This window comes from Jaculus jaculus, chromosome 1, assembly GCF_020740685.1.
Source record: "Jaculus jaculus isolate mJacJac1 chromosome 1, mJacJac1.mat.Y.cur, whole genome shotgun sequence".
NCBI lineage: Eukaryota > Metazoa > Chordata > Mammalia > Rodentia > Dipodidae > Jaculus > Jaculus jaculus.
The window spans coordinates 122875694-123010435 of record NC_059102.1 but is presented as its reverse complement, the minus strand read 5'-3'; the positions used below and the strand labels follow the sequence as shown (position 1 = coordinate 123010435).

At 37.9% G+C, this 134742-nt stretch overlaps 1 protein-coding gene and 1 pseudogene across 1 annotated transcript; one reads left to right on the top strand and one right to left on the bottom strand.

Moving 5' to 3' along the window:
• Positions 1-26428: 26428 nt before the first annotated feature.
• Shoc1 (shortage in chiasmata 1) lies at positions 26429-130704 on the top strand. The gene is made up of 27 exons (XM_004657009.2): positions 26429-26473; positions 29847-29958; positions 31069-31156; positions 39216-39391; positions 44529-44688; positions 46518-46617; positions 49763-49922; positions 52937-53038; positions 62502-62610; positions 68022-68116; positions 72184-72423; positions 79425-79838; positions 84577-84696; positions 85937-86113; positions 88600-88704; positions 90123-90301; positions 91830-91902; positions 102787-102856; positions 105343-105521; positions 105741-105858; positions 108640-108751; positions 111408-111529; positions 115816-115909; positions 119446-119577; positions 119996-120145; positions 120920-121886; positions 130607-130704. The coding sequence occupies exons 1-27, from the start codon at positions 26429-26431 to the stop codon at positions 130702-130704; spliced, it is 4497 nt and encodes a 1498-aa protein (XP_004657066.2).
• Positions 95548-96078, bottom strand: LOC101595928 (annotated as a pseudogene).
• Positions 130705-134742: the final 4038 nt, after the last annotated feature.

The following is a 134742-nucleotide window of genomic DNA, read 5'->3' as shown; positions in this document are numbered from 1 at the left end:
GCTCAATTTTCTTCTAGGATGACAAGTACTCAGAACATAATGATTTCTATTTTAAGCATTGGATGTTTTGTGTGCATGTGTGCACACATGTGTGCAGCATGTGTGTGAGCTTGCACATGGAGGGCAGAGGTCAATGCAAGAGGTCTTCTTTAGTTCCTTACCATCTTGTTTTTTGAGACAGGGTCTCTACTGAACCTGGAGCTCACTGGCTTGGCCAGACTAGGTAGTCAGCAAGCCCTGGGGACTCTCCTGTCTTCACCTCTCAGTACTGGGGTTATAGGCATGTGCCACTGCACCTGGCTTTACATGGGTTCTGGGGATCTGAACTGAGGACCTCATGTTTGCACAGCAGGCACTTGACTGAGTCCTAGCTGCCTTCTTCTTTCATCATTGTGATTCCATTTCACTCACCCCCCCCCCCTTTTCTGATAGTGACTTCTTTGTGACAAAAGCAAATGTGACTACTGGAAGATGCCTTCATTCTCAAATTCCGTTTACACAGAAACTGGACAATGATGTTTGTCTAAATTGTAGGCAAACATATGCTCTTTACCACTAGGACAGCCAATTTTCAAAAGTTATTTGAAAGTATATTTTTCTCCTAGTTGACATTTCTGTGATTGACATTTTCTCAGGTCCCTGGAAGGCACTGGGTCATCAGTTATTAGAGTACCTCTTTCTTTAACCTTGGCCAGATATGATTGTGTCATGCGACATTCATGGTGTGTGCATCTCAAGCAGTCAGCACAGATACATACATTTATGAATAAAGCACACTTGTTCTCCATTTGCTTGGGGGAGATAGGAGAAGAAGTCATGTGAATTCCATATAGGATCGAATCAAAAGAAGTTTTTTGAGTTACCAGATACTCTGCATCAAATCTCATTCAATTTCTAACAAACCTTTGAACATTATTGACTTCTTACCATACCAGAATAATCATTAAAGGACAAGAGGAAATAATCATAATGTTGAATAGCCACCGGTCAAACTGTAAGCCACTCTGGTACTCTTCTAAAATACCACACTTGTTTTGCTTGCAGGCTGATTGCAGCTGCTGTTCAAGTGTGTGTGAAACTAGCTTTAGTATTTTATTCTTACATTGCCTTCAGCTCACATTCTAGTGAATAAAAATGTCAACCATTGAAAATGTAACTATTTAAACATGTAAAAATATTCTTACCTTGTGGGCTGCACACACACACACACACACACCTCACATGAAGGCAAAAAATGGATGTAGCCCATAGACTTATACTTAGCTGACTACTTGACCAGGTAGTATTAAAATAAAGGAGCCATTTATGTTAGTCACTAAGGGAGCCTCCTACTGAGCAAAACTAAGTACATGGGGAAAAAAAAAATCTGAAGGTTCTTTCGCTCACATGTCAGATACTTGAGCTGGGCTGACTGGAAGATGAAAGTTGCCAGCTAGAGCTCCTTTGCTTGGGAGGCCTGTGATGTAACTTGACTTTTCCTAGCTTGATGGCTTTGGGCTCATCAGATTTCCTAAGTGACCCAGAGCTCTAAGTGTGCCTCAGATATTTCATAGCATCATTTCTATCATCCTTGGTTGGTTGTAGCAATGATATACCTAAATAGATCCAACAAGAAGGGACAGCTTGTTATGGTGGTGCATGGCCTGTAATCCTAACACTTGGGAAACTGAGGCAGGAGGATTGAGACAGGAGGCGCCTCAAAAGATCCTGCCTCAAAAGCAATCATGACAACAAAATGAAAAGGCATAGACACTACCCTTCATGAGAGGAAGACCAGTGACTTTGAAGATAGGCTTCTAAACCATTCTACTTTAGCAATCTTCTGATTCAACAAGTGCAGATTTTGAAAACCTATTTCCAGCCTACTTTTTGATTTGGTGAGCTTCCAAACTTCTTAAGCTCTTATGTTATCATTTCTCATTGTGGTGACAAAGTACTGACTGAAGCACATTAAGGGAAGAGAGATTTGTTTTGGCTCACAGTTGTGCAAAATATGTCATTGTAGGGAAGGCATGGTGACTAGAGCGATTCAGTCCATGGTGGTGGTGTGTGTGTGCTTGTAGTATAGCTGGTTCCCATCTTGACAGATCAGCAAACAGAGAGAGCTTGAGACAGAACCAGCACTGGATGTCACTTTCAAGGCCTGCCCCACTGACCCCACTTCAGCTAGTAAGGCAAAGCTTCCACAGTTTTCCAAAACCAACACCACCAGTCATGGACCAAATGTTCAAACACTGAGACTATGAGGGACATCTCACCTTTAAGCCATAACAACTCTATTATCGGATCTTATGCTTCCTTGAGTTCAGGGTCACCTCAACTCTTTCTAAGAGTTCTTTCCTCTCGCATGGTCCTACAGAATTCTCACTAGCTAGATGATACCCTCATCTTTCTTCAAGGGCAAGAATCTCATACAATAGAACTAAGACCAGAGATTATTGGGACTCTTGACTCATTATGGGCTGTCTGTAAAACTTTACTATTATCAGAAATAGACAACTGCTGATTCTACAGTTTCATGTGATGCTGGCAATTCACCTCACCACCACAATTGTTAGTTCATTAGTTGTTTTTTTAAATTTTTTTTCCATTTTTCTTTATTTATTTGAGAGCAACAGACAGAGAGAGAGAGAGACAGGCAGATAGAGAGAAAGAGAGAGGGCAAGAGAGAATGGGCACGCTAGAGCCTCCAGCCACTGCAAACAAACCCCAGATGCATGTGCCCCCTTGTGCATCTGCTAACATGGGTCCTAGGGAATTGAGCCTCGAACCAGGGTCCTTCGGCTTCACAGGCAAGTGCTTAACTGCTAAGCCATTTCTCCAGCCCTAGTTTTTTTTTTTTTTTAAATACTTATATTTATTTATTTGCAAGCAGAGAGAGATAGAAAGAGGAGAGAGGTGGTGGGGGAAAGTGGGAGGGGGGAGCAGGGAGGGGCGGGGAGAGCGTGAGACTGCACTTGCCAGGTCCCTTATTCACTGAAACAAACTTCAGATGTATGCATCACTTTGTGCATATGGCTTTATGTGGGTACTGGGGAATTAAACCTGGGTAGTTAGGCTCTACAGGTAAGCGTCGTAACCGCTGAGCCATCTCTCCAGCCCAGCTCATACTTTTTGGGTTTTTTTTTCTTTTTTCTCAATTTTTATTAACATTTCCATGATTATAAAAAATATCCCATGGTAATACCCTTCCTCCCCCCCCACCTTCCCCTTTGAAATTCCATTCTCCATCTTATCCCCTCCCCATTTCAATCAGTCTCTCTTTTATTTTGATGTCATGATCTTTTCCTCCTCTTATGATGGTCTTGTGTAGGTAGTGTCAGGCACTTATGAGGTCATGGATATCCAGGCCATTTTATGTCTGGAGGGAGCACATTGTAAGGAGTTCTACCCTTCCTTTGGCTCTTACATTGTTTCCTCCACCTCTTCCGCATTCGACCCTGAGCCTTGGAAGGTGTGATCGAGATGTTACTCAGTACTCCAGTCACTTCTTTCCAGCACTATGATACCTTCTGAGTCATCCCAAGGTCACTGCCATCTGAAAAGAGAAGATTCTTTACCCAAAGTGAGAGTAGCATTAATATAAGGGCATAAATATTAAAAGAAGTGCTTACTGGGCATTTTGATAAGCATTGTATATACATTTATCCAGACATCAGCAGATGTTACACCCCTAGGGCTCATGACTACTCTTGTTTTAAGTTTTCAGTATCAGGGATGTATTCTCTCCGATGGTACAGGCCCCCAGTACAACTGGAGGGCAGTTGGTTTCCACCATGACAGACATGCCCTTGTTGCACCCGTTGGCTCATTTGGCCTGGCTGGTCAATTATAAGGCTTGCAGTGTCCACTGTTGAGTATCTTCACTGGCGGCATCTCTTTTTCCCATTGAACTACATGTAGAATGGCTTCTTCCAGCTTTCTGTCAGCTGGTCTATATGGAGGAGGTTATCAGCTCAGTTCCAGCAGGGTTTCTCAGTGGCCTTGCAGCCCAAGTATGTGGAGTCTTCAGCAATAGCATCTTACTATCTATGCCTGGTGGGAAACCAAAGGCCTCAGCAATGGCCTATCATGTTTTGGGGGCATCAGAGACCTCCCTGGCCAAAAATTCACTGGAAGGTATCCCATCCTTGGCACTGAAAATTTTCTAGCAATTATCTATGGCTCCTGACTGTTCCATCATCCAAAACCAGAGGACTCCATATGATTGATTTATATCCTCTTAGATTTTGATTAGCCCTCCCTCCACCTTCCCTTTACTCAGTCTCTTCCCCTGACCTCACTTTGGGCCTTTTCACCCCCATTAATCTATTCTTCTTACATATATACAATACCAACCTATTAAGTACCCTCCTCCCTTCCTTTATCTTCCCTTTATATCTCTTTTTTAGCTTACTGGCCTCTGCTACTGAGTTTTTTCCTTCTCACACAGAAGCCCAATCATCTGTAGCTAGGATCCACATATCAGAGAGAACATGTGGCGTTTGGCTTTCTGGGTCTGGGTTACCTCACTTAGTATAATCCTTTCCAGATCCATCCATTTTCCTGCAAATTTCATAGCTTCATTTTTCTTTACCACTGAGTAGAACTCCATTGTATAAATGTGCCATAACTTGATTATCCACTCATTAGCTGAGGGACATCTAGGCTGGCTCCATTTCCCAGCTATTATGAATTGAGTGGCAATAAACATGGTTGAGCACATACTTCTAAGGAATTGTGTATTTTTTTTTTTATGAGAGAGAGATAATTGGTATGCCAGACCTCCAGGCACTGCAATCAAATTCCAGACATGTGCACCATGTTGTGCACATGTGCAACTTTGCATGCTTGTGTCACCTTGTGCATCTGGCTTATGTGGGACCTGGAGAGTTGAACATGGGTCCCTTAGGCTTTGCAGGCAAACACCTTAACTGCTAAGCCATCTCTCTGGCCCCCAGTTCATAAGTTTTTTTTTTTTTTTTTGAGGTAGGGTCTCACTGTAGCTCAGGCTGTCCTGAAATTCACTAGGTAGTCTCAGGATGGTCTCAAACTCATGGCAATTCTCCAACCTCTGCCTCTTGAGTACTGGGATTAAAGGCGTGTGCCACCATGCCCAGCTTGTTTTAATACATCATATTTATATTTTGTTTGTCTCAATATATTTTATTTCCCCTTTGGTTTCTTCTTTGATCTACTGGCTGTTCAGAATCATGTTATTTATTGTACATATTTGTGAATTTTATAAATTTCTCCATTACTGATTTGTAGCTTCATACCGCTGGGGTTAAAAAAAAAAAAGATACTTGGGGTGGAAATATGGCTTAGCAGTTAAAGTGTTTGCCTGCAAAGCCAAAGGGCCTCAGTTTGATTCCCCAGTACCCATGTAAGCCTGATGCACAAGGTGGTGCATGCATCTGGAGTTTGTTTGCAGTGGCTGGAGGCCCTGGTGTGCCCATTATCTCCCCATCTTTCCCTCCCTCTCTCTGTCACTCAACTAAGTAAAAGTAAAATACTTGATATAATTGCAATGTTCTTACATTTTTTTAGTCGTTTTATAGCTTAACACATCTATGCTGGGAACATTCTTTAGGTCTCGAGAAGAATATATATTCTGTTGCTAGTGCTTAGAGTGCTCTATATACGTCTGTTTGGCAGAATTAGTCTATCATATTACTTAGTCTATCATATTGCTTCCTTCCTGATTTTCTGTCTGGATCAATTAATCATTATTAAAAGATAACTGAGTCTCCTACTATTATTGTATTGCTGTCTATTTCTCTCTTCAGTTCTGTAAATATTTACTCTGTAAATTTAGATAAATCAATGTTAGGTGCATATATATTTACAATTTACAATTCTTGAAGATCTGCTCCCTATCTCATTAGTGACTTTTTTTTGTCTTTTATGTGAAATTTTGGTTCACAGGTTTTTTTTTTGTTGTTGTTGTTTTTGTTTTTTTTTTTCAGGATGGGGTTTGTCTAGCCCAGGCTGACCTGGAATTCACTATGTAGTTTCAGGGTGGCCTTGAGCTCACAGCAATCCTCCTACCTCTGCCTCCCAAGTGCTGGGGTTAAAGGTGCACTACCATGCCTGGCTTGACAGTTTTTTTTTTTGTTTTTTTTTTTTTCTGATATGAGAATAACCATCCTGCTCTCTTTTGGTTATCATGTTTAGCTGTCTTCCTTGATGATTTTGCTCATTTCTTTTAGTTTTATGCTTTAATTAATATATTTTTTGTATACCTACTAGAGGCTTTTAACTTGTGGTTGTCATAGGCTTATATATAACATTTTATGATCATAATAGGTTATTTTAAGCCAATAACATGTTTTTTTTTTTCAAGGTAGGCTCTCATTGTATCTCAGGCTGACCTGAATTCACTATGTAATGTCAGGGTGACCTCGAATTCATGGCGCTCCTCCTACCTCTGCCTCCCGAGTGCTGGGATTAAAGGTATGCGCCACCACGCCCGGCTCAATGACATCTATTTTGTAGGTCTAACATGTAGTACGTGTGTGCACTTACATGCAGGGTGTATGCATGTGCAGATGCTCTCACAGGCATGCAGAGGTCCCAGGAAAGTGCTGAGTGTCCCTTATGTTCAACCATGTACTTCCTTGAAATGGAGTCTCTTTCTCTCTGTATAGAGCTGTGGTTTTAACCAGTCTCAGTGGTTCTTCATTCTTTGTGCCCCACAAGACAGGGGTTACAATGTGTGGCCATGTCCAGCTGTTTATATGGGTCCTGGGGAATTGAACTCAAGTGATCTCAAACCCTCATGTTTGTGGCAAGTGCTCTTACCTGCTAAGCCACCTCCTCAGCCCTGTCAGTATCACCTTAACTTCATCACATACAAAGTTCCTACACTTCTCCATTTCCACTTTTAAGCTACTGATGTCACACTTTACATGTCTTTGTACTATAGATCCATTAACAAATTATTGTTATATTATTTGCAGTAGTTATTTTTAGTACTTAAATCTTATCAACTTTTATTCTAAAATTGAGTTATACACCACCATTATAACATCAAAGTCTTCTAAATTTGACTATTTATTTATTGGGGGCAGGGAATCAAGGTAGGGTCTCACTCTAGCCCAGGCTGACCTGGTATTCATTATGCAGCCTCAGGCCAGCTTCAAACTCACGATCCTCCTACCTCTGTTTTCTGAGTGCTGGGACTAAAGGGACATTGAACCTGGGCCAACAGGCTTTATAAACAAAAGGCTTAAACCACTGAGTTGTCTCCCCAGCCCAGGTAGTTTTTAATGGTCTGTGTAGCTGTGTGGTGGTCTCTGCATTTATAGAAACAATATCTCTTCCAAGTCTTCATAGACTGCCTAAGGCAGGTGAAGTCCACTGTTGTGCCCTCAGGCTGATGTCATTGCCCCTAGCAGGACTATTACTTGGAGCTCAAGCTAGGGTGGCTCCTGAATGGCTTCCTGAATGGACCTTAGTCACTAGGGCTGCCATTGAGAGAGGCAAGGGCCTTTTAGAGTCCACAAACAGGACTGCCCAGATGCAAGGACCAGGTGTGGCTCCAGGTGAGTTTCCAGCAGGGCTTCTGCCAGTCACTGGGTAGACAGAACTGGCCTCACACTGTGGCTGAGTACACTTGGAACCAAATCAGAAAGTTTTGGGGGCCCAACACTGGGACCGAGGTCTGAAGGAAGGCTTGCAAACTGGAGTGTAGCTGGTCTGTCCCTTGGTGGTTCCCTAGCAGAATAGACTGCTCCCACCACATAGCTGGAAGGGACTGGAGCCAGGCCATGCCAGGGCCCAGGTCAACAAGGACTATTAACTGAGGTTATGTCTGCTGTTGGATTGGGATGGTGTTGGTGGGAGGAGCAACACTGAAAAGCCCTGTGGCCAAGGGCACACTGGGGACAGGGCTGTTTCCAGGCTTTTCAGCTAACCTGCTGTCTTCCACGTGGGCCTGCTTTCTGTTTGGTTTCCACTAAGGTCTCCCCGGCATCTACCTGGATCCCAAAGCTCTCGCAAAGGCACTTTTGTCCATGAATGACAGAAAAATTATTATTGTGGATATGTGGGAGATTTTTGCAGATTTTTGACTTGTTGAGGAAAAAATAGGCACTTAAATGATGAGTGGTGAGGCAAAGGAGATTTATCGAGAAAAGGAGGGAAATGTCCCAACGTGTCAGGGTAGGCATGCTTATCTTAAACTGGTATCCAAAGAAGAGAAAGGGGGAAAAGGGCATGCTGTGCTTTTTGAGTTACAACTGAGAAAAGCAGCCACGTCTCACAAGGGATAAGTATTCCTCCCATCTCCTTACTGTGTCTGTAGGTGGTCTATAGGGGTGGTCTCTTGACAAGGTAAGGGACTGACAGGCTGCACATGAGATGAAAGGCTTAGTTCCTTTGGTCAGGAGGAAGGGCTCTTCCCTATGGAGGTGCTATCCAGATGTTACCAAGGAAACTGGAAGTCTGGATCCAATTTTCACTGACCTTAAAGTCAACCAGGGAACCTCTTCTGCTGCCACCTTGCTGATAACACTATCCACTAAAGAACTAACATTGGGTTTCATTAATTTTTTTTCAGATGTCTTTCTTTCCTTTGTTTGATCAATGTCATTGTTATTTCTTTGGCTGCTTACTTTGGGCTTACTCTTCCCACTATCTTGAAGTGGAACGTTATTGATTTCAGATGTTTTAAAATATAGGCATTTATAGTTATATTTCCTGGTAAACACTGAATTAGCTGTGTTTCACCAATTTTCCCATGTTTTTCTGTGGCCATTTCATAGTTATATTCTGTCACCTACTTTTTTGGCCTCTGTATAAACCCTGTATTTTTTTTTTTTTTTCAGGCAAAGCCATCTCTCCAGCCCACAATGGCATATTTGAATAGCTGAAAAAGACCATATTTTTTCCCCAAATAAAAAGGTCGGGGCTGGAGAGATGGCTCAGCAGTTAAGGCACATGTCTGCAAAACTCAAGGACCCAGGTTCAATTCTCCAGGTCCCACGTAAGCCAGATGCACATGGTGGTGCATGTGTCTGGAGTTCGTTTGCAGTGGCTGGAGGCCATGGAGTGCTCATTCTCACTCTCTGTCTCTTGCCCTGTCTCTAATAAATAAATAAAAATAAAATCTTTTTTATTTATTTATTTATTTATTTATTTATTTATTTATTTATTTATTTGAGAGCGACAGATACAGAGAGAAAGACAGATAGAGGGAGAGAGAGAGAATGGGCGCGCCAGGGCTTCCAGCCTCTGCAAACGAACTCCAGAGGCGTGCGCCCCCTTGTGCATCTGGCTAACGTGGGACCTGGGGAACCGAGCCTCGAACCGGGGTCCTTAGGCTTCACAAGCAAGCGCTTAACCGCTAAGCCATCTCTCCAGCCCAAAATCTTTTATTTTTAATGTCAGTTTACATCTAACTTTTAACAAAGTTTGCTAACCAAAGCATTTAAAATAAAGTAGGGCCCCACTTTCAGAATGGCATTGTGAAGAGCTTCATGGACTAGAGAAACATCCATAACTGCTAGATATTCTAAAAGCAGCCAGGGAAAGTCTCTGGAAAGTGTGCTAAGTACTATAGCAAGTAAAGCAATACGTGTTTAAGAAAGCCTATGAAATATTGACAAGAATAACAATTTGTAGCATTTGAACCATGATTTCTCCCTCCCTACTTCCCTCCCTGGAGGTCTAAAAAACAACTTGATTTTGAGTGTGTGTGGCCATGTTCCATCTCTCTCTACAGGTCCCATGTAAGCCAGAAGCACAAAGGTGAGGCATGCACAAGGCATCTGTAGTTTGATTACAGTGGCTGATGCCCTGGCATGCCAATTCTCTCTCTCTAAAAATAAAATAAAATAAAATATGCTTTTGTAGTAATTAGGAACACAGGTAGCCACAGACAGTACCAAAAAAAAAAAAAGGTGTGCCTATGTTCCAGTAAAATTTTCTTCTAAAAACAGATAGTGAGCTAGATTTGGACCATGAGCCACAGGTTTCCAACCTCTGCTTTAGATCAGTACAATACAACATAGGCAGAGATATTGGTTATAATAACACAATTATCAATTTTCTCAAAGAAAACAAGAAGAGTAAATATGTAATAATTTCCTATTGCACAGTCTTTATCATATTGTTCATGCAAATATCATTGGTCTATCAACAGAACATACATGTGTATATAGTAATAATTAAATTAAACTTAGTCATCTTTAATATTATTTCTTGTTAATTAAATAAAATCTATAATTTCACCTATGTCTTTCATTGTCATGACAAAAGTGTGCATAAAGGTAGAAACATATAGAATATATTGAATATAATAGAATATATTGTATTGCATAGTCTGTTAGCTCAGTTTATAACCTTTAACTATTTATGAATTTGAGTTGTGGTCTCTATTTGTATTTTGAGCCTTGCAAATGTTAGGAGTGGGACTACATTTAATAATAATCACACTAATCAGACATATATATTACATTCTAATGATTCCAGTGACCTTGTCTTTTAATTCAGAAACTGAAGGAAAGTAGAATATCTTTAAAGAAGTACAGTAATGCTGGGCGTGGTGGCGCATGCCTTTAATCCCAGCACTCGGGAGGCAGAGGTAGGAGGATCGCCATAAATTAAAGGCCACCCTGCGACTACAGAGTTAATTCCAGGTCAGCCTGGACCAGAGTGAGACCCTACCTTGAAAAACAAAAAAAAAAAAAAAAAAAGGAAGTACAGTAACAATTGCCAAGCAGGATTCTATGCCAAACAAAAGATCTTTCAGGAACCAAGGCAAATCAAGGGTCTTCAGATAAAGGACCAAGAAAAGAATTTCTAGGAGCAGATTTATTCTATAAGAAATGTTGGGACTAAGGGAATAGTTTGGTGGCTCAGTGTTTGTCTAGCATGCACAAGGCCCTGGTTTCAATCCCCAGCTCTAAACAAAATGAAACAACTGTTAAATGTGGTATTTGTCTTTCTGTACCTGGCTTATTTCACTTACCACAGTGTCCTTCTGGTTCTGTCCATGTGGCCTTTTCTTTTTGTTTTGATATCAAGTACATATGCTAATTTTAATATTTGTATGGAATGCGGAGGCTTAGCACCAGGTTTTTTGCGTGTACATGTGTGTGTGGTGTGCATGTGTGTTTGTAAGCATGTATTTGTGGGTGTGGGCATGTCCATGTGGAAGCCAAAGGTCAATAGCACATCTATTATATATATACAGATATATATACTGTATATACAGATGTGTGTGCCTCACACTCACTTTTATGGAGGCTGGAGAAGAACATCAGGTGTCCTTCTCTACCACTCTTCTGCATTTTCCTTGAGACAGGACCCAGAGTTGTTCCTTTCAGCCAGACTGGCTGACCAGCAAGTTCCAACAATTCTCATATCTTCACCTCCTGCAAGACTGGGGTTACAGGCATGTGTGGCCATGCCCAGCTTGTTATATGGGTATGGAGATTGAATGAAGGCCGTCTCAGGTGCTCATGCTTGTATGACAAGCTTTCTTATCCACGGAGCCATCTCCCCACACCCTTTGCTTTAGTTTTTGAGACATGGCTTTCACTGAATCTGAAGCTCACAGATTCAGCTCACCAATGTAGCTAGACTAGCTAGCCCCAGGGATCCTCCTGCTTCTAGCTTCCTAGCTCTGGGATTACAGGTACGTGTTTCCATACCCAGCTTTTATATAAACATTAGAGACCTGAAATCAGGTCCTCATGCTTGTATGGGAAGCACTTTACTGAGTCATCTCCCTAGTCTCCAGTTTAAACAATTTCTTTAAAAAGAAAGCAAATCTGGAATAATAACTCTGTGTTCAAGACTTGTAATGCTTGTGTGTTTGTTTGTCTGTCTGTTTGTTAATTTTGAGAGAGAAACTTACCATGTAGCCCAGGCTGGCATCAAACTAATAATTTTCCTGTGTCAACCTCTGGGATACTGAAAATACAGGTATTTGTCACCATGAAAACCATAAAATATTATTTATGCTTGTTTTTAAGAATAAATCTTAGTAAATAGCCAGGAAGTGGTTTTTTTGTTTGTTTGTTTTGTTTTGTTTTTTGTTTTTCAAGGTAGGGTCTCACTCTAGCCCAGGCTAACCTGGAATTCACTATGGAGCCTCAGGGTGGCCTTGAACTCACGGCAATCCTCCTACCTCTGCCTCCCAAGTGCTGGGATTAAAGGCGTATGCTACCACACCTGGCCAGAAGGTTTTTTGTTTTTTCTTTAAAAGAAGAGCAATGAATCATATTGCCATGCCAGAAATTTAAAGCTTTAACATTTCTGTGATATCAACTAAGGATTAAACTATCAATAGCACAAATTAAAACTCTAGAAATATAAACACATATGAATTTAGCATATGAGACTATACATATGATCACAATGTACTTTAAAATCAGCAGGAGAAACCAATAGTTGGATAACTTACTGAAATATATATGAAAACATTAAATTATAAACATATTTTGTGCCATGCACACATAATCCTAAAGTTCTAAATGTATAGGGTGACATGATAAGAGCAGAAAAAATGAATATTTAAATAATATTTTGGATTGAAATGGCTTTTCTACACATTGTTCTTAAAGTAAACTTGGCAAAGAAAATAAATTTCACCACATAAAAGTAATTAAAAATGAAAAATTACCACCCCTCTCAATTTTCTAACTACTTACTCACTTCAAATAACATAAAAACTCTTTGATAAAGGTGTGCTCTGAAGTGGATAATGCAGATATCAACTTACTGTTGCCTAAGATATTTATCAGAATGGGAGGATTTGTTTTCCTTCTGCCCAAATGAACAATAAATGCTACATGTGAAGATGAGTCATATCCTAGAGTACTCTTTTCTTCTGATGACCAATAAAGCTCTCATGATTCTCAATGTGAAAGATATGTTCTTACCACACATTTATTCATTTGGCTCAACAGTGCACAACAGTTACTAAGCATAAGGTATGAGCTAGGCATATGGGGTAGGAGGAACCAAACTCTGAGGTCACAGGTAGTATGGTACAAAGAACCCCAACTGGAGATACAGCTTTCAGGTTGGAGCTTGAGTCATCCTGGAAGACCCATGTTGTTTGGCAGGTCACTTCACTTCTCTGAGCCTATGTTTCTTTATCTGTTAGTAAAGTTTAATAATACCTTGGAATGCTTTATGATTGTCAGACCAAACAAACATCTTTGGAGCCTCTACCAGCTGCCTGCCAGGTTCTTGACACCTATGAAAGAGGCTACACAAAGCTATTATTATTGCATAATAACTTTGCTGTTTCCGAAGAGGTTAAGAGTAGAGGAAGGGAGGAAGGGCATGCCTGTATTTGAGATATAGAAAAGCTGTATTAGAAAAGAAATGAAAGATCAGAGAAGATGAACTCAAGCTAGAAAACCTGAGTCATTCTGAGAAGTTAGATAGGAATTTAAACTTAGAGATGTGTGACAAAGTTCATGTGCACAGAGGGTACTATAAGTGAGGAGCAAACAGAGAAAAGGAAAGTGTATACACTGAACAATGGTAATTTGACAAGAGTGTGAGTTGGATGAAGATCAGCAAAAACTGGAAGAAGTTTGGACCCAGATCACAAAGAGTTCTGAATGCTAAGCTAAGGAGGTTGACATGACTCCATAGGAAATGAAATGTTGTAGAAAATCTGTGTAAGACTTGGATTTGAATTGATTTGAATTGTAGCTCCTTACATATACAGCTTTTGTTATTTTTCAATTTTTTTTGTTTCTTCGGGTTTTTTGGTGTTTTCTTTTCTTTCTTTCTTTCTTTTTTTTTTTTTTTTTTTTTTGAGGTAGGGTCTCACTCTAGCCCAGGCTGACCTGAAATTTACTACGTAGTCTCAGAGTGGCCTTGAACTTACAGCAATTCTCCTACCTCAGCCTCCCAAGTGCTAGGATCAAAGGTGTGCACCACCATGTTCAGCATTTTTTTTCACTTTTTAAAAACATATCTTTTATTTTTACTTATTTGAGAGAGAGACAGAAAAAAAGGAGGAGAGAGAAAGAGAAAAAAAAATGGGCATGCTAGGGCCTCCAGTCAGTGCAAATGAACTCCAGATGCATGTGCCACCTTGCACATCTGGCTTATGTGGGTCCTGGGGAATCAAACCTGAGTCCTTTGGCTTTGTAGGCAAGTGCCTTAATCACTAAGCCATCTCTTCAGCCCTTTAAAAAATATTAGTAAGTCACTCTAACCTTGTGTTCTGTATCATGGCCATGCTAACTTAAGTGAAATAACAAGTATAGTATCTTGTAAACTGAAGATGCTTAACATATCATTGTTGTTATGTTTAGGCATTTGTTAAGTACTGGGAAATTTTGATGACAGCAGTGGACATAATATAAATTCTATACCACTATGTACACTAAAGGCTGGAAGAACATCTGAGACAAACTGGTTAAGATAACACACAGTGGTGTCCCATTGCTGCTTCCCATTTTACCTTAGGTGGACTGGGATTATAAACACACAGTATCACCTCTAGCTTTTACAAGGATTCTAGGTGTCCAAACTCTGGTTCTCACACCTGCATAACAAGAGTTGTACCCACTGAGCCATTTTTCTTGCCCTTTTTAAAAAGACAATCTTGCTATGTGGGCCAGGTTAGCCTTAGACTCTCAATCCTCCTACCTCAGCCTCCTGATTGCTGAGTTTACATATATGTCTCACCACATTCACTTACATTTGCAAGTTTAAGTTAATGGGTTTTGTTTTGTAAGTTGATTCACTTTTTCATCAGGTAACTAGTGATACTATGTATGGCTTTTGTGGTCCAAGCTGCTAGATTCCCCATAAGTGTGGCTAATCTAGTGAATGTGAGTTATTTAATCAAATGTTCTTTTGCATCTCTACAAAAACAAAGTTTTTGTGATGTGTGTGGGAGGTGGGGGGGGTGCAAGGATCTCATAGCACATGTGTTGAAGTCACAGGACATTGGAGTGTCTTTCCTCTTGTTGTTCACTACTCCTGTTGAGTAGGCCAAGCTGGCCTAAAAGTTTCCTGTGGATTCTTCTCTCTCAGCCTATTATCTCTTTTTTTTTTTAATTTTTTTGTTCATTTTTTATTTATTTATTTGAGAGTGACAGACACAGGGAGAAAGACAGATAGAGGGAGAGAGAGAGAATGGGCGTGCCAGGGCTTCCAGCCTCTGCAAACGAACTCCAGACACGTGCGCCCCCTTGTGCATCTGGCTAACGTGGGACCTGGGAAACCGAGCCTTGAACTGGGGTCCTTAGGCTTCACAGGCAAGTGCTTAACCGCTAAGCCATCTCTCCAGCCCCCTATTATCTCTTATAGGAGTGTTCGGATTATAGATGCCCACTACAGTCCAGTTTTTTAAGAGGATTCAAACTCAGCTACTCACACTTACATGACAAGCACTTGATCTTCTAAGTGATCTCCTCAACTCTAAAGCATTATTTCTAACTTTTATGGCACTAATTTATTTGGGCAATGATATTTATGTAAATGTATTAGTTTCCCTAATGTCTTGACAGAGTAGGATCTATTTGCTCTTCCTAACTATTCATAGTTTCTTGCATATAATATGTGCTTAAAGATAATTTATGAGGGCTAGAGAGATGGCTTAGTGGTTACACACTTATCTGTGAAGCCTAAGGATACTGGTTCGAGGCTCGATTCCCCAGGACCCGTGTTAGCCAGATGCACAAGGGGGCACACCCATCTGGAGTTCATTTGCAGTGGCTGGAGGTCCTGGTTCACCCATTCTCTCTCTCTCTCTCTCTCTCTGCCTCTTTCTCTCTCTGTGTCACTCTCAAATAATTAAAAATGAACATAAAAATATGTTTAAAAATTATGAGGGCAAGAGGGATGGCTTAGTGGTTAAGCACTTGCCTGTGAAGCCTAAGGACCCCAGTTTGAGGCTCGATTCCCTAGGACCCACGTTAGCCAGATGCACAAGGGGGCGTCCCCGTCTGGAGTTTGTTTGTAGTGGCTGGAGGCCCTGGCATGGCCATTCCCTCTCTGTCTCTCTCTCAGCCTCTTTCTCCCTCTGTCTGTTGCCCTCAAATAAATAAAAATAAACAAAATTTTAAAAAATAATTTATGAGCCAGGCATGGTGACTCACACTAATAAAACCAGCACTCCAGAGGCTGAGGTAGGAGGATTGCCTTGAGTTTGAGGTCAGCCCTGGGCTACAGAGTGATTTCCAAGTCATCTAGGGCTACAGTGAGACCCTGCATCAAAAAACTAAACAAGCCGGGCTTGGTGGCGCACGCCTTTAATCCCAGCACTTGGGAGTCAGAGGTAGGAGGATTGAGTTAGAGGCCACCCTGAGACTCCATAGTGAATTCTAGGTCAGCCTGGGCTAGAGTGAGACCCTACCTCGAAAAACCAAAAAAAAAAAAAAAAAAAAAAAAACCTAAACAACAACAATAAATAATAACTGATGAATAAATTAGTGAATGACTACACTTTACTGGGAGAAGTAATACTAGATTTGTCTGTGTAAGTTTGGGCAAGTCACTCCACTAGGCTACAAAATATAAGACGTTTTAGGGCAAATGTTACCCAGGTAAATGTCAAAATATAGTTATTCTTTTCATCTGTTCCAAGAAAATGGTGACCCAATTATCTTCATTTATTATAGCCAATAGATTCTTTCAGGTTATGAATCAAGTTCAAAAATTATTTGTTTTTATCCTGGTCAGAATCTAAGCTCATATAAAATTTTCAATGTAAAATGGTCAGATTCATGTATATTGACTCATAATCAGAAAAAATATTGAGAAGTTGGACACATGAACATGATAGTGTTAAGAGACAATTGCCACAAAATAGGCTACAATAACATGCAGTTTATTATATTTGCTAAAAAGGTAAAGTATACAAGTATTAGGTCATTCTTCTGTTTTGGCAAAATTTTTCTTTACATGCTAATGCTACCACAGCTGTCTTTGAGGAGTAATTATCTAGTTTAAAAACATTGACTATGTTGTGCTGTCATGTTTCTTTTCAATCTACTGATGTAAAGCAGTCACTTAAGGATGATCAAGAGATATCAAAAAGGCCACACCTTTAAATTAGCACCCACAAGACAATAAATTATTTATGTAACACATTTATGCAATATACTGTTCATTCCATATATCCAGATTTTCTGCATGATCTGGTCTGAGCTAATCTAATTCTGTCTCAAGATGATTCTTTGCTACAGTCTGTCATGATCATTTTACCACATATGAGCAAATATTTGTGGAGTATTTTATGCACATATCCTTGTTTTAAAATAAAACACTGAAAATCTATGTTTAAGAGAAATGCAAAAAAGGTAATATTTGTTATTTCAAAATGATCTAGTGCCAGATTTTAAGAAGCAAATTAAATATTCATTTCAGTGAATGCTCTGGGTAAAGCATGAAAATAAATAAGACATGGTTCATCACGATCTCAAGATCACAGTCTGATGTGAGAGGTAGACATGTGCAAAACTACTATATAAAGCAAAAAAAAAAAAAAAGTTCACAGTGGGTTAGTGACAAAAGCTGCAAGGACAGACGCCTTTAATCCCAGCACTTGGGAGGCAGAGGTAGGAGGATCACTGTGAGTTTAAGACCAGCCTGAGACTACTTAGCTAATTTCAGGTTAGCCTGGGCTAGAGTGAGACCCTACCTCAAAACCAAACACAAACAAACATACACAAAATCCCTGCAGGAATAACAAATAGTAACAGTGGATTCTCATCAAGAGAATGAGTGAAAGGATGAAGAAAGCATTTGAACTAAGTTTTAAAATGAGAATCTGGGAAATGTTCAGAGTGGCCAGTGATTCAGGGTTCCACAATCAATAGGGTAGTTCCTTGCTAAGGATTTCAGGCTTTATGCTATAGGACAGGTGATAGAGAGATTAGAGTTTGAGTAATATTCTTTTTTTTTTTTTTTTGGTTTTTCAAGGTAGGGTCTCACTCTGGTCCAGGCTGACCTGGAATTAACTCTGTCATCTCAGGGTGGCCTTGAACTCATGGCGATCCTCCTACCTCTGCCTCCCGAGTGCTGGGATTAAAGGCGTGCGCCACCACGCCTGGCTAATATTCTTACTTATGTTAAAAATATCACCCCAGCCAGGCGTGGTGGTGCATACCTTTAATCCCAGCACTTGGGAGACAGAGGTACGAGGATCACCATGAGTTTGAGGCCACCCTGAGACTACATAGTGAATTCCAGGTCAGCCTGAGCTAGAGTGAGACCCTACCTCAAAAAAAAAAAAAAAATCACTCTGGGGCTGGAGAGATGGCTTAGCAGTTAAGGCATTTGCCTGAGAAGCCTAAGGACCCAGGTTCAATTCTCCAGGTCCCATGTAAGCCAGATGCACAAGGTGGTGTATGCGTCTGGAGTTTGTGGTGGCTAGAGGCTCTGGTATGCCTATTCTCTCTCTCTCTCTCTCTTTCTCATCTGTCTCAAATAAAAAAATAACTTTAAAAAATCACCCTGGCAACAAGGTTTAGATATGTTCAAAAGGATGCAATATCAGGTTTAAGAAGATGGCTCTGTAGATAAAGGGCTTGCAGTGCAACCCTGAGTGCCTGAGTTCAAATCCCCAGACCTCATGTAAAAAGCAGAAGCTGTGGTCTTCTATAATTCAAGTGTGACAACTAGGAGAAGGGAGGCAGAGACAGAATTTTCCAAGAATCTCTTGAATAGAGGATGGGTGGTGAGCAAAAGACCCTGTCTCATACCAGGAGAAAGGAGAACTTACCTGAAAGTTGTCCTCTGACTTCCACACACATGTGCACATACTCACACTAAAGGAATGCATTTTCTTAAAAAAAGATGGAACCAGGCGTGCTGGCACACGCCTTTAATCCCAGCATTCAGGAGGCAGAGGTAAGAGGGTCACCGTGAGTTGGAGGCCAGCCTGAGACTACACAGTGAATTTCAGGTTAGCCTGGACTAGAGTGAAACCTTACCTCTAAAAACAAAAACAAAAACAAACAAAAAAAGATGGGCTGGGGAGATCATTCAGCACTTCAAAGTACTTGCTGCTTGCAAGCCTACCAGCCTGAGTTAGATCCTCTTAAGTGTCCACTTAAAGCCAGATGCAAACTGGTACATGTGACTGCAAGCCCAACTTGTCTATGACAATGGGAGGTCAAGCCAGGAGAATCTGGAAGCTCTCAAGCAGAAGCTGCAGAAGAGATATCTCTCAAAACAAGGTGGGAAGTGAAACACCCTATACTTGTTCTCTGACTTCCACATAAACACAAAGAAAGTATTGTAAGACACACAGCAAACTGAATGCAAACATTTCTTTTACCTGGGGATATAGCTCAGTGGTAGATCACTTGTCTAGCATATGTGAGGCTCTGGGTTCAATCCTCAGTACTACAAAAAAAATCCTTTTAAATAATATGTGAAGAGCTGGGTGTGATGGTGCACACCTTTAATCCCAGCACTCGGGAGGCAGAGCGGAGGATCACCATGAGTTTGAGGCCACCCTGAGACTACATAGTGAATTCCAGGTCAGCCTGGGCTACCTCAAAAACCCTACCTCAAAAAACCAAAATAATAATAATAATATGTGGCCTTGTTAAGAGCTTAGGCTCTAAAGTCAGACTGGCTGGGTTTGCTATTCTGTATCATATTTTCTAGCTAATCTTAGACAAGGCACTTAAGCTCTCCTCTCATTTCTAAAGCAAGGCTGATAGAATCTATAAACCTCCCTAGTATAGAGTCAAGTGTTTAGAATAGTATTTGGCACATTATAAGTGCTAAATAAAATTTAGCTTTTAAAAAATGATTTTTTTTGAGGTAGGGTCTCACTCTAGTTCAGGCTGACCTGGAATTCACTATGTAGTCTCAGGGTGGCCTTGAACTCATGGTAATCCTCCTACCTGTGCCTCCCAAGGGCTGGGATTAAAGGCGTGCACCACCACACTCAGCCACCATGCTTATTTTTAATATGACAGAGATTTTTATGCAGTTCCCAACATGTTACATTTCCATTACATATTAATAGAATCTCCAAGTTGTAACTATGCATGTAATTGTCCAGAATAAACTAAGCTAGATGTGGTAGCACATGCCTTTAATCCTAGCACTCGGGAGGCACAGGTAGGAGGATCGCTGTGAGTTCAAAGTCACCCTGAGACTACATAGTGAATTCCAAGTCAGCCTGAGCTACAGTGAGACCCTACCTCATAAAACAAACAAACAACAACAACAAAAAGCAGAATAAGCTAGAAGATACTAGCTTTCATTGCAACCATGTATGACTCTGTGAATAGGGCCTGGCCATTGAGATGTAAGCAGAAGTATCATGTGGTAGCTTATGAGAACCTTCCTTAAGGATACCTACCAGAGTCTCAAAATTTCATAGTAAAAAATTCCTAGTATCTCTCACAGGCTAATGTGTTTGTATACTTGGTCCCCAGCTCTTTGGGATGTCATGGAACCTTTAAGAGGTGGAACCTTGCTGGATGAAGAGTGTCACTGGGGGTGGGCCTTGTGTTGTAGCCCAGTCCTACTTGCAGTGTTTCTTTTTTCTCTCTCTCATTCTTTCTCCCTGCTGATTTGACAATGTGAGGATGGCTTCCTGCTCCTGCCATGCTTTCTCTGCCATGATGAACTCCACCCTCTGGAACTGTAAGATGAATTAAATCCTTTTTCCTTCTATAAGTTGCTTCTGGTTGGGTATTTCTGTCCCAGCAACAAGAAAGTAACTAATAAATTCAGTGAGGATATAGTATAACAAGAACTACCATACAATGGTACAATCATTTTAGAAAACTGATTGGCAGTTATTTAACAAACACTAAGATGTATACATTCAATAATCAAAAAATGTTTCCAAATTTATATTCTAGAGGAATGTGCATGTATATTAGGATACATATACAAGGATATTGACAGCATCATAATCTACAATAGCTACAAATTCTAATAATCTAAAGGTCTACTGTGCTGGACAGCTTTCTATTATTGTCACAAAATAACTGAAATAATTAATTTAAAACAGGGAAGGTTTGCTAAGCATGGTGGTACATGTAGCTGAGGTAGGAAGCTATGCTAAAAGACTTTGTGAAAAAAAAAGGAGGAAGAAGAGAAATGGGGAGATGAGAAACAGGAAGAGAAGGATAGAGGGAGAGAGGGAGCAAGAGGGAGGGAGGAAGAGATTAAGAAAGGAAACAAAGGAGGGAAGGAGGAGGACAGTGGGAGGGAAGGAGAGAGGGAGGGAAGAAGGAGGGAAGGAGGGAAGGAAGGAAGAAAGGAAGGAAGGAAGTTGGTTTATGCTTTTGTCTTGAAGGTTTCAATCCATAGTCAGTTGGCACAGTTGCTCTTGGGGCCTGTGATGAGGAGACAGCATATCATGATGGAACAAAGTTCTTTATCTCATTGCTGGGAATCAAAAGAGAAAGAAGTTGGGACCCTACCATCTCCATCAAAGATAGGTCCCAAATGTGACAACTTCCTTCTATTAGCTCCCATCTCTTAAAGGTTCTAGCACCCCCAGAAGTATCAAGGGCCGAGTACCAAGACCTTTAAAACATGGGCCTTTTATAGAACATTTTGGATTTAAACTGCAGTATCATCAACAGTAGAATGGATAAATTGAAGTACATTTATATAATACTATTCAGCAGTAAAATTTAATTCACATATACATATAAAATAATATCCACTAGATAGAAGAAGAATCAAAATAATGCAAAATAACAAAGATCTAAAAATAGACAAACTGTCATTTGGAAATATACACTTGGGTGGAACACTTTAAAGAAAAGAAAGGCAATGATTACAGTAGTCAGGATTATAGTAATTGCTGGTCTAGAGAGAGATTCCTCTAGAAAGAACTGTGATTAGAAAAGGAAACACAGGGCTTCTGAATTTCTTAAAATGTTCTGTTTCTTCACTGGAGTGGTGGTTCCATGGATGTTTCTTTGAAATGACTTTTAAATTGTACACTGTCTTATGAACTTTTCTATATGAATATATTTCACAACTTTAAATCACAGATACACACACACACACACACACACACACAATATAGTTAGTTAGTTAGTTAGTTAGATAGATAGATAGATAGATAGATAGATAGATGATAGATAGATAGATAGATAGACAGACAGACAGCTAGAGAGAGAGAGAGAAGGAAGGACATGGGTCCATTAGCCTCTTTTCTTTTTCATTCTTTCCTTCATTATGCTACCTGAAACAGAAATGCTGATTCCCTTGAAAACGAGGACTACTATAAATATATCAGAGTGACGAGACGGAAGGAAGATAAGTCCACAAGACTTTTTGTAAGACAGAGTTGTTCTGTCAGGCCTGAACTTACATCTAGACTTCATTTTCATGAAAACAAAAGTTTATAGTATTTTGGAATACCATATTACTTATACGGCCAAGTCTTGTTTTGAACTAATAGTTCTACTTACAAGATTTCTAAAATCACAACCTATATAATAGAAAATTGCTTGATCTCACACAAACATACATACATACCTACACTCATATTCATATCCACACATATGACTATGTGATTTAGACAATTCATATAAAAAAATCAAAGGGCTCATAAACATCCAAAAAGTATTTAGTATCAGCAATAATCAGAGAAATATAAATTAAAAGAGCATGAGTCAGATTGGCACATTTCTGAAGAGCAATATATTCAGTACTATCATGTATTGAGGAAAATGATTCCTCAGCATTGTTAATATACATTGCCATAGATTTTTGGAAGGTAAACTGACAATATCTATCACATTTAAAATCCTCTCATGAACTAGGTGAACAAATCAAAACAAACCAATGCCATAGAAATTATTCAACAGTATATGCTCAAGAACCTTATTGTGTTGCCATTTTCAATCTAAAAGCTGAGAAATAATCTGTTAATCCATTATTCATGGACCATTAGGATAAATTATAATATATACTAATAATACTGCATTATGCAACTATGTTTAGAAAACATGTTGTATTTATATATACTGACCTTGAAGATTGTTTATTAAGTACTGTATAGTAAGGAAAGTTACCCATATTGATATAATTTGCTAACCAACTTTGTATATGCCTATCTATATAAAGTTACAATGACATGCAAGATCTCACATGACACAACCTAGATTATTAATACCAGTTATTCAGCAGTCAGGGCAGGAATAATAGTTACTTCCTCCCCAGACATCTTTGGATGGTTTTACTGATTACACTGACTTTGCTACTTTTCTATTCTAACCTTTACAAAATTATGTAATATTGGTTGTAATAAATTAATAAAAAAGTACCTCAATGCCAAGTGAATATCTCTAAAGTTATTGCCCAATGGTAATCCATATTTCTGAAGCAAACTGCACAAACCTGTTCAAAATAGAATGCAGTGACTTAAGAAAATGATCTACTGATGTTTCACAATTACTATTCCAATATGCAACTAGAAAGAGAGCCATGTATTAGTAAAATAAATAAACACACATTACTTCCTGCTATGGTCTGGGAAGACATTCCATGCCAAGCTGTATCACTGAAAAGAAGGCAGAGTTAAGAAACACAAAGAAACGGGCTGTTCTTCCTTGTCAGGGTAGGTCTAAGTTATTCTTTGAGCATGGGTGAGGGGGTGGCTGTCAATCCAAGATAGAATCCACACAGCCCAACTCAAATTTACCTTTTCTGTCCATCCTCAAATGTTCTTCCTCTATGAAGGAAGGCATCACCCACTAGTGAGGCGTCTGAGGCATGTTTCCCTCCTTTTCCCATTTGCTATCCTCTCCCCCGACCCCAGTCCATTTGATTGCTAAATCCTCTCCATGTTACTCTGGCCATGCCTTGTCTCTGGTCCAGGCCTGTCTGACGAGGCCTATCTGATAACATGGTGGCAGCCGCTACAAAGCACCTCAGACTCTTGGGTTTTCCAAACCTGAGCCCTTCTGACTTCTTGCGACTTTTTGACCCAGTGTAGCGAAGGGGAAAATGGGGTTGCGCCGTGAAGGCCCAAACCACGCTGAACTTAGGGGGTCTGACGAGCCTGCACCAATAGATGAAGGAGGACTGCGAGGGGTGGAGTCTGGCCTGGCCAATGGGAGCATAGGGTTCAGTCTGAGGTCACGTGTCCAGTGGGCGGGGCGTTTTCTCGCGGTTTCTGAGGTTTTACCTCAGGTGAAAAGCTCCCGAGGTGGTGTGAGGAAGAGAGGGCCGTGTGTTCTAGCGGAGGGTAAGAAAAGCTCCCAAGATGTCTGTGGGCCTCTGGAAAACAGACTTGGGAGGTGTGACTTGTGTGGCCTTGTGAGACAGGCCGTCAGAACCAGCCTGGGGCCAGCTTGGACGGTGGGATTTCACCCAAATAGAAGCGTCTCGCGACTAGCCTCCCGCGTCTCTGCAGTTTTACGTCGCTAAAGTGTGGTTGTCATGCGGTTTCTATGAAGGAACGGGGAAGGATAACTGAAAATAGGGTTAGATTAACAGCCCTGTACCGTAACTATCTTTAGGTCTTCAACACTTTCACATTAATTTAAGGAAATAGGTGAGCCATACATAAAATTAAATACTAAAACCAACCCAAGACCATTTGATTAAGATGTATATTTCATTGAATAAAACCTTACAAACTATTAAATGGAAACTAACGGCTTCCCTTTGAATTCCTGATTTTTCTTTCTTTTCAGAGCTAGGATTAAACTCAGGGCCTTGAACATGCTTATGCAAATTCTCTACCACTAATCCCTAGCCCCCAAAACATTTGATTGTTGAGACAGGGCCTTACTATGTAACAAGGGCTGGCCTAGAACCCACTTTGTAGTCCAGGCTGGCCTTCAACTCACAATCCCACTGCCTCCACATTCACAGGGCTGGGATTACAGGCATACCCACCCTGCTTCCTCAAGACTTTAAAATGGTAAAATACTAACAACCTCTTAATAAATGATTCTATCCTAGAGTGGATTCTAAGCAATGATTTGTCGATTTCTTGCATGAGAAACATGCTCTATTACCTCAACATTTTAAATTTTACTTATTACTTCATTAAATGGATTTAGAATAGTCACTTGTTGACCTAGTTGCTTTACCAAAGTTGTTTATTTTTTATTTTTTCAAATGAGCTGGCTATTAGATAATTCTAACTTCATGGTTTCTTTTTTCTTCTGTTTTCTTTTCTAAGCAAAAGAGTGGAAGTTAGAGTTTTGGCCTCTTTTGCAACAAAATGATCATATTAAACATATTTCAAAAAACCATTTCAACTCACCAATTTATACAACATAAAATAAAACCCGTAAAGCAATACACATTTTAATTTTACCCAATAGGTTTGCACACACTTAGATTTTGGTATTTCTAATGCTTATTAAGTCACAAAAAGAAAAGGCTATATGTCAAGCATTTTCAAAAATGAAGTTAAAGCAAAACACAAATGCGCATATAAATACACTCACACAGACAGAATAGAATTTAGTGTACTGTAAGAGGACTAGAGGTATGTTATCCCAAACCAATCAGTGTCAGTATGGACATTTCATAATAATTCACAATCTGCAATATACATGAGGATTCATTGTTATTATACATTGTATGGGTATGGGCAAATGCACAATGCTGTATATCATCATACAGAGTATGATCATCCTATAGAGTAGTTTTAAGGCCTTAAAAATTCTCTGTGTCCTGCTTATCTATCTCTCTTCATTCTCTAGAAAGTACTAATTTGTTTTTACTATGTCCATACTTTTGTGTGTCATAGAGTTAAAATTACATGCTATCTGTGTAACCCTTTAGATTGGCTTCTTTCACTTAGCATGATTCATTTGAGGGTTCTACCTGTGTTTTCATAGGTTGGCAATCCATTCCTTATTAAAATTGAGTAATATGCTATTATTTTGGGTGTTCTGTGGTTCATCCATCCATTCGCCTGCTGAAAGACATCTTAATTGCTTTCAAGTTTGGGAGTTATCAATAAACCTGTAATAAATGTCTGTATATAAGCTTTTTATGTGAACCCAAGGTTTCAGTTGCCTTTAAGTAAATACCAAGAAGCACATTTTGTGGATATATGTTAAGACTGTATATTTAGCTTAATAAGAAACCACCAAAGTATTTTCAAAGTAGCTATACTAGTCTGTTTCCCACCAGCATGTATTGAGTGTCCCTGTTGCTTCACATATTCTTCAGCATTTTGTGTTATCAATGTTCTAATTTGGATCATTCTGTTCAGTATGTAGTAATTTCTCATTGTTTTTTTTTTCATTTTCCTTATGGCAAAGGAGAGTGGGCATATTTTCGTATTTTTATTTGCCATCTGTTTATCTATTTTTAGTGAGCTATTTGTTTAAGCTTTCAGGTCTTTTTGTAGTCATTTTATCTTTTGTTTCTTATTGGACTGATTTTCAGAGTTCTTTATATATTTAAGATAGTAGTATTTTAATAATAAAATAATTATAGTTAACTTTTTATATTTCTAGACATTGAAATTTGTATGACTTTGAAAGAAAAAGAAGTGATGTTTTCAGCATTCAAATATTGTGCAATAGACTATTTACATGAGGTACAGTGTCACTGGCTTGGTATCCATTTACTAAAAATTATGTTTTAAATTGCATTATCTATATTCTGTATATGATAATCTTCAGTAACCCTTAGGTTAATCTTCAATTATTTTCCCATTCATTTAAGTGTACTTTTCAGTCTTAATATTCCTTAAAATTCAACGTTTGTAAGGAAATTACTAAATAAAAATAGTTGTAAAAAAATAAATATCAAGCTATTAGAAGAAGAAAATAAAACTCTTGGCATGTTTGGAGTATATTAACACTCTCAAATGATCTTTTTTTAGAAGGATATGGGGAATTGGTGGCACATACCTATAATCCCAGCACTTCGAAGGTTTCAACCGGAAGATAGAAAACTTGAGCTGATATGGGCTACGTAGTGATACCCCATCTCAAAAACAAAACAAAAAGCATGCATAAGAAGAAAGGACTAGGGCTGGAGATTGCTCAGTGGCTAAGGCACTTACCTGCAAAGCCTAAGGATCTGAATTCAATTTCCCAGTACCCATGTAGCACCAGATGTACAAGGTGGCATATGTGTTTGGATTTTTTTTTGTTGTTGTTGTTGTTTTTGGTTTTTCAAGGTAGGGTCTCACTCTTGTGTGTCTGGATTTTATTTGCAATGGCTGGAGGTCCTGGCATACCCATTCTCTATCTTCCTCTTTCTCTCTCTTAAATAAATAAATAGAAAGGATGTAGGGCAAATGTGTTCTCAATTACTTATGAGCCAGATCCTTTGTTCTTATAGATTTTATCATTTGGAAATTATAACTGCATCATGTGTTAAACCTGTCTCATCCTACAGATTTTATAATTACAATTAAAAAGTAATATTCAGAGATGACAGATAGCTTTTACAGGTCAAAAGTGAGATTCAAGTCCAGGTATATTATTAAGAATTGTGCTGGAATAGAAGTCAAAAAGTATTTTATTGTTTTTGTGAGCTTAATTGGCAACTTAGAATTTATTTTGATTATAATATGGATCCAATCTACCCTGACAAAAAAATTACCCTAGTAAATTGAAACTTTGCTACCTTTATTTATTTTTATTTTTTTGAGGTCTTTTTCTAGCCCAGGCTGACCTGGAATTCACTATGTTGTCTCAGGGTGGCCTTGAACTCACAGCGATCCTCCTATCTTAGCCTCCTGAGTGGTGAGATTAAAGGCGTTTGCCACCACACCAGCTAAAATTACATTTTACATGAATAAAAGACATAAGTTATCTCCAAGTTTTACTTATTCCCTCAAAACTGAGGGATGCAAATGTATAGTTGTAAAATATCCATACTAGGGAATTAGAAGTCATCACAAAACATTTATGAATATACTAATCACTTGCAAAAGTAACAGATATTCAAAAATTCTCAAAACATTTTGTCCTTACTCATGATATCTTAGTTCCATGCTGGATTATTGCACCCCATGATGTAATATAAATATAATACCAATAAATGGCAAATCTTACAAAATATGCAGAACTTTGTAAAGTATATGAAGACAGTATTGAAGAACCACTGAAGTAACAATGAAGATCAAAGGAAGATCTTGCAAAGATCAGTTAACCAACAAGAGAAAGTGGTTTCAATTTTCAAAGAGTTAGTTGCCTTGCCACCTCATTTTAATCAAAGATGAATACTAATGCCATGTATATCATCATAAAATACAGTTTATAAGAAAATTATCACAAGAGCAATTATAAGTTAATTATAAGAACAATTTATTAGATATAACTATTTTTAAGATAAAATTCTAATCAAGTTTTGGTCCTCATTTTATATAAATTACGTTATTTTTTCTTTATGCCAGTTATTCTTGGATAATGATAACCTCTTATTTAACATGATATAACATCTTAGCAACATAAAGCAAGAAACTGTAATTTGTGTAATGAGTTCTTTTAGAAGGTAGAGTCACTGGGGAAAGACTTGATAAAGAAGATTTTTTTTTTCTTTCTTTCTTTTTTTTTTTTTCTTTTTCGGGGTAGCGTTTCACTCTAGTCCAGGCTGACCTGCTCACTATGCAATCTCGGGTGGCCTTGAACTCACAGTGATCCACCTACCTCTGCCTCCCCGAGTGCTGGGATTAAAGGCATGCGCCACCACGCCTGGCTCAAGAGAAGATATTTCTTACTGATAAAAGATAAGTGGGATTATGGTAGCTAAGGAACAGCAATACTTTTTTAAAGGAACACTGTGTACTTCAATATTTAAAAACACATTTTATTTATTTATTTGAGAGAACGAGGGAGAGAGGGAGAGAATGAGCACACAAAGGCCTCTAGCCACTACAAATGAACTCCAGATGTTATGCTAATGGCTTTAGGTGGGTACTGGGGAATTGACCTGGGTCCATAGGCTTTGCAGGCAAGTACATTAACTGCTGAGCCATCTCTCTGGCCCCCTGGACTGCAGTATTGATGAGAGGGTGGCCACTGAGTATTAAGGTGGGTTAAGTAGAGAAGGAACTAGTCTATTTAGGAAGAACAGTTAGAGTAATGGAAGTTAAAGTTGGAAAGATAAGGCGGAGCCAAATTAAAAGAAACTTGAACTAATTTACAACTTAACTGATTTAATATCTCTATATGGGGAAGGGAAAGGGAGGAGGAAAGAAAGGAGAGAAAGAAGAGGAGAGGGGCGAGGAAGGGAGGGGATGGAAGGCGAGAGGAGGAGAGGGAGAACACTGGCCCAGTACTTAATATGTAGCCCAGACTATCCTCACGTAAGGATCCTCCTACCTCAGCCTTCCAAGTGCTAGGGATTACAGGCATATACCATGATACTGGACTTTAACATCCCTTTAAAGGAATTATTTTATTCCTTAGATTATCTATTTATTCATTATTTATTTGCAAGCAGAGAGAGAATGAATGAATGAATAAATATGGGGGTGCCAGGACTTCTACCCACTGCAAACAAACTCCAGTTGCATGCATCATTTTGGCATCTGGCTTTATGTGGGTACTGGGGAATTGAACCTGGGTTTTTAGGCATTGCAGGCAATCTCTTCAGCCCTAGATTTTTTTTTTTTTAACTAGAAAATGATGTCCAGGTTGTAGCACAGAAATCAAAAGTTAAGGCAGACTTATTAGACTGGTTAGTGAAAAAAACCCACTCTGCTAAATACTGATTCGTTTTTTTCAACATATATTTTAGCCTATCATAAAAAAATTTGCAGTACTATACATTAAACTATTGTTGATTTTACTAAGAATCTTGATTTTTCTCAATTATGTGGTTCTGTTTGATACATTATAGTAAATGTATTACCTTTAAAGAAAAATTATATAGACTTAAAACAATACAGCAGAGAATCTTAATATTGCTAAATAGTTTGTTAAAAAATCTTATAATGTTACATTCTTATACAGAATACAGTTAGAAAGAACTTTTACAGAGATACTTTATTACTTCGAATCCCTTCATGTTTAAATCAAGATAAAAATATTATTAACGATAACTATCGGCGGCCATGGACAAAAGGTATGTTTGCTTTTATTCCTCAAAAATGTTTTTAAAATTATGTTTCAGACTGTAGTGCAGTAAAATAAAAAATGCAATATTTTATTCATTTATCGGTGTGAATGCTTTGAATTCATTCATCAATACTAAGAGGTTCACAAGTTGATACTTTTATTACAGAATTTAGGAGACTTAAGCAAGAAACTAGAAATCTTTGTAAGGCAGTGATTATTGAACTGCTATGGAACCTACACTGTATAAGAAAGGAGGTAGTGATATGAGAAAGCATGATGAATATAGTAAAATTAAGAGGGTTGGTATACTGAAGGACACAGTTATGTTAGAAATACAGAATAGCTTTCTTCAAACTAGTGCTGTAAAAGTAAATAAGAAGGGAAAGTTTATTATTTCTTAATTTCCTTCTTTTTAACAAAATCATAACAAAAATTTAAATAACAACCAAATTTTATTGGGCATTTACAATATATCAGACAATTTGAATATCTCATCACATTTAATCTTTATAACAACACTGTGAAATAGGTACTGTTATTCCTAACTTGTACATAAGGAAACTAAAAAAGATTCATAAAGGTTGTGAGATTTACCCAGGATCATAAAATTAATAAGTAGTAGTACAAGTTTTACAATCTAGGCAGAGTGATTCTAGTCCCTGAGTTCTTAACCACTAAACTTCAATATTTTTTCTATAAAAATTCTATGAATGTATTTTATTAAGCTCTACAGCAGTATGTGCCTTCAAGGAGAAAATCAGAGCAAACTGAAATGGTTAATGACAGCATTAAGAAATATAGCATGAACTTTTGAGCAGGACCATCTAGGTTAAGAGTAGAAGTTAACCAAAAGAGAAGCTGTAGAAGTAAAGCTGGTATATTTAGATGATACTGTTCTGATTGTGGTTGAGTTTTTATTATACTCTATAATAATGAGAATTATTACTTAAATGTTTAGAATAACATATTACTTTGGAAAAACATAATATAGTTGTGAACAAATAAAGATAATGCCATAAAAAAGATAACACCATAATATAAAATGTTAATGTTTGGTTTTCTTGTATTAAGTATAAAAGAAAAATTAGAAGCTGATGTTTACTATGCTCCTTTCTAGTCTCAACTATTCCAGTCCCGGGAATGACAGATAATTCAATCTTGGATGAATGGAAAACAAATTTCTGTGTGGAAGAGTTCCTTGAGAAGTATGTTTCCTTAACTTCAAATTTCCCTTTATATTTCGAAGATGAACAGGAAGTTCTCCAGATACCAGTACAAGAGAAAAATACTTTCTTTTATCTCCTCATGCATTTTATTTTCTTAATCTCAAAAAAATCCCTAATTTTAATCACAAAGGAGAGGTTAATTAGAAGTGATTTATATCTTCTTTTTTAAATTTTTAAAAAATATTTATTTATTTATTTAAGAGAGAGAGAGAGAATGGGTGTGCCAAGTCCTCCAGCCACTGCAAACAGACTCCAGATGCATGCACCGCCTTGTACATCTGGTTTACGTGGGTCCTGGGGAATTGAACCGAGGTCCTTTGGCTTTGCAAGCAAATGCCTTCATCCTGTAAGCCATCTCTCCTCTTATATCTTCTTTTTAAAAAATATTTTTAAATAAATGCCCATCCAGCTTGCTTTCTTTATTTATTTTGGTTTTCGCAGTAAGGTCTTCCTGAAGCCCAGGCTGACCTGGAATTTAGTCTCGGCCTGGCCTTGCTTCTCCCAACTCTGCCTCTCAGGTGCTGGGATTAAAGGCATGTGCTACCACGCCTGGCTATTTATTTACCTTTTAAAATAATTCTATTTATTTATTTGGGAGAGTGAGTGTGGGTGTGCCAGAGCCTCCTGCCTCTACAAATAAACTCCAGATATGTACTTCTTTGTAAATCTGGCTTTAAGTGGGAACTGGGGAATCAAACGTGGTCTGTCAGGCTTTGTAAGCTAGTGCCTTTAACAAGCACTTAGTCATCTCTCTGGCCCAGGCTTTATATATATCTAGGGCTACAGAGATTGCTCAGTGGTTAAGGCACAGCCTGCAAAGCCTAATGATCTGGGTTCAATTCCCCAGTACCCATGTAAAGCCAGATGCACCAGGTGCATGTACATTTGCAGTTCATTTGCAGTGGCTAGAGACCCTGGTCTACCCATTCTCTCTGTTCCTCCCTCTGTCTTTCTTTCTGCTTGCAAATAAATAAAATAAAATAATTTAAAAATATTTTAATTCATTTGAAAGGAAGAATGAAGGGGGGAGAGAGAAAGACAGAGATTAATTGGGTGCTTCAGGGTCTTTTGGCACTGCAAACAAACTCCTGATGTATGCACCACTTTGTGCATCTGGTTGATGTGGGTTCTAGACAACTGAACCTGGGCTGGCAGGCTTTACAAACAAAAGCCTTAACCACTGAACCATCTCCCCAGGTCCCTTTATTTGTTTGTTTGTTTTAGTGTGTTTTGTTTTTATCAAGGTAGGGTCTTGCACTAGCCCAGGCTGACCTGGAATTCACTGTATAGTCTCAGGGTAGCCTCGAATTCACAGTGATCCTCCTGCCTTTGCCTCCCAAGTGCTAGAATTAAAGGCATCTGCCACCACACCCAGCTGCCAAGTCTCTTTTATAAATATTTTTATTAATTTATTTGCAAGAAAAGAGAGAAAGAGATAGAGAGAGGGAGGGGGGATGCCAGGATTTCTTGCCACTGCAAATAAACTCCAGATTTATGCACCACTTTGTGCATCTGGCTTTATATGGTTATTGGGGAATTGAACCTGGGCTGGCAGGCTTTGCAAACAAGCATCTTTAACTGCTGAGCCATCTCCCCAGTCCTATATTCTTTTTTTTTTATCATTCCTTCATCGTACTTAAGTTATTTTCTATTCATTTATGTTGCAAAAGATACACAGAAGTTAATCAAATATAATTTTGCTTTTAATCAATATATAAATTTTCTGTAGAAAGTACTTCATATTAGGATTAGTCTTCTTTACCATACATACTACATATACAAAGAAAAATAAAGGCAGACTATTGGTCAGTGTGACAGGATATAGGAAGTCAAGGACCAGAATCTAAGCATAGCTTAGTATAGGGCCAAAGTACAAGGAGCTGGATGTGCTTGCCAGAACACTGAGAGGAAATGGTGGGCCCTTAGGATACCTTTCTGCAGTCAAGTTCAATAGAACTTGAACTTATGTAAAACTAGAAGAACAAATATTTCATCGTAATTACCTTCCAAGAAATCAAAACTTTTTATGTTCTTAAAACTTCTTGAGGGCTAGAGAGATGGCTCAGTGGTTGAGGTGCTTGCCTGCAAAGCCCAACAACCAGGATTCAATTCCCCAGTACCTAGGTAAAGTCAGGTACACAAAGTGGCACATACGTCTGGAGTTCATTTGCAGTGGTTGGAGGCCCGGGTGTACCCATTCCCTCTCTCTGTCGTGCTTTCTCTGTTTGTCTCTCTGTCCCTCTCTGCTTACAAAATACATATACATACATATGTGTGTGTGTGTGTATCTCAAAAGCATTTACATACATATATATGTATATAATATATATATAATTTAAAAAAAATAGTCATTAGTTCAAATGCAGATTTAAGATTACTTTTTAGAATATTTACAAAAATATTATTAGTCATTCATCAAATAGTTGTATGTATACCGGATACAAAAGTAAATAAGAAATAGTCTGTACCCTCAAAAGACAAAAGAAAACAAAATATTTATAGATAGTTACAATACATTGTTCAAAATACAGTAACATAAATAGGTACAAGGGACATATAATAAAAGGAAGATGATCTGTCCTCTTCTATGTTTTAAAAATATTTTTATTTACTTGCAGCAGAGAAAGAGAAAGTGAAAGTAATTGAGAATGAACATGCCAGGGCCTCTTGTCAGTGCAAATGAACTCTAGATGTATATGCCACTTTGTGCATCTGGCTTTACATGCACACTGGGGAACAGAACTTTTGCTGGCCGTCTTTTCAAGCAAGTGCCTTTAACTGCTGAGCCATCTCTCCAGACCCCTATGTTGTTACTATAGAAATAAATTAAAGGTTTCAGTGTAAATGTCAATGATTAATTGTTTCTGCTCATATAGAATTCTGATCAGACCAGGAAGAATTTTATTATTATTTACATTTTCAAATTTTTATAAATTTAAGTGTTCCTTACTTGCTATTAAACTAAATGAATAAACAAAACATTAAACATGTACAAACTCTTGATTTAGTGAAGCATTTGCATGATCTAGGAATTTAAAAGTCAGGAAAATAGTATATACAAATAGAAAAACTGTAACAGTGTAAGAATTAAATGAAAACATAACATGACTGGCATAGATCTATTATAAAACACAAAACAAATAAGAAGTATTTGTCACATGAGTAAACTGAACAGTGAAGAAGCTGAAAGGTGTAGTGAAAAGATCTCTGTATTAAGAATTAGAAGGTCGGGCGTGGTGGCGCACGCCTTTAATCCCAGCACTCGGGAGGCAGAGGTAGGAGGATTGCCATGAGTTCGAGGCCACCCTGAGACTCCATAGTGAATTCCAGGTCAGCCTGGGCTGGAGTAAGACCCTACCTTGAAAAACCAAAAAAAAAAAAAAAAAAAAAGAATTAGAAGATAAAGCCAGGCACAGTGTCACATGCCTTTAATCCCAGCACTCTGGAGGCAGAGGTAGGAGGATTGCTATGAGTTCAAGGCCACCCTGAGACTACATAGTGAATTCTAGGTCAGCCTGAGCTACAGTGAAACCCTAGATTAAAAAAAAAAAAAAAATTGCAGATTTCAAGTATTGACTGGAAAAGTCAAGACTAACAACTTGACTATTCATTTTACCAGTGACTGACTCTTTATTGGTACTTATTGTACATGTGAATCACCTGAAGATCTTAATAAAATGCAGATTCTGGTTCAGTATGTGGAGGGCTGAGGTTCTGCATTTCTTTTCTGTGTCTAGGTGGTGTTAGTGCTACTGGTCCAAGGACCTTCTTTAATAAACAGTAAAAGACTGTTTCTAAGATCTTTGGTCACCCTGTGAGTTAAGTTGGCAAGGCTGAGCATTTACAAGTAGGAGCAGTCAGCTTCATAAAAAAGCAGGAGTTGAACTTGAGCTTGGTATTAAAGGAAATATTAACTTGATGGAAGTATTTTTGACAGAAACAAAACATGTCTGAAGACAAAGGGGACTGAGCAGTGACCAACCTAGCAAAAGTTGCAGTTGCAGGAAAAGGCCTGTCTGAAAGAGAATTAACTCTAGCTTTGATTTGCATTTTCCTGATGGTTTGTCATCTTAAGCATCTTTTTCATGTGCTATATAAATCTCTTTTCAAATCTTTTGACCTATTTTAACTGGGTCCTGATTGTAGAGCAGAATATAAAGGTTGCATAATGCTATTGGGAAGCAGACATTGAATATAAATTGCAAAGGCAGTTTGTCAATCAGTTTGTCAGGACTTCATATATTTTACTGCTAACTAATATTCCATTATATGAGAAATCACATTTCAGTTATTCATTGGTTGAGGGACATGTAGGTTGTTTCTACTTTGGGCTACTATGAGTATTGTCCTAATAACATTTACGTGCACATTTTGTGTTAATGTAGAATTGGAATTACTGAGTCACCTATTAACTAACTCTGTGTTTAACTGAGAAATTAACTTGAGAAATTGCCAGGTTAGCTATCCAATCAGCAGCGCCATTTATATTCCTAACTGTAGTATAACAAAACTTACAGTTTATCTTTTCACTTTCTTGATAGCATCTTTTGAAATACAACTTGTATACTCCTTTCTCCCCCCTTTCCTTTCTCCCTCTGTCCTTCCTTCCTTCCCTCCCTCCTTTTCTCTCTTCCTTCCTTTCTTTCTTTCTTATTTGCAAGTGTGGGGAGGGAGAGAAAAAGAGAAAATGGGCATGCCAGGGCCTCTAGCCACTGTAAATGAACTCCAGACACATACATCACCTTGTGCATCTGGCTTTACATGGGTTCTGGGGAATAGAACACTGGTCATTGGGCTTTGCAAGCAAGCTCCTTAACTGCTGAGCCATCTCTTCAGCCCCCATGTACTTTTTTCTTTAAGGACTTTAAAAGAAATAAATTAGATCATTAAATACCTTTAATATAACTCATGAAAAATGTCCCATCAAACATAAAATAAAATCCAAAGTGTGTACCAAGGTTTATAATATCTAAAATGATTTGATTTCTGCCCATCTACCTAACTTTCCTTTCTTCCTGTCACTCTGACCTTTCTGTTTTTCTTAGAATATGTCAAGCTAGCTTCCGCTTTAGGACTTGATATGGCTAGCTCCCCATCATTATTCAAATAGTTACAGAAATATCAGCTCTTCAGTGAGCCTCTCACCAACTAGATTCTCTTAGATATACCTTTTACCAACACTCTGGCAGTTATTTGGTGACCAAATATCTTGTTTTATTTAATTTGTAACAGTTTTTTACCAATTGACATTATTGTCCATCCTCCCTTTAGCAGCTAAATTTTATTAGGACAGTAACTTTTTTTTTTTCCAGGTAGGGTTTCACTCTAGTCTTGGCTGACCTGGAATTCACTATGGAGTCTCAGGTGGCCTCGAACTCATGGTGATCCTCCTACCTCTGCCTCCCGAGTGCTGGGATTAAAGGCATGTGCCACCACATCCAGCTAGGCAGTAACTTTTTCGTATACTGATAGTGCTAGGACCTAGGATAATGTTAGCACATTGTGATATTCAGCAAATATCTTTCTTAAGTAATTAACAAATGACAGTAGATGAAATTACCCAAAATTAATGATAAAAATAACTTACATCAGAAATCTCAAAAGCATTTACAAGTTAGGCAAAAGAGAGGCACCAAAAAAAAAAAAAAAAGGATAACATCATCAAGGAGACAAGAAAGCCAAGGAGCATTGATTTTCATATATTATTTGTATCAAGGGAATGAGAATTCACTGAGTATTCTCAAAACTATAGTACCAAGTATTATTGCCCAGTACTGACTATGTCATCAATATTTTTAAAAGACAAATCAATGCTGTTAATGTATAATATAGACATGGAAGTGGGGAAATACTTCTTATACCTACCTATATTTTATTCAGAAGCAATTTTAGAAATTTTTCTATCTATGATTTTAAGATGCAGCATATTCATCCTTCTTCTTCCTTTTTTTTTTTTTTTTTTTTTTTTTTGAGGTTAAGGTCTCATTCTAGCCTAGCCTGACCTGGATTTCATTATGTAGTCTCAGGGTCCCTCAAACTAACAGTGATCCTCCTACCTCTGCCTCCCGAGTGTTGGGATTAAAGGCATGCACCACTATCCCCAGCTTAGCATATTCATTCTTTAATTATATTGGGGAGTTATATTTATTTTTATTCTTTCAGTCTGTATAAGAGAATTATTAGGATGAAATATATTAGCATGTCAGCAAAAAGGATAGCTAAATTACCAATAACATGTTTATCTGTTGAACATTTCTTATTGTGCCAATATTCTAATGATATAAACAACAGAATATATGCCCATGTCATTTAAGAAATAGATCTGGAAAAGCCGGGCGTGGTGGCACATGCCTTTAATCCCAGCACTCAGGAGGCAGAGGTAGGAGGATTGCCGTGAGTTCTAGGCCACCCTGAGACTCAATAGTGAATTCCAGGTCAGCCTGGGCTACAGTGAGAAAATCAAAAAAAAAAAGAAAAAGAAAAAAAGAAATAGATATGGGGCTGGAGAGATGGCTTAGTGGTGAAGGTACTTGCTTGTGAAGCTTAAGGCCCCAGGTTTGACTCTCCAATACCTATGTAAACCAGTTGCACAAGGTGGCAATGCATCTGGAGTTTGTAGTGTCTAGAGGCTCTGGAGCACCTATTTTCTCTCTATATATATCTGTCTCTTTCTTTCTCTCTCAAATAAATAACTAAAATAGATAAAATGTATTTTTTTTCTTTTTTTAAAAAATTTTTATTAACATTTTCCATGATTATAAAATATATCCCATGGTAATTCCCTCCCTCCCCACCCCCACACTTTCCCATTTGAAATTCCATTCTCCATCATATTACCTCCCCATTACAATCATTGTAATTACATATATACAATATCAACCTATTAAGTATCCTCCTCCCTTCCTTTCTGTACCCTTTATGTCTCCTTTTTAACTTACTGGCCTCTGCTACTAAGTATTTTCATTCTCACGCAGAAGCCCCAGTCATCTGTAGCTAGGCTCCACATATGAGAGAGAACATGTGGCGCTTGGCTTTCTGGGCCTGGGTTACCTCACTTAGTATAATCCTTTCCAGGTCCATCCATTTTTCTGCAAATTTCATAACTTCATTTTTCTTTACTGCTGAGTAGAACTCCATTGTATAAATGTGCCACATCTTCATTATCCACTCATCTGTTGAGGGACATCTAGGCTCGTTCCATTTCCCAGCTATTATAAATTGAGCAGCAATAAACATGGCTGAGCATGTACTTCTAAGGAAATGAGATGAGTCCTTTGGATATATGCCTTGGAGTGCTATAGCTGGTTCATATGGTAGATCAATCTCTAGCTGTTTTAGGAACCTCCATACTGTTTTCCACAATGGCTGGACCAGATTGCATTCCCACCAGCAGTGCAGAAGGGTTCCTTTTTTTCCATATCCCCGCCAGCATTTATGATCATTTGTTTTCATGATGGTGGCCAATCTGACAGGAGTGAGATGGAATCTCAATGTAGTTTTAAAAAATGTATTTTAAAAAGAAATAGGTATGGGCAAGATTAAGAGTATTAAAAAAAAAAATCTCCAGGGCTAAGAATAGCAGGTACTTAGATTTCAGAAGCAAGGGGACTGAGCAGTTACCAACTTAATTAGATCCACAGATACAGAAAAAGGATTGTCTGATAAGAAACATTACCCTTAGTGGAAGTGTACAATCACTTCCAGATTGTGGTTCAGCAGAGAAGGTTTTGGCATTTAACAATTTTCCAACCTTTCAACCTATTTCTCTCTACCCTTTGTTCTCCTGCCAGATTGTTCAGTAGCTGAACTCAACTAGAAGTTTGGTTGCTTCTAGAGACCAGCTTACTAGCTTGCAGAGCAGACATAAAATAGGAATTTGCATAAATTTTATATTTATTTCAAGTGGTGGAACTATGGTAGATTTTCTTTCTGTCTATTAGAATTTGTTAATTTTCCACAATGAACACATAATATAATTACATTAGTAAAAAATGTTTTAAAATAGGACACAGATAAAATAAGTACTTTTATATCACAGAAGGACAGTTACAGGAATGATAATTAATGGTGAATTCGAGGAAATTGTTCCAAGTTCAAATCCAAACTCTCCAACTATAATAGAAGACGACTTATTTTCTTACAAGGACTACGATGAAGTCTTTACACCTATCAAGTGTTCAGCAAAATATGCAGGAGTTCAATCACAGCATCAAGGTAGTGTTCACTATTCCAAGCATTATGAAATGTTTCTTGCTAACATACATATTTTTATGTCTATAAATGCTCATACAATTGGATTCTTAATTTTATTAAAGATATCTACTTATATAAGTCTAAGTTTTATCATGCTAGGAAATACTTCCTCTTGAATGTTAATGTACTTTTGGAAAATTTGGTCTTTTGAAGTTTAAATTTGCAGAAATTCGAGATAACTTATAGAAATTTGGTCATAGTGTATCCCAACATATTTTTTAATATTGTTCACATATGGGTACAAATTTCATGATGCAGCAATATATTGCAACATTAAGTTACTATATTCTGAAGATAGAAGTTATCTACTATTTACTGTAATGTACTAAAATTTTTCAGTGTCACCTAATTTATAGTGAAATCAGTGGCCAAAACAGAGATGTAGAGAATAGTCTTAGGTCAAGAAATATACCTAGTGTTTTCATACTTATTGTTAATATCAACTAAGATTATACTTATCCAAATTATATTCCCAGTAGAGGGGTGCTTGAACTCTTTAAACAATGTCAAGATTACCAAGAACTGGCTTTCTTGTATGTATAACAGCCTACTCTGTTTCAGTAAAAATGTTTAATGACTCACTCTGTAGTCCAAGCTAGCCTCAAATTCATGTCAATCTTCCTACTTCAGACTCCCTAGAGATAGAATTAGAGATGTGAGCCACCACAGCTGGCTGATAATGACTACAATTTTTAATCTTAATATGAATCATGTATTGGCAAGATTATGCTTATGCTAAACTTATGCTGTTCATTTCAGATATTTACATGAATGTATGCTCTCAGTTCCAATTATGCCACTGAAGTGAATTCATGACTATGGCAGTATTTAAGATTAGGTTTTATTTTTAGCTTTAGTTCTACTAGCATAGATATAAGCATTATTTGCTCATGTCAGCCTCATTATTATTGGGTATATTACTGCTGATAGTATAATAATACACAAAATCAATGTAATGGGCAAAATCTATTTTTACTTGCATTTTTAAGTTTCTGCTGTTGGGGCTGGGGAAAATGGCTTAACAGTTAAAGGTGCTGTCTCAGGTTCAGTTCCCAAGCCAGGTTCAAATTCTCAAACCACCCAAGTAAATTGGAAGAAAAAAAGTGGCACAAGTATGTGGTGTTCATTTGCAGCAGCAAGAGGCTCTGGTGTGTCCATACTTACACACATTTTCTCTCTCTCTCTCTCTCTCTCTCTCTCTCTCTTTCACACACACACACACACACGCACAGAAATAACTATATTCTTTTTTAAATTTTTTGCTCATTTTATTTATTTGAGAGTGACAGACAGAGCAAGAAAGGCAGAGAGAGAGGGAGAATGGGCGCACCAGGACCTCCAGCCACTGCAAACTCCAGATGTGGGCACCCCCTTGTGCACCTGGGTCCTGGGGAATGGAGCCTCAAACCGGGGTCCTTAGGCTTCACAGGCAAATGCTTAACCAGAAATAACTATATTATTAAGTTACTGATATTTATTGTCTATCTGTATCTCTTTTGTGAAATGATTTTCTTTGCATGTGTGTGTGTGTGTGTGTGGTGTATACACATGTACATGCATATTCATATGTGTGTATGAATAGAGGTCAGAAGTTAGCATCAACTGTGCTCCTCAGTCACTTCTGACTTTATTTTTTGACACAGGAGCTCTCACTGAACCTGGAGCTCAGAGCTAGCCAGTGATCTCCAGGAATTTTCCTGTCCCTGCCTCCCTAGCACTGGTCTTCCAGGTGCATACCGCCATGCCTGACTTTACATGGTGCTGAGGATCTGAACTCTGGTCCTCATGCTTACTTGGCAAGCACATTACTGACTGAGTAGTCTCCCTAGCCAGTTCTCTATTTTCCTATTCACATGCTTGTGTGTGTGTGTGTGTAAAATACCAGTAATTCCAACCTTACTTAATTTGAATCTAACCAGTTTTGTTAACTTTGCCTTATAGATTCTTTTTTTTTTTCAAGGTAGGGTCTCACTTTAGCTCAGGCTGACCTGGAATTCTCTATGTAGTCTCAGGGTGGCCTCGAACTCACAGTGATCCTCCTACCTCTGCCTCCCAAGTGCTGGGATTAAAGGTGTGTGCCACTATGCCTGGCTGCCTTATAGATTCTTTCATTGTATTTATACTTTAAAAATTCTTCCCTTTAAGGTAACAATTATTATTTTCTTTTAGGTGTTGTAAAATTTTATTTCAGACTTTTTGTTTTTTGGTTTTTTTTTTTTTTTTTTTTTTTTTTTTTTTTTTTTTATTTTTTTTTATTTTTTTTTTTTTTTATTATTTTTTTTTTAATACAGTTTTGTTTTTTGGTTTTTTGAGGTAGGGTCTCACTCTCTAGTTCAGGCTGACATGGAATTCACTGTGTAGTCTCAGGGTAGCCTCAAACTCATGGAGATCCTCCTACCTCTGCCTCCCAAGTGTTGGGATTAAAGGCATGTGCCACCATGCCGGCTTTATTTAAGATTTTGATACATGTTTAAAAAATAATAAAAAATATTTTAAAATGCGTTGATAGTTGTTCCACTATCATTGATCTAATAGTCTTTCCTTTTCCACTATTTAGAAATGCCACTTACATATATTTTAAAATTCTCACCCCTTTTAGTATTAACTTCTGGCTTTTCTGTTATGTTTTGTTTTCTTGCTTGTTGTGACAGTATCACATGGTTTTAACTATGTAATTGAGGTGTATATCTGGAGTCTTTCCTTTTAGTTTTTCCCCTAATTTCATACCTTTCTTTTTCTTTTTAAAATACTTTTAAAAACTTTTATTTGTTTATTTAAGACAGACAGAAGGACACACAGAGAGAATAGGCACACCAGGGCCTGTAGCTACTGCAAACGAACTCCAGATGCATGTGCCACCTGTGTATCTGGTTTATGTGGGTCCTGGGGGAATCAAACCTGGGTCCTTTGGCTTTGCAGGCAAGCATCTTAACCACTAAGCAATCCCTCCAACCCTCATACCTTTATTTTTCTAGACTTATTTGTTAGTCACTTCCCTAGGAAGTTCCAAAATGTATTTTGTGGGAAATTTGTGTTGAAGTCCTTTAAGATTTCATCATAGTGTTAGTTTTTCCAGCTAGGAAAAAAAAAAAAAAGTGCCCTTTTCTTTTCCTTATTTTCAAATTACTTTTTAGAAAATGTTCTCAATCTAATTAATTAATTTGAGACACACACACACAGAGAAAATGGGTGCACCATGGCCTCCTGACACTGCAAAGGAATTCCACATGCATGTACTACATTGTGAATCTGGCTTTATGTAGGGGGATTAACCCAGACCTGCAGGCTTTGCAAGCAAGTACCTTTAATGGCTGAATGATCTCTCCAGCACTCAATCTATTTTTAATCTATTAGAATATAATTCATTTGATCATTTATGACACTCATTTTAGTGAACTCTTATTTTCATCTGGTTGAAATGGGTTTTGTAGGTAGACAAAAGTATCCTTTATAAAGAATAAACCTGTCTTCTTTCTTATTAATAAAAAATATTTTAAAATTTTTGTTGCTTTTTGTTTTTAGTCAGAATTGTTTTTCCTACTGACAGTTTTCACTCTTCTACAACGATGTGTCCGTGATAATAAGGTGGTTATTTTAAAGAACTCCAGGAGTGTTGTATAGCCATAAAGCAGCTTTGATTAGTGTTAAGAGCATTAGTTGTGGTGAGATGCTGCCCTCCAGTGGCTACATCACAAAATGGTACTTGAATCCCAGAAGAAGGATGGATGGAAAGGGGCAAGGGCAGGAGCAGGGGTGGGAAGGGGGGACTGTGACCTGAGATGGCCCATGTACTCCTAGAAGCAACATAATGTGGCTGTAGATGTCACTTTCAAATAAATAAACAAAAAAAATTTTTTTAATGTAGTGTGAGACCAGCAGCCAGGGAGTATCCCTTGGCCTTCATTAAAGGGATGTCAAGAGAGAATGTGTGATATGAACTATCTTCTAAGCAACTGTCTGAATCCATTAAGTTCTCAACAATCTCATGAATAAAAGCTTTCCATAACCACTGAAAACTAATAAATTCCATATCACAGAGGGGTTTCTATGAGAAAGATGACTTGTCCATATCATTCATATATAAATATTATTAATAAATCTTAAAAATTGACATTTAATATTATATGTTTATTAGTAATAAATATTTAAAATATTCATTTAAATAATATGTAAATATTAATACTAATGAAGTCATATTAGCAGTAAAAACAGTACTATTTATTTCCCCATCTCCACTTTGCTCTTCTAAATCCAGACCCTGCAGCTGCCCCATCTACCTGAGTTTGGCTCCCCACAACCCACATAAAGCTAGGTGCCACAGCAGACATCTGTAACCCCAACCAGGTATACTGTGAGAATGGAGATCAAGACAGCAATATCTCCGACACTCTTAGACCAGCTAGCCTGGTGAGCAAAATGGTGAACACCAATGAGATATGGTAAAAGACCAAGACCAACACCAGTAGTTGTCCTCTGCTCTCCATATGTGTTCTGTGCCATGCACATGCCTGCACTCACACATATGAACACACACACATAAAGTGATATAGAACAAAAAACCAGAGGCAGCCAAAGGCCAGTACTTTTTTTTTTTTTTTTTTTTTTTTTTTTTTTTTTGGTCTTCCGAGGTAGGGTCTTGCTCTAGCCCAGGCTGACCTGGAATTCACCATGGAGTCTCAGGGTGGCCTTGAACTCACGGCAATCCTTCTACCTCTGCCTCCCAAGTGCTGGGATTAAAGGTGTGCGCCACCACGCCCAGCTAAAGGCCAGTACTTTTATTTCTTTACACATTTGCTGTTATTTTCAAGTCAATTATTTCCTCCATTGATTAGGTCTTTGTTGATAATAAGTCCTTGTAGTACAACTTTCAGAACATCTGTGTACTGCTCAGTGTACTAAATGATGCTAAATTTATTGAGCTTTTTTTCTGTGATCCACCACTCTGCTGTATGCTCTGTATGCACAGTGCAGTGAAGAACCAAAGGATTTAAGATGCATTTTAAAATCCCAGTTATATCTAATTGTGATTACAGATAGTTTGGATCACTTTGTATAACTTTTAGATTTTCATTTCTTATTATTTCTTACTTCCTTTCAGATTTACTTATTGATGATGAAATGATTTATACAAATAAATTGATGACATACAAAACCCAGCTGCCAACTTCAAATACTTTCTTGAACAAACTAAAAATATTTTTGGTAAAGAACCCTCTTATAGATTCCAAAGAGCAGATCTCCAAAGAATGTAGTTTCAGGTATGTAATTGCACAATATTATGGTTTCTTGCATGTATATGTGTGTGGTGTGCATGCATATGTATGTGGAAGCCAGAGGTTAGCATTGAGTATTTTTCTCAGTTGCTTTCCACCTTATTTATTTATTTTGTTATTTTGGGGATGGGTCTCCCTGTAGCCCATGCTGACCTGAAACTTACTGTGTGCCCTAGACTGACCTAACTCATGGTGAATCTTCAACCTCAGCTTTCAATCATGCCTGACAAAGAAGAGGCATCCTAGGTGGGCATGAACTCCACCATATATATTTTAAAAATTTATTCTATTTTTTTTCAGGCTGGTGGTGTCACCATACCTGATTTTTTTTAACTTTATTTTTATTTATTTATTTGAGAGAGGGAGAGAGAAGGAGGCAGAGAGGGCGAGAGAGAATGGGTGTGCCAGAGCCTCCAGCTACTGAAAACAAACTCCAGATGCATATGCCCCCTTGTGCATCTGGCTTACGTGAGTCCTGGGAAATCAAACCGAAGTCCTTTGGCTTTGCAGGCAAACACTTTAACTGCTAAGCTATCTCTCCATCCCCTATTTATTTATGTGAGAAAGAGGCACACAGAGAAAGAGAATGGGTGCTAATGAACTCCAGATGCTTGTGACCCCTTGAGCCATGGTTACTGAGGAGTTGAACCTGGGTCCTGAGACTTTGCAGGCAAGCACCTTAACCTCTAAGCCATCTCTCCAGCCCTCCACCTTATTTTATTTATTTATTTATATTTATTTATTTATTTGAGAGTGACAAACAGAGAGAGAAAGAGGCAGATAGAGTTAATGGGCACGCCAGGGCCCCCAGCCACTGCAAACAAACTCCAGATGCATGCTCCCCTTGTGCATCTGACTAACATGGGTCCTGGGGAATTGAGCCTCAAACTGGGTCCTTAGGCTTCACAGGCAAGCAGTTAACTGCTAAGCCATCTCTCCAGCCCATATTTATTTATTTATTTATTTATTTATTTTTAAATTTTTATTTATTTATTTATTTGAGAGAGACAGACACAGAGAGAAAGACAGATAGAGGGAGAGAGAGAGAGAATGGGCGCACCAGGGCTTCCAGCCTCTGCAAACGAACTCCAGACGCGTGCGCCCCCTTGTGCATCTGGCTAACGTGGGACCTGGGGAACTGAGCCTCGAACTGGGGTCCTTAGGCTTCACAGGCAAGCGCTTAACCGCTAAGCCATCTCTCCAGCCCATATTTATTTATTTTTTAATGAAAGAGAAAGACAGAGGGAATTGGCACACCAGGGCCTTCAGCTACTGCAGTTGAACTGTAGACACATGCACCACCTAGTGAGCATGTGTGACCTTGTGTGCGTGTGTCACCTTGTGCATCTGGCCTACATGGGATCTGAGAGTTGAACATGGGTGCTTAGGCTTCACAGACAAGTACCTTAACCACTAAGTCATCTTTCCAGCCCCTACCACCTTATTTTTGAGGCAAGGTCGTACCCTCAACCTAAAGCTTGTTGGCTAGGATAGCTAGGAAGCAAGCCCTAGGGAATCCTACTTGTTCTACCTCCCTAGTGCTGGACTTACGGGTGTGTACAACATGTCCTATACTTATTTCACTTTGGTCCTTGTTTTTATGTAGCAGTCCTTTGCCCATTAAATTATCTTTCTAGCTTCTATAAGTACTTTCATAGGGGAATACTCTTTATAATCACAAGTTCAGACGCTGTCAGTGATACTGTACCAGTGCTTTATCTCAATTACATTTTAATGCCATGTGCTTTGATTGACTGTAGTTGTCTTGTAATCGACTTTTATTAAGAACTAATGAATGTCTGTTTTTGTTTTAGGGAATGTTCTTTTGAAGAACATTTGGAAGCACTTATGAAAGGTGATTTTTATATGGAGGAAGAAACTTTTTGCAAAGAGAAACTAGTAGGTTTAAATAAAGTTGTAACACTTCTTTCAGTAATATTTTCCTAAAAGGTAGCATGCATTGATAAATTTTAATAATTTACATTGTTTATAACTGTCATATTAAAATTTTTGACAATGGATTGAATATGTACCATTTAAAGAGCCAAATTTACTTCTAAATAGTAGTTCTGAGCCTTAGCTGTATATTGGAATTACCAAAGGAGTTTTTTTTTTTAAAGAAAGGTTGAAGGGCTGGAGAGATAGCTCAGTGGTTAAGGCACTTACTTGCAAAGCCTAAGTACCCAGGTTCAATTCCCCAGTGCCCACATAAAGCTAGATAATGTGTCTGGAGTTCATTTGCAGTGGTTAGAGGCCTGGCACGCCCATTTTTTTTTCTCTCTCTCAAGTAAATGAAATATTTTTAAAAGGTTGATTTTAGGGGCTAGAGAGATGGCTTAGTGGTTAAGCACTTGCCTGTGAAGCCTAAGGACCCCGGTTTAAGGCTCGATTCCCCAGAACCCATGTAAGCCAGATGCACAAGGTGGTGCATGTATCTGGAGTTTGTTTTCAGAGGCTGGAGGCCCTGGAGCACCCATTCTTTCTCTCACCCTCGTTCTTGCTCTCTCAACTAAATAAAAATAAACAAAAAAAATCTTTTTAAAAAAGGTTGATTTTATGTTTTGCATAGATATATCCTGGTTTAATTGGTCTTCCATGTATGTTTTGGCTGCTATACTTCTATTTTTTAAAAAGTATAGCATTTTATTTTTAAATATTTTAAAGTTATTTTTATTTACTTATTTAAGAGAGACAGAGAGAGGCAGATAGAGAGAGAATGGGTGTGCCAGGTCCTCCAACCACCTCAAACCAACTCCAGATGTATGTGCCACCTTGTGCATCTACATATATGTGCACATACCACCATTATACTATATATACTGTGTATGCAAAAATATTATTTTCCAGGACTAAATTATAAGTGCCATCAACACCTAATAAGAAGAATAACATCTTTTCTTACTAAAGATCAGATTTCTCAAAGATAGACCTACTTTTAGAATATAATTCCAATAACTCATGAAATTATTATATACCATTATGTAGAACATTTTAGAAGTTTGGACTGCAAATTACAGTTAACCTAAAAAATTTAGGTCTACTGATGCTTAAACTGTATTGCTTTAAATATTTTGGTTTGTGGACATTTTTAAATTTAGGCTTCTCTTAATATACTCAAAGGTCATATACATGATACACTTAAGGCTCTTTTAGTGATTCCTTACAATTAATATTTTAACAGGTTTGTAATGATATATTAATTCAGCTATTGGCCTCTTTCTTCCAGTATCCCTTGTCTCTTCTCTTCGCTTTTTTTTTTTTTTCTTTCCCAGGTAGGGTTTCACTCTAGCCCAGGCTGACCTGGAATTCGCTTTGTAGGCTCAGAGTAACATTGAACTCACAGCAATCCTCCTACCTCTGCCTCTGGAGTGCTGGGATTAAAGGCATGTCCCACCATGCCCAGCTTTGCTTGTTTTTTTTTTTTTTTTTTGTGGGAAAAAGATGTTTATTTTTGGCTTATGGGCTCAAGGGGAAAGCTCCATGATGGTAGAGAAAATGATGGCATGAGCAGAGGGTAGACATCACCCTCTGGCCAACATAAGGTGGATCATAGCAACAGGAGAGTGTGCCAAACACTGACATGGGGAAACAGGCTATAACACCCATAAGCCCACCCCCAACAATACACTGCCTCCAGGAGGCTTTAATTTCCAATTACTATCAGCTGGGGAACCTGGCATCCAGGACACCTAAGTTTATGGGGCACACCCGAATCAAACCCACCACACAAGGTAACCACTAGATTGCTTGTTAATTTTAAGGGTAATACACATAGTCTTCTTGTTGTGAAATACTGTTCCTTGGGAATGAAAGAAAATATATTCCATGGGGTGCAGTGAAGAGTAATTCCATTCCACCATCTTTCTACCCTTTCCCACTTACCAACTCTAATTTGCTGCATAATTATTTCTAATTTTGAATCTTTAAATTTATCTATTAGCAAAAAAGAGGATAATTCTACATCTAGGGATATTGTACAGTGCTGAGGTAATGAGTGATCATATTACTCAAGGAGAACATTACTTATAATACAAATATACTTTTTTAAAAAATTTTATTTATTTATTTATTTATTTATTTGAGAGTGACAGACACAGAGAGAAAGACAGATAGAGGGAGAGAGAGAGAGAGAATGGGCGCGCCAGGGCTTCCAGCCTCTGCAAACGAACTCCAGACGTGTGTGCCCCCTTGAGCATCTGGCTAACGTGGGACCTGGGGAACCGAGCCTCAAACCGGGGTCCTTAGGCTTCACAGGCAAGCGCTTAACTGCTAAGCCATCTCTCCAGCCCAATACAAATATACTTTTGAAGAGCTGGGAAGATAGCTCAGCTGGTAAAGGGCTTGCCTCACAAATACGAGGACTTGAGTTCAGTTCTTACTGTCCACATGAAATGTCTGGTGGAGTGACCCACACCTCTAAATCCTGAACTGGGGAAGTAGAGAGAGGAGAATCCCTGGAACTCGTGGACCAGCCAGTCTAGCCTAGTTCGCGAGGTCCAAACCAATAAGAGACCCTGTCTCAAAAAGAAGTAGATGAAATACCTTACCATAATGCTTGGTGTCATCCTTTGGCCTTCACATGCATGAGACATATGTGTACCCAAACACGTACAAGCATGCATACCCATATGTAAAAAAATAAATAATCGATTTTTAAATTAAAAGGTATGTATTGACTGCTATACCTTTATTTTTTAAAAGTATAGCATTTTTATTTTCAAATACTTTTAAATTATTTTTATTTACTTATTAGAGAGAGGTAGATAGAAAATGGGTGTGCCAGGGCCTCCAACCACCTCAAACCAATTCCAGATGCATGTGCCACCTTGTGCCTCTGGCTTATATGGGTATCGGGGAGTCAAACCTAGGTCCTTTGGCTTTGCAGGCAAGTGTGTTAACTGCCAATCCATTTCTCCAGCCCAGCATTTAAAAAAATTTGAATATGGCTATAGTTTAAATTTTCATATGCCATTTAAGAAACATATCAATTTATAAATTCAGAGTATTTACTTGAAAGCCTACCAAAAAAAAACCCTCTCTTAATTTTATATTATTCTAGCCATCAGTTTTTCCTTCTGACTTTGAATTCCTAATATCTACGAACTCCAAACAAGAAGGTAATACTCTGTCACCTTCAGAACTGAAGGAATCTTTAAACTTAATGCCAGAAATAATAAATCATACAGATGAAGATGAAAATGAAAAACTTTTCCAAAAAGGTGAGAATTAATTTTAAAGTTTATTGTTTGTAAAAATAAACAAACCATTGCATGTTATTCTGATTCTTATTTGTTAAAATACTTTTTTGCAAATGAATTTATAAAAAAAAATGTTCCATAGGTTACATGTTAAAATCTAAGAATAATTGATAAAACTCCTCCCATTTTCATTTTTCCCCAGTGCTGGTGATTGAGCCTAGGCCTTTGTATGCTAGGCAAGTGCTCTACCACTGATCCACATTCCCAGCCCTCAGAATCCTAATTTGTAGATTTTCCTATTCTGGATATTTAGTAAAAATGCATTCACATTGTAGTTTCTCTGTGGCTGGCCTCACTAACTTACTATAATATTTTAAGTTTGTTAATATTATTATGTATTTGCACTTAATTACTTTTGACAACCAAACAGTATTTTGTTGTAGAGATAACTTGCATTTTGTCTATTTATACATCTATAGATACACATTTGGGTTGTTTGTCCCCTTTCTTTATTATAAATAAGCCTGCTGTGATTGTCCATGTAAAGTTTTTGGGCATATGTATTATTTTCTTGTAGCTGTGTGTACACTTTAACCAGTATTTTCCATTTTTCCCTATTTCAAGCCTCTGGTAACTACTGTTTCTGTTTCTATGAGTTCAACTTTTTTGCATTCTATATAGAAATGAAATAAGGTAGTATTTGTCTTTTTGTGTCTAACTTATTTCACTTTGCATAATGTTCCCCAGGTTCAACCATGTCACAAATGATAGAATTTCTCTTCTTTTTATGGCTCAGTAATAGATTCCATATGAATGCACACACACTCCCCAGATTACCATGAGGTCCTGCTCAACCCATCAGGTGTTGAAGCTATTTTAGGTGGAAAATGCGTTTTATAATACCAGGCTTCCCAGCTTAGCAGTGCAGCACACTGGGGTGCCAGTTATTTGCTCTTGTACTCACGTGCTTCACCAAGAGCTGCTAACTGCTGGATGTTTATCACATTCACACTGCTGCAAAGTTGAAAATGGTATAAATTGAACGTTTAAGTCAGAGATCATTGCCATTTTCTTTACCTGCTCATTCACTGATTGAACTTAGGGTGTTTCCATATCTTGGCTCTTCCAAGTAATGCTGCAATGAGTATAGATGTTTAAGCATATCATTGAAATGTTTTTATTGCTTTTGGACATATGGGCCCAGAAATAGGATTTATTAGTGCTGAAAATATGGCCCAGGCAGTGAAGTGCTTGCCTTGTAAGCATGAGGATAATTCCTAGAACCCAATAATACTTGGTGCAGTAGTGCACACTTATGATCCCAGCACTGGGGAGGTGGAGACAGGCAGATTCCTGGGGCTCACTAGTCAACTATTCTAGTCTATTAAGTAAACTCCAGACTGATGAGAGACTCTCAAAAAAGTGGACCTCATTCCTGAGAAACAATACCTGAGGTACACATGTGTACAAATATATACACAAACATGCACATTTATGCATAAACACAATAAAAGAAATAGGATTTATGTATACTAGTTCTAGAACTAGAATTCCATACTGTTGTCTACAGAAGCTGTAGTAATTCACATCCATTTTATATCATGTCATGGTATGTATAAAACATATTTTAAACTACTTTTTTCATTTCAAAACTTCAGGCTGTTTATTTCATTTTCTTGCCTCATCACTCTGATAGTATTTCTAGTGCCATGTTGAATAGAAGAGGTGAAAGTGGGTGTGTCCTTGTCTCGATTCTGATCTTAGAGAAGAAACTTGGAACACTGCATCAATTATGATGTTAGTTGTGCATTTTTTTTCATAGATGGCTTTTATTGTGTTGTTTGTTGAGAATTTTATCATGAAAGGATACTAAATTTTTCCAAGTGTCTTTTCTATACTTGACATACATGGTCCTTAATCACTTTTGTGGTGTACCATCCTTATTGATTGGTGTATGCTAAACTGTCCTTTTATCTCAGAGCATAACTTACTTGATCATGGGATGTAAATTCACATTCTCTTTGCTAATATTTTGTTGGGGATTTGAAAATAGCTTTCCAAATCATGTTTGACTAGTCATGGGTTTAATTTTTTCCCTATTTGATACAGCATTAAACTTAGTATTTTAGGTCACCTGGGCATTTCTGGAATATATCTCAGTGTTTATATATTTATTCATAAAACATGGGCTTATACAAGGGTTAGGAGGTGTAGCTCATAGGTCAAGTGCCTAGCATGTGCATGAGGCCTTGGTTCTAATCCCCAGAACCACAAGTAAAATTCTACCTAGGTAGAGTTTAGAAAGTCATCATATGTGGATGAAGATTAAATCTTTTAAAAAAATTTTTGTTTATTTTTATTTATTTATTTGAGAACAACAGACACAGAGAGAAAGAGGCAGATAGAGAGGGGGATAGAGAGAGAGAATCGGCGCTCCAGGGCCTCCAACCACTGCAATCTCCTGGGGAATCGAGCTTTGAACCGGGTCCTTAGGCTTCACAGGCAAGCGCTTAATCACTAAGCCATCTCTCCAGCCCGAAGATTAATTCTTTTAAAGTTATCTTGTTTCTCAAACTTCTAACATGCATTATCCACCTTAGCTTCCAGTGATTATGTCGATTTTCCAATTTTTATATTCCTTTGGAAATTTTGTCTGATAGATGAGAGGTAAAAGGTAGTATGCATGTAGGAATAGTTACCTATTAAGTCAGCATTGTCTTCTAAGTCTGTACATCCACTTCTTTCTCACTAAAAGGAAAATTGGTTTACAATAAAATAAGAATGCTTTAGAAGGAAAAACACACTGAGCAATGCTGCAGAACATGAATTTAATGGTACTTTTTTTTTTTTGGTTTTTCAAAGTAGGGTCTCTCTCTAGCCCTGGCTGACCTGGAATATACTATGTAGTCTCAGGGTGGCTTTGAACTCACTGCTATCCTCCTACCTCTGCCTCCTCAGTGCTGGGATGAATGGTGTGCACCACATCTGGCTCTAATGGTACTTTTGCTGATAGAGTTTATTTTACTTCCTTTCAGATCCAACTACCAATATTGAGATTGATACTGAGGATATAAAATGGAGCTCCACAGAGATTTTGGCCATTGAAAGCCAGAATGAACCAGAGTGCAATAAACCAGGTATGAATATTGAATCATTCATTGCCTTTATCAAGGTTTACCAATATATGACACAGATGTACCATACTCTCTCTAAAATTAAAAAAAAAAAAAAAGGCCTGGAGAGACAGCTTAGTGGTTAAGGCGCTTACCTGAGAAACCTAAGCACCATGTTCAACTCTCCATATTCCACATTAGCCACATACCCAAGAGTGAGGCAAGCACAAGGTCACACTTGCCCACTAGGTGGCATAAGAGGCTATAGTTTGATTTCAATGGCTGAGGCCCTGGTGTCCCAATTCTCTCTGTCTTTCTTTCTCGCTCTCTCTGTGTCTCAATTTAAAAAAATAATTTTCAGTACCATACATTCACATTCATACTGTATTATGTGTCAGGCTTTATATTTAAATTTTAATTTTTGTAATCCTTGTCATCTGTCCCTTTGTTTGTGCTATCAGAATCCTAGTAGCAAAAAAAAAAAAAAAAATCAGTAATATTTAGAAGAGAGTTACAATATTGCAGAAGAAGAACAGAGGACATAGCATTAACATTAAAAATACAGAGGCTAAGGAGATGTCTCAGTGGTTAAAGGTGCTTGTTTGCAAAACCTGGCAGCCTGGTTTTGATACCCTAGGACCCACATAAAGCCAGATGCACAAAGTGGTGCATGTTACTGGAGTTTGTCTACAGTGGAAACAGGCCCTGGAGCACCTATATTCATTCATTCTCATTCATTTGCTCTAGAACAGGTTGACCTGGAATTTACTATGTAGTCTCAGGTTGGCCTCAAATTCACTGCTCTCTCCTACCTCTGCCTTCTTAGTGCTGGGATTAAAGGCATGTGCCACCACGCCTGGCTCTAATGGTACTTTGGTTGATAGAGTTTCTTTCATTTCCTTTAAGATCTTACTATCAATAATGAGGTTGATACTGAGGATATAAAATGGAGCTCCCAGAACGAACCAGAGTACAATAAACCAGGTACGAATATTGAATCAGTCATTGGCTTTATTAAGGGTTACATTTCTATGATGAAAAGTACCATACATTCACATTGATAGTCTATTATGTTTAAAATTTGATTTTTTTTTGCGGTAGGGTCTCAGTCTGGTCCAGGCTGACCTGGAATTTACTCTGTCATCTCAGGGTGGCCTTGAACTTATGGCAATCCTCCTACCTCTGCCTCCCGAGTGCTGGGATTAAAGGTGTGCGCCACCACACCCAGCTAAAATTTATTTTTATTATTATTATTATTTTTTTTTTTTTTGGTTTTTCAAGGTAGGGTCTCACTCTACCCCAGGCTGACCTGGAATTCACTATAGAGTCTCAGGGTGGCCTCGAACTCACAGCGATCCTCCTACCTCTGCCTCCCGAGTGCTGGGATTAAAGGCGTGCGCCACCACGCCCGGCTAAAATTTATTTTTTAAGCTTACTTGTCATCATTTTATCTGTCCCTTTGTGCTATCATAATTCTATTAGCAAAAAAAAAAGTCAATAATATTTAGAGAGTTACAATATTAGAGAAGAGGAGCAGAGAAGATAGCATTAACATTAAAAATACAGAGGCTGGAAAGACATCTCAGTGGTTAAAGGTGCTTGTTTGCAAAACCTGGCAGCCTGGTTTTGATGCCCCAGTACCCACATAAAGCCAGATTCACAAAGTGGTGCACGTATCTGGAGTTTGTTTGCAATAGCAACAGGCCCTGGAGTACCCATATTCATACATTCTCATTCATTTGCCCTCGAACAGACTGACCTGGAATTCACTACATATTCTCAGGATGGCATCAAACTCACTACTATCCTATCTCTGCCTCCTGAGTGCTGGGACTAATGCATGCACCACAACAACTGGCTCTAATGATATTTTGTTGACAGAGTTTCTTTCATTTCCTTTTAGATCTTACTACCAATAATGAAGTTGTTACTGAAGATATAAAATGGAGGTCCACAGAGATTTTGGCCATTCAAAGCCAGAATGAACCACAGTGCAATGAACCAGGTACAAATATTGAATCAGTTATTGAATTTATCAAGGGTTATGTGTCTATGGTGTGAAAGTCTTCCACATTCACATTTATTGTCTATTAATGAGTCAGATTTTATGCTTAAAATTTGATTTTTGTAATCCTACTTGTTGTCCTTTTGTGTCCTACCAGAATCCTATTAACAAAAAAAAAAAGTCAATAATATTTAGAGGAAAGTTACAATATTGGAGGAGAAGAACAGAGGACATAGCATTAATATTAAAAATACAGGGGCTAAAGAGATGTCTCAGTGGTTAAAGGTGTTTGTTTATAAAGCCTAACGGCCTGATTTTGATACCCCAGTACCCACATAGAGCCAGATGCACAAAGTGGTGCATGTATCTGGAGTTTGTTTGCAGTAGCAACAGGCCCTGGAGCACCCATATTCATACATTCTCTTTCGTTTGCTCTCGAACAGACTGACCTAGAATTCACTGTATATTCTTAGGGTGGCTTCGAGCTCACTGCTATCCTCCTACCTTTGCCTCCTAAATGCTGGGACTAAAGGCATGCATCACCACACCTGGCTCTCATAGTACTTTTGTTGACAGAGTTTCTTTCATTTTCTTTCAGAACTGACTACCAATAATGAAATTAATACTGAGGATATAAAATGGAGACTCACAGAGGTTTTGGCCCTTCAAAGCCAGACTGAACCAGAGTGCAGTGAACCAGGTATGAGTATTGAATCAATCATTGACTTTGTCAAGGTTTACCAATCTATGACACAGAAGTACCATACACTCTTTCTCTCTCTCTGAAAAAAAAAAAAAAAAAAAAAGGCTTAGTGGTTAAGGCGCTTGCCTGAGAAACCTAAGGATCATGTTCAACTCTTCATCTTCCAAATTAACCAGATGGAGAAGAGTGAGGAAAGTGCAAAGTTGCACATGCCCACTAGATGGCAAAAGAGCCTGAAGTTCGATTTCAATGGCCAAGGCCCTGGTGCGCCAGTTCTCTGTCTTTCTCTCTGTGTCTCAAATAAAAATTTTAAATACCATACATTCACATTTATAGTCTATTATGTGTCAGACATTATATTTAAAATTTAGTTTTTGTAATCCTTGTCATCCTTTCATCTGTCCCTTTGTTTGTGCTATTAGAATCCTACTAGCAAAAAAAAAAAGTCAATAATATTTAGAAGAGAGTTACAATATTGGAGAAGAGCAACAGAGGACATAGCATTAACATTAAAAATACAGAGGCTAAGGAGATGTCTCAGTGGTTAAAGGTGCTTGTTTGCAAAACCTGGCAGCCTGGTTTTGATACCCCAGTACCCACATAAAGCTATTTGCATAAAGTCATACATGTGTTTTGAGTTTGCTTGCAATAGACACAGACCCTATAGCACCCATATTCATTCATTCTCATTCATTTGCTCTAGAACAGGTTGACCTGGAATTTACTATGTAGTCTCAGGTTGGCCTCAAATTCACTGCTCTCTCCTACCTCTGCCTTCTTAGTGCTGGGATTAAAGGCATGCGCCACCACGCCTGGCTCTAATGGTACTTTGGTTGATAGAGTTTCTTTCATTTCCTTTAAGATCTTACTATCAATAATGAGGTTGATACTGAGGATATAAAATGGAGCTCCCAGAATGAACCAGAGTACAATAAACCGGGTACGAATATTGAATCAGTCATTGGCTTTATTAAGGGTTACATTTCTATGATGAAAAGTACCATACATTCACATTGATAGTCTATTATGTGTCAAATTTTATGTTTAAAATTTGGTTTTTTTAAGCCTACTTGTCATCATATTATTTGTCCCTTTGTTTGTGCTATCAGAATCCTATTGCCAAAAAAAAATCGTCAATAATATTTAGAAGAAAGCTACAATATTAGAGAAGAGGAGCAGAGAACATAGCATTAACATTAAAAATACAGAGGCTGGAAAATGTCTCACTGGTTAAAGGTGCTTGTTTGCAAAACCTGGCAGCCTGGTTTTGATACCCCAGTACCCACATGAAGCCAGACACACAAAGTGTTGCTTGTATCTGGAGTTTGTTTGCAATAGAAACAGGCCCTGAAGCACCCATATTCATACATTCTCATTCATTTGCTGTAGCCCAGGCTGACCTGGTATTCACTGTATATTCTCAGAGTGGCTTCAAACTCACTACTATCCTCCTGCCTCTGCCTCTTGAGTTCTTGGACTAAAGGCATGCACCACAACATCTGGCACTAATGATATTTTGTTGACAGAGTTTCTTTCATTTCCTTTCAGAACTTACTACCAGTAATGAAATTGTTACTGAGGATATAAAATGGAGGTCCACAGAGATTTTGGCCATTCAAAACCAGGATGAACCAGAGTGCAATGAACCAGGTACAAATATTGAATCAGTTATTGAATTTATCAAGGGTTATGTGTCTATGGTGTGAAAGTCTTCCACATTCACATTTACTGTCTATTATGAGTCAGATTTTATGCTTAAAATTTGATTTTTGTAATCCTACTTGTTGTCCTTTTATGTGTCCTATTAACAAAAAAAAGTCGATAATATTTAGAGGAAAGTTACAATATTGGACAAGAGGAGCAGAGGACATAGCATTAATATTAAAAATACAGAGGCTAAGGATATGTCTCAGTGGTTAAAGGTGCTTGTTTCTAAAACCTAACAGCCTGGTTTTGATACTCCAGTACCCACATAGAGCCAGATGCACAAAGTGGTGCATGTATCTGGAGTTTGTTTGCAGTAGCAACAGGCCCTGGAGCACCCATATTCATACATTCTCTTTCGTTTGCTCTCGAACAGACTGACCTAGAATTCACTGTATATTCTCAGGGTGGCTTGCAGCTCACTATCCTCCTACCTCTGCTTCCTGAGTGCTGTGACTAAGGGCGTGCACCACCACACCTGGCTCTCATAGTACTTTTGTTGACAGAGTTTCTTTCATTTCCTTTTAGAACTGACTACCAATAATGAAATTAATACTGAGGATATAAAATGGATACCCACAGAGGTTTTGGCCATTCAAAGCCAGACTGAACCAGAGTGCAAAGAACCAGGTATGAATATTGAATCATTCATTTACTTTGTCAAGGTTTACCAATCTGTGACACAGAAGTACCATATACTCTCTCTCTCTAAAATAAAAAAAAAAAAAAAAAAAAAAGGCCTGGAGAGATGGCTTAGCGGTTAAGGTGATTGCATGAGAAACCTAAGGACCATGTTCTACTCTCCACATTCCTCATTAAGCAGATGCACTTGAGTTAGGCAAGCAAGAGGTCACACATGCCTGCTGTGTGGCATAAGAGCCTGGAGTTTGATTTCAATGGCTGAGGCCCTGGTGTGCCAATTCTCTCTGTCTTTCTCTGTCTCTCTCTCTGTGTCTCAAATAAAAAAATTTTAAATACCATACATTCACATTTATAGTCTATTATATGTCAGCCTTTATATTTAAATTTTAATTTTTATATTCCTTGTCATCCTTTAATCTATCTGTTTGTTTGTACTATCAGAATCTTGCTACCAAAAAAAGTAAATATTATTTAGAAGAGAGTTACAATATTGGAGAAGAAGAGCAGTGGGCATAGCATTAACACTAAAATACAGAGGCTAAGGATATGTCTCAGTGGTTAAAGGTGCTTGTTTCCAAAACCTGACTGCCTGGTTTTGATACCTCAGTACCCACATAAAGCCAGATGCACAAAGTGGTGCATGTTACTGGAGTTTGTCTACAGTGGAAACAGGCCCTGGAGCACCTATATTCATTCATTCTCATTCATTTGCTCTAGAACAGGTTGACCTGGAATTTACTATGTAGTCTCAGGTTGGCCTCAAATTCACTGCTCTCTCCTACCTCTGCCTTCTTAGTGCTGGGATTAAAGGCATGTGCCACCACGCCTGGCTCTAATGGTACTTTGGTTGATAGAGTTTCTTTCATTTCCTTTTAGATCTTACTATCAATAATGAGGTTGATACTGAGGATATAAAATGGAGCTCCCAGAACGAACCAGAGTACAATAAACCAGGTACGAATATTGAATCAGTCATTGATTTTGTTAAGGGTTACATTTCTATGATGAAAAGTACCAGACATTCACATTGATAGTCTATTATGTGTCAAATTTTATGTTTAAAATTTGATTTTTTAAGCCTACTTGTCATCATATTATCTGTCCCTTTGTTTGTGCTGTCAGAATCCTATTGCCAAAAAAAAATAGTCAATAATATTTAGAAGAGAGTTACAATATTAGAGAAGAGGAGCAGAGAACATAGCATTAACATTAAAAATACAGAGGCTGGAAAATGTCTCACCGGTTAAAGGTGCTTGTTTGCAAAACCTGGCAGCCTGGCTTTGATACCCCAGTACCCACATGAAACCAGACGCACAAAGTGGTGTTTCTATCTGGAGTTTGTTTGCAATAGAAACAGGCCCTGGAGCACCCATATTCATTCATTTCATTCATTTGCTGTAGCCCAGGCTGACCTGGAATTCACTGCATATTCTCAGAGTGGCCTCAAACTCACTACTATCCTCCTACCTCTACCTCTTGAGTGCTGGGACTAAAGACATGCACCACAACATCTGGCTCTAATGGTACTTTTGTTGACAGAGTTTCTTTCATTTCCTTTTAGATCTTACTACCAATAATGAAATTGTTACTGAAGATATAAAATGGAGGTCCACAGAGATTTTGGCCTTTCAAAGCCAAAATGAACCAGAGTGCAGTGAACCAGGTACAAATACTGAATCAGTTACTGACTTTCTCAAGGTGACATGCCTATGGTGTGAAAGTATTACACATTCACATTTATTGTCTATTATGAGTCAGATTTTATGTTTACAATTTGATTTTTGTAATCCTATTTGTTGTTTTTTTATATGTCCTATCAGAATCCTATTAACAAAAAAAAGTCAATAATATTTAGAGGAAAGTTACAATATTGGAGAAGAAGAACAGAGGGCATAGCATTTTTATTAAAAATACAGGGGCTAAAGAGATGTCTCAGTGGTTAAAGGTGTTTGTTTATAAAGCCTAACGGCCTGGTTTTGATACCCCAGTACCCACGTATAGCCAAATACACAAAGTGGTGCATATATATGCAGTTTGTTTGCAGTGACAATAGGCCCTGTAGCACCCACATTCATACATTCTCATTCATTTGCTCCAGTCCTGGCTGACCTGGAATTCACTGTATATTCTCAAAGTGGCCTCAGACTCACTGCTATCCTCCTACCTTTGCCTCCTAAGTGCTGGGACTAAAGGCGTGCACCACCATACCTGGCTCTAATGGTACCTTTGTTGACAGAGTTGCTTTCATTTCCTTTTAGATCTTACTACCAATAATGAAATTGATACTGAGGATATAAATTGGAGGTCCACAGAGATTTTGGCCATTCAAAGCCAAGATGAATCAGAGTCTAATGAACCAGGTACAAATATTGAATCGGTTATTGACTTTATCAAGGGTTGTGTCTGTGTTGTGAAATTATTAAACATTCACATTTGTAGTCTATTATGAATTAGATTTTATGTTTAAAAATGGTTTTTATAATCCTACTTGTCCTTTTATGTGTCCTATCAGAATCCTATTAACAAAAAAAAAAAAATAAGCCAATGATATTTAGAAGAAAGTTACAATATTGGAGAAGAGAAGCAGAGGACATAGCATTAATATTAAAAATACAGGGACTGGGGCTGGAAGGATGGTTTAGTGGTTAAGGCGCTTGCCTGCAAAGCCAATCGAACCCAGGTTCAATTCCCCCGGACCCACGTAAGCCAAATGCACAAGGTGGCACCTATGCCTGGAGTTCATTTGTAGCGGCTGGAGGCCCTGGCATGCCCATTCTCCCCTTCCTCCCTCTCTCTCTTTCCCAATAAATAAAAATATTTAAAAAAAAATAAAATGACTGAAGAGATATATCAGTGGCTAAAGGTACTTGTTTGTAAAGCCTAATGGCTTGATTTTGATAACCCAGTACCCAGGTATAATCAGATACACAAAATGGTGCATGTATCTGGAGTTTGTTTGCAGAAGCAACAGGACCTGGAGCACCCATATTCATTCATTCTTTCTCTGTCTCTCTCATAAATAAAAAATGTCTCCTTATAAAGAAGGTTCTCTCCTTTTCTCAAAAAAAAATATAAAATATACAAATTTTCAAATATAGATCAGGTAAAATTATATATTTTATCTTAGTGTTAGCTTTCCTGTTAATCTTTATTGCACTATAGATTTTTAAATATTTTTATTTATTTGAGAGAGAGACATACAGAGAAAGAGATATAAATGAAAGAGAGAGAGAGTATGTATATGTGTGTGTGTGAATGTGTATGTGCACGCCAGAGCCTCCCACCTCTGCAGAAGAACTCCAGACACATGTGCCACTTTGTGTATCTGGCTTTACATGGGTACCAGGGAATTGAACCCTGGCTGTCAGGCTTTGCTAGCAAGCACCTTTAACTGCTGAACCTCCTCTCCAGTTAAAATTGTAGCTTTTTAATCTCTGCCTTATCATTATTGCATCATTATCTTACTATTTGGAAACTCAGAATCATCTTTTGTCCCAATGTAATGTCAAATGGTATCATTTTTAAAACCATATTGATCAGGCTGTTATTTAGTTATATTTATAATTGATCACATTAATAATCTGTTTGTTAGTTCATTACTTTATTAAAATGACTAAACTATCAATAATGAAGTTCTATTTTTTCAAGCCCATTCTATAAACTTATAACTCTGTGCTAGGGCATATAGAGTTCATTAAAATGAATTACTTTTGTAACACTGCTTAAAATCAACAGAATTCACTATAGAGATTGAAATAGTACTGTCTTCTAAGTACTAACAACATAAGCTGTCATAATAATTAAAATGGTTATTATGCATAAAGCTTTTAGAACTTATCTGACATAAGTGAACTTGGTAAAGTTTAGTTGTCAATTTTTTTTCAAGGCATAGTCTTACTGTAGACCTGAAACTCACTCTGTAACTCCAGGCTGGCCTTGAACTCATGGAAATCTTCCTTCCTCAGCCTCCAGAGAGCTGAACTAAAGACATATGCTATCATGCCCAGCTCTGGTTTTGTTTTTTGTTTGTTTGTTTATTTGTGTTTTTGAGGTAGAGTCTCACATTAGCCTGAGCTGATTTGGAATTCACCATGTATTCTCAGGCTGATGAACTCAAACTCAAACAAACTCACAATGATCCTCCAACCTCTGCCTCCCAAGTGCTGGGATTAAAGATGTGTACCACCACACCTGGCTCAGCTCTGTATTTTTAAAATAATTACCACTAACATAGTTAAGATATCATATGATAAATAGGTAATTCCTTATATAGATAGAAATTTAGGACTGTTATTTTAATATCTCAAGTAACTGGGATTCTTAATGAAATATTTTTTTGCAACAGAATGATTAAATATAACTGTTGTTTACAAAAAGTTATAAATTTGTCTTCAAATGGTATTATATAACTTTTAAATCTTTATATATTCCAGAACAGTTAGAAATGCCACTAGTTAATCTAAGTTTCACAAGGCAAGATTCTTCAGTGAAGTCATTATATACAAGACTGCAAACTTTTCCATTTTCTGCTGTTTGTAAAATGTAAGTAAAGACTATGACTAGTCACAAAGAGGCCAGATCTCACAGTGGTTGATACTGCCTACAAAAGACCTGCATAATACGAGGGCTAAAACAAGATGAAGAAGGACTATAGTTGTAAAGAAGGATCTCAATAGAGGAGATTAATGGGATAGGAGATAAGGAAGGGTGATGGGAGAGGATTATGTTTAGAATACATCGTGTATGTGTAGGGAGATTGTCAATTAGTAGCTTTAAAATTAATAAAAGTTAAACAAGAAAAAGATTATGTCTAGAACTCAAGTTGTAATTCAGAACAGGCAGTTTTTAATGAAATCACTATATAAAGACAATTTCCAAGATGCTTCTTTGAAAAATATCAGATAATACAATGTCATTTTAAGCAGCTAAGGGGCTATATGGATAAATATTTTTACAGGGGGATATACAACACAAGTATTACTGATTTTTGTCTAGAAGGGTACTGACTAGCTTGGTAATATGGATAGATTTTTCTTCCCAAGTCTAAACAAAAAGTCATATGAGTTTGCTATTTTATACTTTGAAACCTGTGGTTTTGGGGTTATAGCCAATCCCTGAGGCACCTCAAGAAAAAATGCCTAAAGCAACTTTTTTTGTCCTAGCGCAAAATGCTTGGTTAGCTTCTCTCTAATGACACTACTCTTTTAAACAGCCATATCCTCATTGTCTACAAATATCAACTCCAGTCTTTTCTGACCAGACTGCATATGTTGCAAATCCTCCCACTACTTCTTTTTAAAAACTTAAAATTTATTTTATTTTATTTATTTATTAGAGACAGAGGAAGAAAGAGAGTGCATTGGCACACCAGGGCCTCTAGCCACTGAAAAAAAAACCCAGATGCATGCACCACCATGTGTATGTGGCTTGTGTGAGATCTGGAGAATTGAACCTGAATCCTTAAGCTTTGCAGGCAAGCACCTTAACCACTAAGCAGTCCCTCCAGCCCCCACTCTGCTTTTTGTTCCAAATTCTCAATATAAACATAGCCAAAAATACCTAGGAATAATCATTTTCTGTGGGTTTTTTTTTTTCTTCATTACTTCAGCCAAATGCCTCATAGAAACAAGTTAAGGAGTGTTGTAGTTTAAATGTATGGCCCCATAGACTCAGTTGTTTTAATAAAATTGAATTTGTACTTTCAACCCCTAGCAGGGAGTCTCCTACAGGGGGTGTGTCACTGAGGCAGATCTGAATTCCAGCCCAAAGGTGTATAGAGTTTTGAGCTTTAGTGATGATGTGCTTGCTTGTGGTGCTGGCTATGTGGTAGTCTCTCCCCCTCTCTCTCTGTCTCTCTTTCCCTCCTTGGATCTGTGAAAGGGAGCCAGCTTCTTCTACCATTAGTGAAACTTCTTCTGGATATGTAAGCTTGAAATAAATTCTGTTCCTCCCCTAAACTATGTCTGGCTGGATGTTTGTCCCAGCAATGTGGAATTGTCTGAGAGGAAAGATTTGTTTTGGCTCGAGGTTCCAGAGAATTCAGTGTCTAGTCACTTGGCCCCATGTACTTGGAAAAGAACATGGGGCAACCTGTAGCCGACTATGACAGAATTTGGTACTAGAGACTGGGATGTTGCTGTGTGATGAATCTGACCATGTGGATTTTGGTCTTTTAGAACTTTTGTGCTAGAGTAATGAGGCAGAACTTGGTATGCACATCTGCAGAAACCTGACAGTGTGTTAAGCCAAATTTTACAGGCTGTTCTGATAAGAGTTTAAAAATTCTAAATGCAGGGCTGGAGAGATGGCCTCGTGATTAAGATGTTTGCCTGCAAAGCCTAAGGACTTTTTTATTTTTGACTCCTCAGATCCCACGTAAGCCAGACACACAAGGTGGCTGAAACATCTTGAATTTGATGATAGTGGCTAGAGGCCCTGGTATACCAATTCTCTATCTCTCTCTTACTCTTGCTATCTCTCATTTTAAAAAGGCCAGTCTTTTGTGGCTTGCCTCAAAAAAAAAAAAAAAAAATGGTGCTAAATGCAGAGAGAATTGTATTGGCTTGTGAACTTTCAAGAGTGAAGAAAAGATAGCAGAAAATTTTGTTGGAACTGGGCTACTGGCATAAAGATTGGCTGTGTTCTGGCCATGCCTAGAGAATTTAAGCAATGTTGACTTTAAAAGTAACACACTGATATGTTTGGTGGATATAGAACTGAAAGATGTATAATTTAAAGTTGGAAAAATCTAAGCAAGTTTAAAGTTACTGGCAGAGAGGCTGATTTTAGATTGATAAAGCTGCTATTGTTAAACAGATTACTATAACCTTTAAGGATGGCCCAACTAGCATACTTTGAAACAATGGAAAAGATGCCTGAGGTGAATTCCACTCAGGAAAGACTGAATACAAACTCTTTTAAAAGGAAATAATTGAAAGGAAGTAACTCCTCACTCTTCAAGGTCATGATTTATATCTTCGCTGGATTAGCAAAATGGCTGAGTTTTTTTTTTCCCCCCTCCCAAGGCAGGGTCTCACTCTAGCTCAGGCTGACCTGGAATTCACTATGTAATCTCACGGTGGCCTCGAACTCATGATGATCCTCCTACCTGTGCCTCTCAAGTGCTGGGATTAAAGGTATGTGCCACCACGCCCAGCTTAAAATGGCTGTGTTGTTGCATACCTGATACTGGTTTTGGAAGCATGAAAAATGCATACAAATGGGTCATGAAGTACACACAGTTCCAATAGCTGATGTTGAGAAGCAGATGGGAAATGGGGTTGAAATAAACCCTTATTAGAGGCCAGTGAGGCCATTGCAAAATGGAGCATAGTTTGTAATGGAGATGTGAAGATAGATGTACCAGGACTGTGCAAATGCTACCATGGAGCACTATTGACTCAAGATAAGGTTTTCCCCTGACCACTCAGCCCAGCTGGAGGGATGGAGATAGAAATTCCAGAGACTGCCATCTGTGGTTATGGATGTTGAACTTGAAATACGAATTCTTGATATTCACTGAATGGTTATTGATTTTTTACATTGGTCTCGTCAGTCCTTGTTATGCCTTATTGCAATGGAAATGTTTATTCTGTTCCATTATGTGTTGGAAGTATATAACTTGCTTTGATTTTACATGACTCATAGCTAAGAGAAAGTTTTAAATCTCAGATGAGGATTGGGACTTTGGACCATTGTTAAAATTGGTAAAGACGGGCTGGAGAGATGGCTTAGCAGTTAAGCACTTGCCTGTGAAGCCTAAGGACCCTGGTTCGAGGCTTGATTCCTCAGAACCCATGTTAGCCAGATGCACAAGGGGGTGCATACATCTGGAGTTCATTTGCAGTGGCTGGAGGCCCTGGTGCACCCATTCTCTATATATCTGCCTCTTTCTCTCTGTCTGTCGCTCTCAAAGAAACAAATTTTAAAAAGTTAGTAAAGACTATAGGGACCTTTGAACTTGGGCTGAATACAGTTTGCAACGTGAGATGGTTCTGAATCTGTGGAGGCCAGGGGAAGAATGTGGTAGTTTTGAATGTGTGGCCTGGCCCCATAGTCTCATGTGTTTTATTAAAATTGAGTTTGTGGGCTGGAGAGATGGCTTAGTGGTTAAGCTCTTGCCTGTGAAGCCTAAGGACCCTGGTTCGTGGCTTGATTCTCCAGGACCCATGTTAGCCAGATGCACAAGAGGGCGCACGCGTCTGGAATTCATTTGCAGTGGCTGGAAGTGTGCCCATTCTCTCTCTCTCTCTCTGTCACTCTCAAATAAATAAATAAAACTGAACAAAAAGAAATTTTTTTAAATTGAGTTTGCAGGCTGGAGAGATGGCTTGGTAGTTAAGGCACTTGCCTCCAAAGCCAAAGGTTCTATTTTGCAAAACCCTCATAAGCAAGAGGCACAAACTGGTGCATGCATCTGAATTCATTTGCAGCTTCTAGAGTCCCTGGCCCCACTCATTCTCTCTCTCTTAAATAAATGGCAGTAAAATATTTTTTAAAAATTGAGTTTGCAAAGCTGGGTGTGGTGGTGCACGCCTTTAATCCAAGCACTTGGGAGGCAGAGGTAGGAAGATTGCTGTGAGTTCAAGGCCACCCTGAGACTCCATAGTGAATTCCAGGTCAGCCTGGGCTAGAGACCCTACCTCGAAAAACAAAACAACAAAAAAAGTGAGTTTTCAGTTTCAGCTCCTAGAAAGCAGACTCCTACCATAGTGTTCCACTTGGGCAGATCTGAATTCCAGCCCAAAGGTATATAGAGGGAGTTGTGAGCTCTGGCAGTATGCTTGCTTACGGTACTGGCTATGTGGTGATCTCTCTCTCTCTCTTCCTCTCCTTGGAACCGTGAAAGAGAGCCATCTCATTCCACTATTGATGGAACTTCCTCTGGATATTTAAGCTTGAAATAAATTCCTTTCCTCCCTGAAACTGTGTCTGGTTTGGAAGTTCATTTCAGCAAGGTGGAACTGTTACAAAAAGAAGGAAGGATTTATTTTGGCTCAAGGTTTAATTACTCCTACTTGTCTATAAGATACAGAGATGGTTAATCTTTTTTAAGAAATCTCTTTTATGTATTTTTTGATTGATGTATGTCATCAAATTCAAGAGAGAGAGACTGACTATGGGTGTGCCAGGGTCTCCAGCCACTGCAAATGAACTCCATATGCATGTGCCCCATTGTGCATCTGGCTTACGTGGGTCCTGGAGCCACACATGTTTGGAGAAAATATGTAACAGAAGCAGGGGTATATAGCTGAGGAGACCTCTTTGCTTCATAGTTGACCAATGAGCAGATAATGGAAATATCAGTTCTCACTGGCATTCTTGTTTCTTTATATTCTTTTAGGGGGACCTAGATTATAGGATGGTGGCACCTACAACTCTTACTCAATTAATGAAAATTTACACACATACCTGAGTGTGCCTCACCAAGCTAGGTTGTCCTAAATCTCATCAATTATGATTCACCACACTGGGGCTTGAGAGATGGCTTAGTGGTTAAGGTGTCTGCCTGCAAAGCCAAGGATCCTGGCCTTATTCTCCAGGACCCACATAAGCCAGATGCACAAGGGGGTGCATGCATATGGAGTTTGTTTGCAGTGGCTGGAGGTCCTGGCACACCCATACTCTCCCTCTCTCTGCCTCTTTTTATCAAATAAATAAATAAAATATATTTTTAAAAAAGATTAACCAAAGCTGGGCATGGTGGCGCACACCTTTAATCCCAGCACTCAGGAGACAGAAGTAGGAAGATCACCGTGAGTTCAGGGGCATGTGTATCTGGAGTTCATTTGCAGTGGCTGGAGGCCCTGGCATGCCCATTCTCTCTCTCTCTCTCTCTCTCTCTCTCACTCCATCCCTTCTGTCTCAAATAAATAAATAAAGTGTATTTTTTAAAAAATTGTTAAGAAAAACATTCAGTATTATTAATGAATTAAACTTTAACTCTTTTTCAGTAGTTTGCTTGCTGCTGGAGAATTGGCTAATAAATATTGTATGTTATGGCAACTGGGAAGCTGCAGAAACTCTTGGGTTTCATTTTTGCTTACAGGTAAAGAGTTATTCTGAATGGCAAATAGAATGTAGAGGTGAAAACATACAATAGGTGCAAATGTGGGATATTTTTCTTCTGACATTTCTTTTTTTGTGTATGGATATGTGTGGTGCTGTGCATGTGTATATACATGTTTGTATGTATGTGGATGTATGTGTGTATGTGCATATGGAGGTAAAAGGTTGGCATTAGGGGTTATCCTTAATTTCTCTCCACCTTATTCTTTGAGAGAGGGTGTCTTCCTGAATCTAGAGCCAGTTCAGTTAGACCAGTAAGCCCCAGGGATTCCCTGTATCTGCCTTCCCAGTAATGGGAGTGCAGTTTCATAACACTTTGCCTGACATTTTATGTTAGAACTAGGGATCTGCACTCAGATCCTTATGCTTATGTGGCGGCAAGCATTTTACCCACTGAGTCATTTCCTCAGTCCTTCTTTGGCCACTTTATAATACAAATATTATCTTTTAGAGATTCCTTATATAAATTCAAGAGTATCTGACAAGATCTTGGTCTTGCTGGTTTTCTGGTAATTCCTATTTGAGAAGAAAAGAAACAAAAAGATACAGGCAGGTTGCAGTCAGCTTTATGTTGCTGAGAGAAAACACCTGACCAAGAGCAGCTTCTGGGAGAAAAGGGTTTATTTTCGCTTGTGGAGTTGAGGGGAAGCTCCAAGACTGCAGAAGAAACCAAAGACACAAGCAAAGGGTGGACATCCCCTGTTGGCCAACATCAGGTGGACAACAGCAGCAGGAGGGTGTGCCAAACTCTGGCAGGGGGAAGCTAGCTATAACACCCATATGCCCACCCCCAATAACAAGAAACCCCAAACTGCCACCAGCTGGGGACTTAGCATTCAGAACATATAAGTTTATGAGGGACACCTGAATCAAACCACCACAAGGTGGTGCTTAAAAGACTCCTACAAATATAATTGGTATTTCTTAGTCTGTGAATTTATTGTAAAAATTCCACATAGCTAATATAAAGCACAATTTTAAAGTTTTTAGTTTTTCAAACTATCTAAGAGTAGTTTAAAACATTTTTTGTTCTTTTCAAGGTAGGGTCTCACTGTAGTCCAGGCTGACTTAGAATTCACTATGTAGTCTCAGTGTGGCCTCAAACAGCAATCCTCCTACCTTGGCCTCCCAAGTGCTGGGTTTAAAGGTATGCACCACCATGTCCAGTTTAGAGCATTTTTTTTTTTTTTTTTTTTTTTTTTTTTGGTTTTTCGAGGTAGGGTCTCACTCTGGCTCAGGCTGACCTGGAATTCACTATGTAGCCTCAGGGTGGCCTTGAACTCGTGGCAATCCTCCTACCTCTGCCTCCCGAGTACTGGGATTAAAGGCGTGCGCCACCACGCCCGGCTAGAGCATTTTTTAAAAATTCACTTATACTTTAATAAAATAATTTTGCCAGGCGTCGTGACGCATGCTTTAATTCCAGCACTCGTGAGGCAGAGGTAGGAGGATTGCCTGAGTTTGAGGCCACCTTGAAACTACATAGTGAATTCGAGGTTAGTCTGGGCTAGAGTGAGACCCTACCTCTTAAAACAAAACAAAAATAATAATCTTGAGTTGAATAAATCCCTCTGAGGCTTGTTTTCTGAATGTATGTCTATACAAAACACATGCAGATGTTCATGGCAGCTTTCTTTATTTGTAAAATCCCCACACTAGAAGCAACTCACATGTCCATGAACAAGTGAATGTATAAATTGAGCAGTTCTCACTAAGGAAAAGAAGTGAACTATCCCTCTTACACATTTCTTAAATAACAAAATCTTAGAATTGGAAAACTGTTTATTGAGTGCCAGGGACTAGTGCTAAGAAGGTAAGTACGAAGGCACCTACAAGGATCCTGTGCCGTTGGCTTATCACTGATCAGTATACTGAGGGCGATGAGAGAATGCTCAAATACATATATGTGATAAAACTGCAAAGAACTTGTCAAATATACCCACATGTGAATAGGCAAAACTTAGATAATTTGAGCTAAATTGGTGGATTGTTACAGTGTCATGTCTTAGAGACGCTATTACAGTGTAATTTTCCAAAATGTTCCCATCAGAGAAAGCCAGACGAAGTATGTAAGAGATATTTGTATTGTTTTTTAAAATTATATATGAATCTGTAGTTATTTCCATCTAAAATTTTCACACAGCAATATGGATGATTCTCAAAATAATTATGCTGAATGAAAAAAAATTGACCAAAAGCAGAATCCATACAGTATCATTTCACTTTCTTAAACTTCTGCAAAAAAAATAATAACATGCAGTTTAATCTACAACAGCAGGAAACAGAACAGTGGGATGGGAACTGGGGAGGGTTAGAAAGTAGAATTATAAACAAGCATGAAATGCTGGAAGGATTATAGATGTGATTGTGGTAATGAATTCATGATTATATGCATAAAGCAGTGATTAAGTTATTTCCTCTAAATATATTCACTTTGTTGCACATCTCTCATACCTGAATAAAGCTAGTGAAATAATATGTAAGTGGATTTTTTTAGGGATTACTTAAGAATCATGCATATAAAATACTTAGCACAATGTCAGATTTTTTAGTAACAATTACTGCTATTAGTACTATTACATGTCTGTTTAATTTTTACTATTAATACTGTTGTTGTTTATGGACAGCACCATGCCAAAATTAGTATTTCAAACTTTATAATTTTAATTTTGGGTGAATTATTACAAAGCAAATAATAATAAGTAGCATGCTGCTTCATTTTCTCTATATGCTGTAATTTCTCCTTTTAGACTAAGAACATAGTAAGCTCTGTACTATAACATCTAAGATGATATTTACCATATACTGTGAGCAAATATATCTTATTTAGGCTTATTATGAGTTAGAATTTATAATATAATAAATTTTATAGTCTTCAAAATATTATCAAGTATATTTAATGTGTTTGAATGTAAAATGCCCCACAAAGCCTAGTGTTTGTGATTAAGCCTTATACTCAATCCCCAGCTGGTAGAGCCTTTGGGAAGTGGAGCCATGCTAGAGGAGGTGTATTATTGGGAATGGACCATGAGCTTATTAGCCCTACTGAGTGTACACTAGCTCACTCACTCTTGCTAATACCTCCCAGCTGATGTGACAAGATGTGATCCCCAGCCTCTGCTGTGCTATATTTTGCCTACTGTGATGAAAACTCCCCATAAGACTGTAAGCCTGAAATAAGCCATTTCCTCCCATAAGCTGTTTGGGTGTTTTGTCCTAGCAACGAGAAGGTAGCTTTTACACTTAGTAATTTAAAAATGTCAAAATATGGTCTGTTCTCCTACTAAGTATAGCATAATTTCAACTTCTTGATAGCTCCAAAATAAACTGCTTATATAATTTCTATTATAGTAACATGGAGTTTTACAAATATTAGCATTTTGAAAACAAAATATTAGATAAAATTTCAAGTTTCACTTTTTTATTTTTTGTGTGTATGCGTATTTGCATGTGTATAGGGGTATACGTGTGTGTGTGTGTGTGTGTGTGTGTGTGTGTGTGTGTGTGTGTAGTCAGAGTTTGACAGAGTATCTCCTTTATTGCTCTCCCTTTTATTTACTGAGGCAAGGCCTCTCACTTGAACCCAGAGTGTACCAGTTCAGCTAGTCTAGCTAGCCAGCTTGCCCAGGGGATACACTGTCTCTGCCTTCTAAGTGCTGGGATTACAGGTGGGTTTTAACTACTAATGTTTACATGTTTGCTGGGGATCCAAACTCCAGTCCTTCCATTTATGCAGCAAGCATTTTATCCACTGAGCTATCGTCCTAGCCTTTCACTTTCTTCTAATATGTGCAAATATATTTCAATGAGAAAATTCAAGCCAGGTGTGGTGGTGCACATTTTTAATCCTACCACTCGAGAGGCAGAGATAGGAGGATCACATGAGTTCAAGGCCACCTGAGACTACTTAGTGAATTCCACGTCAGCCTGGGCTACAGTAAGGCACTACCTCAAAAAACAAAAAACAACAACAAAAATCCAGTGTGATTTTGTTAATTGTGTTTTTCATTTGTTTTGTCCTGGTGTTTTTGTTTGTTTGATTTGAAGTGCCAAGAATTCAAGAACCCAGTGATCAATATTCACTTACAGATATAAGAAATATCTTTTCTATCAAAGAAGACAGCCTTGTGATTAATCCTGTGAAAGCAAAGTGGTGGAAACAAGCAAGACTATGTCCAGTAATAACAGAGACTCTGGAGCATCTGAAGGCATACTTGAGTCATCATCACCTATCTTCTAAGACTAAGCTGGAGGTATTTTTGCCTTCAAAAGTGCTTCAGTTAGACTGTAAGTACAAAATAGTAAACACAACTGGTGTGAACATTTCATAATGAAGAAACATTCAGCATTGGTTTCTTTTCTATGATAAGGAAATTATTAACTAAAGTCTAGTATCCAATATTCACTGTAGTTCTGCCAAAATTTATGACTTTTGGCTTTTCTGTGCCCCATTTTTTTTTTTTTCTTTTTGTTTGGTTTTTTGAGGTAGGGTTTCACTCTAGTCCAGGCTAACCTGGAATTCACTACATAATCTCAGGGTGGGCTCGAACTCAAGGCAATCCTCATACCTCTGCCCGAGTGCTGGGTTTAAAAGCATGTGCCACCATAGCTGGCCTGTGCCCAATTTTCGTCCTGGGAAAAAAATGAAGACATTTGATTATGATTTTAGGATTATTCTGACCTAAAATTCTAAAAAAATCTTGAGCCATTTTCCATTAAAGTGACTTTGTTTCCTTGTATTAATTTTCACATGCAGGAACAGTTTCTGTCCATATCAGCCTAGGCACAAATCAGCATTTTCAATAGTTTAATTTTTAAGCTGACAGCTACACTTTGGCGGATATTCAATAACACTTTACCTATCTGCTTCAGTAAAAATTCTTACTTTTTTTTTTACTAAAATGTTTACTAATTTGTCATTTTTATGCAAATTCAGTGCACAGGTTTGGTTGTTACAAAGCATATTTGCCCTGAGTTATACCTTTTTGACATATGTGCATATTCTTTTAAAAATAAGTTTCTGCAATAAGTAGTAAATTTCAATCTAAGAGGATTTGGGGAAACTTGTAGTTCATTATAGTGTAATAAATATATTTAAAGCTGAATTTTAGAAATTACTATCTTGGGATATTTGGTATAAAAAGACAAGGAATTAGAATACGAATTATTATCAGCAGAATGTGTTTTAAAGACAGAAGATAGAGTGCTTGGTGGTAGAAATGAGAATAGATAAGCAGATGATACAAAGCAAATATTTCCAGTCCATCCTAGCCCTACATACAAGGTTATTCATAGTGGGATAAAAAATTTTTCTTTTTGGTTTTTCGAGGTAGGGTTTCACTCTAGCTCAGGCTCTCCTGGAATTCACTATGTAGTCTCAGGGTGGCCTCAAACTCACGGTGATCCTCCTACCTCTGCCTCCCTAGTGCTGGGATTAAAGGTGTGCACCACCATGCCCAGCTTGCGATAAAAATTTTAAAAGATTAGAACAGGTTGCTAAAAAGAAACTGTCTTAGGGAAAAAAAGAAAAAAGACTTCTGTAGACTCTTTAAATATCTATATATGTAGTATCGATCTATAAAAATATGTAAAGTGTTAGATGTAACAAATCTGAGGTTATAGTAGAACATACTCACTTTGACATCCAGTAGAATTTTTTTTTCTGTTCAGTTCTCTTTTTTTAATTTTTATTAGCATTTTCCATGATTATAAAAAATATCCCATGTCAATTCCCCCCCCCACTTTCTCCTTTGAAATTCCATTCTCCATCATATTACCTCCCCATTAGAATTATTATAGTATGATTCTTTTCAAAGATATTTTTATTTATTTGAGGTGGGGATACAGAAAGAGAGAATGGCATGCCAGGGCCTTCAGTCACTGCAAATGAACTCCAGATGCATGTACCACTTTGCACAGCTGGCTTATGTTGGTACTGGGGAATTGAACCTGGGTCCTTAGGCTTTGTAGGCAAGTGCTTTCACTGCTAAGCCATCTCTCCAGCCCCTATAATATGATTGTCAATTTCAAACAAACAAACAAACAAACAAAAAAAAAAACAGTTGGGCTGGAGAGATGGCTTAGCGGTTAAGCGCTTGCCTATGAAGCCTAAGGATCCCGGTTCGAGGCTCAGTTCCCCAGGTCCCACGTTAGCCAGATGCACAAGGGGGCGCACGCGTCTGGAGTTCGTTTGCAGAGGCTGGAAGCCCTGGCATGCCCATTCTCTCTCTCCCTCTATCTGTCTTTCTGTCTGTGTCTGTTGCTCTCAAATAAATAAATAAATAAAATTAAAAAAAAAAAACAGTAACTGTCTAGATTGCATAGCCAAGTTTTCAAAGTAAGGATATTAAAAAGATAATTGTAGATTAAAATGATCAGAAATATGAAATAATTAACAATTCTATTAACCTGCTAACCAAATTATCTTTAGAAAAAACTCAAGGGTTGCAAATAGGTATCATTGAGACTGTCTTAAAGTCTAGGCATTCTTGATTCCTGAAGTGCTTTAATTACTTAATAACACTTAACTTTTGAGAGATTTCACATATTGATCTCTGTGTTGTTTATATTTAAAATCTAAGAACTAAACTCAGTTTCACATAGGGTAACAATTAACTAACACCCTTAGTAGCTCTCCACTTTAAACAGACTGTGCACTGTAGTTTTCCACACTCACAAATCGAGGCCATGTGTAGTTGTCACTTACTCTTGCACTTTTCTGTTGATATTTAGTGTGGCTAAATGGAAAGTAAAATGTTCTTATATCAATATCTGTAATAATAGCAAAAGCAAAAACCTAATAGACCACATTTTGTGAACATAATCCAAACTTTACCTTTTAAAATATGATTAAAGCACTAGCCATACACTTTACTCATTGACATTAGTCCTATAGACACATTTTTTTCAAATCATCTATATGATAAACTTTACCCATCTATTGATACAGTTTGACACATTTTTTATTAACAACTTCCATGATTATAAAAAATATCTCATGGTAATACTCTCCCTCCCCCCACTTCCCCCTTTGAAACTCCATTCTCCATTATATCCCCTCCCTCTCTCAATCAGTCTCTCTTTTTATTTTGATGTCATGATCTTTCCCTCCTATTATGATGGTCTTGTGTAGGTAGTGTCAGGTACTGTGAGGCCATGGATATCCAGGCCATTTTGTAGTTTAATGCATTATGACAAGTACATACACCCATATTACCACCACAGCTAAAGATAACAATGTTTTAATCACAGAAAGTTTTCTTGTGCCCTTTTAATCATTTTTCTCTGTATCATTCGTCTTCACCAGCATTCACCCTTGCTTTTAGCAACTCTAGCTCTACTTTTATCACTGGAAATTGGTTTTCCCTGTTCTAGAACTTCATAGAATCATGAATGTATGATGGACTATTTTGTGTCTGGGCTTCTCAACTCAGCATAACATTTTTGAGACTCATCCATGCTGTATGTATCACTAGTTCATGTCTTTTATTGATATGCAACTTTTTATTGTAAGGCTATACAAGAATTTGTATATCACCTCCCTAGGATTTGTTTCCCAGTTCTTTTATTATTGTGAATAAAACTTCTTTTATAAAGCTGGGCATGGTGGTGCATGCCTTTAATCCCAGCACCCAGGAGGCAGAGGTAGGAGGATTGCCATGAGTTTGAGGTCACCCTGAAAATACAGAGTTAATTCCAGATCAGCGAGAGTGAGACCCCCATCTTGAAAAAAAAAAACACAACTTTTTTATATTTATTTATTTGAGAGAGAGGATAGGCATGCCAGAGCCTCTAGCTATTGCACATGAACTCCAGACTCATGTGCCACCATGTGCATCTGGCTTTTCATAGGTTCTGGAGAATTGAACCTGGGTCCTTAGGCTTTGCAGGCAAGTGCCTCAACCACTAAGCCATCTCTCCAGCCCTAAAACGTCTTATTTAGGAGTCTGTTATCATTTTTTTGGAATGAATAGTAGTAGAATTAGTGAGTCTTATGGTAGGTGTATATTTACTGTTACAAGAAATATTAAGTTCTCCAGAGTTATTCCACCATTTTACATTACCATCACTGATGTGTGAGAGGTCCAGATTCCCTGTATCCTTGTTAACACTTGATAGCAGGCATTTTAATGGGCATGTGTAATACTCTAGGGTTTTATTTTGCATTTCTTTAATGACTGATGGAGATGATCTTTATTTACATTCTCTTTGGCCTTTTGTATATCTTTTTTTTAAAAAAAAACAACTAGCGACTTTATTGTCATAGAACTTAAAATGTAATTTAAAGGATAGAATTCAATTCTATTTAAAATATTTTAATTTATTTATTTGCAAGTAGAGAGGGGGAAAGAGAAGGAAGAGAGAGAGAGAGAGCAGGTGCATGGTTGTGCCAGGGCCTCTTGCCTCTGCAAGTGAACTCTAGATGTGTGTGTGCCAGATTGTGCATTTGGCTTATGTAGGGTACTGGAGAATTGAACTCAGGCCATCTGGCTTTGCAAACAAGTACCTTTAACCACTGAGCCATTTCTCTGGCCACAATTGTTGTTTCTTTTTGTGTTTTTTGGGCGGGGGGAGGGTTTTGAAGTAGAGTTTCATTCTAGCCCAAGCTGACCTAGAATTCACTATGTTGTCTCAGGGTGGTCTCAAACTCATGAAGATCCTCTTACCTTTGCCTCCCAAGTGCTGGGATTAAAGGCATGCACCACCATGCCCTGCTCTGAAGTTGTTTTTAATATAATCAGAATGATACAGTCATCATCACAAACTATTTAAAACCACTTCTCACCCTTAAAAGAAGTCTCACATTCATTAGAAATCACTGCCTATTTTTCCCAGTTGTGGAATCATAATGGAGCTTGTTGGTTTCATGAGATCCAGTGATTCTCTAGTCTCTGCTCCCCACAGGACTTGAGTTACAGTCATATGTGGTCATGCCCAGCTATTCTTATTTCTATGGAGCTGCCTCTTCTCAACATTCATTGTAAATGGAAACCATAAAATATATGGCGTACTGTGACTAGCTTCCTTCATTTAACATATTTTCATGTTGTAGGATTTATATTACTCAAATCTTTTGCTAACTTTTTAATTGGGCTGCTCTTTCAATATTCAGTTATGAGAGCTTTTAAAACATCTTGGATGTGGAGAAATGGCTTAGCAGTTAAAGTACATGCTTTTGAAGCTTAAGGTCCCAGATTACTCAGTACCCACATAAGCCAAATGCACAAGGTGGTGCATCTGGAGTGTCTGGAGTTCATTCGCTAGAGGCACTGGCCCATTCTCTCTCTCTTTCTCATTCTCTTTCTCTCCCTCTCTGTCACTATCTATCTGCCTATTTCTCTCTCTCTCTCTCTCCCAATAAATAAATAAAAAACATGTTTTGGATATATTTCTATGTCAATCATAGATATTGCCAAGTATTTTCTTCTAGTCTGTAGCTTGACTGGTACCTAAGATTTTTTTGGTGGGGGAGGGTCTATGGCATGGTATGTCTGTGTGGTATGTACAGTGTGTGCACATGTATGTGCAAATGTGGCACCCTCTGTGTGCATAGAGGCCAGGGGATAGCATCAGGTGTCTCCCTCCTTTGCTCATCTGCATGTTACCTTGAGAAGGAACCTCACTGATTCTGGAGCTTATTGTTTTTATAAGCTCCAGTGATTCTTCCAGTCTGCTCCCCACAGGACTTGAGTTATAGACAATGTATAGCCATACTCAGCTACTTACATGGATACTGGGAAATCAAACTTAGGCAGCCTTCAGGTCATAATGATTATGCAGGAAGCGTTCTTAACCACTGAGCTGTCTCTCCATCCTATAACTGTTAGCTCCAAGGTGTGCAAGAGAGCTTCTCTGATTCTTTCTTTGCCTTGTAAATGAATTCCTTATAGTAAGAACAAGAGATGGTAATTTTTTATCTTTTTAAAAAAAATTTAGGCTGGAAGCCGGGCATGGTAGTGCACACCTTTAATTCTAGCACTTGGGAGGCTGAGGTAGGAGGATCGCTGTGAGTTTGAGTCCACCCTGAGACTATAGTGAAACCCTACCTCAAAAAACAAAACAAGGGTTGGAGAGATGGCTTAGCGGTTAAGCGCTTGCCTGTGAAGCCTAAGGACCTGGGTTCGAGGCTCGATTCTCCAGGACCCACGTTAGCCAGATGCACAAGGGGGCACACGCATCTGGAGTTTGTTTGCAGTGGCTGGAAGCCCTGGTGCACCCATTCTTTATCTCTCTCTCTCTCTAACTGCCTCTTTCTGTCTGTCTGTTGCTCTCAAATAAATAAATAAAAATAAAACAAAAAAAATTTTTAAAGAGAAAAAATGGGGCTGGAGAGATGGCTCAGCAGTTAAGGTGCTTGCATGCAAAGCCTAATGACCTGATTTTGATTCCTCAGTACCCACGTAAAGCCAAATGTACAAAGTAGCTCATGCATCTGGAGTTTGTTTGCAGCACTTGGAAACCCTATTGTGTCTATTCTCTCTCCTTCTCTTTCTCTCTCTCCTTGTAAATATGAAAGTATTTAAAAATATTTTTTAAAAATATTTTTATTTATTTATTTAACAGAGAAAGAGGGGAAGAGAGAGAGAATGGGTGTGCCAGGGCCTCCAGCCACTGCACACAAACTCCAGATGCTTGTACCCCTTTGTGCATCTGGCTAACGTGGGTCCTGGGGAATTGAACTTGGGTCCTTTGGCTTTGTAGGCAAACACCTTAATTGCTAAGCCATCCCTCCAGCCCTAAAAAATATTTTTTAACTTGCCATACTTTTATTGATTGATTGACTTTTTAAATGGATTTTTTATTCTATTTTTATTTTATTCCTAATCCCCTGCTCCCATTTCCCTGGGGCCCTCCTCTGTGGGGTTAGTGTGAGGTCATGAAGGACTCAATCAGTCCCTGTGGGATAGTGGGGGGACAATGCCTTAGGGCATTCCCACCACTCTGTATCTCTTAAAATCTTTCTTTACCCTTTTCCACAATGGTCCCTAAGCCATGGAAGGCCTGTTGGCAGTCTGATTTAGTGTTAAGTTCTTTGTAGCCTCTGCATTTCTGCTTTGATAGGTTTTGATTGATCACTATGTCTGCCACCATCACCCTGAAGCTGGTTGTCAGGCTAGTAGTTAGAGTAATGTTTAAATATATTTTTAAAATATTTACTTTGTTTAGACCAAAATTTATTTTCAAAACAGCAAGCGAACTCCACCTAAGAATCAAACAATATTAATAGGAAACTACAAATATATGTTATCTTTTCAGGTATATAACTCATTTTTTCATTTTGTTGTCAGCATGGCTAGAACATAAAAGTTGTTCCTTACCTATTGTGCCTATTAATAAGAGAGCTACCAGTGATCCTATATTACTTCCACGAAAGAGACGATCTCCAGCAAAAGAAGTACCAGATCTGTGTTTGTCTGATGAATGTATTCCAGTTAAAAAACCGAAAAAAGAAGAAAAACCAAAGAATGATCAAGAAGTAGTTGACAGAATAATTCAAAAGACAGCTGGAGATCACTTTGAAGTTGAAATCACAACACCATTTATTGAATCATCTGCCTCTTCAAGAATTAAAACAGTGTCTTTGGAACACAGTAGAAAAATGGAGAATGACTTGGACCTTTTGAGTGAGTTTATTATGCTGAGAAATAAATATAAGACTTGTACTTCAAAGACTGAAGTTACAGACCATGATGAAAAAGATGGTATGTAATTTGGTAATATTTTACCATACATAAGATAGGTTCTAGAATTAAGTGCCTAATTTATTATAGAAGGCAAAGATAAATGCTGTTTTAGATAATAAAATGTGTTGTATCATTTTACTTTTGGTAGAAGACATTCTAGAATAATTGTGACAGACATTACCCTTGTGAAGAGCAAAGTGAGATCTTAATGTCTGATATTATATATATATAATTTCAGAGAGAGAGAGAGTGGGCACACCAGAGCCTCTAGCCATTGCAAACGAACTCCAGATGCATGCACCCCCTAGTGCATCTGGCTTACATGGGTCCTGGGCAATCGAACTGAGGTCCTTCAGCTTTGCAGGCAAATGCCTTAACCACTAAGCCATTTCCTCTTTTTATATATTTTTGAAATTTGTTTACTTGTGAGAAACAGAGAAAAAAAAAGAGTGAGAAAGGATGGGATGGATGGACATGCCAGAGCCTCCTATCACTGCAAACAAACTCCAGATACATATGCCACTTTGTGCATCTGGCTTTTTATATGTGCTGGGGAATTGGACCCAGGCCATCAGGTTTTGCAAGAAAGTGCCTTTAACCACTGAGCCATCACTCCAGTATCCCATATACTATTTGTGAACAAAAAATACTCAGTTCTTAATGCCATGGTGGTTGTATATATTTTTCTTAAAGGTACAATGGCCTGTTGTGTCAGTACATTTTTCACAGTGAAAATGTGATGAAAACATAGAGTAGTATTTAAAGACTTCAGAATTCTTGATCCTTTATATTTATATATTTTTACTTTAAAAGTTTCTTTTTATATAATAGTACAGACATATTTAACTTAGCTTGCTTGCTGATAATTCTGTATGTTACCAAGATCATGCTAACCAACATTTGCCCAGAATTTCAGCATAACGTCTATACAAACATATGGAAAAACATAAAGAATTTAAGATATAATTAAAATAGAAATTTTATAATTTTATGAGAGAGAGAAAAAAAATTGGCATACCACGGTCTCCAGCCACTTAATTGAACTACCGATGCATGTGTCACTTTGTGCACATGTGTGACCTTGCATGCTTGCACCTCCTTGTGCAACTGACTTACATGGCATCTGGGGCATTGAACATGGGTCCTTAGGCTTTATAGGCAAGCACCTTAACTGCCGAGCCATCTTTCCAGCCCCAAAATAGAAATTATAAATGGTTTTCTACTTTCAGGTTTGTTAATTTTTGCATATTCAACTGACAATTGGGCTAAAAAGGAATCCACTCCCAAATTAACACTGATATCTCTGGTTGTCATACTTGTGATAATAACTTGCAGTGGATATATTAGCAACATAAAATGAGGAGTCACAGCAAGAAAGGAGCAAAAGATAACAATATTTTCTTGTTAAAGATACAGTTATTGTGCGCTAGAGAAATGGCTTAGTGGTTAAGGTGCTTGCCTGCAAAGCCTAAGAACCGTGTTTGACTCTCCAGATACCACATAAGCCAGATGCACAAAGATAAGGCAAGCACAAGGTTGTACATGCCTACTAGGAGGCGCAAGTGTCTAGAATTTGATTGCAGTGGCTGAGGCCCTACTGTGTCAATACTCTCTCTCCCTCTGCCTCTCTCTCTAAAATATAAAGATAAAAAAATAAATAACTATTGGGCTGGAGAAATGGCATGCCCATTCTGTTCTCCCTCTTTCTCTCTCTCTTTCTCATAAATAAATAAATAAATAAATAAATAATAATCTTGAAATCTTGAAAGAAATTATAGCTATAAGCTTACTAAACAGCTTACACAAGTAAAGTGTTAATGTTAAGTGGGAATTCTTCTGAATTCCTGATATTTTCTCAGTGTGATGTTTTTGGTCTCTAAACTCCTGCATACATTTTACCCAGAGTGAGATGAAATAATTACCTGAATAGTAAATGTGAAAAATATAGGCATAAGCTTGTAGGAATAAACCTCATAGAAAGATGAGTTATTTTCATATGTATGTCATGATACTCTTTCCTGAAAGGGAATCCTCTCCAAGACCAGCATACTTGAGGACTAGATTGGAAACTCTGCCTCATTCTTGTGTTTAGTTAGCAGATCTTTTGACTCTCGAGCTCTGTTCTCCAACTTAGTTTTTCTTAGTGATAAGGGTAATGTTTTACTTCTTAGCTTTTAACAGTTGACTCAGGCGCAAGAAATTTTATAACTTTTAGGCCCCTTAAAAACTCCCAAGAATCTAGGTCTGGAGAGACAGTTCAGTGGTTAAAGGCACTTACTTGAAAACTTGATGGCCTGGGTTCAATTCTCCAGTACCCATGTAAAGTCAGATTCACAAAGTGGCACATGTGTCTAGAGAATATTTGCAGTGGCAACAGGCTCTTACATGTGTTCTATATCTCTCTCTCTCTTTCCTCCTTCCCTCCTCTTCCCTGATATTTAAAACATCCAAGAACAGGGCTGGAGAGATGGCTTAGCGGTTAAGCGCTTGCCTGTGAAGCCTAAGGACCCCAGTTCGAGGCTCGATTCTCCAGGACCCACGTTAGCCAGATGCACCAGGAGGCGCTCGTGTCTGGAGTTCGTTTGCAGTGGCTGGAAGCCCTGGCGCGCCCATATTTTCTCTCTCTCTCTCTCTCTCTCTCTCTCTCTCTCTCTCTCTCTCTCTCTATCTGCCTCTTTCTCTCTGTCACTCCCAAATAAATAAATAAAAAATGAACAACAACAACAAAAAATAATCCAAGAACAAATATGATTTGACTACTTCTATTCAAATTATTGTGACTAGCTGGAAATAATACTTGAAGATATAATTACTCTGGATTGTATGCACTCCATTATTATACTTTGGGCTCTTTGTTCTTTCTTCCTTTTTTTAAAGGAAAGGTTTGGGTACATAGCCCAGACTGGCTTCAGACTTATGATCTTCCTACCTCAACCTCCCCAATATTGGGATTACAGATAGGTATATGCCAACATGCCATATTCTATTATTATACTTCTTAACCATGTGTTAAAATTTAGTATATATAAATGCCTCAAGATGAACTGGGGAGATGTCTCAGTGTTTAAAGGCACTTGCTTATAAAGTCTGATGGTGGGCTGGAGAGATGGCTTAGTGGATAAGTAGTGCATGCCTGCAAAGCCTTAGGGCTCTGGTTCGATTCTCCAGGTCCCACATAAGCCAGAAGCACATGGTGGCATATGAGTCTGGAGTTTGTTTGCAGTGGCTAGAGGCCCTAGCGCACTCATTCTTTCTCTCTCTTTCCTTCCCCCCCTTTCTTCCTCCCTCTCTCTGTCTCTAATAAATAAGTAAGTAAGTAAATAAATAAATAAAATATAAATCCTGATGGTGTGGGTTTGATTCCCCAGTACCCACGTAAGGCAGTACATTTATCTGTAGTTCTTTTGCAGTAACATTAGGCTCTGGTTTGCCCATTCTCATTCATTTTTCTCTCTGTCTCTCCTTGTAAATAAATAAATAAATAATTTAAAAACAAATGTCTCAAGATGGTAATATGGTTCTAAAATTATCTTATAATAATATTGATATATGAAAATTAGTATCTGGCTAAAGTAACTGTATACATAAATATATGAATCCTCTATAATATCTAGAAAAGAAAGAAAACTAATATTATTGGATACTATACCAGGTACTATGATTGCATTTTAAGGGAGGGGCATGTTGTTGGCCTGGAAATAAGATAGACAGTTAGGGGCTAGATAGATGGCTGAATGGTTATGGTGCTTGCCTGAAAAGCCTAATGACCTGGTTTCTATTCCCCAGTAACTATGTAAAGCTAGACAGACAAAATGGAGCACGCATCTGGAATTTGTTTGCAGTAGCTAGAGGCCCTAATGCACACATGCTCTGTCTCTCTCTGTATGTCTCTCTCTACATGCAAATAAAATAAAATAGGTTTTCTTTAAAAAAAAAAAAAAAGATACTTACAGGCATCAAGAGCTGACTTAGTGGTTAAGGCACTTGCTAGCAAAGCCAAAGGACCCAGGTTTGATTCCCCAGAACCCACATAAGCCAGATGAACATGATGGCATATGTGTCAGGAGTTCATTTGTAGTGGTTGGAGGCCATGGTGTGCACATTCTCTCTCTCTCTCCATATATGTGTGTGTGTGTGTGTGTGTGTGTGTGTGTGTGTGTGTGTGTGTGTACATATACATATACATATATGTGGTGTGCACATTCTCTCTCTACATATATATATATATACATACATATATACATCTGCTTCTCTCAAGTAAATAAATAAAATCTTTAATAAAAGATAGACCATTACATAAGATATGTGAAAGATGCCTGTGTTGAAAAGTAGTAAATGTTAGTCTATATAACAAAGGAATAGAGACAGAGAAGGCTTGTAACAGAAGAGAGGAATGGGAGCAGAAAGAAGGTTATGTAGAAAGTTAGAGAAAATGGTATATATCTTGTATAAATCAGAACCTGTACTGTGTTTAATTTTTACAATATTTAAAATAGGTGTATTAATCCATATTTTACATACTGAAATTAAGACTAATGTCAGAACTGAGGTTTAAACACTGAGCCAGACTGTTTTCATTTTTATCATTTATCATCCTATCCAACACAGTGTTAGGTCCATTGATCTGGAAAGTTTAATTTAGTACTGGTGTATTTCAGTGAAAAAATGATCAACTGTGTTTTTAGAAGAAAACATTAAAATAAAGCAGTATTTTCTCCTGAATGATGCAAGTTAATATTTTTGTTAGAATTTCAAGATACAGAAAAATGTTCTTTGACTCTTCAAGAAGAAAGTCCTATTGCTTATAGTAACAATACTCCAGAGAAAATTGATCAAGAAAGGGGAGAAGATAATGTGATTGAAATTCAAGCATCAGGTATGTAACATGCTTTTAAAATGCATTCTAAGTTACTTAATTTGAAAGCCCTTTCCTGGATAGCTAGAACATACTTTCTTTTTTTTTTTTTTTTGTTGTTGTTGTTTTGGTTTTTTTTTTATTTTTTTTTATTTTGAGGTAGGGTCTCACTCTAGCCCAGGCTGACCTGGAATTCACTATGTAGTCTTAGGGCGGCCTCGAACTCACAGCGATCCTCCTATCTCTGCCTCCCAAGTGCTGGGATTAAAGGCATGCGCCACCACGCCCGGCTTTTTTTTTTGTAATTTACTTCAGTTGTTTCAGAAGTGTCTTCGTCCCCTTTCTGCTTTCATTATTTTCAGACCTGGGATGCCATGTATACTGCCTCTGTCCTTCCCCATTGCCTTGCTCTTGCCCATTGATTGTTATTTCTTCCTTCATTAAAAGTGCTTCTGTCTTGCTACATGCATGAGGCTCTTCACTCTTTCTCCCTAGTTTGGAGAATAATAATAGCTTCATCATTTTCTTACCCCTGTCAGCGCAGTGTAAGTCAGTTATTACTAATACCTATGCTGATTGAAATGCTTTGTTCTATTGTAAAAAAGGTTTCTTGATTCCTAAAGCACAACATATTTAAGTATATCATTCTTAATTTTAAAACTGTAGTCTTTGGATCATTATGGTAGTCAGTGAAAATTTGAAACAGTTGTCATTGTTACAATTTTAGCTTCAGTTTGCTAGCTAACAATAGAGGGAAAAGAAAAAAAATATAATGTAATTGTCTTTATAAGGTTCTTCATACTTGTCATGTTAAATTAGTTATTAATAAGTCTTTTCTAATAGTAAGAAAGCCATATAGTCTCATACACACACACACACACACACACACACGCATGCATGCACACGTGCGTTTTAGGATTTTAACTCAAAATAATATGTATAGAAGTTCAAGTTTCCATGAAGTAACATGTTTACTTGGTTTGTCAAAGAGCATGTCCTTTTCAAAAATACTTATTTAAGGGCTAGAGAGATGGCTCAGTGGTTAAGGTGCTTGCCAACAAAACCTATTGGCCTGGGTTCGATTCCCCAGTATCTATGTAAAGCCAGATACACAAAGTGCCACATGCATTTGGAGTTCATGTACAGTGGCTGGAGGCCCTGGTGTGCTTATTCTCCCTCTCTTTCTCTCTCTATTTGCAAATAAATAAAATAAATAAATATTTTTTAAAAATATACTGATTTTAATGCTGTTATTTTTCAGATATCCAGTGCCAAGCGTACTGTCTCCTAGAAGCAATAGCTACTCCTATCTTAAAAAAACTTGTATGTCTCTGCACATTCCCTGCTGCTAACTGGAAATTTGCCACTGTTATCTTTGACCAAACAAGGTTTTTCTTAAAGGAACAAGAAAAAATAATAAGTGATACTATTCACCAAGGTAAATATAAATTAAATTAACATTATTCAAAAGGTATAAATTTATAGATGATTAAGTCAAGTTAGTAAAAGTTTAGATTATTAGGCCTGGATGAATGCTTAACTATAATGCAACATATCATCCCCACCGCCAAACCAAGACTGGAAGATGAGCCAAGTAAGGAGAAGAGACAAGGCTACCACCTGGCACTGCTGCTCAGTGCAGGAATTGAGTTAACTCCATTATTGTTAGCAATTGAACTACCATTCAGCCCTATTCCCACCTGCCTAAAAAAAACAAAATCACAAAAAATAAAACCCAAAAGATCAAACTATTTTCAGTGAACTTAGCTATGTTTTCCAAAACATAAAAAGATCTATGGAAATGCAAAAATATCCAGCACCATCAAGGTAAATTTACAATATCTGATTTCCAGTCCATCACCAGGCATACAAAGAGGCAGGAAATACAATCCAGAATAATCTATTGAAACAAACTCCAACTTTTTGGGGGGTTTTTTTTTTTTTTTTTGGCTTTTCAAAATAGGGTTTCAGTCTATCCCAGGCTGTCTGGGCATTCCTGGAATTCACTATGTAGTCTCAGAGTGGCCTTGAACTCTCAGCAATCCTCCTACCTGTGCCTCCCAAGTGCTGGGATTAAAGACATGCGCCACCACGCCTGGCTACAAATTCCAACTTTGACAAAGTTACTAGAATTATCACACAGAAAGACACTGAAATTTACTGTAATTTTTTGTATATCCAAAAAATTTGCCAGGAAGCCAGTAATTACTGTCAACATTGTAGGTCTGGGTCAGGAGAGAATAGAAAAAACATGTTAAAACAAGACAGTGGCTTTCTCCTACTCTCTTACATCCGCGAGAGTCCCCTTTCCCACTGCTCTGACTATGGGTTGAGGGATTAGAGATCTTTCTACCCTGCCATAGCATGAACACCAGGATTTTGTGATGCCTTATAGTCCAGGCCAGGACATTATAAGGGAAACAACTAGAAGCTTACCAGTTTATTGGTAACATTTTGAAATCTGATCTCCTTCTCCAGTCCATCTGCTACCATTTAGTTTTGAGTATCAGATAGTTAATGCTTAAAAAAACAAAATAGTTTTTTTTCTCTTTCTTCCCTCCCCACCCCCTCTCTTCTCTGCTTATAAGTAAATAAACAGTTTTTAAAGGGGTTGGAGATAGGCTGGAGAGATTGCTTCGTGTTTGAGGCACTTGCCTGCAAAGCCTAAGAACCCAAGTTCAATTCCCAAGTAGCCACGTAAAGCCAGATGTACAAAGTGGTACATGCATTTGGAGTTCATTTGCAGCAGCTAGAGGCCCTGTTGTGCCCTCTTATCTCTTTCTGTTCTTTGAAGAACAGTATTTTAATTATTCAGCCATTGTGGTCATAGTATTCTTACTGAGATTGAAAACATGAACAAGACAGGAAGTTTTTAAACTTGAAATACAAAGCAACAGAAGAACACAGCAGTGAAAACATTTAAAGAGCCAAGGTCCACGCTTTAAAGAGGTGGCATTATGATAGTGAATATGCTACACAAAAGAATGCAGTAATTAATTGTCCAAAAAGTAGTCTTTATGTAAAATAACAAGACATCTACCAAAAACAGTCTAGCCTGAACTCACCATCCTCCTGACTTCACTCCTCCAGTGTTGGATTACAAGTGTGTACTACCATGCCTGACTTATTTCCACAAAATGTAAAAAACAAAACAACAAAAAACTTCTGAAATAGTTTGAGCCCTGTAATTCTCAAGCTTTAAATTAGATTAGTTAAATGTGGATTGAGTGTCCAAAGGCTTTAAATACTATTGCTTAGAACTTGGAATCAATGATTTTTTTTTTCCTCCAATAAGAGTAGAAGCAAATGAATATTCTTTTGTTTTGTTTGTTTGTGTTTTTGAAGCAAGAACTCGCTCAAGCCCAGGCTGGCCTAGAACTTACCCTGTCATCCATGCTGGCCTCAAACTCATGGCTATCATCTTACCTTAGCTTCCTGAGTGCTGGGATTAAGGCTAAAGGCATATGCCATCATACCCAAACTTAATCTTCTTTATCAACAAGGGCCATCATTTATTTGTGATTGACCTTGAACATTTACTCATCCTCACTAAAGCCTATTTGATAATCCATAAAATGAGGATCATGATAAACCTTATTGATGTAATTGCTGATAAGATTCCATGAAATAACCCATTTAGCTGGATGTGGTGGCTCACGCCTTTAATTCTAGCACTAGGGAGACTGAGGTAGGAGGATCGCTGTGAGTTCAAGGCCAGCCTCATACTACATAGTGAATTCCAGGTCAGCCTGGGCTAAAGTGAGACCCTACCTTGAAAACCAAAAGAAAAAAAAAAAAGAAATGACCAGCTTATACACAATCTGGCAATAGTAAGCACACAATAATATTGGACATTATTAAGTAGATTCTGATAAAATTCTAAAAATTAAAAGTATGTTTTAAAATATATTTTTTATTATATAGGTAAAAATTGTGGAAGAGAAATGACATTCAAGTATGCTGCCCTGTTACACCTTCTGGTAACAATTAGAGATGTCCTTTTAACATGCAGCTTGGATACAGCATTGGGTTGGTAGAAAAAATATTCTCTGTTTTCTTTCTGTTAAAATATTTTATCTGAAATAGCTTATTTTTCTAAAAAAGACATAGCTGTTAAGAAATTATTTGGCTTTCTCTCCTATTATACTAGTCAATATACATTTGACATAATTATTAATATAATATATACTATATATTATATATATTGTTTCTGTGTTTTGTTTGTTTTCACACACACAAAAAGTCCTTATGAGTATGATTTAGGCATCAATGTTTTAGCAGCTGTAAAAATTAGGTATAAATGCCATGTATTCTACTCTGAAAGTTTATATGCTAGTGAAGTCACATATATAAATTATCAAAAAAAATCAAGTAAAGTTGCATAAATAAATGCTAAAAAAATTCCAGTGAAGCATCTCAAAAGAACCCTTATGTAAATGCTGAGATTTATAGGAAGGGTGAAATGAGCTCAAGCCAGGAAACAAGGAAGGATAGGGTATATTCAGTGAATATGAAAAGTGTTAAAGTTATATTAGTATGTTGTGTAGCTTAAGAGATATGGTGTTTGTTTTCTAGCTTCACCCAATTTTAAAGAAATGATATCTTCGAGGATAAAAGTTTTAACCAGATTTAAACACTACAGAGTATATGTATCAGAATGTCACAGGGTATCACATAAGCATGCACAGTTTTTTGTTTTGTTTTGGTATTTTTGAAGGTAGAATCTCGCTGTAGCCCAGGCTGACCTGGAATTGACTATGTAGTCTCAAACTGGCCTTGAATGCACAGCAATCCTTCTACCTCTGCTTCCCAAGTATTGGGATTAAAGGTGTGCACCACCACGCCCTGCAAGCATGTAGTTTTTATATATTAGTTTAAAACATAAATGTTAACTTAAAATGTTATCAGTCAATATCTTTGATCAAAATCAGATTAGCACTATATTAATTACTTTGCTTGTTGCTATTACCACCTGACAGGAAGAAACTTAAGGGAAGGAAAGGGTTTATTCTGATTTGTAGTTTCAAGGGGATGCTTTCATCATTGCGTGGAAGGCATGGTAAAAGGAGCAGGAGGCCATCTGGTCACACTGCATCCAGTTAGAAAGCAGAGGCAAACAGGAAATGAGAATAGGCTATCAAACCTCAAGGCCTGCCCCCAGTGACCCACTTCCTCCAACAAGGCTCCATCTCCTAAAGGTTCCATAACTTTCCCGAACAGCTCCAAAAGCTGGGGACCAAGAGTTCAAACATATGTGAGCCTATCCCCACCTCCCGGCGGGGGGGGGGGGGGGGATTTACATTCAAACTGCAACAAATAGATGAAATTTTAAGTCATTGTATTTGAATCTTTCAGCTTTTTAAAAAATATATTTCTTAAAAGAAATTTTACCATGAAGTTTCTCAAAATTAAAAAGACATCCATTACTTTGTCGTAATTTTTAACAGGATATTTGTCAAATGCAAAAGATGTCTACGAAAGCATGCTAGGCTCCTGTTTGGAAGATATTTGGAGACAGCTGAAGATTTTACAGTTTATTAAGGAAAAAAAGCCTGAAACCAACCATAAGATACAAGAACTGCAACATCAAATACTAAGATGGATGAAAAATCAACAGCAAATGAAGGTTAAGTATTGGATTAAAGCAGATAAAGTAATTAGTTAAAATTAGACTTGGATGTAATGTAATAATATTATTATGAGATTGATAGCATTATCTTTCCAGTACAGTTGTTGTTGGATCATATTGTATAGCAAGGAAACATTAAATTCGGAGTAAGTAAACAGTTTTCATCTAAAATCATGCTTATATTCTTGTTATTTAATCCTTTTCATGGAATAGAAATGGTCATACAATTTTCTGTTTACTCGTGTAGTTTGCTTTAAGTCAGGGGTTCTCAAGATGGAGGCAAGCAAAACAAAGAATTATGAGCATGATTCATGTTTCCTCCATTCTTTGTAAATCGTCTTTTCCTATCTCAAGAGAACTACATCTAGTGTTTTATTACTTTGTAATTCTGAACTTTTTTTCTGAAATATAAATCATCCTTTAGTATCCTTCTGCAATCTTACTAAATATAATAAGTCATAGCTTATTTAAAATTTTTTGTTCATTTTTTTTTAATTTATTTGAGAGTGACAGAGAGAGAGAGAGAGAAAGAGGCAGATAGAGAGAGAGAGAATGGGCACGCCAGGGCTTCCAGCCACTGCAAACGAACTCCAGACGCATGCGCCCCCTTGTGCATCTGGCTAACCTGGGTCCTGGGGAATCGAGCCTTGAACCAGGGTCCTTAGGCTTCACAGGCAAGTGCTTAATCGCTAAGCCATCTCTCCAACCCAAACATTGTGATTTTTTTAAAAATATTTTTTTTTATTTATCTGAGACAGAAAGATGCAGAGAAGATGAACACACTAGGTCCTCCTACCACTGTAAACAAACTCCAGAAGCATGTACTGCTTTATGCATGTACTGGGAAATTGAACACAGGCCATCAGGTTTTGCAAGCAAACACCTTTAACTGCTGAGCAATCTTTCCAGTCCTGTTGTATTTTATGACAGAAATATTTGCCATATATATGTGTGTGTGTGTGTGTGTATATGTATATATATGTTTATATATATGCATATATATTACAAAGTATATATATGCCTATATATATTACAAAGCATATATATAGGCATATATATATTACAAAATATATATATTATATATATATTTTGTTTGGTTTTGGTTTTGGTTTTTTAAGGGCTGGAATTCATTTAATCTCAGGGTGGCCTCAAATTCACAGCAATCCTCCTACCTCTGTCTCCCAAATGTTGGGATTAAAGGTGTGCACCACCATGCCTGGTGACTTTGTAAATTTTTTTAAAACGGGTTGTCTGTGTAGCCAGGCTGATCTCAGCCCCACATTCTTCTACTTCAGCCTCTTGAGTGCTGGCATTATAGTCTATCACACTGGAAATTCTATAACCTTTGTAATTATAGCAAACTATGAATAATCTGGCTGTGTAAATTTACCTAACATATATGAGGTCCCAGGTTCAATCTCCAGTACTACAATAAATAAATAAACAAACTAATTAAGTATGTAATTAAAATTTTAAACTTAAAAATTCATTCAGTGAGATATGTGAAATTATTATTTTTGACCAGGTACTGATAATTATAAGAATGGATTCTGATGAAGAAAAGTATTTGCTCATTAAAATCCTTAAGAAAATAGAAGGTAGGGACTTTAAAATTAATCTTCATATGATTACAAATGTTTGAACACAAAAGAATATATCTACCTAACGAGCTTTTGTAATTAAAGTGTTAAATTAAGATACCATAAAATTCACTATTTAAAAGTAGATAACTGGGGCTGAGGAGCTGGCTAAGTGGTTAAAGTACTTGCTTGCAAGGCCTGATGGCCTGGGTTCAGTTCTCCAACACCCAGGTAGAACATGCATCTGGATTTTGTTTGCAGTAGCAGGAGGTCCTGGCCTGCCCATACTCACTGTCTTTGTCTCTCTCTCTCTCTCAAATAAATAAATAAAATATTTTTTAAAAGTAAAGAACTCAGTGGTGCTTTTAAATTATAAAGTTTGCTGTAGTTTGGTTCTCCGGTTATCAAACTTTTCATCAGCTATTTAACTGACATAAATTTGTAATGTAAATATATTATAATGGATTTATATGTATTTTTTTTTCTTTTTTTCGAGGCAGGGTCTCATGCTAGCCTAGGCTGATCTGGAATTCATTATGGAGTCTCAGAGTGGCCTCGAACTCATGGTGATCTTCCTATCTCTGTCTCCCGAGAGCTGGGATTAAAGGCATGCGCCACAACGCTTTTATATGTATTTTTATTAACATTTAACAACTTTGGTGCTGGAAGATAGCTTAGTCAATAAACAACTTGCTTCAGTCATGAATACCTGAGTTCAATCCCAAGACCTACATATATGCTAGGCATGGTGGTACTTGTAATCCCAGAGCTGGGGAGACAGTAGATCCCTGGAGCAATGTAGTCAGCCAGTTCAGGCTAGTGAGAGACCAAGCCTAAATAAAAGAGGCAGCTAGAATACTTAAAGATGGCATCCAAGACTATTCTCTGGCTTCCACATGCTTGTTCCCACATGTAAATGTGCTCCCAACACACATGCCCACACACATACACGCATACATGAATATCAAATGAACATGTACCACAAAAATTCCTTTTATTGATTGCCTACTAGTTGATAAATAATATTGACTGCTTACAATTTTTTGTGTTTTGTTCTTTTGTTTTTCAAGGTAGGGTCACACTCTAGCTCAGGCTGACCTGGAATTCACTGTGTAGTCTCAGGATGGCCTTGAATTCACAGCAATCCCCCTACCTCTGCCTCCCAAGTGCTGGGATTGAAGGTATGTGCTACCACATCCAGCTTTGCTTACAACTTTTTAAATATTTTTATTTATTTGTAATCAGAGAGAGAGAGAATGGGTGTGCCAGGGCTCCAAAGGCTGCAAACAAACTCCAGACACATGTGTCACTGTGCATCTGTCTCTATGTGGGTACTGGGGAATTGAACCTGGGTCGTTAGGCTTTGCAGGCAAGCACCTTAACTATGGAGTTATTTCTCCAGCCTAGCTGTTTAAAATTTTATTGATAGGTTTTTGTTTTTGTTTTTTAATGAGCAAGAGAGAATTGGCATGCTAGGGCCTCCAGCCACTGCAATCGAACTCCAGACTTGTGTGCCAACTTGTGCACATGTGTGACCTTGTGCATTTGTATCTCTGTGCATCTGGCTTATGTGGAACCTGGAAAGTTGAGCATGGGTCCTTACACTACACAAGCAAGCATCTTAACCACTAAGCCATCTCTCCAGCCTAATAGGTTTTATTAACTCAGTTTTTATAAGCAAGTGCCTTTAATTGCTGAGCCATCTCCCAAACCCTACCTCAGTTTTTTTTTTTAAAATAAATTTGGCCAGGCCTAGTGGCACACGCCTTTATTATTATTTTTATTTATTTGAGAGCAACAGAGAGAGAGTAAGAGGCAGAAAGCAAGAGAGAGAATGGGCGTGCCAGGGCTTCCAGCCACTGCAAACGAACTCCAGACGCTTACGCCCCCTTGTGCATCTGGCTAACGTGGGTCCTGGGGAATCGAGCCTCGATCCGGGGTCCTTAGGCTTCACAGGCAAGTGCTTAACCGCTAAGCCAACTCTCCAGCCCGTTTTTTTTTGTTTTTTTTAATTAAGTAGAAACTTTGTGTGGACACATCATTTGTTGGTACCATTTCCCTTTTCCCTACCCCCATTTCATTGAAGGCCCTCCTCCATGAGATGCTAGTATTCATCATGGAGTTGTGGCAGCAGCAGTCATTGTGTGTGGGGGGGGACAATGCTTCTAGATATTCCCTCCCCATCCCTGGCTCTTACAGTCTTTCTGTCCCCTCTTCTGTAAAATTTCCTGAGCCTTGGTGGGTGTGCTTTAGTTCTACTTTAATGTTGAACTTTCAGCAGCTTCTGGATTTCTGCCTTGGTGCATTTGGAGTATCCTCAGTGGCTATCGCCATCATCCTGGCACAAGTTGTCAGGCTTGCCCAGGAAGCAGCACTCTTGCTCATCTCATCAACTCCTTTGTAGTTTCACCTGGGCTCTAGCTGATGTGCAAGGGGTGGTTCATCTCATGTTACAGAGTCAGCTATCTATTCTTGTGGTGTTGATAAACTTTGGTTGTCCTCAGTTTCCATTACCTTCTGTAAAAGGAACAGATTCTTCAGTGGAGAGTGAGTTCAGCATAGGTTAAAGAGGATAAGCATAGTTAGTTAAGAGATATTTTGATAGGTGTAGCCTCTCTTTTGGCCAGTGACTAGTGGGAATTTCCATTTGGAATCCATGATCCTGGTATCCATACTATTCTGACTTGGTTCCCAATACCAGCTATGAGTTCCTTTCCACTGACCAGGTCTCTTGGTCAATTAGAGAGGCATTGGTTACCCACTTAGGATGGTTCCCACTATTGCATGGGTGTGTATACCTTATCAGGCTGGCTGCTTTTGTATAGCAGTGTCCCCTGCTTGCTCACAGTGCTGTTGGCTATTTTCCCCCAGCAGCTCATTTAGCACTTTCCATTACTGTATGGACTAACCAACTGAGAACTGGCTTCCTTCTGGACTCCAGCCAGATAGCTCCATGTTCTATGTAGGCAGCATTGTCTTCAGCAATAGAATCTTACCAGGCTGGAGGGATGGCTTAGTGGTTAAGGTATTTGCCTGAAAAGCCAAAAGACCCAGGTTCAGTTCCCCAGGACCCATGGTTAGCCAGATGTACAAGGGGGTGCACGTGTCTGGAGTCTGTTTGCAGTGGCTGGAGACCCTGGCACATTCACTCTCTCTCTCTCCCTCTCCCTCTCTCTCTCTTCCTCTCTCCCTTTCTCTTTCCCTGTCCCTCTTTCTCTGTCAAATAAATGAATGAATGAATATTTTAAAGAGGTTCTTACCTTTTACCTCAGGCAGGTAATCAAGTGCTTTGACAGAATCCTGTCTTGTTTTGGGGACCTCATAGGACTCTCCAACCAACAATTCATTGTAGGTTGTAACCAATTTATGAGTAAGTTTTTTTGTTTTTTTTTTTTTTCTTTTTGCCACAGCACTGAATTTCATTAGGGATTTCATTAAGGTTAAATCTCTAGGGATGAGAACCAGGTATGATGGCACATGCCTTTAATCCTAGCATTCAGGAAGCAGAAGTAGGAAGATAACCATGAGTTCAAGGCTACTCTGAGATGACATAGTGAATTTCTGGTCAGCCTGGGCTAGAATGAGACCCTGTCTCAAAAAACAAAATCTCTAGGAATGAGGGAGTCCTACTTAGAGGGCAGCTGGAAAGCCCATGAAGCCTCCTTAGATCTCATAGTGAACCACTGGCTCAGGTTCTTTGGTGGGATCACCACCTCTTTCCAGGTACAGATTGCTATAGGGATATTGCTTTGGCCCCACAGGCTAGTAGCTTTGGAACATTTCTCCCATCTATAACATGAAAGTCATGATGGCCACAAAGCCAAAGAGCTGCTTATACATGACATTCCAAGAAACAGGTATGAGGGATGTATCCATGTGGTTCTTGACATACATGTCTAGGTCCCAGTGTAATGGTTCTCCCCAGTTCAACCACAAGTCTGAGTGGTCCCAGTTATACCGGGGATCCCTCTCGTGCTGTGAGCAGTCAGGGAGCTTTGGATAGTCACCAGGATTTGGTAAGTAGTCCTCCATAGACATGTTATACTTCTTGGCAGCAGCAGTTTTTTCTCTGGGGTCCTAGGATAGGGCCCCAGCAGCATGTCCTTGGTAACATGAGAGGCTGTCCGTGCCCCCAATGCGAGTTGTCCTTTGCAGCCACCGGACACCCAGAGCCCCTCCTTTGGCCACTGCCATCTTCACCTTCTTTCCCTAACTCAGTTTTTAAAAATTATTTATTTATTTACTTATGAGAGAGAGGGGGGGAGAGAAAGTATAGGCACACAAGGGCCTCCATATGCATGCCACCACTTTGTGCAACTGGTTTCATATGGGTATTTGGGTGTCTGACTTTGCAAGCCAGTGCCTTTAACCACTGAGCAATCTCTCCAGTCCCCTTAACTCAACTTTATAAATAAAAGTCATGTAGTATGCCAGATTTCACAGATAGTAAGTGAGGAAATCAAAATTTGAACCTAGTTTTTTCTTATTTCAGTTTTGTGCTTCAACTTTTTTCTCAATAATGCCTCCTCTTTCTACCTGGAGCTGTGGAATCTGTTGTTTATATGCAAACTCTGTCTACTTGTCACTGAAATCCAACGTGGATTCCCATATGCTACTACTTCCCCTGTATCTCTCTCATATAGAAAATGATTATATATAGTCTCTCTCTCTGTCTACACCCATACACATGTACACACACACACCCCTATGGGTAATGAAAAGACCATTATTTGTTTTCTATTTTCATTTCTAACACATTATTCCTGGTCAATACCTGTCATTCATGGAGAGTTGTCTGTCTGGCTCATGACCTGCCATTATTCTAGGTGTTTCTAATGTCTTTAATGTGAACAATCCATTCAATAGCATAGCATTATAGTTTCATTAACACTCAAAAAATTTTACTCATCTTCCCGTCACTTCTTTGTTATGCAAGGACCTTGTGGTAATGTAGAACTCTCCCACTTCTGAACTTTATATAAATTAGATGCTCTGTGTATACCTTTAGCTTTTTCATGCTCTTCATCATCATAGAAATCTATAATCTGTCAAATCCCTTTCAATTTTTCCTTTTTTTCACACTCTGTATTTTCACCCATCACTTCAGTCAGTCTTTTTCATCTCTTGTACTATCCATGTAAACTTTAATCCTGAGCCAATCAGTATGTTTGAAATATACCACACACCTAACCTGGTTGGATCAACTCACATAACCATATAGATTGGTGCCATTGCAACTCATCGTATTTGAATTTACCTAGGTTTTTTTTTAATTATTATTTATTTATTTGATAGCGACAGACACAGAGAGAAAGACAGATAGAGGGAGAGAGAGAGAATGGGCGCGCCAGGGCTTCCAGCCTCTGCAAACAAACTCCAGACGCGTGTGCCCCCTTGTGCATCTGGCTAACGTAGGACCTGGGGAACCGAGCCTCGAACCGGGGTCCTTAGGCTTCACAGGCAAGCGCTTAACCGCTAAGCCATCTCTCCAGCCCTTACCTAGGTTTTAAATACTTCTAACAATCTTTCTAATTCTTCTTATGAATTTTAAATTTTTGTTTTATTTGAACATACCTAGGTTTTAAACATTTCTTAACAATCTTTCTATTTCTTCTTGTATTTTTAAAAAATGTATTTATGAAGTAATGCACCATTAAGGCCAATGTATTAAAATTTCATTTTAAAACATTTTCTCATATCATTTTAATGGCGTTTTCACACATCCTTAGTTTTGGTTGATCCTCTTCCCATCTTCCCCTCCTCCATCTGCCTACCCCTCATGCCCACCCAAACTGCTTTCCCCCAATGTTCTCCTTTTCATTTTAACAGCTTGTTCCCTACTCTCCCTGTCTCTCTTGAAGCTCCTTCACATAGACCCTCTTCTAGCATCCTGTCTATACAACACTCAATTCCCCATGAATATACATATATAAAATAGAAGCTAACCTCAGTTAATACATATTATTTCCATTCAATTCATCTCCTGCAAATTTCATAATTTTCAGTTTTTATTATGACTGAATAAAATTGAATTGCATATGTGTGCCACATCTTCATTATTCATATGCTGATAAACATCTAGACTGATTCCATTTTCTTGCTTCTGGGAACAGAACAGCAATAAGTATGGATGAACAAGTATCTCTGTAGTAGGATTCAGACTCCTTTTGGTTTCTGTGAAACTTCCATGCTGCTTTTTATAGTAACTACACCTAGATTGCCATGTGTTACTTGTTTTCTTAATGATTGCCATTCTGACTAGAGTGAGATGATGTTATAGTTGTCTTTGCATTGCTAGCACAAAGCACCTGACCAAAAGCAGCTGATGGGAAGAATATTTTTATTTTGGCTTACAGTCTTGAGGGGAAGTTCCATAACGGCAGGGGAAGGGTGGTAGAACAGAGGCTAGACATCATTTCCTGGCCAACATAATGAAATTAGGTGTACCCATGTTCAGTGCACATATATTTATAATTGATAGGTTATTCCCTTAATCAGTATGAAGTGACTTCTGGGTAGTTTTGATTTGAAGCTTGTTTTATCAGATATTAGAACAGTGACACGTGCTTGTTTCATAATGCCATTTGCTTAGAATATATTTTCCATTCTGTCACCTTAAGGTAGTAAGGCAGTATCTGTATTTTTTTATGTTGAGGTGTGTTTCTTGGAGACAAATAAATGGAACTTGGCTTTAAATCCAATCTGCTAGTCTCTGTCTTTTTATTTATCTTTATTTGTATTTATTTGAGAGAAAGAAGCAGATGGAGAGAGCATGGGTATGCCAGGGCCTCCTGCCACTATAAATGAACTTTAGATGTATGCATCACTTTGTGCATCTGGCTGTGGGTATCAGAGAATTAAACTCAAGTTGTCAGGCTTTGCAACCAAGTGCCTTTAGCCACTGAGCCAACTCTCAAGTCCTAATATCTGTCTTTTGACTTGGAATTGACACAGTTAGTGTTCAGTTATTATTAAAAAGTGTGTTAATTCTGGCCATTTTGTTAATTTCATGAGTACTTAGTGTTTTCCTGTTCCTCACTTACTTTACTATTATTCAAACATGATTTACTCCTTCTTGTAGCCTCATGGATATGTTTGCCTTTCTCTTCCGTCTGAACAATTACTTCAAGTATCCTCTGTAGAGCAGGGTTAGTGGCCATAAATTTCTTTAGTCTGTTTATTTTATTGTTTTATTTTATCTATTTTCTCCTGTGCATGTGTGTAGTTACTGTGATGTGGTGTGTGTATGCAGACATAGGTACCCTTTGTGTGTGTATGCAGAGGCCAGAGAACATCTGGTATCCCTCCTCATTGCTCATCCACTTGCTTTCTTGAGACAGAGTCTCTTACTGATTCTGCTTGCCATTTTTGTGAACTCTTAACAATCCTTGGGTCTCTGCTCCCCATGGGCCTGGGGTTAGAGGTGTGGGTGGCTATAGCGTTGTTGATGTGGGTACTGGGGAATTGAACTCAGGCAGTCTCAGGCTTTCTTATACCTTTACGCTTGTGTGGAAACTACTTTTAACCACTGAGCCATCTCTCCAGCTCAAAGCCTATTTTATTATGGAAAGTTCCTTTCTCCTTTAATTTTGACAGACAGATTTGCTAGGTCTGGATAGCCTGTATTTCTTTTTTTTGTTTAATATTTTGTTTTTAATTTGTGCACAGGTGTGTGTGTGTGTGTGTGTGTGTGTGTGTGTGTGTGTGTGCACGTGTGCGTGTGTGTGGGGGGGGGCGAGGTTCCAGGGCCTCTTGCCACCACAAACAAACATGACACTCTTGAGTCACTTTTTGCAGCTGGCTTACATGGGTGATTTGAGAATTGATCCCAGGCCAGCAGGTTTTGCAAGCAGGTACCCTTAACTGCTGAGCCATCTTGCCTCCCTGCCTTCCCAATTTAAAAAAATTTTTTTAGAAAGACAGAGAGAGAGAATTGGAACATCAGGGCCTCAGCTGCTGCACTTGAACTACAGGTGCTTGCACCACCTAGTGGGCATGTGCTTCTTTGTGCTTGCATCACTTTGTGCATCTGCCTTACGTAGGATCTGGCGAGTAGAACATGGGTCCTTAGGCTTCACAGGAAAGCGCCTTAGATTCTAAGCCATCTCTCCAGCCCCACTCACCACTTTTAAAAATATATTTTTATCTATCTATTTGAGAGAGAGAGAATGGGTACACCAGGGCATCTACATTGGTACTGGAGAATCAAACATGGGCCATCTCTCCAGCTCTCTTATTTTTTTTGTGGGGGGGGGGCAAGCTCAGGCTACTGGGATTCCAGATGTGAACCACCACATACCTCACTAGACTGCATTTTTTTTTCCAGTCTGGGTTCAGATTGCAACTTGTATCTTATTCATATTCCATTTATTTTTCTAATCTTGGGAAGATGGATTGATATACATTAAAATTCAAAGATTCTTTCATTGAAATTTTTTATTTTATTTGTATTTATTTGAGAAAGACAAAGAGGGAAAGAGAAAGAGAATGGGCACAACAGGGCCTCCAGCCACTGCAAATGAATTCCAGATGCATGTGCCACCTTGTGCATCTGGCTTATGTGGGTCCTGGGGAATTGAACCTGGATCCTTTGGCTTTGAAGGCAAGCACCATACTGCTAAGTCATCTCTCCAGCCCAAGATTATTAATTGTGTCAAAATGTTAGGAGGTTGTCAATAGAAAGTATTTAAAGAAAGGTCATATTGGGCTGGAGAGATGGCTTAGCAGTTAAGGTGCTTGCCTGCACAAAGTGACACATGAGCCTGGAGTTCGTTTGCAGTGGTAAGAGGCCTTAGTATACCTGTTCTCCCTCTATCTCTCCCATTCCCCATTCCTCTGTGGCTTTCCTTGCAAATAAAAAAAAAAAAAAAAAAAACATATTTTTTTAAGCCGGGCGTGGTGGCACACGTCTTTAATCCCAGCACTTGGGAGGCAGAGGTAGGAGGATCACCATGAGTTCGAGGCCACCCTGAGTCTACATAGTGAATTCTATCTAGGTCAGCCTGAGCTAGAGTGAGACCCTACTTCAAAAAACAAAACAGGGCTGGAGAAATGGCTTAGCGGTTAAGCGCTTGTCTGTGAAGCCTAAGGACCCCGGTTCGAGGCTCGGTTCCCCAGGTCCCACGTTAGCCAGATGCACAAGGGGGCGCACGCGTCTGGAGTTCGTTTGCAGAGGCTGGAAGCCCTGGCGCGCCCATTCTCTCTCTCTCCCTCTATCTGTCTTTCTCTCTGTGTCTGTCGCTCTCAAAAAATAAATAAATAATTTTAATACATATATATATATATATATATACATGCATATTTTTTTAATTAGGAAAGTGCTGAGCAATATTAGCATTTTAAACAAACAGGTTTGGTTAAGTAAAGGAATGTTTTGTGAAGAGCTGAGGAAATTTTCCTGTTGCACACAGAAGAATTCTTAATGGGTTGCCTTCTTGGATGTCACTTAAGATACTTAACATATTTTTAATATCCCTTATTTAGGCTTCAGGCTGACCTCCACTCCCTTTGCTTTTGGCACCTGGAAGTATATACCATTATTGTTCTCATGTCTTCATTTCAACAATGTCTACTGGCACAAAAATCTCAAATCTACAAACTGGCCAATGTTTTTAGCCTCTTTCCAACTGACAAATATCCTTAGTGATTAGAAGCAAACTAGGCCCTTTTTCTAATACCTGACACCTTGTAAATGTTATAGCTAACAAAAGTACACTTAAAGATTATAGAATTAATTTGGACTGGGTTTGGCTATTATTTTTAATTAATTATGCTTACAGAAAATAATCTGAGGTAACAGAGTTTTAAAATTTATTATATTTCATTTAAATAGTAAAGTAAGAATTTATATGATTTATATTTTTAGATGCAGAAGTGTATGATGCCAAATAGGTCTTTTGCTTCTTATGTAGCCAGTAGAAACACACACATATCACATTGAAATATAGTCCATTGCTGTTTTAGTTATATAATTTAAATATTTGTCTAGAGAAAAACAAAAACTTATCATTTTTTTACTAAAGAAGATTAACTGCACAGTTAATGAGTATTTTTAAATATATTTTATTTATTTACTTCAGAATGAAAAAGAAGCAGGGGTAGAGAGAGAATAGGTGCACCAGGGCCTCCAGCCACTGCAAACGAACTCCAGATGCATGCACCCCCTTGTGCATCTGGCTTATGTAGGCCCTGGAGAATCAAACCGGGGTCCTTTGGCTTTGCAAGCAAACACCTTCACCGCTAAGCCATCTCTCCAGTCCAGTTAATGAGAATTTAACAGTCACTTTACAATGAAATTTTTGATCCATTTATTTGTGTTTTTATTTATTTGAGAGAGAGTATGAGCACACTAAATTCTCCTGCTGATGCAAACAAACTCTATATGCATGTGTCACTTTGTGTGTCTGGCTTTATGTGAATATTGGGGAATCAAATCCAGGCCATCATGCCTTGCAAGCAAATGCCTTTAACTGCTGAGCCATATCCAACTTTTTTTTTTTTTTTTTTTTTTTTTGAGATAGGGTCTCACTTTAGCCGAGGCTGACCTGGAATTTACTATGTAGTTTCAGGCTGGCCTCAAACTCACAGTGATCCTCTTACCTCTCCCTCCTGAGTGCTGAGATTAAAGGCACGTGCCACTATGCCCAGCTCCCACTTTTTATTTTCTTTTTTGACATAAGAAATTTAGACTTGATCTATATGTATACACATCCTAGAAATATTTACTGTTTTAAACTTTTTGATATACTAATAAAAATGATTCAAGAAATTGTATTTTAAGCAATGTTCAAAAGATCTTTAGTTCAACTTTAGGAAAGCTAAATTTATGACATACTTTTAAAAAGCTTAACAAAACTCTGAAAAATTTTTTGAAAAATAAAAACCTCTTTCTTTTCCAAACAGGTTTATCACTGACTATTTTCTGTTCAAATGAAAGAAAAGATTTCCTGGAACCTAAAGGTGGCTTAAATGGGTAAAACTGTGTTGATTTAACTATAAGGAGCAGTTCCTTAGAAAAAGCAAAATTTCTCCTAGAGTTTAGGCAGCTCAAAGATAGAGTTCATCTATCATGAGTGATTCATTGAGTTTGACTCCTAACACCTGGAAAAAACTTTCTCTTAGAATTTAACTTAAGAAGCTTAAGAAAATCTGAAACAGGGCTAGAGAGATGGCTTAGCGGTTAAACGCTTGCATGTGAAGCCTAAGGACTCCGGTTCGAGGCTCGGTTCCCCAGGTCCCTCATTAGCCAGATGCACAAGGGGGCACACGCGTCTGGAGTTCGTTTGCAGTGGCTGGAAGCCCTGGCGCACCCATTCTCTCTCTTTCCCTCTATCTGTCTTTCTCTCTGTGTCTGTCGCTCTCAAATAAACAAATAAATAAATAATTTAAGAAAATCTGAAACAAAATCTTTACTCCCTTCCTGAAAAAATACATTACATAGAACAGTGTAGCTGTCATTATTGCCTTGTGTTACATGAAATTAGTATATAGAAACTTAGTTTTGAAATTTAATATTCCTGTTGTTATCATTAGTACTGTTAGTATAGATACCCTTCTTATAAAACTGCTAACAGTTTCTTTGCTCAGCTTATTTTTTTTATGCGAGAGAGAGAACTGGTGCGCCAGGTCCTTCAGCCACTGTAATTAAACTCCAGACATGTGCACCACTTTGTGCACATGCATGACCTTGCACATGCATCATGTTTTGTGGCTTACATGGGATCTGGGGAGTCAAACATGGGTCCTTAGGCTTTGCAGGCAAGCACCTTAATCACTAAGTCATCTCTCTAGCCCCAGTTTTTTTTTAACAGTTATTTTCTTTTTTATATGTTCTTACTTTCTTCTATAGTCTCCTCCCTGGAAATTCTTTTAAGTGAGAAGCCTGGTAATAATAGAGCAAATTTTGGCTTTTAAAATGTCTTTATTTTGCCTTATTTCACATAGAAATGATCTCTCTCTAATATAGAATTCAAATAATTGAAAGCATTATAAATCAAATAGAAGCCTACAAAAACTAGATATACTTTCTAACTTCTGTATTGCTCTGAATAGAAAACAACAGTAGATGTTGCACTCATGCCTCACAGTGGCTGGTGCTGCCTATAGAAGCCCTGCATAATGAGAGCAAAAAAAAAAAAAAAAAAAAAAAAGACATTAAAATAGAAGAGGGACTAGTTGGAAAGATCAGTGGAGAGGGAATAAAAAGGGAGACATAGGAGAGTGGACGGAGAAGATTATGATTTGGGTTTATTGTGGATATTGTGGACATTGACAATAAAAAGTTATTTTGTTTTTTAATTTTTTATTTATATTTATAAGCAGAGAAAGAGATAAAGAGAGAGAATGGGCTTATCAGAGCCTCCTTCCACTAAAAATGAACTCCAGACACATGTACCACTTTGTATATATGGCTTTACATGGGTACTAGGGAATCTAACCCAGGTTGTCAGGCTTTGCAAGCAAGTGCCCATAACTGCTGAAATATCTCTCCAACCCAAAAATAGTTTTTTTTAAAAAAGAGCAGTAGTAGAGAATTTTAGTTATAGTAGATGCTGTGCTATACAAAATTTGCTTATGAGATAGCTAAAATTATAATACTTGTGTCTATCCTTTTTGTTGTTCAAACCCTTATGAAACACATTGAGGAAAAATTTTAATTTCAGAATTGTCAGAAAATGTCCTATTTAAACAGATTCTCAAAGATATAAGACTACAAGATGAGACTGATTTTTTATGTTGATTTCTGTTATTGGTAATAGGTAATAAAACCAGAGTTACATTTGGGGCATTGAAATAGTTTACAGTTTATTTATTTATTTAAGAAAGAAAGAAAAACAGTGAATATGGGTGCACCAGGCCTTCCTGCCACTCAAATGAACTCTGGATGCGTGTGCCATTAAGTACATCTGATTTTACCTGGGTACGAGGGAATTGAACCCAGGCTGTCAGACTTTGCAAGCAGGTGCCTTTTACCACTAAATCATCTTTCCAGTCCAATTTACAGTTTTGTATGTTAAGGCATTTGTAGAAGTATGATCATGGGAAAGATTTTTTTTTTAAAAAGATAACATAGGGGGCTGGAGAGATGGCTTAGCGGTTAAGTGCTTGCCTGTGAAGCCTAAGAACCCCGGTTCGAGGCTCGGTTCCCCAGGTCCCACGTTAGCCAGATGCACAAGGGGGCACACACATCTGGAGTTCGTTTGCAGAGGCTGGAAGCCCTGGCGTGCCCATTCTCTCTCTCTCTCCCTCTATCTGTCTTTCTCTCTGTGTCTGTCGCTCTCAAATTTAAAAAAAAAAAAAATTAAAAAAAAAAAGATAACATAGCAAAAATCAATAGAAAATATACCACTGCCTTTCTAAATTGAGTATGGATAGAGTGTCAGAATATTATCTTTTAGCATTCCAATTAAATAATGACACAAATATAATTCCATTTTCTTTGTTTTCTTTTGTCTTCAGCACAAGTTCCTGTGTAATTGTACATAATAAGAATATTGGAGCAGATTTCCCCTGGAGAGATTTCTCATTTGTGGTGGAATACAATTACGTAGGACACTCTTGTTGGACTAAGCACTGTGAACAGTTGAATCTGCCTTTCCTGGCTTTGAAAGTGGTCATTCCAGACACTGTTTTAAAGCGTAAGGACATAAGCCAAAATCCTTCTTTATTCATTAGAATAAAAAAAAAAAATAGTCTGTTTTCTAATGTTGATCATTGAAAGAAATAACTTATTTAGATTTCCTGTTTTTAGGACACATATTGTATAACTCTTTTAACGTTTTATATTCATGCTTAAAAAGAAAGAAGAAAATGAGGAGGAAGGAAAATAAAATACTTACAAAATTTTTCTTATTTAGGAAGAATCTTGTTGGATACATTTAGTGGTTTTTCTTTGGAAATTCAGATTCCATATGTGTTTTTTGCATCTGAAGGACTTCTCAGTGCTCCAGAAATACTTCAGCTGCTAGAATCTAAGTAAGTCACTGATTTCAGTTACTCATTTGATCAACTTTAGTAAATGCCTATACATATTTGGATAGGGTAAGTATTACTCTTGATATGCTATACTATATCTCTCTGATCCAATACTAGACTATATGCAAATAGTATTCTAAAGAGTTTCATCAACATATAGTTCTAACTCCCATGCCCTACCCTTATAATTATTGAATATAATTTTTTGTCAATGTTTGATAATTTCATAGACAAAAATAAAATTTAATTTTTGAATTTTTATATCACATATATTTATTTTGTTATCAGCAAGTATCAATATTTTATGTTATTCTTTGAGTTTGTATGTTCATATATTTGTGTTATTGATAATATTCAGAATGAAAATTCTTGTTTAGAGAACTTGACTGCCTAGGAAATAAGACTATGAAATTTTAAATGAATTCTTGAGATTTTAGGTCTTCAGTGCTAAGGTCATACCAAAATTCAGTGATTAAACTCAAAAAAAATCATCATAGCATAGAGGCTATCATAGGAGCTGCAAATCAAAAAATAAATGCCCTTAGATAAAATGCAAATCCAAGCTGGGCATGGTGGCACATACCTTTTATCCCAGCACTCAGGAAGCAGAGGTAGGAGGATTGCCATGAGTTCAAGGCCACCCTGAGACTACATGGTGAATTCCAGGTCAGCCTGAGCTAGAGTGAAACCCTACCTTGAAAAAAAAAATGCAAATCCATGTTGCATGCTTTTGTTTTGAAATTCTAACAGAAAACTATGAGTGTATGAAAATGTATGGCAGATGCTGGAGGTATAGCTCAGTTGTGGAGGTGTGTTTTTACTATATGTATTTGACACCCAGCACCCAACCCCCAGTAGGCCAGTTTTTAGGATAAAGAAAAATATGGGCTGGAGAGATGGCTTAGTAGTTAAGGTACTTGCCTGAAAAGCCGGAGGAACCAGGTTCTAGTCCCCAAGACCCATGTAAACCAGATGCACAAGGTGGTGCATGTGTCTAGAGTTGGTTTGCAGTGGCACTGGTGCACCTATTCTCTCTCCTTCTCTTAAATAAATAATTAAATAACTAGAAATATTTTTTTTTAAAAAAGCAAGTTATGATGAGTGTGGAGTCTTACAGTCTTATAAGTTTTTTGGATTTGGAGGAGTTGTCTTTTTAAAAAATATTTTAGCCGGGCGTAGTGGTGTATGCTTTCAATCCTAGCACTTGGGAGGCAGAGGTAAGAGGATCACCGTGAGTTCGAGGCCACCCTGAGACTACATAGTGAATTCCAGATCAGCCTGAGCTAGAGTGAGACCCTACCTAGAAAAGCCAGAAAAGAAAAAAATATGTTTTATTTATTTATTTTAGAGACAGAGAGAGGAAGAGGCAGAGAGAGTAGGCACGCCAAGGCCTCCAGCCACTGCAAACAAACTCCAGACCCATGTGCACCCTTGTGTATCTGTCTTACGTGGGTCCTGGGGAATCCAACCAGGCTCCTTAGGCTTTGCAGGCAAATTACTTAACTGCTAAGCCATTTCCCCAGCCCAGGAGTTGTCTTTTTTGAAAAAACTTTTTATTGACAACCTCCATACATGTAGACAATATTCCATTATAATCCCTCCCATCACCTTCCGAAATCCTCCCTCCATTGAATCCATTCTTCTTTCTGACTAGTCTCTCTTCTATTTTGTTGTCATCCCTTTTTCCCTCCTATTATGCAGATCTGGTGAAGGTAGCATCAACCACTGTGAAGCCATGAATACCCCAACCACTTTGTGTGCAAAAACATTATTGAAAAACAGTCCTCCCCTTGCTTTGGTTCTTACATTCTTTCCACTACCTCCTATGCAGTGATCCTTCAGCCTAGAAGTATGTTATGGAGATATCTCACTTAATGCTGAACATTCCACTGTCTCTTCTTCTCAACACTTTGATGAGTTTTGAGTTATGCCAGTGGTCGCTAATATCTGAAAAGAGAAGCTTCTCTAACCAGAAGTGGGAGTAAAGTTAATATGTGGGCATAAACATAGATATTTAGAGGGTAGTTGATAAGCATAATATCCATTTAGCCAGAAATTTAGCTCCCTCCCTAGGCTTTGGATTAGGTTTTCAGTACCAGGCATGAATTCCCTCCTGTGGACAGGCCTCAAGTCCAGAGAGCAGTTAGAGAGCAGTTGAGTTCTGCCGTAACAGACATACCACCATTGCACCAGTTGATATATCTGGCCTGGCTAGCCATTCATAAAGCTTTCAGGGTCTACTGCTGGCTAAGACCATTGATGACTCCCCCAACAGGCTACATAACTCTTGCCAGCATCATAAATAGTCAACAGGGAAGAGGCTTCCAGCTCAGTTCCAACTTGATTTCTCAGTGTTTTGCAGCTCAAGCATTGTCTTCAGCAATAACACAGTGTTTTGATTTCATGTGTTAATGCTTAAAGAGTGATAATAAATTGGTCAAGGCATTTGTAATGGCATTATTATGTATAGTGATATTCAGCATTATACCTAAAGGATCATATATTTAAAAGGTATGAGCACTGGAAATACAAAAAGAGACTAACACCAAGTGAGAAGAAATCAACAGAAAATGTAGTCTTTCCAAGTTGAGTAATCATAAACTAGAGGGGGTGGCCTCTATTTTATATACTGAATAAGCCATAATTTACATAGTACATTAATATATAAAAGAAAAACTAGTAATTCAAATATCTTAATATTCAGAAAGACAGTATGACATTGTTTGAAAAATTTTATTGAGCCATTTAATTATTTTCAGTGAGGAATACTATATTTTACAGGTATAATATCACAGTAGTGGAGAGATGCTGCAGTGAGTCATTGAAGCTCTTCGGAAGTACAGAGCATTATGCAGTGGTGACAATTGATGAACACACTGCTGTGATTTTACAGGTAAAATGTAGTAAAAACAGAAAACTAAATACATTAAAATATGTACAACTATGTAATTTCTTACCTTTTCTATAGAAAGCTTAACTATAATCTGTGATTTTTTTTCCAAATATTGCAAATGGGCCACAAGTGCTAAACTATCACTGTGGAAAATGATTATTACCAAACTTCTTTGATGCCTCAGAATTTTATCATCTAAGAAGACAGACTAGAGTCAGGCCTGAAGGTTCATGCCTGCAATCCCAGCATTTGGAGACTGAGGCAAAGAGTATTGCTAAACTACATACCAATAGCCTAAATAAAATAAACAAACACAATGGCAAAGAAAATATAGTCTTCTTTGCTAGGTATGATGGCACATGCCTTTAATCCCAGCACTCAATAGGCAAAGGTAGGAGAGTGCTCTGAGTTCAAGGTCAGCCTGAAACTACAGCATGAGTTCCAGGTTAGCCTAGACTAGATTGAGACCCTACCCCAAAAGCAAACAAAAAAGAAGTTGTCAACAGAAAATATAGACTGTTAAGTATAGTGTTTTAAATATATATTTTAAATATATTTATAGAAGATTTTTATTATTAAATATATTGATAGAGTGATTATAATGAGAAGATTTAAAAAGCAAACACCAAGGGCTAGGGATGGTAGAGTACACAAAGCCCTGAGTTTGATCCTGAATACTATCAACAAAACTAAACAAATCAAGACCAAAAAAAAAGCCAGCCACTAACTTTCTTAAAAAGGTAGTATATTAATTAATGGTTAGAAATGTGGGATTTCCTCAAAGGCAAATACAGATGACCTCTGTTTACTTTTAAAAAGAGAGAATTATGTTCCCTTCCAAATCAGAATTTGCAACTTAAGATATATAAATTCTTGTCTGAATCTTCTCGTGTATTTTTTTGATTGGAATACCAGTTGCAAAGAAATTAATTTAATAAGGTAGAAATGGGGACCAAAAACCAGGTCTGATGTTACAGGGTATAAATTATTGACAATTGTGGTTTTATGAACAAAGTTTACAATATAAGAATTATATGATAGATGGGCTGGAGAGATGGCTTAGCGGTTAAGCACTTGCCTGTGAAGCCTAAGGACCCTGGTTCGAGGCTCAATTCACCAGGACCCACATTAGCCAGATGCACAAGAGGGCACATGCATCTGGAGTTCGTTTGCAGTGGCTGGAAGCCCTGGCGCGCCCATTCTCTCTCTCCCTCTCCCTCTCTCTCTCTCTCTCTGCCTCTTTCTCTCTCTGTCACTCTCAAATAAATAAATAAAAATTTTAAAAAATAGAATTATATGATAGAAAGTTATAGCTCTCAGATTTTTAGGAGATACTGTGTTTTGTATATTTAAGGTTCTTAATTATTTTTTCCACTCAGCAAAACTGTTTCAATCCACAATTATATAACCTATTGATAGAGAAAGGTCATTTTTTGAACTACTAATAAAAGTCTTGTTTTGGGGCTGGAGAGATGGCTTAGTGGTTAAGTGCTTGCCTGTGAAGCCTAACAACCCCAGTTTGAGGCTCTATTCCACAGGACCCACGTTAGCCATATGCACAAGGGGGCGCATGCATCTGAAGTTCACTTGCAGTGGCTGGAAGCCCTGGTGTGCCCATTCTCTCTCTCTCTCTCTCTCTCTCTCTCTCTCTCTCTCTCTCTCTGTCTCTCTCTCTCTCTCTCTGGGCCTCTTTCTCTCTCCATCTGTCGCTCTCAAATAAATAAATAGAAATAGCAAAAAAAAAAATTTTTTAAGTCTTGTTTTAATGTCCCTCAACTGATGAGTGGATAATGAAGATGTGGCACATTTATACAATGGAGTTCTACTCAGCAGTAAAGAAAAATGAATTTATGAAATTTGCAGAAAAATGGATGGATCTGGAAAGGATTAAACTAAGTGAGGTAACCCAGGTCCAGAAAGCCAAGCGCCACATGTTCTCCCTCATATGTGGATCCTAGCTACAGATGACTGGGCTTCTGCGTGAGAAGGAAAATACTTAGTAGTAGAGGCCAGTAAGTTAAAAAGGAGATATAAAGGGAAGAGAAAGGAAGGGAGGAGTGTACTTAATACGTTGGTATTGTATATATGTAAGTACAATGATTGAGATGGGGAGGTAATATGATGGAGAATGGAATTTCAAAGGGGAAAGTATGGGGAGTGGAGGGTATTACCATGGGATATTTTTTATGATCATGGAAAATGTTAATAAAAATTGTGAAAAGATAAAAAATTAAATTAAATTTTAAAAAGTCTTATTTTAAAATGATAAGAAGTTTCTAGATGATTAATGGACCCAAGAAGTCCACTAACTGTAGTTTTCTAAGCATGCAGGGCAGTTTATTCCATGGGTTTTTTAACGTACTTTATATTGCCTCTGAAGTAGTCAGATCACAGTCCACAGAGGACATTGCCAAAAATATGGTGACTCTATTGGCTACTCTCTTGGGAGATGCATGAGTCTTCTTGCTGAAGTTGACAGTTTTTATGTCTGCTATAGCTTCCCTCATCTTTTCCCTGGGATTTTAGTGTTACCATGAAAGAGAAGCTGTACCACTTCTCAAGTTATCATTTATGTACTGGATTCTTGAACTAGGATAATAATTTTATGACAGTAGTCAACCGAATAAATCTTTTTACTTCCTTTATTTTCTTATAGGACTTAGAAGAATTGAATCATGAGAAAGCATCAGACAATATTATTATGAGATTGATGGCATTATCTTTCCAGTACAGTTGTTGTTGGATCATATTGTATAGCAAGGAAACATTAAATTCAGAGTAAGTAAACAGTTTTCATCTAAAATCATGCTTATATTCTTGTTATTTAATCCTTTTCATGGAATAGAAATGGTCATACAATTTTCTGCTTACTCATGTAGTTTGCTTTAAGTCAGGGGTTCTCAAGATGGAGGCAAGCAAAACAAAGAATTATGAGCATGATTCATGTTCCCCCCATTCTTTGTAAATCCTCTTCTCCTGTCTCAAGAGAACTGCATCTAGTGTTTTATTACTTTGTAATTCTGAACTTTTTTTCTGAAATATAAATCATCCTTTAGTATCCTTTTACAATCTTACTAAATATAATAAGTCATAGCTTTTTAAAAAATTTTTTGTTCATTTTTATTTATTTATTTGAGAGTGACAGAGAGAGAGAGAGAAAGATGCAGATAGAGAGAGAGAGAATGGGCACGCTAGGGCTTCCAGCCACTGCAAACAAACTCCAGACGCATGCGCCCCCTTGTGCATCTGGCTAACGTGGGTCCTGGGGAATCGAGCCTTGAACCAGGGTCCTTAGGCTTCACAGGCAAGTGCTTAACCACTAAGCCATCTCTCCAGCCCAATAAGTCATAGCTTTTTATAATTACTTTCATTGATGTGCTCAGCTGAAAAATTACAAGTCTATGTCAAGGCATTGGCTTGAGTTATTACATTCTCTTTTCCTTCATCACTAAACGTTATAAGCCTATTTCTTCCCCTTCTTTCCATTTTCTACCTGCTGGCTTTTCTCCTTGATCTTGGTCTGTTAATGGTCACTTGTGACTGTGTCATGGTCAATTCCAGCAATACTCTGATGATCTTTCACTGGTCTGAAGCATTTAACACTGTTGTCAGTCCATTGAGTCTCAGAAACTCTTCAACTCCATAACGTTTCAGTGTTTTTGATCTTCCACCTCCCTAACTACTTTTCTTATCTTCTTTACCTTTTCTTCTTTGTCCTACTGTCTAGATACATTTGTCATGAGATCTCCTTTTCTACTGTTGTTCTCATTATACATCTTACCTACTCTTAAAGATTAGTCATTATCTTTCTATTTGTAATTATTACACTTATTTCTGCAATTGTAGTCTTGCTTTGGAATTTCTAACATGCATCTCTAATTTCCTATTAAATATTTCTGCCATGATATTCCATAGAATGTCAAGATTAACGTGTTCAAATAGGAACTGACTATCATTCTCTATCCTCTCCAAACCTGTATCTCCTCTTCTCTGTTGTTTAGTGATTTTTGATTTTGTCTTCATTGTCACCAACACAGGAAAACAAACACTGGAGTTTCTCTTACACCTATTCATTTCCTTCCATTTATATTACTGTTTTCTTAGTTTAGATCCCCATTTTATGGGGACCATTAGAACAGACTGCCCACTGTCTTCTTGTCTCCAAATGCCTCTCATGTTTCTGTGTATGATGAGTCATACACTCAGTTGATAACCCTAAACCAGGCTCTGATGATTTTGTTCTTTTAAGAAACGTCTTCTGAGTTCCTAACTATGACTGAGTATCTGTCAACTATTCATCCTAGAGTTCAAGGTCTTTGGAATATCATTCCACCTTATTTCCAGGAATACTTGCATTGCTTTCCATTTTAACCAGATAATCTCAGTGATTTGCAAACTAGCTTTCCTGCTACTACTTTTGCCCATTATGTTTCCATTTCCTTCAACTATTTTCCTCTGATTACATTGTGCTTATTTTTCTGAATATGTTCACAGATAGCAGTTTTTCTTTTTCACCTTTCCTGAACACTCACTTATGCAGACAGATACTCAGACCTGACTTTTTCATCTTTTGAACCATTTAGATCTTTACTTCATTATCTTTAGTATGTTTTGTGTTATCATTTAGAGTACTTGTTTTAAACACAGAGCTTTCATATGCTATATGCTTAGGAACTATTCATTGAATGAATTAATCTTTCCTACCAAATTCTAAAGTGGTTTTCCTCATTTTTATCAATGCAGTACTACATAAGTCTGTAAACATGGTAGTTGTTACATAGTCATTATTTTAGTTATTTGAAATGGTATCATTGTCTTACTTTAATTTATATTACCTGCCTGATTTTTCCCCTCTGACTTTCTTATGTAACCCATTTTTGTTTACTTCAAAATCTTATATAAAGTTGTGAAGATAATTATACATTGGAATCTCATAGTCTAAACCCCTTGAGTATTATTTCTTTTCCTATTAACAAAGAACCTCTAGCAAGTCATTTTAACTTTTTTTTCCTTTTCCTAAAAAATTAAGATAATAATTCGGGTCTAAAACATTTACAAATATAATTAATAAAAACTTCAAAGTATTTTAAGCTAAATTGCTTGCTTATAAAGTATTTTAAGTTCTAGCCACATTTTAAAAATATTCTAGATGAATAACTAGGAAGTTTTTTAAAGTTGTTTTCAGATTACTGTTTGCCTATATTTCTGGTGGAACAATTGAATACAGGGGAGAATAAGGGAATATTCTAATTTTCCATGAATAACATTATTTTATATTCTGTGATAGCTTTATTAAATTCAAGATATAAGAGTCATAATGTATCTACTATATTATTGTAAAATGTAATTGTTTTGTATTTTTAGATATCTCAATTCTATATTTTTAGATAATTGGAACATTTAGGAAGCATCTTAATCAGCTGATCAAATGAGGGAACTTGAAACTGCAGAAGAAATGGCTTGAATTATCTTAGCAGTTCAGGCCTTTAGTTCCTGTTCGAGGTTGTCAGAGACCTTTAAGACCATTTCTTCTTGGTTTGAGAGTTTGCTGGGATGATTCATCATACATACAGTTGCACTCATGGCTGTGGTTTGTTACAGGACATGGTTACAAAGCCTTATAACGTAAAATTCGCAAAAGAAGACACTCATGAGGCAAATCTCATTAGAAGCTTCCAAAACTCTTTCCTAGTTCATACACAATGGTGCTTAATTTTCTCAGCAGCAAGTTTCAACAGCACTTACAAAACACAAACTTTTGTCTACTAGAGAAGCTTATAAGTGACAGTGCCCAGAGTTTTAAAGGCTGGTCACATAGGTACCCTTTGCTTAGCACATGTCCAAGTTCCAGACTGTTTAAAAAAAAAAGGCAGGTGTTTTAACAGAGCCCACATTGTTTGTATAAACAGTTAGGAATAGTGAGCCGCTTTTTAAAATTTTATTTATTTGAGAGAGAGAGAGAGAGAGAGGCAAATAGGGAAAGAGAATGGGTGCATCAGAACCCCCAGCCACTGCAAACAAACTAAAGATACATGCACCACTTTGTGCTTCTGGCTTATGTGGGTCCTGAGGAATCAAGCCTAGGTTCTTCAACTTTGCAGGCAAGCCTCTTAACAGCTAAGCCATTTCTCAAGCTTATGAGCCACTTTTAGCACCCAATTTCTCATGCAAAGCGTGCTTGAGAAAGAAGCCAGCATATAGAGAAGGGTCAAGAGATGCTTGGTTCTTAGAATGTTTTCCCTTGGACTTCTAATATGAGCCAGTATGGTGGTTTATTCAGGTGTCCTCCATAAACTTACATGTACTAAATGCTAGGTTCCCAACTGATGGAAATTTGGGAATTAAAGCCTCTTGGAAGCAGTGTATTGTTGGGGGCAGGCTTATGGGTATCATAGCCAGTTTCCTCTTGCCAGTGTTTGGCACACTCTCCTGTTCCTGTTGTCCACCTGATGTTGGCCAGGATGCCCATCCTCTGCTTGTGCCAACATTTTCCCCTGCCATCATGGAGCATCCCCACAAATCTGTAAGTCAAAATCAACCTTTTTTCCCACAATCTGCTCTTGTTCGGGTGATTTCTGCCAGCAATGTGAACCTGACTGCAACAGCCAGTTATCTCCTTACTGTTACTGAGGGTGCAAAAGAATAAGGGTAAAAGAAATATCTACCCATGATCAACATTCACATCTGACCTGGTTAATAACCACAGAAGTGTGGGGGAGTGACTTTTCTAACATATCAGTTCATGGAATATGCTACATATCCTGACTCTGGTTATATGTTTACATCTGAACCTGCTACTTTGATTAGGAGGATGGAATGTTCTAGTTGGCTAGGTTTTGATCATATAGTCATGTCTGGAGATAATAAACAGATGGATCAAATTTCTCCTGTAACTTCATATCTCCCTTCACATGCCCTTAGCATCTCCTATATTTAATAATATTGTTATATATTAGAGGCAGAAATGTTTCTTCAAGAGTATAAAGTAAATGGCAGGGGTGGTGGTGCAAGCCTGTGAATCAGATGTCACATGAGTAGAAGCATACTAATATAATCCTTCTTAGGTATCAACTTACAGAAAAGACACTTCATCATCTCGCACAGATTTATGCAGCTTTGGTTTCCCCTGGTCTTAAATGTGAAGAACTGGATATAAAGGTATTATTTTCCTATATGTTTGTTCATAAATATTTTTATGAGCCAAAATTATACTCAAACTTAAGTGCCCAGTGAGAAGAAAAGAAACATTAAACAGACAAATTAAAACTCCTCAAAGCCAATAAAGAAGAGCTTCAAATTAATTTTGGTTTTAAAAACTTTCAAAGTGGGCTGGAGAGATGGCTTAGCAGTTAAGGCGCTTGCTTGTGAAGTCTAAGGACTCAGGTTCAATTCCCCACATTCATGTGTCTGGTGTTCATTTGCAATGGATGGAGGCCCTAGCATCATACCCATTCTCTCTCTCTTCCTCTTCCTCTCTCTCTCTCTTTCAAATAAATAAATAAAATATTTTTTAAAAGCTTTTAGTTTTTCCAGGTATGGTGAATATACCTATAATGCCAGCACTTAAGAGGCTAAAGTGGGAAGATTATAAATTCAAGGCCAGTCTGAGCTACATTGTGAAATCTTAACTTGAAAAACAAAACCAAGCCGGGTATGGTGGCACATGCCTTTAATCTCAGCACTCGGGAAGTAGATGTAGGATAATCTCAGAGAGTTCGAGGCCACCCTGAGACTACAGAGTGAATAATTCCAGGTCAGCCTGAGCTAGAGTGAGACCCTACCTTGGGGAAAAAAATTAAAAGAACAAAACCAAAACAAATACTTTTAGTTCCTTTAAAGTCAAATCATACTTCATCTCTTTTGCCATTGCTTTAAAGTTATTTATTGATTTATTTTCATGCATGCATGTGTGTATGTATGGGTACACCAAGGTCTCTTGCTACTAGAAATGAATGTTCATCCAGCTTTATGTGGGTGGCTAAAAAATTGAACCTGGGCTAGTAAGCTTTGCTAGCAGACACTGTTAGCCATCGAGCCATCTACATAGCCCCATACTTCATCTCTCAATTACGACTTAGGTCCTTAAAAACTGTCGCAACCAGGCATGGTGGTACACACCTTTAATCCTAGCACTGGGGAGGCTGAGGATTGCTATGAGTTCAAGGCTACCCTGGGGCTACAGAGTTCCAGGTCAACCTGAGCTAGAGTGAGACCCTATCTTGAAAAAAGCAAACAACCAAAAAGGAAATTATCTCATTCTTTTATACAAAGAGCCTATGATATCAGTAAGTGGTTCAGAGTTGAGGTACAGTGACATGGCTGAGGGAGGGCATGCCCCAAGGAAGACACTGAGGATGAAATAAGAGTGCTGCCCAGGTATATATAATCCATTCTAAACAAATTCATCTGCCTAGATGAAAATATTCCAAAGCTTTACAGATCCATCTTAAAATGTAGATCCATTTTCCCAGTAACTCTAAGAAACAACCCTGGATCTCTTTGCTCATTATCTCTTATCAATATGTCAATAGTATGTTAATATATATAAGCCTGTCATTACCCTGACTTTGTATCAGTATTAAATTAGGAGATTCCTAGACTCATTATTTAGAACATATTGCTGTATCTAACTTTATTAAATTAACATGACTTTTGTCCCTTAGAAAGCATCAGTATAAATTATCAGCACCTTTTTATTTTCAGGTATCTGAAGAGCTTAGCTATAAAAGTATCAGGGCAAGTTGGGCTGGAGAGATGGCTTAGTGGTTAAGGGGCTTGTTGGCAAAACCAAAAGACCCAGGTTTGATTCCCAGTACCCATGTAAAGCCAGATGCACAAAGTGGCAGATGTGTCTAGAGTTCATTTTCAGTGGTTAGAGGTCCTGGCGCACCCATTTTCTCTCTATGTCTTTCTCGCTCAAATAAATAAAATATTTTATTTTTTAAAAAGTACTGGGGCCAGGTGTGGTGGTGCACACCTTTAATCCCAGCACTTGGGAGGCAGAGGTAGGAGGATTGCCATGAGTCCAAGGCCACCCTGTGACTACGTAGTGAATTCCAGGTCAGTCTGGGCCAGAGTGAGATCCTACCTTGAAAACCAAAAAAAAAAAAAAAAAAAGAGTATTGGGGGTTGGGGATGTAGTTCAGGCAGCAAAGTGTTTTTCCAGCATGAATAAAGCCCTAGGTTCAATCTCCAGGACCACATAAAACCAGTTGTAGTGACTTATGCCTATAATCTCAGCACTGAGGAGGCAGAGGCAGGAGGATCAGTAGTTCAAAGTTATCCTCAGATACATAGCTAGTTTAAGGCAGCTTAGGAGACTTGAGACTCTGTTTCTTTTAAAAAAAAAAAAAAAAGCCAGGAAGTCTAAGTACATTTTCTTAAATTAAAAGAAAATACTGCTAAATGTTATTTATTTGTTCATTCATTCATCTATACATTTACTCATTATAGTGTTGGTGATCAAATCTGGGCCTTGTGCTTGCTAGGCAAGCACTGTACCACTGAGTTATATCCCCAGCCCTCTAATTTAAAAAAAAAAAAAAGTTCTATAAGTATCTTATGAAATCTGTATAAAATACATAAATATACACATATAAAAGTTCAAAATTAATTTAAAGTGTCCTTGAATCCCCAGTCTAAGCATGAGCTCCAGAATTCATGCCCTCATCAATTACTGCAGCACTCATTACCACCACCATAAAATTACACTATTTAAAATAAAAAAGTTTATATTTAAATTGAATTGTAACATGTAAGGTGTTAAAACATCCCTCAGCTAGCAATAAAATAAACATGAGATTAAATAGTGTATTTCAATGTGTCCTATAAATTTTGTAGAATTTTAGGAGAATTCTCTTTTACACTACATATACTTCTCTCAAACTGTATACTAATGGTTTTGTATTATTCTTAAGAAAGAAAGTAGGATCATAATTATTTTGTCAGATTTGTCCCTTTTCTTGGTTGTAATGCTTGAACTCAATCCTAGAGCATTATACACACTTAACAAGGGCTCTTCCACTAAGCTATATATCTCACCATTTTACTGGTTCTTCAATTTCCACTATGGTAAAAGATTTTATTTTTATTTATTTTTCCAAATGGTGTCTGTCTATGTTGCCCAGGTTAGTTAGTCTCAGATTCTCAAGTAGTTGGAATTACAAGTCTGCAGCACTGCACCCAGTTAATAGGATTTTTATATTTTTAAAAAATTATTTGTATTTATTTATGAGAGAGAGAAAGAGAATAGACACACCAATGCCTCTTGCCACTGCACATGAACTCCAGATGCATGTACTACTTTGTACATCTGTCTTTACATAGGTACTGGGAAACCAAACCTGTGCTGACAGGCTTTGCAAGCAAGTGGCCTTAACTGCCATCTCCCCAGCCCCCACCTACTAAACAAACTTTGAAAGATTATAAATTAATGCCACATGAAAATGGAAGGAAATACTTAGTTCCAAAAATTAGAAAATACTAAGATATAATTTTTTAAATGAAAGAAAATTATCCTAAATAATAAAATGTCCTGGATTTCACATAGGTACATTAATAAATTACACCTAAAATAATGTTTTTTTTTAATCTACTGTTTAAATGTTTTCCTTTTATTGAAAACTATGATGAATGCTACATTTTGTCTCCTAATGTTTCCTACAGTCTAACATACGAACAAAATATGTTTTTAGTTAATAATTATCCCAGGCATAGAAGAGACTGCATTGGTAATTCGACAAATTGCTGACCAGAAGTTAATGACCTCGAAGAGAGATCCTCATGAATGGTTGGATAAATCCTGGCTTGAAGTTTCACCATCTAAGGTGTATTTTTCTAAATGTATAAGTGAGATATTTGCAAAGTAAACAAATATATGTGCTTGAATTTCCTTTTTGATAGCATTTTTTTAGGTTCCCCAAATTGATAAATACAATGAAAAAAACATTTTATATACATGAGTGAGTAGAATAAAATTCTATACTTTGAAAAGATTAATGTAGGGCTGGAGGGATGACTTAGTGGTTAAGATACCTGTCTGGGAAGCCTAAGGACCCAGGTTTAATTTCCTGCTACCCACGTAAGCACATGGTGGTGCATGCATCTGGAGTTTGTTTGCAATGGCTAGAGGCCCTGGTGTATCCATTCTGCCCATTCTCTCTATATATGTGCCTCTTTCTCTCTCTCTCTCTCAAATAACTGAATTAATTAATTTAAAGGATTAATTTATTAACTCTTTTCTAGGAAGAAATGTACCTACTTGATTTTCCATGTATTAACCCCCTTGTGGCTCAGCTCATGTTAAGTAAAGGACCCTCATTGCACTGGCTTTTATTAGCAACTCTGTGTGAACTCCAGAAACTCCTACCTGAAGTTCCAGAAAAAGTATTAAAGGTTGGTTAAGATCCATATTCTTCTATGAATTTATTTCTTTTTCCTTTAAGTGTCTGTTTTCTTTTTACTGTAATAATCTCAAAACGAAAGTATCCACCTTTGTTTAACACATAATTTACTTAACTATCAATTGCATATGATTTAAAGATGTTTTATTATAGAAATTAAGTCTATCATACTATAAATCATTTTGAAATAGCATTATATCCACTAATATTCAGTTCACACATATTTTTACATCTTACAAAAGTTCTGAAATTTTTTACTATAGCAGTAAAGAGAACTTTGGTTTTATTGGTAATATTTAAAATTCTTATCAAATAGCAAATAGTATTCATGTATAACTTATGTAACTAAATAAAACTACTGTACTTGTTATGAGCTTAAAACATCTCTAAATAATAGTCTGTTAAAATCACATTATAACAAGCTGGGCATGGCGGTGCATGCCTTTAATCCCAGCACTCGGAGGCAGAGGTAGGAGGATTACCATGAGTTCAAGGCCACCCTGAGACTCCATAGTGAATTCCAGGTCAACCTGGGCTAGAGTGAGACCCTACCTCGAAAAACCAAAAAAACAAAAATCACATTATAAGTGATTTTAGAAAATAAATGCAAATCTTAATCAGTTTCTCTTTTCATGGAGACTATTTTATGTGTCAGTCTATGGCTAGACTTTATTTTACCTTTTTTCCATATAGTTCAGCATCATTATTTATATTTGTTAGGTTGATGTTGGTATTATATTACATGTTTTTTTTTTATGTCTTTCAGCATTTTTGTAGCATCACTTCCTTATTCAAGATCAGCTCTTCCTCCATAACTGAATCACCTCAAGGTTCATCACCTCATGAAGATAAGAATCAGACTAGTCCTTGTATTTCCCTGCATTCACCTCCTGGCTTTTTAGACACTATCATTCAAGAACATAGTGAACATTATTCATTTAAAGACTTTGGAGATATAGTGCAGGAAGACACAAATAGCACTTCAAATTATAACCCTTCCTGTAGAGAAATAAGAGAAATGCCATGCATTTTGTCATCTGTGACACCCTATAATCAGACCAGCTACTGGAGAGACTCCAGGTATAGCCCTAACATAGTGCAAAATAATTCTTTCCTAATTAATACAGGTTCCAAGGAAATGACTTACAACTCCTTTCCAAACCAGGATGACTCAGAGTTAGATGTCTTTTCTTTGGGCCAAACACAAATAAATTGTGAAACCAAAATATTACCAGTAGATATTCAAAAGAGTGTTACCCCTAATTTTGTAAATTATCAGAAAAAGAAAATACCTGAAGCAACTGGAACCAGAAATAAAGAAGAATCTGCCCCTGTCTTTTCACTAGAAGATTCTCAATCTCCTCTTTATTGGAACTTTAAGAAAAATATGTATAGAAATCAGAATTATTCATTAAATTCACAATATGGAGCAGAGCAGACTTCTTACAACAAATGGTACTCTCAGAAAGATGACTTATTCACTTACCAGCCGAAATGTCAGTCAGATGAATTGGAAGGCTTCCTATATGAAAATGCAAATGCTGACACTAACAAGATTTTCTGGAGAGAATTACCATCTGTTTCCAGATTGGATTCATTCTGTGCTTCTGATTCTGATGTAAATCAAAACGAATTTAGCAACCTTTATTTCTACCAAAGACCTGGACAATATTTGGAGCAGAGAAGACTACTTGAGTCTTCATCTAACTGGGAAGACAGTAAAACACCAACAGGTAACACTAGTAGTTAATAACATTGCTTTCAATTTAATTCTAAAAGATAGAGTCATTTACAACACCTAATAAATGACTTATTCTAGTTTCTACACTTAAAATTCTCTACTAACCTTTGGGTCAGAGAAAATCAAACATTCGTGTCAAAGAAAATAAAATATGTCAGACTCTTATAACCTCGAATGAACTAAATATTCACCTTAAAACAGCAAACCTAAGCAAAACATAGGACTGAAATCAACAATGATTAAAGAGAGGAGTTAAGGGCTGGAGGGATGGCTTAGTGGTTAAGGCATTTGCCTGCAAAGCCAAAGGACCCAGGTTTGATTCCCCAGGACCCACTTTAGCCAGATGCACAAGGGGGCGCCTGTGCCTAGACTTCGTTTGCAGTAGCTGGAGGCCCTGGCATGCCCATTCTCTCAATCTCTTTCTCTCTCTCTCCCCCTCTTTCTCTGTCAAATAAATAAAAATAAAATAAGATAAAAAAAGAGAGTTAGACTCTGTGTAGAACACATTTATTTACCTAACATTAATATGTTAGATGCGGAGTACTATTCATTCGAAGCCTCTTATGTAAATTGTTTAATTCTAACAGTTCTGTTTGGTAGAAACCACTATTTGTTTCACTTTGATCCTTGCTTTGACTTACCTGAACATTTTGTCATATCAACTTTTTGAAAGGACAATTTTATTTTTTTCATTTCTAGTCATCATTCTTTCTGTGTCATCTCTTATTAAATTGGTGCGACCATCTAGGACAAAGTATTAAGTTCACATGGCCGTATAAATATTGCTGTACTGTGATGGGAAACACTTGTGGGGATGGGAAGGAGGTGAAAGAGAAAGAAAAGCTTCAAATCTTCTCTTTTTATAGTCTCCTTTGTAAGCCAGAGAAGAGCAAAAATATCTTGTGTTCTATGTTTAATTAAGAAGGACCTCCCAAATTCCAAGGCTCACAAACTCAAATTTGTTTGCTCACATTTAATAGTCATAACTTGTTTTATTACTAATTTTAAAGTTTTTAAATTTTTATTACTTATTCATTTATCTATCTATATTTATTTATTTGAGAGAGTTAGAAAGTATGTGTGTATGGGTACAGGGCTTCTTGCCACTATAAACAAATTCCAGACACATGTGCCACTTTGTACATTTGACTTTTACACAGGTACTGAGGAGTTGAACCTGGGCTAGCAGGCTTTGCAAGCAAGAACCATTAACCACCTTTAATCCTTGCCCCTTTTTCCTGATTCTAATTTTATTTTCATTTATTTATTTATTATAGACAGAGAGAGGGAGAAAAAGAGAATGGGCACTCCAGGGCCTCTAGCCACTGCAAATGAACTCCAGATGCATGTGCCACCATGTGCATCTGGCTTATGTGGAACCTGGATAATCAAACCTGAGTCCTTAGGCTTCACAGGCTTGCACCTTACCACTAAGCCATCTCTCCAGCCCTTTTCTTGATTTTAATGGAAAATATTCTAATCCTAATTGTGTAAGAGCTTTTGTGAGGTATTGATACTAAATTTTATCCAAATTCCTTTTATAACTGTAAGGAATTAAGTACTTTTCTCTATTGACCTAATATGTCAACGATGATCTATATAGGCTTATTAATGATAAATCATCTTTGTCATTTCTGTGATAAATCCAAATAGAATCGGAGGGATGATTCTTGTTTGTTTTTCACGTTAGTTTTTAAAAATCAGCTTAGAAAGTAGTGGGTTTTCGGTATCCTAAGTCAGATGCACAAAGTGGCCCATGCATCTGGACTTCATTTGTAGTGGCTGGAGACCCTGATGTGCCCATGCTCACTCACTCTCTCTCTTTCTTTGTGCTTGCAAATAAATAAAATTTAAATATATATATTTAAAAAAAAAGAAAGTAGTGGGTCTTGTTACAGCATTTTCATATATACTTTGTTTCTTCTATCCTCCTCTCCTGCTCCCCTCTCTGTCTTCTTTCCCTCCTCTTGCAGGTTCCTTTTCTCTCACCATAGCCTTTCTGCTTTCATGTCATGTGTATTCTATTACCCTCTTTTTCATCTTTGTCATCCCTCCCCTAAAGACCTTGTTCACCCCCATTATGGTTTCCCTTCTAGTTTTCTGACCTGTACCTCCCACCATAAACATGTAGACATAACATAAAAATTTAAATCTTGGAAATATATATGACAGGAAATATGCATCATTTGTCTGACTGTTACTTCAGTTAATTTCCAGTTCCATTCATTGTCCTACAAATGTCACAATTTCATTTTTCTTTATAAATAATAAAGTTCCATCATGTATATGTACCAAAGATGATTTTTAAATATCTATATGTATGATTTCTGATATTTACTTGTGGTTTTAATTTCAACATTCATGAAATTAGCCATGTACTTTATTTGTGCTCTGTCATCTTTTGTTGTAAGTTAAACCAGGGCTAGAGAGATGGCTCAGTGGTTAAGGCACTTACCTGTAAAGCCTAAAGACCTAGATTTAATACCCTAGAAACCCACATGTAGCAGACAGCTTCAGGTTCGCTGAGATGAACTTCCAGACCAGGCAAAGTTATGGAGGAAGGAATATTGTTTTTTAATTTTTTTTTTGTTTATTTTTACTTCTTTGAGAGTGACAGACAGAGAGAAAGAGGCAGATAGAGAGAGAGAGAGAATGGGTGCGCCAGGGCCTCCAGCCACTGTGAACGAACTCCAGATGCATGTGTCCCCTTGTGCATCTGGCTAACATAGGTCCTGGGGAATCGAGCCTTGAGCCACAGTCCTTAGGCTTCACAGGCAAGCGCTTAACCGCTAAGCCATCTCTCCAGCCCTTTTTAAAATATTTTATTAACTAGTTTTGTATTCAGCAAATATAGTCAGTTTGGTACCATTATTAGGCTCATATGTGACCTATACCCTCCCCTTAGCCCCTCCTTGTTGAGGTATATGGGTCATGCATTATGGAGTTAGCCCACAGTTATAGATAAGATAAATGTCTCTGCATATCATGACCCAACATGTGGCTCTGACATTCTTTCCATCCCCTCTTCTGCAAAATTTCCCTGAGCCATGTTGGGTTCAATTTTGGTCGGCTTCAGTGATGAGTTGTTGGGGGCCTCTGGGTCTCTGGCTCTCTGATTTGGTAGGAGTTGATTGTTCTCTGTGTTGATCTCCTTCCCCCTTGTGCTGGTATCTGGTTCACCAGGAAAACAGCACCCTTGCTTGTTTTGCCAATTCTTCTTAGTTTCAGCCTGGACCCTTTTGAGGTATGATGGGGTGGCTCTCTCCTTAGGATCTACATCTATCTGAAAAAGAGAAGCAGATTCTCCAACGGAGAGTAAGTTAGCACCAGGACAAATGAGATTACCCTTACTTTTGTATATAGAGAATTTAATAGGTGTAGGCCCTCTTGAACCCATGATTGATGGTAGCTTGATAATGGACAGTGGGCTTATGTTTGGATATGGTTCTGACTTGTTTCTCAGCTCTAGCTATGGGTCCCATACCCAAATCAAGAGCAGTTGGTTCCCCACCATGGCTGTGTGCCACTGTTGCACTTGTGTGGGCATCACGACAGGTTATTTGCTGCTAAGTAGATTAGACCATGAGTTGCTTGGACAGATATTGGTCATTTTCCCCCAAATGGCTGAACCAGGCCCTTAGAGGGAACACCTGAACCACAAGACACTGGAGAGGGTATGATGAAGACTAACCTTAATCTTCTATAGCTTCCCACCCTCTCTTTCTCTCTCTCTCTCTCTCTCTCTCTCTTTCTGTCTCTCTCTGTCTCCTCTCTAGTTCTTGTATATTAGTTATCTTTTTCCTCCTTTTCTTAGTGGGCACTAACCTGTAACTCCCAGTACCAGCATGTGGCCATCATCCACAATGAGCTTTTGATCAGAGACCTACAAGGTTTCCTAAAAGAAAGATTTCTATCAGAGTACTTGATGACCCACCAAAGGTTAGTGGTAAGACTCTACTGCTGAAGATACCTTATGTGGTTGACATGTAAAATGGAATGGCATGGCTGGAAGTTGAAAGAAAGTCAGCTCCCAGACAGCACGTCTAGGGCCAGAAGGTGCTACATGGACAATGGAAGGGTTATTTATTGAAGCTTCAGATCCAGGGGAAGTTCTATAATAGCAGAAGAAGCTGGCCTGCCTTTGCAGGTCCAAACACAGAGAGAAGTACAAGCCAAAAGCCACATAGCAGAGCACACTTCAGGAACTCTAGCTAGGCACACTTTGTATATCTTTAGATTGAAATTTCAAACCCACCACCACACTTTAAGATCCACCCAGTGACACTGCCTCTAGCCAGGTGGCTGCAGATGCAAACTACAAACTAATAAAACAGTGAATATATTGGGGGCCATGTATTCAAACTATCACATTCTGCCCCAGCCCCCAATAGATTCATAACCATCACATACTGTAAATTGTATTCAGTCCAATTTTAAAGGTGCCCACAGTCTTGACCAACTTAAGACAGTGAGTCCTATAAAATCAAACAAGTTAAATATTTCCAACATATAAAGGCACACAGTAAACATTTTCAACTGGTATAATACATAGCAAGGAGAGACTAAAACAATGTAAACTCAACCACCATCAAACAAACATCAAACTTTTGCAGTTCAAGTTCAATAAACCAGAGACTCACAATCTCCAGATTTTCCAATTTCACCCCTCCAGCTGGGCAGACTAGCTAGGGAACACTTCCATCCTAGGTCAACAGTGTGCTCCATGGTATACCTTGTATAGTCCTGGTATAATCCAAAACCTCTTCAGGTCTTCATGTAAACCACAGTCCATCTTCCAAAGGCGCTTTCAGCCTATCAGGGCATAAGGCCCTGCCTTATGTCTCATCTCAGCAGCAACTCCTAGAACCATGTGCAATTCATGACCACTGCTTGCATTTTTCATGTTTCTGAAATACCAGCTATGCAGGACACAGCCATATTCTTAATTCAGGGATGAAATAAATCATAACCTTGAAAAGTAGGTTCCTTCTCCAGTCAACTCTTTCCTAAAGAGTTTGTATTTCTATGATAGTCTTTTCTTAGGTATCCTCTCCATTGTTTTAATATAAAGCAATTGGGCCATCTTCCTTAAGATTGTTACTGTGTTGACAACAGCAACTTCAGTAACCTAAAACCAGTATCAGTGCCTGTAATTTTAACTTGCTTGAGGTTTTCCAACATAAAATTTAAATCTCTCAGTTCAATATCTTTAGCCAAGCACATCAGTCCATTACAAATTTAACCTTGATCAAACTCTGGGCCTGGGCAGCAGAACACAGCCAGCCCTTATGCCAGTAGCCCAGTTCCAACAAAGTCCTCTGTAGACTTTCCTTCCCCTTAGAAAGCTCATAAGCCAAGCCTTGAAGTTCCATACTATTTACACTTAGCATTCTTTTTTTTTTTTTTTTTGGTTTTTCGAGGTAGGGTCTCACTCTAGCTCAGGCTGCTCACTCTAGCTCAGGCTGACCTTGAATTTAGTATGTAGTCTCAGGGTGGCCTCAAACTCATGGCAATTCTCCTACCTCTGCCTCCCAAGTGCTGGGATTAAAGTGTGCATCACTACACCTGGCTTACACGTAGTATTCTTAAACTCTTATCAGAATAGTCCATAAAACTTGGCTTACCACTTCAGAAGGCATCTTCAGTTGCAAACACTAAGTCCATGCCCATTCCTCTAAAATGAAAGTTCCAAAAGACCGACATCCATATGGCCAGGTTCATCTCACCCCACTCCTGGTACCAATTTCTGTAGTAAACAGCTTCAGGTTCACTGAGATGAACTTCCAGACCAGGCACAGTTATGGAGCAAGGGATTTACTGAAGTTTACAGATCCAGGGGAAGTTCCATAATGGCAGAAGAAGCTGCCTTCACAGGTCCAAGCAGAGAGGGAGAGAAGCACAAGCCAAAAACCAAAAGCCACATAGCACAGCACACTCCATGAACTCCAGGAAGGCACACTTTGTATATCTTTAGATTGAAATCTCAAGCCTACCACCACACCTTAAGATCCACCCAGTGACACCACCTCCAGCCAGGTGGCTGCAGATGCAAACTACAAACTAATAAAACAGTGAATATATTGGGGCCATCTATTCAAAGTACCACACCTAGTAACCCACCAGATGCACATGTATCTGGAGTTTGTTTGCAGTGGCTGGAGGCCCTAGTGTACCCATTTTCTTTCTATGTCCTTGCAAATAAATAAATAAATAATATTTTTTAAAGAGTTATACAGGCTAGAGAGATGGCTTAACAGTTAAGGCACTTGCCTGTGAAGCCTAAGGACCCATGTTCCTCTCCAGATCCCCCATGTAAACCAGATGCACAAAGGTGAGGCAAGCACAAGGTCACACATGCCCCTAGGCAGCAGAAATGTCTGGAGTTCAATTGCAGTGGCTGAGGCCCTGGTATGCCAGTTCTCTCACTTTGTCTCTCACTAAAAAATAAAAGTAATAAAAACAGTTATACCACTTTCATAAGTGAAGTGAATGAACATTGATTGCATCCTTTTCTGCTCTGGAACACATCGTACATGTGAACTACTGTATACTCTCGACTATAGGGAAAACACTTCAGTATATAGGATGATTCTCCCACTTTCTCAATAAGAAGATCCCAGAATTTGTTTCTGAGTTTTAACATTTGAGCTTTTTGGTATATTGCTAGCATAGTTAAGTATCTACCTACATTTGAATTCATATTGTTTTGTGGGGTTTTTTTTGTTTTTTTTTTTTTTTTTGGTTTTTCGAGGTAGGGTCTCACTCTGGTTCAGGCTGACCTGGAATTAACTCTGTAGTCTCAGGGTGGCCTCGAACTCACGGTGATCCTCCTACCTCTGCCTCCCGAGTGCTGGGATTAAAGGCGTGCGCCACCATGCCCGGCTTGTTTTGCGTTTTTTTAAAGTGTTTATATTCTTCATTAATACATGTACGTAGTTCTGGTTAGCCCTCCCCATACCCTTCTTCTTAAGCCACATACATAAAATAATGTCATATATATATATATATATATATATATATATATATATTTTTTTTTTTTTTTAATTTGAGAGTGACAGACACAGAGAGAAAGACAGATAGAGGGAGAGAGAGAGAATGGGCGCGCCAGGGCTTCCAGCCACTGCAAACGAACTCCAGACGCGTGCGCCCCCTTGTGCATCTGGCTAACGTGGGACCTGGGGAACCGAGCCTCGGATCGGGGTCCTTAGGCTTCACAGGCAAGCGCTTAACCGCTAAGCCATCTCTCCAGCCCTCATGTATATATTTTTATTTTTGAGTAAGAGTGAGAGAATGGTTGCACTAGGTCCTCTTGCCACTGCAGACAAACTCCATATATATGAGCCACTTTATACATCTGGCTTTATGTGGGTACTGGGCAAGGGAAGCGAACCCAGACCAGCAGGCTTTGCAAGCAAGTGCCTTTAAACCTCTGAGCCAGGCTGGAGAGTCCAAATACATATTTAAGATACAAAACTTTTCAAGTCAATATTGATAGAGTCTGGAAAAGTTACCCAAAGCCATTGAGAGGATCTCAAAATAATATTTATTTGTCATATATGTACATATTTGTGATAACTTTGATATAATTTCCCACTGCTTTGCTTTTTATCTAGATTTATAATGGCATCCAACACTTAAAATTATGAGAATATATCCTAGGAGCAATTGCTGAAACTGTCTAAAAATTTTTTTGCTTCCTTTAAAAATCTGATATAATCCATCAACCTCTCTGTAAATATTCAAATCTAGAAAATTTCAGGCTAGTGTGTCATATATAGTGAGATCATATAAAGGGAGTGTGTGCGTGATCAATGCCTATTGTGTATTAGCTTAGAAGAGGAAGGGAAGAGAGAGAAGGGGAGGAGAGAAAAAGGAAGAAAGGAGAGGGGATGAGGAGGAGAAAGAAGGAAAGGTGAAAAGAGAAGAAAGGGGGAGAGGAGGAAGAAAAGGGAAAAGGAAAGAAACTAGCAGAGTTGCATATTCTTTCACAACATGGATATTTGCTAAAAGGTATGTTAGAGACCAAGAAACAGATCTTTATTTGAGGTTCAAAGTCAATCAGGGTGGGCTTCAAACTTGTATGCTCATTTATGAAATATATTGAAAATTGCTTCCCAAGCCATTTCAATATTTTACTTAAAATATTACAACTAGTACAGACTTTAGAGAGTATACACTATTAAAAGATGAAATTGAGCCAGGCATGGTGGTGCACACCTTTAATCCCAGCACTTGGAAGGCAGAGGCGGAAGGATCACTGTGAATTCAAGGCCACCCTGAGAGTACATACTGAATTGTAAGCCAGCCTGGAGTAAAGTGAGACCCTACCTGGGGAAAAAAAAAAAAAGAGAGAGAGAGAGAGAGAGAGAGAGGGAGAAGGGGAGAGAAAGAAAAGATGAAATTGAAATCCAGAGATACTGAATGATTGTAAAAGGTATGTGCATACTAAATTTAAATACTTGGCCATTGGCTACAGGTGGATTTATGTTAAAAATGTAATTTTTATAGTTTCTTATCCCAGCTTGGAAATTTTAACAGTATAGATAGAGGACAAAGAAACAGGACTTATGTGAATGGCTGTTAAAAAAAAAATACATATGTATGTATGTATGTGTATATATATATTATATATATATATATACATACACACACACACACACACACACACAATTATATGCAGTAAAATGATTGTCCTTTTTCTTCTTTTAACAGATTTGATGTATTTACAACCACAACCCAAAAAACGACGTCTAACATATGAAAAAGTCCCCGGAAGAAAGGATGGACAAACTCGACTGAGATTTTTTTGAAGGAGAAAAAGAATGTTGTTTAAAAGTGAAATTATTTTTAGGTGTCCTCAGTGTTGCTATATTAAATTTTCATAATGTATATTCTATTGTATAGTTTGCTTCAACTGCACATCACAAGTCTCTTAGGAAGTCCCCATCATAGTCTTACCTTTTAAGTCAAGAAGTGAGGATCACTGCTCTCTGCCACTATAGACAAGGATAAAATTGAACCCAGAGAAACTTCCAAATAAAATTTAGAAAGAAATGTCTAGGAGGAAATATGTACAGCCCAAATTATAATTTGTAAGAGTTTACATTCCCAATACACAAAAAATCCCTACAAATTGATAGTAAAAAGAATCCTATTAGGATGGATAGATACATGGATATTTCTCAGAAGAAATAAAAATAACCCATAAACATTTAGAATGATATGCAGTCTCACTGTGATTGCAAAAACACATACTGAAACAGTAAATTACTATTTTTTCATCTTGAATATTGACAAAATTTTTTTAAATTGGAATATGCACAGCCAGCATATTAGAAAAAAGACTACTTTCTTATATTGTCTGTACAACTTTTTAGAGCCTAATTAGTTTAATATCTACTGAAATGTAAAATACTTATTTTGGCTCAGGAATTATATTTCTAAATTTGTCTTACATAAATACTCAATTATAAAATGAAACCTATTTTATGTACAATTTGTAGTAGATAAAAATTGTAACCAACAAAAATGTTATCAGGAGGGACTAAGTAAACAATTTAGACTATAAGATACCACAAAGCTATTACAAAGAAAACAACTCCATATGCTTTGATAAGGAAAGATAACATTGTGACAGTGGCTATTCAAAATTGCTTAAAATTATATTGGGAAAATTTTGAGCAAATGTGAATTTCACATTTTTCTGTTGCATGATTTTGTTCACAAGAAATGGTGAGGCTGGACATGGTTATGCACACCTTTAGTCCGAGCACTTAGGAGGTCTCAAGAGGATCACTGAATTCTAGGCCAGCCTGGGGCTACAGAGTAAGTTCCAAGTCAGCCTGGGCTAGTGTGATGGAGTGAGACCCTGCCTTGAAAAAGAACAGTATCAACAACAACAAAAAACCCAAACAGGGCTGGAGAGATGGCTTAACGGTTAAGCGCTTGCCTGTGAAGCCTAAGGACACCGGTTCGAGGCTCGGTTCCCCAGGTCCCACGTTAGCCAGATGCACAAGGGGGCGCACGCGTCTGGAGTTCGTTTGCAGTGGCTGGAAGCCCTGGCGCACCCATTCTCTCTCTCTCTCTCTATCTGTCTTTCTCCCTGTGTCTGTCACTCTCAAATAAATAAATAAAAAATGAACAAAAAAAAAAATTAAAAAAAAAAAACCCAAACAAACAAGCCCACTGGGGTTGAGAGATGAGCTGGAAACGTATCTCAGTTGGTAGACAGCTTGATTAACATGCATGAAGTCCTGGGTTTCATCCCCAGACATGGTGGGACATTCTTTATAATCCCAGAACTCTGGAAGGAGGAGGATCAGAAATCCAAAATTGGGATTCATGACACCCTGAGATCCTGTTTGAAAACAAACAAGACTAAGGGAACTCAAAAAGTATACCTAACTAAAATGTGCTGGGTAGGAATACACACACACATACACACACTACCCTACCTTAGAAGTCATCTGATATTTGCACTTTCTTAGGACTAAAACACCTTCCTTCCACCTTCAAGTGACTTACCAGTTAGAACTTGGCTGAGAAGCCAACAGAATTCCCTCTTTTTTTTCTATTTCCTAGTTTTCTTTTTCTCCTTTAATCTCTTACTCTTTGTCTCTTTAGCTGTTTCTTAAAGTGACAGACATATAGGCATGGGAGTTAAGCAAGCTTGCTAGTGGGGCCTACAAGTCCTCAAGCAAACTACATACCTGTTTTGTTGGTTGTTTTTTAATATTTTTAAATTTTTATTTATTTGAGAGCAACAGACAGAGAAAGAGGCAGAGAGAGAGAGAGAATGGGCGTGCCAGGGCCTCCAGCCACTGCAAACAAACTCCAGATGCGTGCGCCCCCTTGTGCGTCTGGGTAACGAGGATACTGGGGAATCGAGCCTCGAACCGGGGTCCTTAGGCTTCACAGGCAAGTGCTTAACTGCTAAGCTACCTCTCCAGCCCTGTTTTGTTGTTTTTTTTCAAGGTAGGGTCTCACACGAGCCTAGGCTGACTTGGAGTTCACTGTATCATCTCAGGGTGGCCTTGAACTCATGGCAATCCTCCTACCTCTGCCTCTTGAATGCTGGCATTAAAGACCATGCCTGGCTCTTTTCATTGTTTTTTTTTTTTTTTTTTTTCAAGGAAGGGTCTCACTCTAGCCCAGGCTAACCTGGAATTCACTATGTAGTCTCAGGATGGCCTTGAACTCACAGTGATCCTCCTACCTCTGCCTCCCAAGTGCTGGAATTAAAGGAGTCCACCACCACACCCGGCTTTTATTGTGTTTTTAAAACAATATTTTATTTATTTTCAAGGAGGAAAGGAGAGAGAGAGAGAATGAAAGAATGAATGAATTGGTGCATCAGGGCCTCCAGCAGCTGTAAACAAACTCCAGTTACATGTGACACTTAGTGCATCTGGCTTAATGTGGATACTGGGGAATCAAACCTGAGAAGTTAGACTTTCCAGGCATATGTGCCTTTACCTCTCTGAGAAATCTCTCCAGTCCTTACATGTCTTTTGAATGTAACCTATTTTTTTCTGGTTCTGGGAGTTGCTCCTAGGGTCTTAAGGATGCTAATCAAGTGCTTTACCACTAAGCTATATCGCCAGCCTTAAATTCAGGTTCTTTTCCAAGACTAAGAGCCATATTATAATATTTATTTTGTTCTTAACCATTCAACATATAAGCTGGGTTACCATTTTGATAGGCTTCCTATTTTTTTAATCACTCATGAAATTTTGAGTGTTAAGTGCCTAAACCAATTTTTCCATATACTCTATAGGTTTTAAATGAGTAATTTAATGCTGCTTAAACTTTCCATAGCTCAGGGCTAGAGAGATGGCTTAGCAGTTAAGGCGCTTGCCTGTGAAGCCTGAGAACCCATGTTCAACTCTCCAGATCCCATGTAAGCCAGACACACAAAGGTGATACAAGCACAAGGTCACACTTGCTCCCTAGGTGGCACAAGCATTGGGAGTTTGAATGCACTGGCTGAGGCCCTGGCATGCCAATTTTCTTTCTCTCTTTCTCTGTCTCACTCACTCTCTCTAAAATTAAAAAAAAAAATTTTTTTCCATAGCTTAGAAAAAGAAAAACATTTCCAATTTGTTTTGTAATAAATTTATCAAAATATAGTAAGCACTGCAGAGAAAAGGAAAATTAAAGAATCTATTGCATATCAATGCAAATTTTCTAAATGAAACATTGCCACAAGGAATAGAATCTACCACATACACAATAAAGTAAAATATGTCAAAAATCTATGGCTGTTAAATTCTAAAAAATGAAAAACTGGTGATGTTTATCAAGTTGATGCATTCATAGGAAAATTATATGACACCCTAAAAGATAAAGTTTAATTTTGGGGTTTATTCAAGGTAGTGTCTTACTATATCCCTGTTTGATCTAGAACTCACTTTGTAGTTCCAGGCTGGCCTCAAACTCACAGATATCCTATTTAATTTCCTGACTGCTGGGATTAAAGGTTATGTACTGCCATACCTAGCCAATATTCATTTTTGAATGTGTATGTGTGAACGTGTGTGTTTGTGTGTGTGCATGTGTGTGCAGGTACGCTGGGCGGCTAGAATACCTCAGGTGTCATTGCTCAGCAATACTGTTAGCCCTTTTTTCTTTTCTTTTTTGCGACAGATTTCTCAATGGCCTGGAACTAGCCTAATTAGACTAAGGTGGCTAGCCAGCAAACCTCAGGAATCCACTTCACTCCACCTCCCCAGTGCTGAGATTATAAATGCATGCCATTCAGTCCAGCATTTTTACATGAATTCTGGGTATTGAACTCGAACTCATGTCCTTGTGCTTGTGAGGCAAGCATGTTAATGACTGGGCTGTCT

Excerpts from the sequence above, each read along its gene's own strand:
- Shoc1 (XM_004657009.2), top strand. The coding sequence starts at position 26,429 with ATGTTTTCAGCATTCAAATATTGTGCAATAGACTATTTACATGAG. Across the intron at positions 26,474-29,846 it reads CAATAGACTATTTACATGAG|AATACAGTTAGAAAGAACTT; the intron begins GTACAGTGTCAC and ends ATTCTTATACAG. Across the intron at positions 111,530-115,815 it reads AAGGAAACATTAAATTCAGA|GTATCAACTTACAGAAAAGA; the intron begins GTAAGTAAACAG and ends AATCCTTCTTAG.